Consider the following 122,902-nt stretch of genomic DNA (forward strand, 5'->3'; position numbering starts at 1 on the left):
AGTATGTGAGAGGGACTGATTGTAGTGAAAAACTCACAGTTCCCCTCACACGGTTTTCGTGTCGCTCATCATGTGTCGTGTCACTGAATTGTTTTAGTTTGACCTGCCGCACATTACTTTGTGGTTCACTCTGTGTTCTTCTCTGTTGTTTCAAGCATAAAAGAAAGCCCCAAAAACTGTCTGCTACCTGCAAGCACCGAATAACAGAAAACACAGCAAACTAGCAACTAGCTGGTAAAGGTAGTTGAGCATTAAACAGCTACAGCGCTGGTGGAGACCAACAATAGGCTAAGCGAGAGAGAATATTTGACCTACTTTTGTCTGTGGGACAAAAACACAACTCTAATGTTGCTCTGTATCTGCTGGATGTGTGTTATCAATTTAAAAAGGTTGGGATGCATCAATGTCTTTCTTCTTTCCAAAATGGTCCAAAAAAACAAACAATTGAGGTTTAAGTTGGAAAGTTCATGAACAAATAAGCAACTATCAAAATTAAATAAGATTTTTTTTATAGTTTATAAATGTACTATTACATCTGCCAGGGGGGTTATGTTTCTAGTTTATTTTTGTCAACAATATGTAACACAAAAACTTCTGTACTTGCCAGATTTTTCATGAAACTTGGTGGAAGGATGTAGTATGGGCCAAAGCAACACATATATTATTGTTTGGAAGAGATTTGAATCACGGGGTTGGGTAAAACCATGTCTTCTTTATGTTGAAATTGAAAGATTTGCAACTAATATCTTTGTTGTTGAAGTAAAAAAACTCAGTTAATCTGCTGCAATAAGTCTGTTGAAATCAGATCTTAAATTAAATACAGCAAAATCCAAATTGTTGAAGGAATATGCATAGTTGTATCTAAACTAGCCACATCCACTTCAACCAGTAGGAAGACGATACAAAATTAAGAAAAACTAACTGTAAGAGGACCCCATTATCTCTATCAAGGAAGCAGATTGATAACACAAGTTTTGGGGGTCTTTAAGCGTGACGCAGAGCATTGTGGCTCCATGTCAATCCAGCGCAGAGGAAGGAAGAGGAAACCCTAAAGGGAAACCAGGTGATGAAGCTCAAACAAAGCCAGCCAACAGAGAGAGGAAGGGGATGAAGATATGCTGAGACAAGATTAGCAGGAAATAAGAAGTGGATTAGTGAGGGCTTGACTCCTCTGAACACTGAGACCTTTCACTTTTCCCCACGGTGTCGTGCTGCCTGACACTAAGCTCGGCTCTTTATCTTAATCCTCTTTCAGCAAACTGCTGGGGGTCCCACGAGCAGGAAGTGGAGGGAGAGAGGTTGCTTTCCTTACCTTAAAGACGGGCTCGGATGAGTTGTCTCGGACACTTTGACAGGAAGTTTCTCCAGGAAGTTTGATGAAGGAACATGCAAAAGGGAAGAAGATGAAATGGCAGTACTTGTTGAGGTGATGATGAGACTTTTAATTTGAGAGAGGGTCTCACCTCATCAGCAGGTCATGCACAGGAGTGATGGATGACGGATGAACACACACACACCAGACAAATGTGTCGATTTCCCCAAATGCAGGGAAGGCTACATCGTTTTATTTGAGTGTTTATTTATAGGTCAACAGTCAGCCGAGCATCCAAGCATACACCAAGTTACTCTTTAGCTTTGTTCCACGTTCTGAACGTAAAAGGAATTACAATAGGAAAATAACTTGAACAAAACAAAACAAAAAAAAGATATTTACAAACTGCATTATAAATATGTCAAATGTACATCATTATACACAAGTACCAAAGATGGTCGGTTAATGAAACCAAACAGAAGTACCTTAAAAATATGTCTAAAGAGAAACAAAAAAAAACCAACGTATCAAAAAATGGTTCAAAGGAGACCTAAAACCAGTTTAGTTTGTTTCTCTAGGAGGAGCTCGTCTTCAGATAAAAGCTTTAGCTAATATTTACACTTCCAATTGATGTTTAAGGGAAAACAGGCAGGTTTCTTCTAGTGTCTTTTCATCATCTCCTCTACAGTATGTCAATAAGGGTTCAGGTCATCTTTACACAATAAACTCCTCTCATAATCCCCTTGGACACTGAAATGTACTTTTTGAAATCAGTCGGTCAAGTAAATCAGAAATAAGGCAAGTACCACTGTTCAGTACAAGTACATTTGAAGGTTTTAGTTGAATTTGTGGTCATTTTAAGGATGTTGGGAAAAGTTCTTATTCGCTTTCTTGATGAAAAGATCGATATTACTCTCATTCCTGTGCGTTAAGTACAGAGGTGAAGCCAGCAGGCTGTTTTAAACACTGGGTAACATTGTAAAATGAAACAAAACTAAATAAAAACGCATCAAAACTATCATGTTTTTAAAAAAGTATGCATGTTACGGAAGTAGGTTCAAAGTCTTTACTTACACCAGTGTCTTGCACTAAAGTCTGGTGTCTTCTGTATTTAATTAGAACAAAAAAAAAGAAAGTACAATTTTAAAATGTGTTTTTTAAGACGTCGCCACATGGTGTAACTTTATGCTAAACCAGGCTAACTGTTAGCTAGGCCATGCTAATCCCCTCCAGACTCCAGGTCTGTACTAAATGCACACACACACGAGTGTAATGGATGTTCTGATCAAGAAAGCAAATAAGCTGTCCCAAAAATATCACAGTTTTCTTTACAATATCGCCATTTCATCGATTTACAAACACCCTCGTTTGACCACATAATTCAGTCCCTGTGGGCTCTTAGAACAGAAATATTGTAAAGCAACAACAGAAACCTGAACAAAAAGGTACACAAAGTTAATAACTGCCTCTGTAAACATATATCCTGCTCTTGTAAACTCATAAAATCAAGACGGTTTAAAAACCTTAAAATTGGCAGTTGAATCAAAGGGTAAATACACATTGTGCCAACTCCACCTGAATTAATTTCTTACCTATAAATTAATCAGCTTATGTCAGTGGAATACTGTACATTTGTATTACTTAATGCAAAGAGAGTCAAGCTACTTTAACCCCCAGCTCACTTTAATCCTAAATGTCGTTTGAATGCTTTTTGTTAACTCTCTGCGTTTAAGCCGACACAGTTTGAAGGGAAAGGAAAGAGGTTGTTTTCTGGACTCTAAAAGTCTAAGTATGTTCTTATAAGGAATAAGGTGAAGGAACAAGAACTACTTTTTACAGACGTCTGTACATTCAAACACAGTTATGTTCCAAAATCTTCACTGCGGGTGTCTTCTCTCTGGTGTAAATGTTTTATGAACAGAAATGCCCGGTGGCTCTCTGCTATCACAGATGAAAGACGTAAGCACACACACACACACACACACGTGTTGTACAGTTATGCACGGACGCACACACACAGTATCATATATGTATTTCACAGCAACAAAAGAGGAAATCATCTCGTGAGTACCGCTTCTACAGGCTGTGGCCGCGGGGAGGTGGAAGGATATTCCAGTATCTATCTATGTCAAATAATTACCAACACAATCGAGTCAATCGGAGAATTACTCCAACAAAGACATCATTATCAGTGTGATCTCACTGTTTCAATCAAACCTTTGAATTTGAATGAATTCTGATTGAAGAGGCACGCTTACAAAGCCGTGTGGCTCGATGGTCATAAAACACGATGCCCCTTAATTCCTTTGTAGTCACGGACACTTTTACTGGAGGATCACGATAAGGGTGGCGAAGGAAATGACTTACTTTCACCCCGACAGGAATTCTGCAATCAACTCCTTTATGATGATCCGAACCCATTTTCCTGTGAATTAAGTATCTAAATCATTTGGACTCTTCATCTATAATTGCTTTGCCTTTGTATATGAATAGTATGTCAAGAGTTTGATAGCTGTGTTAAAGACATGCATCATTACTAAAGCTGTAACAGCCACTGGGATCATGGAAGATTTAGTTTCCCTTAGTGTTTTTGTCACTTGTTAAACTATTACTCACAGATTTATGTTATAATGCTCAGGCTTGGAAATGTGAAGGAAGTTTCTCTCATTTCAAGCTCATTATGAAATCAGTTCACGTCGCAGAAGGGGAAGACATAAAAAGGAAATGTTCAAGCATTAAGGAAATGCTTTTCGTAGGGTAGGTATGAATGCCAAAGTAAGTCATTTGTTTGGTTGGCGCTTAAAAAACACAAAGCTTAAAGCTGATCGTGATTGTTTCAGACCAAGATAGAACAAATTCAACAAATAAAAAAACAATTATATAAAACAAACAATGTACAATGTCCGACCCCCGAACTACCACTTCTTTGAGCATAGTGGAATATTAACAATGAGTCCATCACTCTCTCTGCGTTGGTAAGGATTCTGGGTTACACAGTGTGAAGCAGAGGGGGGGGGGGGGTGGGCGCTGGGGTCTATCTGCGTCTCGTCTCTACATGATGCTGATGCTACGGTTGAGCTCGCACTGGGCGTTGTTGTTGTTGATGTTGGGGTTGGGGTTGCGGCGGCTCATGTTGGGCGTTGCCACGGACGACAGGCTGCTGGTGTCGTTGGGGCAGCCGTGCTGGAGCAGGATGTCGGCGCACTCCTGGCTGCCGGCCCGCCGCGCGTAGGACAGAGGGGTCTGACCCCGAGCCTCCCGACTCGACACGTCCACTCCGTACTGCCGGAGAGAATTACATAGAAAAGTCAGATATAAGATTTTACATATTTTAGGGATGTTCCAAGGGATTTCCAGATCATTTGAGTTTCCTGATTTGTTCCTCCATGTTTCTCGTCACTTTCTACAACTAGCAGTAATTTTAAGAGCTGTTTTGTTTATAATAATCTATGATTCTACCATATTCAAACAGGCACCATGACTGATCTCCTTCCAAAACACTGAAATATCTGTTAAACCTGAAACCTTTAGCAATAAGCATGTTGCACACTAAACTCCTTGAACCCTTGATCCTTGCAGGAGCATTGAAGTTGTTAAATATTGTATGACAATATCTGATATACAATATATTCTATATCTGCTCAACCCAAAAGTTAACACACTAAAGCTGTAGCTGTAAAAGTTGTATGTCTATTCCTCAAGATGATATGGAAACATTTGAGATATCTTGTCCATATCACACACATTTACAAAAACCTTTTGCGGTTTCTAACAATACTTTAGTAAAAGAGTTTAGTTATTTGTGTTATTGCTTTGTTTCAGGGGAACTCTCTTCAAGGGGCTACATTTAACTAGCCAACATTATAATTGAACAGCTAACTATGAAAACTAATATTCACTTGGTGTTTAGGAGAGGGACTTGAAATAAGAAACATCTGGAGGAAGTTCTTCTCTTCACACTTTAACTCCTAAATCACTTGCCTCGAACTCAATCCCTACAATAACAGAGTTCCCCCCCCCCCTCTAATCCGAGGACTCACCCAGATGAGCAGCTGCGTGATGACCACGTTGGCCATGGCGCAGGAGAGGTGCAGCGCGGTGCGTCCGTCCCCGTCCCCGTACGTCTCGTTGACCTCCTCCTTGGTGCCGTGGGCCAGCAGCAGCACCACCAGCCGCAGGTCGTCCTCCACCACGGCCCGCAGCAGCTGCTGGCCCAGGGGCACGTCGGACTGCGGCAAGCCCACCAGGAACAGCTTCTGCTCGTACTTGGCTCGAATCCAGCACTCCTTCTCCTCCCTGGAGAGAAAGGAAACAACAGGTCAGACGGGGGGGGAACACTATGAGCAATTAGGACTTAAGTTACAAAAAAACGTTCAACACGTGTCATTTTGACCCATATTTAACCACGTAAGACTTGTTGGGATCAATAATCATATCAGCATAAGAAATGACAGACAACAACAACCACAAGATAACATTGAAGGAAAAATAATAATGTTTCAAATTGCACGCACACACAGTAGCAACGGATTTCAACTTTGTACTTATAAGAGCTTTATAAATCAGGCAGAGACCAATTATGTGAGTTTCAAGTCTCTTTGAAAGTTAAACGGAGCCAAGAAAATAAAAGCCTTTTTCCCTAGATCCATACACCGAGAACAGACAATAAGACCATATCTTGTGATCTCAGATGATAATATGATGATAATCAGATTTCTGTTCAAGAGCAGATATACACTGGGTTAAACCAGAATGGTTATAATTCAGATACAGTGAGAAATGTAGACACAAGGGAAGTGTCACGGCAATTGGCCTTAGATCCTCACTAAAGAGAAGCTCCTAAATTATTAGAGCACAGGACCCCACCAGCCTCCCCTATCACAGTGGGAAATAAACCATTGAGATTGTCGGCGGAGATGAGAGAATGCCAAAGGCTGTGAGGCTTTGGGCAATACTCCACTTCCTAGTGATTAGGGTGGACAGCAAGGCGGTGAGAGTCTGGCCAGCTTTCTAAAGGTTACACATCTCCAACAGCAAGTCTGCGGCTGACAATACAGGAAGGAGGGGGACGTCTTTTTTTTATCAGCGCTGTCGGCTGTCAGTCTGAACTGGTGGATCCCCTCCACAAAAGAGGCAGTGTGTCTCCGGGCCCCGGTCTCCCTCGGGGGGGCCGGGCCCAGAGTCAGATCGATGGGGCTGAATGGCAGCCAGAGAGGGCCGGTGGGCTCCTTCACTCTGCGGCGGAGAATAGAGGCTAAAAGGGAAGGCTCCGTCCTCTATCGCCAGGCCGAGTTATATCTATTGCTCTCCATCTTGAACCCCCCTCCGTTTCATTCTCTGCCCACATACAAACTGTCCAAATAAGAAAGAAAAAAATCAATATCAATATGTGAATGAGTGAGCATGCCCAGTGTGGCAGTAACCCGGTGACCCCGTCAGGCGGAGTGATAAGAGGAGCAGAAAGAGGCTGTTGTCTGGGAGTGAGGGTGAGTGACAGAGAGGAGAGGGTTTGGACGGATAAGTTAAGCGCCAACGCCGGCTGGAGTGACAAGACCCTCGTGGGACTCCCTATCAGCGGCCGAGGCCTCGCAGCAAGTACAAACTGACACTCTCATTCACTTCCATACCATTTCATCATAATCACAGTGACAACAAGAGCAGCAGAACAACTTAATTACCGAAATCAAGCTAACCAAAACAACATCAGATCCACACAATAAAAAATATATATTTATCTTATTTTTTTAAGCACTCCTTCCTTCAGATTTCGGTCTCTACCTTGATGCAATGGATACTCTTATGCATTTTGTCAGAAAAATATATATTTAAAGGATAAAGCTGATGCCATTTTATACTCTTTTTGTTCAATTATTTATGTTAAATTAACAACATTTTAGTAGTTTTTTTTTACATTTTCTGTTCCCTCTACCCCCGGTCTGCAGCTCTTTTTTTTAATCAGTCAATCAATTGACTGATTACATAAACATTTACAAACTAGTGTACAAATATTTTTGTATATTGTATATTTTATTGTATTTAATTATCTCAAATTGCTGGGTCCTGTAGTTTTTAGGAAATATTACCCAAACACCAGTATATAGAGCATTTGTAAGTGACTATTTATATTTATATATTTGGTGGTCTAGTAAATGTACAGCAGCAGGATGGTGTTACTCTAGATAACTAAATAACTAAAAACACCTCGACAAGGGACTGTGGTTGAAAATGTGCCAGCTGGTTAACACTGGTACACCTAAGAAAGGTTGATTAACGTGTGCTGTATGTTCAAAATGTGAAAATTCATCAATAAAGTAACCCACAGACGTTGCATGATGTTCTTTCTAATGAAGATTCATCCCTTTTGAAAGTGGAAAAAGATAACCACCAGAGGTAAAAGGGCAAATAAGTTGTCCTGACATTTGTGTGACCTGACCCCGAGTATATCCCAATATAGCTCATGTTTAATTACAGCAGCAGATTTAACAATAGTATCCAGTTCAACATTAGTCACTCTCCCTTTTATTACGACCGTAGCAGCTATGTGTCAGAGCTGCCAACTTAGCACAGACAGAGAGCGTTTCCAGAGTCATATGTCAGCTGCCAGGCTCACTCCGCAGCGCAGTCTGTCTCTCACCGAGCAGGCTGGCACCGGCCCTAACTGCAGGAGTTAAGATGTGATGGAGGAGCCAGGGTCTTTATCAGCACCCCGGCGCACATTGATTAACTGCACAACGCCACCGGAAGCTCATAAAGCAACTTAACCCCACATCTTAAAATACCCTTAAAGCATTTATAAGCATATGGGTGCATTTTCTGTTATGACCTCAAGGAAAATGTGGAGGAGAAAGTCCTTTACGCCGCGGCACCATAGGACAATCTTTTCTTAAGGGTGAGGGTATTATGTGAACAACAATACAGCTCTAATGGCAGGCAATTGCAGCGACTCAGAGTTTTATGGTGTAAGACCTCCATCAATCCCCACTCAGTCATTATGTGTGGACAAGCCTGTTAGCAAATCAATTGGCCTTAAACCAGCGGACTGCTCAGAACAGGAAGGGGCCGTCCTGCCCTAACCTCTTATTTCCGGTGGACTCTTTGAAAAAAAAGTGTTTTGTTTTTTAACTGCCAAACAGGATAAAGTATTTATAAAAAACTTGTTGAAATCCTCAAGGCAAAATGTTTAACATATACCAAAAAATCTAAGCTGAAAACTATCACTTAGAGCTGTTGTCCAAAGTTTGCTTCAAAGAGCTAGACCATGAATGAGATGCTGAATCTGTAGAGCCCAGTGAATTGATATGAGCTAAATGAGGCAGAAAGTTAGCACCAAGATGTGAAACAAAAAGGCTGAGGAGAGCCATTAAGAAGACGTCAACATCTCAGAAAGGAGCCCTGAGGACACTTTGTTAGCCCCCGCTACCAAATCAGCCCCGGAGGCCTGCAGGGGGAAAAAAAGCCTCACTCACTGCTTATGCCGGGATCTACATTCAACCACAGCTCTTTATACACTTCTACAATAAAACAATAACAAAAAGCAGCCGGGCAGTGGTTTTTTAAAATAAAACCTAAACTGCTGCCACTTGAAAGGAAGTGAAATGGTAATCCTGCCTCTGTCTTTTGTTTGAAATAGAAAAACAATCCAAACAGAGGTAGGGTTTAGACAGTCAGGGGGAAAATTGAGACCCTTGAAAAGGACACTTCCTCACCACAGGAGGAAGAAAAATAAAATCAGCAGATTTAGCATGTCAAAGCGCCAGGACAGAGGAGGAGGGGAGGGAAAGGAGAGTGAATTTTCACAGCATAGGGGGATATTTAGGAAATTGAACTGATGGTAACTCTTACACACACACACACACACCGATTTCCCCACCCTTCTTTGAGCACATACTTGTTCTAAATTTCTCTGTTGCTCCGGGGACAGAGGGGAGCTTAAAGTTCCCAATAAAAATGCCTGTGTGTCTCTTGTAACTAAAAACAAGCGGTGTTTGCGTCGCCCCCTAAACTTCCTCCATCATTCAGAGGTATCTCAAAGCTGATGATCATTGTTTCACTTTCAATCATTGGATTTAACGTGAAAGAAATCCTGGGCAAACATCAAAATGAGTCTAAAGTGGAAATGGGCTCCTGTCCAGAGCTGGTGTTTCCTTTCATTTGACCACGCAGAGCCCACCTAGATAAAGGCAGCCCTAACAGTAGAGAAAAGGCCTCTTTTTATAATTCTATTAGAGCTCTGTCCTTTCAGCTCTCCGTTGAGCAATGGATCCTGACCCTGACTTAATTAAGTGGCAAATGGCGGAATGATTCTCCTAAACCCAGCCCACGGAGTCAAGAACACATGACTGAATTCAAATAAAGAGGGACAAACAAGGATAATTAGTCAAGCCTGAAAGACAAAGGCGAACGGGAATTTATAAGAAGGGACGGGAAACTGAGACGGCGGGGGTGGAGCCAGCGGTGGAGCAGCCTACAGAATGACCAATCTGACGGCCTGCAATAAAGGTGCATTGGTCCATAGGAAGAGAAGGATGTCCGTCCCACCACTCGCACATCTTTCAAACACACCCTGGGTCCTCCTAAACAATCAAAGCTTTTCCAGAGCTCCTCCTACTGTTCCCCGAGGATCCAAATCCACTGCGGACACATCAAATAGACGCAGTGAAGGGGAGAAATGGTGGTGCTGTTGGGAGGGGAATAGAGGGGGGGGGGGGATTCGACCAGCATGAACAGACTTCACAGTGGGGGTAGGCAACTTGTATGGGACCGATTCCCATGCAGACAGCGGCTTCACTTCCACAAACCGAGGGGAGGGAAGAGACAGAGAGTGAGGAAGAGGGACAGCAGCAGAAAGACAGAGCGGGGGCTCGGAGGGGAAACGACAGAGATGAAGAAGAAAAAAAATAGCGCACACAACAGGGACAGAAAGCTGGGCCCCAAAGCATCAAAGGTTGCTAAGGGCCAGAAATGAAGGAGCAACACAGTAAACGCCGCAGCAAAAAAAGTGATAAATAAGGCCCCCTATGGTCCAGCCGGTACAGTGCACACATGCTACAGCTGCATATAACCAGGACAAATATTTTCACTAGTGGACTAGTCGCCACTTTTCCAGAGTGCGGCGTGAACAGATGACCAGAATTCAAAAGGTTGTTGTGTTGGGCTCTATAAAGGGGCCAACAGGAGAGCATCTGGGTGCCGTAGGCAGGCAGAGGGATGAGTTGAATATATTGTGACATTAATGAGGTTGTCAGACTCCTCATGATGGAGTGGCTGTGTTTTTGTGCCAGCAAGACTAACACCCTTAAATGCTCATGCTGTTAACCCCTGCTGAACCCTCGCCTCACAGACAAAGCAGAGGGGACGATAACACATGCCCTGCTTATGTATGCAGGCTGCTGCACGTACGTACACATTTAAAATTCCCGGTCACATAAAGGGACTGCCTCTTTCACAGACAGGAACTTTTTTGTTATGATTTCATACTGCTAACTAAATTAAAAGGGTTAAGTAGATTTGGCCAAAATGATTATCTCTATATGTCTACCTGGCTGAGGAACCCGGTGGCATGTGGGCAATTAGTGACTTCTCCCACACAGGGCTAATTACTGACCTGTGGGTTTCGTTTAGAGAGGAAGGACATGGGAAGACCCAGTCATTCATTTGTCTTAATTAATTACTCTTCCTCCACCGGGGCTCCTGGCAAGGCCGGCTATTCTAAAAGCTCTTTGGAGGGTTCCAGCACTCCTAACCTGTGAGCAGCCCCCAAGCCTGGCTCTGTGTTTGGGGGAATAACTTGGAGGATAGGGGCCATGGGGACAAATCATACAGCAGGACTGTAATGGACACAGCACTGATGTTGTAATCGAGCAAAAAAAGGTGCCAGAGCAGAAGGGGTTAAAAGAGGCAGCGGGGGCCAGGTTTGGAGAGGTTAGCGGTGTGATTCATTTTTATTACCACGCAGACCCTGCAGGCGGCAGGAGTGGCAAATTATTTCTGAAACAAAGTGGAGGGCTCTCATCAGAGCTATTACCTGCCTGTTGCCGGGGGCGGCGCGGAGCTACAGAGGGTGACAGTGAGAGGCCCGGCCAGTGAGGGATAGCCGTCCACATCCGTCCACGCTCCAGGACATCTCCCCCAAATGAGAACTGGTGTGTGTGTGTGTGTGTGTGTGTGTGTGTGTGTGTGTGTGTGTGTGTGTGTGTGTGTGTGTGTGTGTGTGTGTGTGTGTGTGTGTGTGTGTGTGTGTGTGTGTGTGTGTGTGTGTGTGTGTGTGTATAACTGTGAGTGTGAGTGCCAGTAGACGATAAGGTTAAAGTTAGCTGTTGGAGCTTCCCCGTCAAAATAGTCTGTGGTGTTTTCTATCACAAACATGCCAAGCAATTAGAGGTGACGTGCAAAACAAGACCACTCCCAGGCGCTAATTAAAAGAACAACTACCTTCCAATATGCTGACTGCAGGGAAATGTGTTATCACAGATTTAACTGTAGCATAGCTTTTTAAATTAGGCATCCTTTATACAGTAAATGAGTTAGTTATTGTTGTCAATGGCTTTATTAACGTCATTCATTTGTAACAGATAAGTTGTTTGACAACAACTTTTGGGTGTCAGCTTGTCAAATATCTATTTAGTTTTTTAAAAGATCAGCTCCTTACTATAAAAATAAAAATAATACATTTAAAAGACTATATTGGTCTTTCTTTTCTTTTAAGTCACTCTTGAAAACTCACTTTTTTAGAATTGCTGTTCTGTGATTTGATTTAGTTTATTATTTTATTATTATTTTCTATTTGTTTAACTCTGTGTTTGATGTGTTTGTATGATGCTGTTTAGTTCAGTTTTTCGTCTTTTGATTTTTCTTTGTGTAGTTTTAATGGCGTTCTGTTTTATATGAAAGGTGCTTAATAAAGTGTATTATTAATACTGTTATTATTTATTATTATACTGATGACTTAACGAACTACAAGCTTAAAAAGGCTTATTAGAAAGACATGAGAATGTATTCAGATTAACGCAATGTATAACTACATTATGACAAGATAGAAATACTTAGCATTGGCCCAAGGTTTTCAATCTTTTTACAACCTAGAAATCCAAAATGTGCTCATATTAATGGCTTATAGTTTCTCTAAGAAACCATTAGTTACATCTTTATGAAGGGTGCATTATTAAAGAGTGGTAGCATACAATGTTCTACAAACATAAATAAGTGCACATATACATGGATATAGCCATGTTTCCTATTATGATGCCTGTAATCAGTCCGATGTTGCTGTGGGGATCTGCGTACGACAAATCTATATATTGTGTTCTCTGGATCCAGAATATCATAAACTAAACCAATCCTGTGGATGAATGCTTTTAAGTTAAATCTCAAAAATGCAAGGGGGTAAAACTAGTGTTGCAGGAGACATTCAATCAGACCCTGAGTTGATATTCAGGTAGTTACTGAATCGTTTAGATTAGGTGTCACTAATGTTTAGTGGGACTCGGAGCCATACACTGCCTGTGTGCCATCACAAAGCTGCTACATGTCACCGATCTGACACAATTAAAATCCTCTCATATGTTAAGAGGAGCCTACGCAGAAACAGAGTCAGGTCAGGATTGATGGCGTTAAAAGAAAGAAATAAGAAAAAGTACATCCCCTTAAGTCGCTAATAATTCATCATTGGTGATAAAGCAGAAAATAATTTGATACGAGAGTTACACCCACGAGGGTACATTGTTCTATCAGCAGCAAAATCATGAGCATCTCGATAACCAGTGGCCATATATGATATTTACAACTGCTGTGTTTTATCTGAAGATTAGTTATGCTGCAAATGAGATTTATTGTTTGACAGTGAAAACTAATGGAGATGCTGCTGCAGGATAAGATCGGATTTTTTTAGACAATGAAGAAGCTTCCTGCTCCAGGCGACGTGGGACTGACAGTGGTAGGGAGAGTAATCAACATCAATAATCTTTCATCAAGTCCACAGTGGAGCACTTTAGCACAGATACCATTCAATAAATAACTGTAGGCCATCATTCAGTGCTGAACTGGCTGGAGAGCGCACCGTGGGTTCAAGAGGAAAAGGTTGGAGACTGCAGGTACAAATAACGAACAAGAAGACCCTGGTCATTAGCAAACTGAACCTTTATTAGGTCCTAGTATGTGCACAAACTATTATTCGTGTATGATCAGCAATGTCTTTGATAAAGTGTCGGCTGAGACTGCTCCATTTACATCAAGAACTAAGTGGATTTTTAAGGTACTCCTTTACAACTTATTTTTACAGTAAAAAAGCCTAATGTTTTCTAGAAAGCCTGTTTTCTTAACCCTGAACCATGAAATAGTGAGTCAGAGACGTCATAGATTTGGAAAAAGGTTAAAACTCCTCACTTGTGTTTCTGGTTTTTAGTGATGTGAGAAAAAAGTCAAACACATGACGGGATAGGAATTATTGTCACTAATAGCTTCAGTTTTAAAATGAAGAATTCAGAACAGTTGTCAACTGCTGATATGAAAGCTAATGACTTTTGACTGTACATGAGATATAAACCTGCTATTTAATTACTGTATTGAATAAGTTAACCATGTCTTTAAATGTGAATCGTTTGCTTTCTTTTCAAGATAAGTTGTTAAGTTATATCAAATAAATAAATATAGTAAGTGGTGGAGGCCTTACCTAAAGAGCCCAAACCGTTGCATGTTTTTTCAGTTAACAAACAAAAGAGGACACAACACAAATAGAGCTGCTGCTAATGCTGCTTGTACTATTGTCTGTCTGCTGGAATACAAATATAATATACAAATAATATATAGAAACTGCTTGAATGTTGATTACCTTAATGTCTGCATTATCAATAATATCCCCTAACTAGCTGGGAATACAAAATGGTTCTAAATAAAGCTTTAAAATAAAAATGATATTATATTCTTGTTATTTCTGATCCATACCAGCTGCAGCATTAAGAGCAGCATCAGTAGAGAAATGAAGCAGATATGTTTCTCTCTAAGCTGTGATGTTAAAGCAGTGAACTGGCGGCAGGGAGAGCCTACAGACAGTCTCTTCCTGACAGACAGAGTGATGACCCGGCCCCGTGTGATGGATATGTGACATGGCAGTCGGGGGCCTGAGGGCCCGGCTCTTGGGGAGGGGTTAAGCCGTAATGGTGTGCTTAATTACCTGCACAGCCACATAGCAGGTCATTAGTCAGACTGGGACGCTAGGCCTCACCTGTCACTGGGAGATAAACAATCCTCCAACAGATCTGGGAACTCTCAGGAGAGGGGGCTTATTGTCCGGGGTTAACTTGGAACAGGACAGTAGGGAGCAGGTGGACAAGTATCATTTAAGAGATACCTTCAAAAGAGGGAAAGCTACTAGTTGGGTTGTCAAATAAAAAAAAAGACTGGTTAAGTAAATTGTACGTGTGTCCCCGGCTAACAATCTTCATACCTGATTGGTCAAGTTGCATCTCTTTTTTTTTTGGGGCTCATTGACTCTGCTCTGTTTGAGCATGTGCAGGTGCTGCCTTGTCTAAAGTACTGGAGCAGATTTGAAGAGATTCTTAAGTAAAATTAGACTTTATGCACCTCCATATAGCCAGAATAGAATGCTCCTTGTTTTATAACCACATTTCCCCAAAACTGACACTATTAAACTGTGATTTGAATCAGGCTCCTCTGATCTAATCATTGAATAGTCGACTTGCACCTAGAATAGTGCATAGTTTTATACAACACATTCCTACCCATTATACTCTCACTGATTTCAGGCATCAAACGGCTTGGGCTGGTTTCATATGTATTTATTATTAAAATATATTTTCCTGATGAGCGCTTACGTTGTCAAACGACAAACTTGATGGATTTGGGCATTTATTTGGTAAGTGCAACACTCCCTTCAATAAAAGGCAAGCTAGTGGAGAGACGGACAAACGAGACGCCAGATACTCTGTTGGAAATAATAGATATTAAATCCTAAGAAGAAGAGACAGCGGGAAAGAGATGGCAACAAAGTACCAACTGGAGAAAGACACAGAGGCATTGTGATCAATGTGTACAGGACGGACTGATGCTCAAACATAAAATACTGTTTTCTCTCAAGAGACACTTCTGGACCCCCGGTGCTCCTTATGGAGCGTTTTGTGGCGTGAACTGCCTGAGCTGAAATGTGGGTGGCTAATAAACGGCAGGTAATGGAGAGAAGACGGCGCTGCCTTCTCACACTATAATCTCCGTATGCCTCATTAAGCGGCACCTGTATGTGTAGAAGAAGGCTCACCTGGTGGTGTCGTTGCCTGGCTTGCTGTAGCCCTCCAGAGCCCCCTCCCACACGCTGTTGGCCATGGCGTTCCCGATGGCCGTCATCACCATGCTGAGCTCCACCGGCCAGTCGTCCAAGTCCAGGGAGCGCACGCGGGACAGGTGGGTGCCCAGGTTCCTGTGGATCCCCGAGCACTCGATGCACACCAGGGAGCCCAGGTTCAGACTGCCCCAGTCGGGGTCTGAGGAGGGCACGAAATCATTTTAGTGATAGAGTTAGAGAAGTAAAGAGGAAAGCTTCATTATCTTATATTTAAAAAGGAGATTTTTACATCTGTATAAACTTGATTCAAGAAGAGATTTCGTAAGGATTACTTTGCATCTTACATTATACTAATTTTAGCTTTAAACTGAATTATTTTTGTAGCATTATCATCTGCACTGATAACATGAGTTTTCAATGTCTTATATTATTATTCACGATTATGTTATTAGATGTTTATTTATAGCAGGAAGAGAATAAACTGTATTCCTCTTGGCTGAGTCTTGAAGAAAACAGGAAATGCATTAAGGAGCTGATCCTGTAAAGGTCGCTAGATTCAGCTCTGACACATTTAGCTTAGGGTAAAATTCTGACGAAATGTAAATAAATAACAGTTAAGTAATATAAATTCTATAAGCTACAGGCGGTTGCATTAAAACATTATCAACTATTTAAAAGAGGTAGGAACAGGCTCTTGAATAACACAAATGGAAATGTAACCTACTATAGCAGAATTTGACTTTTAGAATAATTGTTGACATCATAAGAAATAGAGAATTGAGTTAGGGTCACAATGTCACTTCTTTAGGGAGCTATGTTGGTGGAGATTATTAAAACATTATTGGAAAAATAGCAGGGAATAAAATAGGGTTATGTTTGATGGAAATGTTTCTCATTATTGAAACATGTTTGTTCCTCTCAGCTTAGTTCTGGTTAATTGCCCACATTTAGATTTTCTGTCTGTAGTAGCAAGTAACAAATGGCAGTAAGTGAAAATAGCTTACATCTAAATTGAAACCTAATCAATTTTTTTGATGTTGCAACTAATGTCTTTGTGTATTTGTAAGTCAAAGAGTGAGTAGAATACAACAATTGAGTCAAATGTTTTACCACCAATAACTTGCAATAACTTTATAAAACCACCCAAAACAATTGATGTTTTACTATCTTTCCATCTTTGGTCAAATATGGAGGTATAGAAACCATTTATTTCCCACTCTACAAGGCCTTATCGAGGAGAAATGGGCTGTTGTAGTGGATAAATATACTCACTGGGTGCATCACAGTCCACACAGAAGCTGTTCCCCCTCACGTTCCGTATGGACTGAATGGCCATTGCATCACTTTGGCTGCCTAACCGAGACTGCAGGGAATGAGGGAGAGAATAAGTCAGCAGGAACTAATCATTGATAGAGTAAAAGAACGCAAACAATTATAGCTGGATTCAAATAATAGACAACCAGTGAGGAGGAGGGAGGGAGGGATGAGGTTTTCCAAAAGAAAAAACTGAGGCAGAGAAAATATGAATATGTAAAACAAGGCCGTGTCTGCTCAGTCTGCTGACACAAGCCGTGTTCTCTCTCTGATGTCTGTCAGTTCTAATAAGAGATCCCCCACACTGCGGTGCACCTGTCTGACAACCTCCCACATGTGACAGCTTGAAGTGGGTGAGGAGGGGCGGGGGGGGTGAGGGTGAGGGCGCAATAAAGGTTGGAAAGAAGGGGGGAAAAAAGAGGAATGTAAATGAAGCAGCAGAATTGTAGGATGATGACGACGACGCTGTGATTAGATGATTTGCCTCCCATCCTCCTCATAGTTATTATCCTCCGTGCTGTACCTTGTTCTTTATGCTCTCGCAGGACTGCAGGCTGGCGAAGATCTGGCTCTCGATGGCTAGGACCCACAGCTCCCTCTCCTCGTACGTAGAGGCTTCGAAGTTCCACGTCTGACCCGTCAACGACACGATGATGAACTCAAAGGAATCCTCTTGTTCTGCCAAAACACAAATAAACAATACATTAGGACTTAAGAAACAAGCATATCAGTGGTTGCAATCTGACCCTGCGAGTTAGCGACACAGCTCAGTGACCCAGGCCCATTCGCGCATCAACGCACGCTGACATAGGTTTCTGTTAAACTCAGAAACACTCGCAGCACCTAGTGCACTGCTGTTTTCAACAATGCCTCGAAATCTCAGTCTCATAAATGCTAGATGCATTTTTAATCTGTCATAACATTACTCATTAGCAGCAACACACAATATAGTCTTTTATTAGAAATCAGATTTTTGTGATTTTTCTATGATTTACACTTTTATTTAGCAGTTATCCCAAAGTTGTACAATTCTAAATACCCCAAATATGTACAGACTTGACAGAGGGAAAAAAGGAAAAGCATATTGAGAAAAAAGACAGAATTAAGTCAATCATTTCAACTTCTTTTGGGAGAAATGATTACATTTTGGCATGTTCAAACCACAAGACACTCCATTGCTGTTGCCATGTAGAAGAAGGCTATCAGGGTTGTAGAACATTCACAAATCTTCATCACTAAATGTGTGCACAATAGTTGCAATAACTCAGTATCTGCAAGTCAATGAATTGAAGATACAGATGGTATATTGTTCTTTATCAATATGCTTTAGATTTTGCCCGCTGTTATTGAGGCATGTGACAGAATGTGTCATTGTGATTGGATGTTGTAGAAATACACCTTGGGAGTGAATTTAAACTTCTACTTCAAAGTTTGTATATGTTCACAGGCTGCTTCTTTTTACTTTTTGATTAAAGAACCAGGTTGAGATTCCCTGCATTTCCATGGTTTAGTCAATGGCAGATTCTAAGAGACTATTGTGTTTATGAAAACAAATATCGTCATTTTTTAAACCAGTTATACATCCCAGTTACCAATATTGACAGTGACCTTGACTTCTATAATGTAAGCTCTTTTCAGGGCATGATATATTAAATATGGGTAGCATTGGTTTATATTGCTAAGCAGTTATAATAGTGTCTGAAAAGGGAATACATTAAGGCCAGTTATGTTTAGTCAAGTACTAACTATAGTATTTTTTCTTATTTTAATATATTATGAAAACTCATTTGGCCCTTAAATTGGTTTTGATTCAGCTGGTTTTCTCCGCTGCTCTTTTGTGTTTAACTAAGATTTATAATAATGTCACCTGTCGTTTTCAAACGAGAGGTCTGACACAACATATGTTCCAACACATGCTGTAATGGCTCTGCTGTTCAGAAGCAATTCATTAACTCGGTACTGTACAAAGTGACTCGTGTAACATCTCTGGTCTGTGCACATGCTTGAGCTCATAGCCAAATGATTTGTAATTACCTAATTATGTCTATGCAAATAGTCATCTCATTTGCATAAACCATGTTTGGAGGACTGGAGGCGAGTAGACACAAGGGGAAGGTTTTTTTCTTCAGTAGTTTTATCATTAATAGAAGTTACATTAAAAGGACATTTATTTAATGTACAAAATATGTATACTTCTAATGTATTGTGTATTAATGTATCCGTTTTTGTATATTCAATTAACTGCATGTGTGTAGTTATCAAATTATGGCAATCATTTGTCAGACAAATCATCTAATCAGAGAAATTAGTGCACATTTATAATCAATTGAGCCTCCTTGGTGCGAGTCGCAGCCCTGTGAATCCGTAAATGACAGATTTCTGACGGACGGTGTGATGTAGCGATCCCTGAGCCTCGGTGGAGGGCCATCTCTTCAGGGGGAAAGCAATAATCCAATTAGCTCGACACCGACTTCAATTATCTGATTCAGTTTGTGGAATCGACTACAGGTCAGGAGGAATCAATAAAGCCTTGGAAGCCTCTTTATTTAGACTAACAGCGAGAAACTATGTGGGTGTTACACTTTAAAGCACTGGTGGGGATTCAAATGGAAGAAAATGTGGTTTCACAGAATCAAAACGGTTTACTTAAGAAAGTGACAAGGAATACAAAATGGAGAGAAAATGTAATTTGGAAAAAAAAAAAGCATGATTAATTGAAAAAACATACAGTCAAAATCAATGCTTCCCTTGTCCGATATAACTTGAGGTACAATAACTAATGCATTTGAAATCAGTGGCTCCCAGACTCAAATGTTGTTCTACTTGCGTTTTCGTCTTTTTAAGAAACCCCGAACAAAGCTAATTATTCTGTTGGCTGCCCAGGCAATAAATTGGAGGCATTAAAACACTTTCATTATGGAGATTAAAAAAGCAACGGATGGCTGGTTTCTTAAACTGATGAGTATACAAGGGAAAACAAATCTAATTCTCCATGCATAGTAATGCACAGGCGAGACATAGTGTAGCCACTAAAGAGACAGAGGAACATGTGCAGCAGGAGGCTTTATGTGGGACTCCCGTGTTGTCATTACATGCAGATCCAGCACACGGATATTACTTTTTAATGCCGTCCACAGTGTGGCAATTCAGCTCTACGAGGCAAAGTAATTCTGCTCCATGTAAGCACGGTGCTGAGGTCAAAGTGGTCTTCACAGAGACGCTAAATCTGAGCAGGAACAATGTGTCAAAGGCATCGGCGCTATCTTACAGGCACCTGACGTGATGAGCTTTTAAAAGGGCCATTAGCGCTTCTGTTATTACTCAATGGGTGCAGTTAGCACATGGCTAGCAGAGGAACGATCACCTTGTCACATTACCGCGAGCATTAACCTCCTGACCAAATCTATCCGCGAGCATATGATCAACAAGTTCTTACCAATTAGAAATAAATTAACACAGCTCTGCCAGTGGGCGGACAAGGAGGAACACAATTTAAAGCCAACGGAGGAGCCAACTGTGAAGAATGAGCGAAATATGATTTTCTTTAATTAACATGGCGTAATAAAAAGGAAATTAGAGCTTAATGGCCACAGAGCTGCGACGAGGAAGGAACAGACACACTTCCTCGTCAACGCTTTACATGGATCATAAAACTGTTCGGGATCCTCCCAGTTACAGATGTTATCCATCAGATTACTTAATGGATTTCAGCAGCAACACAACAGCACTTCAATAAGCAGAATGTTTCGTCAATAATAAACGATTGCTTCGAGATACTAAAATAGGAGGTTAATGCATTGCTTATATTTACTGGTGGCAGTGGTGGAAAGTAACTGAGCATGTTTCCTCAAGAACTGTAGATAAATACTTTATTACTTTTTATATTTATCTGACAGCTTTAACTACTAGTTACTTTTTAGATTACTTTTATTTTAAACATCTAATGAGCCTTTAATTTTCACAAGTGAACCCTGACTAAAAGATGATGATTGGAGTTCATCGCGTACAGATGTTATTTACAATTTTAAGTTATTTACAGTTTAACCAGAGTGATTTAACATTTAATTTCAATTTAAAGTCAAATCTAAATTAACAGACACATTGTTCTGTACTCTGTTTAATGTGCCATGTCTGCAAAAAAACTAATAAAAAGATTTTGAAAAAACTAAAGAGGTCAAATACCGCACAAGTTATCAAATTATTTTTTTCATCTTTCCAAAGTGCAATAGGATTTTGGAAAGATGAAAAGAGTATTTTAACAATATTGTTTAGTTAATCTGGTAAAGGATGTGCAAACGTTTTACACCACTAACTGGCTGTTATTAAACGCAAGTTGTCCATCAAACTTTAATACCTCTAAAAAGGCGTCCGTTTGACCTAAAAATCTAAGTGGAACCTGAAAGAAGAGTGGGTGTCCGGCGGACGGTGATTCCTCTCGTGCTGCAGCAGATTAGCACCTCGGGGGGTTTTGGTGGCCAGCCCAGCTGTGCCGACTATACTCCATGCGCCAACGTAGCATCTATTCTGTCTAAGCCTCTCAGAGACCTCTGGAGACCCGCGTTATGAACCCTTAGAGAGGACTTAGCAAACACTCCTTAGCCTTGAGGACTATCGGTTTGTGTGAACACTTGGCTGAAACGATGACAAGGTGCAGAGGTACGCGGGCTGAGCTATTGTTTGGGTGTGCAGGATGTGTTGTGCCGTGTGCATGCATCAGGCAGTCACTTAAAGAAGTGCTTGCCGTTCCCGTGAATTAACGAGCAGTTGGGAAGAACAGGCCAAGGCGGTGCCATCTGTAAATGTCACAGGCACTGCTTGCTCATTTTACACATCATTAAAGCCAATATTCCTAACCTGTATCAGAGCAATCAGGAGCAGGCCATTACTGCGACAGGGGCCCCAGGGGAACCACGACCAAACTCAGAAAGAAGAGAGCAGGGAGGGAGGGAGAGAGATAGAGCACACTCTTTATCTATCTGACACACACACACTCGTGTACACACACACACACACACACACACACACACACACACACACACACACACACACATAGTCTCAAACAAACAAGGAGCACACCTTCCAACAATAAACAAACCCATGAAATCAGCACCAATACCACTACGCTAATAGCTAGTGCATTTAACAACAGAGCCGAATGGAAACCGGGCCAATTATACATGTGTCTGTGGGCAGTGTGTACGGAGCCCAAATGAGAATCTTGTTATTCCTTTCCCTCCATACTGTGGCGCTCAGAAAGCTAAGCCATTACAAGAGTGGAGGCTCCAGGGACAGCTTTCGGAAATGAGAGCGAGTCGGGGAGTGACAAAACAAAGTATTGAGATAAACACCCACCATTAGCACAGGCAGTTAAACCTCCATTTCCTAATCCTCAGCTGGACTCCAGAGGATATTAACCCTTACTTTGCAAAAGGTACAGGACAATAGGATACTGGATTGGGTTGGACTGACAATATATGACTTAAAACCGCTTCTGATTGACTGTCAATGCAGGTTCACTTATAGTTTGGGCACAGGAAGTTGATGAATGCTTGTTCCAGTCAATCTGTATATGAGTCAAGAGCAATGAGACCTTTATTCTAATCTAAACCTAAGCCAATAGTCATGAGAGAAACCCAAGAGTAACAACAGATGAATACAAAGTTAATAATGAAAAACTAAAGATTAGGTTGCACTAGCATCAAAGGATCTCTCGTACTTTAGGTATTCTGTGTTGATAGAGAAGATTTTGAATGCTATGGATCTCAAAACTCAACATCACTACAAAATGGTTTAGATTTGTTTGAGAAATGTTCTAATTACTTTTAAGAATATAACCGGGTCAGTTGTGATTGTTGCAGCTAATTCATTCTGATTCTCCATTATCCAGTTACTGCTAACTGTGCCATTTATCTCAGTAGAGCCACTTTATTTTGAGTACGATTCTCTGCAGGCTTTCCAATCGTACATTATATTTTCCAACAGTGTCCATTTCTGTTACCTGGACAAAAACTGAGCTGGAACAAGCTGGTTTTCTATTAAAGCATAAAGCTCTACTTTGCTACATGATCAGAAGGAATGCAGTAATTTATTTGGTCTATTTGAGCTTAAGAACACTTATTTAAAAATAAAAGTTGAAGCCGCTTATATGTACGTGTTAAAGTATGCAAATATAACAAGGATATGTATTTTAACTAAATATCATTGAAGTTATGTGGTCACATTCCAACAGTGACACTTTCAACACATGCATTAATGACAACAGTTTGTTCCTATTGACATAACATTTCCAATTTTTCTTTTCAGTTATGTTATAAAAAGGGAGATTGCACATTCCCCAGGTAATATGTGACACAAAGCTAACATTAGCACGCGCCTTTTAGGAATCCACTTTCTCAACAAATAAAAATGAATTCCCTATCCCGCTCCAATTGCCAACTCAATCCAGTAGAAGAGTCCTTCCAATCACTTGAAATTCAATCAATTTAAATGACAAAATAAAAGTATTTGATTAAAATCCATTGTTGAGTCTTCTATTGAATAAGAGGTTTTATTAACCAAATTAAGATCTGGTTTAAAAAATTCTCCGCAGCACATTTTAGTTTGTTAAAGCACATGAGAGTCTGACGTGCATATCAAGATAAGCTTCCTTTAGTTGGACTGTAGGATCAAAATGTGCAAAAACAAAAAGGAAAATGTGTCTGTGTTGAAAGTTGCCTTAAATCAAATCTTATGTTGTTAATATAAATACGACTTTAACACCTTCTTTATATCTCAGGCAAACACTTATCCCTGATTTCTGTGACCTTAACACGAGTAAATATCTTCATCCTTACAACTGAAAGAATCCAGAAGGAGCCTCTTGTCACAATTCTCCTCAATTCATGCACCTCCTTTTCTGCTCACACTGTACAAGCTCAAACCTCCAAAACAATGAGCATTTGATACACTTTCTTTAAAAGAGAAATACATTAATGATGCTCCCTGACAGTCTGCATTAATCAGAGGGGGCTCCCCCTGAACACAACTCTTTATCGGCCATCGATTTTCCAGTGGGTTTATGGCGAGCGACACACGGAGAAAGCTCGTCGCTGGGCGGCTGCTGGGAAACACATTACGGGGCTGTCAGTTGTCTCGCCATGCATCCTGCATCATTCTTTAAGCACATGAGAAGTTCATTACACCACACAGCTCTGACAGTGCATAGGATATTAGGGACTGTGTGCATTGTGCATATCTTTGGTGGAAGTGTAGCTCTGCAGACATAACAGGGAACGTATACATTATCCAAATAAGGCTTTAAAATGATTAGAATTACAAATAGATTGACAATAAGGTATATTCAAATGTTTGCAGAATCGATATTTCATACAGTCAGATATGTCATTTGTCCTTTCATAATCATAGTAATATACTGGTTATAAACATGATTCTCTCCCACTTCAGCAGCCATGTAGAAGAGTCTCGCTAAGTACTGTAGTGCCACATTTAAGAAATGATGTTGCAGCAACGGTTTCTGCAGGCTTCCTCCTACATCCTACACATCCCTTGTTGACTAAAATGATTTCTCACCTAAAGACGCGCACGCTGTTTTGATTTATGATGCTTCACAACTACTAAAATTCAATTTCAGCCTGTATTGCACGCTTCTGATTGCCCCGTAAATGAGATAAACTGATAGCAATTTATTCAAGGATCCCACCTCTCCTCTCCTTTCCTTTTTCTTCTTCTTCTCTCTCTTCTGCTCTTTCAACAGGAGACACAACTCACATCCCCAGACTTGGGTGAATCCAATATTTAAGCGATACGTCTGTATTCCAGAGCATTCAGCAGAACAGACAAGGTGATGCTAATAGAAAACCAGGCAGAGAACCATGAGAGGGACAGAAAACAATGTGCGTGTTTGATGACGTGAGAAACATTCAGAATATGCCTCCTCCAGTCTGATTACTCTTAGATGTTCCACTCAGGAAGTTATCTGACTTAATTATTCCTCTGTAGGGCACTTATCGATGGGACGTGATGATGTTTAATATAATGCAAACCATCACTCATTCAAAGCTTTAACACAACGGTGTAACTGTCAGGAGAGCAACATTATAGCTCAGTTATAAAACAGAACAGAAGTAATGGACTCTAGAGTTGTTAACTATGCTAGTAGCTGCTTACTGCTACTGAACGTTAATAGAAAAAGTGACCATGCCAATTGTACAAAAACAATCAGATCTGGGATTAAATTCACTAGTATTATGATGTGACCACTTCTCTAACAACAGAAAAAGCACCACTTATCTCGCACCACTTATCTCCGAGATGCTGATGATGTTCACTCCAAACAACAATGTGGTCAACAGACTCATTCAGACTTTAAAGAGAAGCTGTCAGAGACCATGATAAAAAAGTGTAATGATTATAAATGCTAAGCCCCATTTAGGAGGCGTCAATGCCATTGTTGTTGTTATCCAGCGTATCAATCTTGTTGATTGATCATCCCGCTCCGGTGACATCAGTTTTATGGCCTCTGAAATGCATCCCAGTGTTTTCACAATGCCATCCAATTAGGGTACTCCATTTATCATTGGGCTGGAGAATCATTATTAATTGGGTGGAGAGCCGACTGCCACTCCCCCGCTGAGAGGGGCCACGGCTTCTGGAGATCGGGGCCTTTCAGGCGACGGTAAAAGAAATGAGGGCTGTGAGGGTGAAATGTGAAGGAGGGCCACAAAGAGATACAAAACGACACACCTTCATGGACTTCATAGGAGAATTCAGTGAGAATATGGAAGATTACATTACATGTTTTCTCAAAATGCAAGATGAGAAATGTGATTGGTGTGAGAAGTTGAATTCAAAGTGGATATTTGAGTTAATAACCAATGAGTTACTGCACAGAAAATAAAAGATACATTGCATTTGTACTGCAATGTTTGACATTACCTTCATTTCCTCATAAAGAGCTTCACTATGGGGGCACAACGTTCAGCTTTCCCCCAAATCCCTCCCACCTTGTGCACCTTTGAAGATGTGACCACTCACTGGCTTCCAAACGTCAAAATAAAGCCCATTGTGTTTGTTGACAAGCACAACCAATTTTGCACAGAGAAAAAATAAAAGGTTGTGTTGCGTTTGCAAAATAAGTCAAAATCAGCAACACTAGAGGATTACAATGCATTTTTCCATTATGCAACCCATGAGTTTGTTCTTTCAGATAAAAAGTATTTGTCACGTATATATCCATCGCCATTAAACTATGCAGAGGTCGCAACGAATGATTTGAAGAGCAGTGGTCAAACCTTAAAATAGGCGAAAACAATGTAGAAAATGTGATAGAAATATAGCATTGTTATATTTGTTGTCTCTTCAGTAGCTATTTATGTGCATTGAAACATTTGAATGGAAATACCACTATTGGTAGGTAAACGTTTTGGGGGTTAGGTTCCTTTGATTCCTATAGATGATTTTCAATCTCTAATCATAGTCATTTAAAAATGTTTATTTTCGTACCTTCGTTGCCTGCAGATAAGCCGTCGGGCTTTGTGATGCCCGTGCTCTTTTTCCGTCTGTGCTTCTTGCGGTTGGCGTGTGGAGAAGGAGGCGGCTCAAGCTTTGGACTGGTGGCGCTGCCCACACTGGAGCTCGCAGGATCACTCACTCCATTGGCTGTAAAAACACAGACAGGGGGAACAACTATTACCATTTGTGTTGAATAAACAGGGAATTTGTTTACATTTTAAGCCTGATTTAGCAGGGTAAAATGCAAAAGATCACGCTCAAAAACTTTGATCTGATTTAAAGCACCGTCACAACAACCACACATTGGAATCGTCGTTTAAACTTCACGAGTTTCTGAAACAAGCCGATCAAGAATATGTATGCTACTTGACAAAAACAGCTGACAGAAGGTTATGTCTAACTTCAAAACTAAGGGAAACACGTAAATTAAGAAAATAATATCAATATGTATTGCTATGAGGAACCATAATATATAGATAATGAACTGCAGAAGATGGATGAAGAGCATCCATTAGTGTCCAATTTAATCATAAAGTCGTTGATGAAATATCAACTAGAAATGGCTCTGGCAGCGTGCTTCATGTTGGCTGGGGTGAAGATTTTTTGTGCCTAATGAGGAGTGGTGATTAGTCCACTATTAATTGCTAGTGGATTGCATTCATTGCTCTTGCTGAAGTTGCAAGTCTTATATGTCGAAAGCAATATATACATGTGAAATCCAACAAAATGACTCTTTGTGTGACATGGGCAGAGTAAAAACAATTTAACACCATTATTTAAAAAATAAACTAGGTTGGCTGTTCAATTTAAACGGTTAAACTCAAAAAATGTATCATCTTGTGTGAATGCATGATTCATTGTGAAATGACAGCAATGAATACTGAATGACATGACGAGCTGCATGCAAACTAGAGCCTTCACATCCTAAAAATGTGTCCTCAGCAGTGTGAGTTGGAAACGGCTCCTAAAGTAACGGCATGGCTCGGGCATTAGATAGAGCGAAGGACAGGTGAGGGGCCATCAGTGAACAAATGGTTACCTAAGTCAGCCGGCGGCAAAGCTCTCTATATGACTGTCTGAGAGTGACAGGGGGCAAAGAGCCGGCTTTGTTTCTTGTAAGTGATTTTATAAATGTGATATTAACCTGTGCTACCGTTGGGCAAAGGGAGAGGAGGGATGGGACGGTAGGAGGGGGTTGTCAGCTTGCCATCTTTCTGATTTCCTGACATTTGACATCACTTTCCCTTCTTTCCCCCTCCGGATGCCATTATGAATCTAGGAGTGGGGGGGCCAGGGGCCTGGGGGAAGCAGGGAGGGAGGGCCGGTAGATGGGCCCCATATTGCTCTCCCCTTACCACCCTGTGTGGTGCTGGCAGCCTCCTCCATTGTCTCCCATCAAAAGCTCATTGTAGTGTAGCAAACTCCATTCATTTCCCGGTGCACCGTCCCAGCCCCAGGGGTGGAGTGCAGGAGGACAAGGGGCTCAGGGATTATTGCTGTTGTCGTTTGCCAGTTGCACATGCTATAATGTGCAGCACGGTGCCATTAGCCAGTGTACAACATTAGGCCTAATTCGGTCATTACCTTTAGGGAGATGGGGCTGTCTTAGAGGAGAGTAGAGAGTAAGATGGGCTCAGCGGGGGATTGAAGATGCAAACGTTGGGGGAGAGGGGAGCTCTCGGCCCAGGGACGCATTGTTTGAGCGTGGGCAAAAATAGGAGGCAACACCTGAGACACACATTGTTGGGTCGGTAAATAACCAAGAGATTCATCTTAAACTGTACGTATACAAACAAGAATTAGTACTGGAAATCATAATTTAGTTATAACAACAGTTTAAGAAGAGAAGTGGCCATATTTAAAAGTAGTATTCATTTGGTTATAAAAACGTAGGTGCTAGTGGGGAAATAGCCTTATTGATTCGACACCATCACATTAATAAACATAACATTGGTGCTTGTGCTGGACGACATGCATTAGGCTCTCTGGTGTTTTGAATGGCAGCACGCAGCCACACATGTAGCAGCTTCTAGTCGAGGCGTCTGTTTCAATTTCCCTGCTCTCTTACAACAGCCCCCCTGAGACGAGTCATTAGCTGGCTCAGACAGCTGGGGGCACAGGGGTCCTCCATGTGCACCCCCCCCCCCCCCCACCCTCTGCTTCCTCCTCCCTCTCCATTGCAGCGTCTGTCCCGCCAGCACAGCTCCGTATGGCGGGTGGAAGACTTGAGCTGCAACCTGCCTCCGACGTGACAGCCAGCATTTGTTTAATGTCGCTTGAGGTTAAAGGGGAGGGCTGCCCCTCAGGGGCCCCAACTGTGTCATAAACACCTCTAATTATCAATTTCTGCCCCTAATGTTGTGGAAAATGACCCTGGCCCCGCTCATCCTGCACCTGAAACATATACGGGGTGATACACTTCCCTTTGTCTGCACCAATCAGGCGTTAGGAGGTCTGTACCATGAAGGTATAGGAGCAGGGAATGGAGTTCACATCACCGAGCAACAATATCAAAGCACCCGAGACCTTTTATATAATCTAAAGTCACCTGTCTTTTAATGGCTTTCAGCTCTAAACTGTGCACGACTGATTATATCTTTTAAATGGAGAGTTATGAAGTTACAAGTGGACTGATTCTACAAGCATAAAATTCACTTTGGCGTTATTAGCCGGCTGTTAGTGTGTATGAGGGCCATCAGGACGGAGCTGGGTAATGAAGCACTCCGGGGATCAGGAGTCTCTTTCCCACTCAGCCAGGATCACCTGGGCAGCAGGAAAGGTATGAGGCTAACCTGTGATTACAGTGCACTCCACTCCCACCACCGGGGTTATACATGCTACACCATGACGGCTGAGGGTGAGACAAAGAGGGCCGCTAACAGCTCCTGCTTTTACCATTGCACTGAGAATGAAAAAAAAGGGTGAGAGAGAGGCAGGGAGAGGGGGTGAAGAGGAAGGGAGGGGGGAAGAGTTGTTTCATTGTTATTCAAGAGGCTCCGGGTGAGGAGCAGTATGATTCCACCAGGCCCCTTGACATGGCAGCCCTGCCTGTCCTCAATCAAAGCCAACGGCTGCAATTAATGGCAAAAATTAGAAACAATCACCGCCTCCCCCTTATTATCCTCAATTAGAGCGTACTAATCAAGGCCTGATCGCGCTCTGCTGCTCTCTCCAAACTAAATGTCAAACTTCATTACGGCCTAGCGTAGAAATCAAACGCCCCGCATGCTATCACCCTCGCATCGGGAGGCCAAGGTGTAAAACACAGTGCCACAGGAGAAGGCTATCTGTGCATTAACTACCTGTGTCCTCATATGCAAACTTACATAGAAATGAACACAAAGCAGAGTGGAAGCGTTAAGGTCTCGGAGGACAGAAGTAAAGGCTTTTCATAGAGGAGGGTGGGCAATACGGATACAAAGAATATTGTAATAACCGTTGCAGAATTATCAACATTTATTATTTAGTATGTAACTAAACGCATGGGTTAAAAAGTATTGATATTGCTTCTCTCATTAATGCCACAACAAATAAATACTTTCATTGTGTAATCTCCGGAATATTTTCCAATAAAATGTGGGAAAATATAAAAAAAAATGTCCATTAAAGTTCTCCAGAGCTAAAAAGGACATGTTCCAAATATGTTATTTTCTATTAATTATGACTATCAATCATCCAAATTGTCGCATATTCCTTTTATGTTGATGAACGTAACTATTAATTGACTAATCAGGTCAACCCACTAAGAACAACATTTTATAATTTAAGAAATGACTAAATTCTTCAGTGTGGACAGATTTCAGCCTTTCATTTGTTTTATATTTTTTGACCTTAAGAACTGTGCACCAATATATTCTACGATACATTAATATTGAATTAATTATTGAACCATCACTCATTGGTAGCTCTGATCCACAGTAATCTTTGCCTTTGGGAACGTCACATCACTCACACTTTGACCATGACTTAAGTCATTGTCATCAGCGAGCCCATCACCACTCTTTGAGCCTCTTGCATTTAATTCAGGCTCTGAGATTGAGGTGTATGAAGGAGAGCAGGATCTAAACAAGCATCCACTGCATTAAGAATGGGTGTCTTTATGAATGCAAGCAATAGAAAAATTGGGCCGGGATTTAATCAAAAATCTGCGCTCAATATTCAAGAGACGTTACTACCTCGGCTTCTGCCTTTGCTCAATAGGTTTACAAATGAGGACATTCTTTAAATAATATGGAAATGGTTACCTGGCTAAGACGCATTCATCCTCCAGTGAATCATCAATCTGCTGTTTTTGCATCTCAGAATCACATTTTATGTTAACCTGCAACCTTCACCAAGGATAATGGAGTGATTGGGCTAGGTTCAAGTCAATTCAGATGGCAAAACATGAGCACCCTTCACCGTGGAACACCCTCTATTGATTATTGAAGGCACATTAGGATGAAAGATAAGAGGGTTGTGTTTCAATCAACTTTATGTTTTCTGATAGTCCAGTCACACTACAGACTTAATCTGCTGCTGGTATTCAGACTGTTAAACTGTAAGAAGACATAAAAACAAGAAATTCAGGGAAAGTTTTTGAGCTACTAAGATGTTGCTTTTAGTGTACATCTTAGTAGTAGAGTAGCATGACAAATAATTGGAGAAAAGAGAAAAAAGGAGCAAAGTGTGGATCTGATTTAGCTGAAGACTGGATGCTGGTTAATGAGCTATGTTAATATTGAGGGTTTTTTCAGTTTACCAAACATAAATGGGAAATCCTAGGCCTCTTTCTTTTCACAACACAATGTTTAGGAACTCCTATTCATCCTCCGCAGACCTGCCACAAACAAGAATGAAGCTTTTTCTCCTATATACAAATTGTAATACAGACGCAAACACGCACTGTGGAAAAGAAATCCCATACCAACAGCTACACACACATAAAAAATCAGCGAGAACACACACATACACAACACACACTTGCGCTCATTTATTTGAGGACCCCACGAATCTAAGTAATTCTGCTTTGGGCATGCTGCTGATGGGAGACGGGGGTAGGGGGTGATGGAAGTGCCTGCGTCCGGGCAGAATTGATCGTTTGGCAGCTCCAAATGAGAGACAGGCTTGTCTGCCGAACCACGAGGGCCGTGCAGTTGGACTCCAGCAGCGCTCGTAAAGTGCGCTCTTTAAACTGCCGGGGCCCCTGGGAGCCCATGGGGAGGGGGGGAGCCGCCGCCGTGCTAATGAGAACTACCAGAGTGCAAACATGCATGGAAATGACTGTTATTCTGTTGATGTGCATTTAAGTGCTTTTTTACTGCCAACCACAAAGAGAGGGAAATAACTGGTGATGAATGGTCCCCCCAAAAAACATTCATTTTCCTCTTCAGAAGAAAAGAGAGGAAAACAGAGGAAGGAGGAGGGGGTACGAGTAAGATGGAAGGTAAAGACAGGAAAGGGGGAGTGAGTGTAGACATGCATGGTGAATATATTATCTTACTTCACTCAAGTACAGTGACGAAGTGCAATGTGACACAGAGGCAGAGAGAGGAGATGCACCGATGGCGGGAAGTTAACCTTCACTGTTCCTCTCCTATGAACACGCCGCTTCTATCAAAGAGCGGCAGCCAGAAAGGTCACAGCGATCACAGCCCTGATCACCTCATTATGAAAATGAGGCTCGATACACCTGTGTATGAAGCCTGGGAAACGGCGTCTCCGTCTAGACCAGCTTTTACTTCACTCATCTATGTGAATGTGTAAATTACAACAATTACTGGGGAGACTTGAGAAGAAATGTAGGGGAAAGGAGGACTTACGGGCTCCGCTGCTTGTACTGGTGTTGATGGCTTCATTCCACTGGTCGGCGCTGGACACAGAGAAGGAGCGTTGGTGCATGCCGTCTTTACTGCTGCCAAACAACGAGGCGCCCGTCTGCAGGGACGAACTACTGTTGGAGTGAGGAGCACCTGGAATAAGTGACAAAAAAGAACATTTTTATTTATACATCCCTTTGAATTCTAAAGTCAGTCTGGCAGGATTCTTCAAAAACAAAAAGTCTGTAAAGGAGTTTTTTCGAAGTTTCTACAGTACTGTAATGCTGCTGCCACCATATTGGTGCAACTCCCTCCGTCGAACCCCCCCCCTCACACAGACACGAAACCCCTCTCCCTCCGCCTCTGCCTCTAATTAGCCCTTAATTAACAAGATACACTCTGAACGCTAATTATCTCGCCTCATCCCTCTGACTGCCACATCGATCTCCACTGGCGTCAGCAGGCGTTCTCTCCCCAACTTCCAATCAGGCGAGCCATGGACGCCTGGATCTCTTTACTAATTCATAGGCTAGGCTGCGCCATGTGGGGTCCTTCCCTCCTGTTCACGAGCAGTCGCTACAACACTTCCTAACTACTCTGAAAAACTCATCGATACACTTCCAGTCATGTGCGGGGAGTCAGATTAACTGCTTTAGATTAACAGAGCATCAAATTGAATAGAACTGTCATGTCGTTTTTCCAAAATTGTGTGATTTTATTTTCTAAATTACATTTAAACACAACGGAATTATGGTAATGTGACACTGGTAAGAACATATACTGTATAACCTAATAGAAAAGTTTGTTATTATTAAATGCTGTCCTATAAAAAGTTAATATTCACTCTACTTTAACCTTTAAAGTTGACATAATTACTACATTATAAACCAATGTAATTTAATGAGGTAAAAAGACTTTCAGAGTCTTTGTTTGGAAAACAAGTCATATCTCAGATTTTCTGAACAATGCTCTCTCATGTTACAGGTATCACACATCAAGGCCTTTTATTCAATAATTACAAGAGAATAGCAGTTTCTGATTGAGGTGACAATAACAGAAAATAGAGAGTGTGGGTCGCGTGTAAAGTAAACTAAGCGGCACGGGTGCTTGTTAGGATAATATGTCCTACTCATTATCTAGAGTAATAAGTGTATCAAATTCACATAATCATGTCTAATTAGTATCAGTAATTATCTTGTTGGGCCCAGGAATATTAATCTTCGGGTCCCAGAGGGGAGGGAGCAGAATCGCAGCGAGGATGGGAGAGAGAGCGAGGGAATCACGCTGAGGAGCACCGACTAAATTAGCATGCTGAAATCAGAGCAGAGGAGGAGGAGGAGGAGGGAGGAAGAGGGGGAGAGGAGGAGGAAGGGAGGGGAGACAAAGCCGAGGAGTAAGGGTACTGAAAAGAAAATGGGAAACTTTGTTGTTTTTTTAAGTGACTAATGAATGATATATAAATGAGCTTGTGACTTCTAGAAAAAGGTTTTTGGTTGCTTTTATCACTGTTTTAAATAAATGAATATCTAATATTAAGCAGCCACATTTTTGACCCCATATTGCAAAGATAAATGTTTAATCACCTCATCGTTTAGAGATTATTTTTTATTTGTCCACTATAAAAAAGACCCACATGTCTTTCTCTCCAAAGAGTGAAGTTTGACTCTTTGCCGCCTTTTAAGAGAACAAAAAAACGAGTTAGATAACTACAAGGCGAGTTACATTGATATTTAAAAATTCAACAATCACGTCTAATTGTCAAATTGGATGCTAATGATTAATGAATTAAACATGGCTGTATCCATTAGTCCCCAGAGACCACTGCTGCATAAAGGGGAGGATAATGTAATTACAGTGGAGAAATAATCAGCTTGTGGCATTAAAAGAGCAGTGTAGTGCTCCAGCCAGGCCTCCACTACAGCTCTGTGTGGACTGACAGGGACGAACTGACAACGGACAGTTTCATTTTAGATTGAACGCTACATTTTCCCAACTTCAGTGATCATGTTCGGGATCCACCGTCAAAAAGGAATACATTACTAAGTATTCAATGTTTTTTTTAGAATAAAGTGAACAAGTTAGACTGTTGACATGAGAGTGATGCTTCATAATGGCCGCCGCCTACAAATCAGAAATATTGATGATCATTTTCTGATATTTGCCGAATAATGCCATAGGTTAATTGTGTCTAGTGTCTATTGATGAATGCATCGTCATTATTTTTGCAGTCAGAATTCAACAGCAATCAATACATTAAAGTGAAACTGCATGAGGGTGGCAGAAATGAATAACATTTACAGAATTGCTGTGCTAAACTATATTATATTTATAGTTAGGTTGTTTCCATTAACAGCTCTCAATACTTAACTACACTTTGAGACTTTCTGCCTATACATTTATTTGACAGCTTTAATTATAAGAGACTTAGGGAATATCATTTTTGTATGTAAAATGTTTATTTTATAAATATAATGTCTTTAGAGATCAAACAACTCAACAGAATAAAGCAATGAAAAGTATCTCCACCTCGTTTCTTACAGTTGCATCAGTAATAATAATTTAAAAAAAAATCTTTAATACTATAACACTGATGATATTAAGCCATGCTGTTGCATATAAAGTCCTTTTGATTTGTATAGCTTGTTAACATTAATGACAATATTACATTTTCTTTACATTGAGGTATTTCCTCTTCTTCTTCTAGTTTTATTTTAATAAAATATCTGAACTCTTTGTCCAACACTGGATCGATCGTAATTCAAAACCTCACAAGCAAAGAGCATAGTCTCTTTTACAACTGAATTTATATTGCCATTTCCATTACTAAGGATGTTGCTTTACAGAAACATTTCATAGAAAGCACAACATTCTTATGAATAAATGAAAACTTAAAATAAAGGAAGCCCCATTATGAAAGTGTCTTACTGACTGTTTTGTAATGTGTATAAAGATATAACAGAAGCCATACAGTGTGTTCTGAGGCTCTGCAGGGCGGGGTGTTAAGTGGAGGCGATGGATTAGCGGGTAGCAGCGCTGCCTGGCTTCTCATTTCTCTTCAGGCCTGCCGTCAGTGGGCTGATGAGCCGTGACGAGGCCTGACCCCTCCGTGGAGTTGTTGCCATTATGTACAAGTAGTGGGATAATGAAGCATTCATGCTAATGTGGGCCGGGCAGCACATCATCTGCTGGCTGTGTGTAATCTACCACCATCATCCTGACCACCGCCCAGACCCCCCCCCCCCCCCCCCCCCCCCCCCCAACCCCAGATACCGCTGCTGCTGCTGTCTGTCCCCACGCAAAACACTCAGACATTATACTCTGTGTATGTTGTATTGCTCTGTATACTAGGGCTGTCAGAATATCAGATTTTCACTATACAAGGCCAAAATGGTAACGACATTATTGCCATATATATATAATCCGTGTGAGAATTTCCACTGACATTCATCTTTAACTATGTTTATTGAGTGGTTGGTCTCTTTTCTGGCTCATTTGTGTGTGCAGAACGTGGGTGGGAGACAAAGTGAGAAAGGAAATAATAGGAAACTATTTAAGAGGTGTTGAAATATTTACACAATATTATTATAAACAATGTATGTAATATTGAAACAGAATAAGTATTTTCACAGTTATTTTCAATCCATTAAACCTTTGAAAACCTATTGTCTTTACTTGTTTCATATCCAGAGGGCAACTGCTGTTTTGCTTTCCTGCAACTATGGATTAAGGTTATTGAGAGGTGGGGTCCTTTCCTCAGAGATTAAACAATCAGAAAAACATCTAAAATAAGGAGAAGATTGCAGACAAAACTGATCTTGGTACAAAGTTATAATCTATTCCAAGGTTACCAACCAAGGTTAAATGTACACAAAGTGTCCTTTAAGAGTGAGGAGAAACCCCCTAATTTGAAAAATATATAAATTATGAAATTGGTCAACTAAATGTGCTGGAAACATCCATCTTCTGTGCTTTGCTGTGCAAATTCAAACATGACTTAGCTTACACATCTCAACTTTTATATAATTAGTATGGTCAAAAACAGTTTAAATCAGCTTAAAATTGACACATTTGGAACATGATGGCTGGAGAAACACGTGAGCTGATTATACTGGTGTTGGAAAAATAAGTATTGTGTCGGCATTGCTGGTCAGTGAATATGTGGTTACCTGTCCTACTGGGCTATTAGAGCTGGAGATAAATTGTGGAAAAGGTGAAGCGGGAATGATCTAAAACACTTCCCAGAAACCTCCACCTCTTCCACACGCATCTCTCTCTCCCACAGCACTGATTCAAAGTGACTGGGTCCATTAATACTTTGGTACAATGTATCTGTCGCCGGTGACACGGCAGGATGCGTGTTAACAGGGAGGATCATATTTAAAATGGTTCCGCTCAGCACCCAGCAAAGGAATTAAACCTGGCCGCTTGGCAAACTGGCGGGCGCATGCGTCCTCTCATTTACTCTCTGTCTTCTCAGCCTCTCCTCTTCATATTCCTATCTCCCCCATCCACTCCGCCCCTCCTTCTCTCCGTCGCTATCCCTCTTCTCCCAGTGATTATAAAGGTCTTTAGATCTAAGGAATGAATGAATTACCAAAGGCACAGACAAGGCTTGTGATTTGGACGCCGTGAATGAAAAATTACCCCTTTGTTCCCTTCATCAATTGCACGTCTAATGAAATCAAAATCCCGATCGCATAATCAGAAGAGGGTCCTCCACCCAGAGAGAGACCTGATGTGATTTGTAACCTTTCTTTTCCTAAATGGAGATTAAGGCAAATCTCACACACATTGTTCCCTGATGCACAAATAGATGGCAAGTGAAGATCCAGGGAATGTGTCATTGATGAGTCTTTTACAGGAAACAAACAACAAAGAGAACAGACCAAATGGTTTCCCGAAAACCCGGTAAAGCCTGTTTTTTAAGGCCCTTTTGTCTGCCACAATGACTCCCCTCAAGGTGAACAGATCCAACGTCCTCTGCTCTGTAAACTCCTACATCTTCTTGCTTTTGACTGATTAACATGTACAGCAGTGGCAGCTCTTTGACCAGGTTCAACAGTAACCTGCCTGGACAGTGCTAATGGTCCCCGCTGACCTGCTTTGGCACCGGACCCACTCACAGCCTATTAGCTTTTGCCCGAGTGAAGGAAACACTGCGCCCCGTTTCACAGCCGATGAAGGACCCCGCCTCCCTCGAGGGATCTCTTTGCTAATTAGTATTAATTACTCTTAATCCTAACCCCTAAATCCAATCACTGGCTTCCCCTCTATAAGTGTGCCAGACTCTGTGCAGCCTCCGGTGGCATCGTTCGCTGGGATCTATTTTTAAACTTAAAAAGTGGAGACACTGGCACAACATTCTCAGGTCCAAACGGTTTTAATTGCTTTGACCCCAACTACCAAAGAGAATGAAAAGTAACTAGGTCAGTGTCATGGTGGCATGACAGTCCAAAATAAACAAAGCTTACAACATGAGGACATTATATCTAGACACAATCTTCAATTCCCTGTTAAGTAATTTAGAGAATTAATAGATTCCTCATAGATGCTCATTAAGTAAATCATTGTGTATATTACGAGGCAGCTAATTTGCAGTGAAACGTACATAAAGTAGATAATTAACCTGTGGGGACTAATTTTTATGATGAATCACAAACAAAAGGACGTTCGAAATTACTAGAGAAATTAAAGACTCATTGAGTAACCATTGCATAATCTACCTATGATTTGCTTTGTCTTTTGCGTGGTATACATACATTTGAAAGATTCCTCTTATGTCTTTCCATACTATAACTACAAGTGAATTATCTGGGTTTTAACATTTGGTGAAAAAAGTTGTGTTTATAATTGTGAAAGCACACGGCCATAAAAAAAGATATACATCCATGATATTTTAATTCAGGCTGACACATTTTGTTAAATGTTTCTGATTAAATGTATAACACATATTAATTAGCCTGTTGGACACATATGTGTGATCTAATCTCTTGATAGTATACTTTTAAAAAGTAAACCTTTGTTCCATTGTATGTTTTCATGAGCCTGATAAAGCACCTACTCTAGGAAAACGTGGTCCTCCTATCAGAGTGAGAAGATCTTTGATCATTTACTTCATACATGACAACATTTTTTTTTGCTAACACTGCCTTTCTCTTTATAGAACTGCTACTTTTTGCCCTGAAGTGCAAGTCAAAACAACATTTCACAAAACGCTACAGCATTTCACAAAACGCTACAACATTTCACAAAACGCTACAGCATTTCACAAAACGCTACAGCATTTCAACTTTTACGGAAAGGGTATTCCTTTAGGGAGAACACTTCTTGTTTGTGATTGGACAGAGCCAGCCAGAGAAGCACTGCTGTGATTGGTTGTTTTTGCTGTCAGTCAAGAAATGACGCTTCCTGATTGGTCAGCACCCGACAGCGCCACGTATTTCCTGTTTGGTATGATTCAGCTGTTTCTGCACACATTTTAAACTGAGTTGGAAAGAATGGAAGAAGAGATGGAAATCTTAAGGGAATATTTTAACAACGGATATAGATATGATGTTATCCTCGACATGCTGTCAACCCATCACCACATCAACATGTCCCAAAACATCAGCTGTTAGCTGTTAGCACACAGAGCTCACAGCTCCTCATATCTGTTCAGAAACTGGACAAAAGTTAAACATGTAAAAACCACAGACTGTCTATGTCATGGCGAATACAGTCGCTGCTTTACTTATGTCTGTAGGACGTTGTTGTGAGTTTGGACGGAGCAGCTACAGGTTAGTTTAGCCTGATCGATCTGATCTCCATTCAGTAAACACGCATTTTAAAAGGTTGTTCGCCTGCCGTCTTGTCTGCACACTTGTCAAAGCATTAATTAATGGTTTTTACTAACCGGTATCAGTATGTTGTTACTTCGGCATCATTTTGAAACGTGTATTACAATTAAACCACGGTAAGATATGTTCATTTTGTTGTAGTTGGTATCTACCATAGTATTTACATGGAGATAAGCCCCGAATATTCGCATCGCTCTAATCGCTCGAGTTTCACCGTTTCACCGCGGCTGTCAGCTGTGTTTACTCCTGTCATTCAAACAGGAAACGCTGGAGAGGGGGCGGGGCTTATATCCATGTAAATACTGTGGTAGAAGCCAACTACAACAAAATGAACATATTTCACCGTGATTTAATCAAAATGATGCCGGAGTAACTACATACTGATACCGGTTAGTAAAAACCATGAATTAATGCTTTGTCTGCAGACAAGACGGCAGGCGAAAAACCTTTTAAAATGCGTGTTTTCTGAATGGAGATCGGATCGATCAGGCTAAACTAACCTGTAGCTGCTCCGTCCAAACTCATAACAACGTCATACAGACATAAATAAAGCAGCGACTGTATTCACCATGACATAGACAGTCTGTGGTTTTTACATGTTTACATTTTGTCCAGTTTCTGAACAGATATGAGGAGCTGTGAGCTCTGTGTGCTAACAGCTAACAGTTGATGTTTTGGGACATGTTGATGTGGTGATGGGTTGACAGCATGTCGAGGATAACATCATATCTATATCCGTTGTTATAAATTCAGTTTAAAATTCGTGCAGAAGCAGCTGAATCGTACCAAACAGGAAATATGTGGCGCTGTCGGGTGCTGACCAATCAGGAAGCGTCATTTATTGACTGGCAGCAAAAACAACCAATCACAGCAGTGCTTCTCTGGCTGGCTCTGTCCAATCACAAACAAGAAGTGTTCTCCCTAAAGGAATACCCTTTCCGTAAAAGTTGAAATGTTGAAGTGTTTTGTGAAATGCTGTAGAGTTTTGTGAAATGCTGTAGTGTTTTGTGAAATGTTGAAGTGTTTTGTGAAATGTTGAAGTGTTTTCTGAAATGCTGTTGCGTTTTGTGAAATGCTGTAGTGTTTTGTGAAATGCTGTAGTGTTTTGTGAATGTTGAAGTGTTTTGTGAAATGCTGTAGTGTTTTGTGAAATGTTGTTTTGACTTGCACTTCAGGGCCACCCTAGTTTTGGGTTGCTTGGTTTGATTGACGTTGTTTGTTTCCCACTTAAGAGCAGTATGTGCCCAACATTATGTTTCGGCTCACTACATAACGGACAGCTAGCAAACCAAAAGGAGGTATTCGCTGAATTTGACAAAAAGTGTGTTTGATAAGTCTTTGAGTGGATGCGCCTTCAAAGTGTTGTTTATGATACTAAACTTCATATGATTACGTTTCAACGTTTAATACAGAAGATTAAAAAGGTAGCACATAATCACCTTCAAGACATATTTAACTAATCTCAATTTCACATATGTATTCTGGCCATATCAAACAAACATGTATTGGTTTGAATCGCAGAGTCCTGCTTTAAAACAGTATAGAAAAGAGGGATCATATTGCAGATGAATCACTCAATCAATGTACTTGAATCTATATCTTAAATATGAAAAATGCAAACGAAGCACAGTAACTTGTATCACTCTGGCCATATAATGAGGACAGGACGTGGTACCTGTGTTTCCGATGCCCAGCTGCAGGGTGCTGCGGTCCTTGGTCAGCCCGTTGGTTTTGGGACTAGCTGTCGGGGCGACGGTTGCCACGGCTCTGGGCGGTCGCTTCCCAGGAACCTTTACCGTTGTCCTCAGCAAGTCGATCTCTTTCCCATGCACATTCTGCATGTAGTCCTATAGAAAGTGCAAACAAGAACATGACAGTTATTGTGGATGGACTGTGATCTAGTCAAGTAGGAGTCCAAATATTTCATACAATTCCCTCAATACAGGTAACTGATTATACACAGCAAACCAACTAGAATCTGGAATTATGGAAGAAAAACAGATTAAAAGACTATTCAATTTCCATCCCCATTAGTCACAACCCATCTTAGACCTTCCACTAAACGTGTGAGAGTGGAAAAATGATTGTAAAGCCATTATACATCACCTGTGCCCACGCCATCTCTCCAGATAGCGAGATGATAGGCTTAATGAATGCAAACAGTCTCATTCACTTTCAATTTGGGCATCTGATTTGGTTTAAAGCGACTACTACCCAAATGTGGGAAGCCAAGGTGAAAATCATTGGGCTCAGCAGAAAAAGACCCAAATAGAGGCGAGCTCGGCCTTTGCCGTCCCCCCACCGGCTCCTCTGCTTTATTACCGTGTCATAAAGCACTCATTTCTTTCCCAAGCCTCCTCGCTAATTACCCAGTGAGCGCTCTCATTTCATTTTATTGCTGGAATTAACAGCCAGATCGAAGCGTGCAAAGCTATTAAGATGTGTGATTAAGCCACATTCAATTAGTTTCAACAAACAATTTAATTGATGTAGCAGATAGAATTAACAGAAGGTGATTGTGTGGATGGCTTGGCTGACTGCGAAATTAAAGGTTCCCCTCTTCCACTCTCAGTCTGCCTCCCTCCCTCTTTCCTTCTCCCTCTCTCCTTTCCTCAATCTCTCTTCCCCTTTCTTACTCCGTCTCTGCTCCACTGCTCAAAATGAGCTCGAGCTGTTACGGCGCTAATGTAACTGTCTTCCTTATCTCACCTCCCTCTGTAAGTCAACAGATTCATAGATTCAAAGATTGCCCTGATGACCTGTAATAGCGGTAATGATCAAGAGATAGCCTGCTCAGTCAATTACATACATCACTGTAGCACTGCTCCACTCTACTAATAACTGCTTGTAAATTAAACCGCTAACACACTGTCAGTGCAACAAGGCCACACACAAGGTTCGCGTCTAACTGTTGGGCTTGTGTTCAAAGTTTGAGCAGTCTCATTAGACACAAGAGGTTGCAGACATCTCTCATCTTACCTCGCCAAATGATCTCCTAACATCTTAAACACAAGGCTGGAAGAATCAGGGAGGGATGGCAGGAAATGAAGGTGTTTTGGGAGAATAAAAAGACGAGAGTTTTTGGAGTGTGGCACCCGGGATCTGATCTGTCTGCTGCCAGCCAGCCGAGTGTTTAAGAGGTATTAGCGGCCCAGCAGGATTCTGACATAGATGGATGTGGGAGGCTGGTCAGGCTCTGCTGCCATGTGGTGAGAACCATTATAAATACAAGGCAGCGTGGAGTCTGGGCGCGGCGGGCACACACACCATGTCTCCATTAGACGGCACCGGGGAAGGGCATCCCAGTGGGGGACAGAGATGACCACTAGGACACACCGTTTCTTAATACTACGCTTAGAGTCACTGGGTTAGCTGTTACACAAGTCTCATGAGCCTATATGCTTGTAATCCCGCTCACTACGGAAAGGGTTGTAAATGTAATCCCATCAAGAGAATCATGCTCAGCAGCGGTTGAAAAACAGTCCCACATTAAAACCTCCAGCGGCACCCTCGAGTACAAACAGTAGTGTAACAAACACATAAAGCCGATTGGAAAAAGAAATGGGAAGTGAAGAAGAGAGGAGGGGGGTTCAGACTCACGTGTAAACTGGGGTGGTAAGTAAGGACGCCATTATCACACAGTGTGACATATTTCTTTTTCCATTCCTTGTTGAGGGATTTGCCACTTCGCTTCAGAAGGATTCCCTGTAAGAGACAAGGCATCACGGTGAGCATATGCTCTTCACAAAGCAGCATGGTGGATAATATGAGCCATTATGGATGTTAAATACTATAAAACAGCATTATTATTGTCATTTCAGATTCGTTATGGCAGTTCTCTTTGTGGCACGTCATAACGCAAACAAACATTTTAAGTGACAATTATGTAACAGTGTGGAAGTGGTGATTATACATTTAAAACAACATGAAAACATAATAGTTCGATGTAATTAAATCCCTTAAACTGTCATTCTTCATTATAATTTGCTGGGTGACAGGTTTAATGATATGTTAGTTTTTCCATTGTGATTATTCAACCTGCAAAGTTGGCCAGGTTCCTCTGGCACTGAGGTCTTTCAGAGGGAGAGACAATCCAATTTGCCAGACCTCCTCCCTGCATTCATACACATAACATGCTGAACTCTGGAAGACCTCTCAATCCGGGGATTAGGGAGTGTGATCTCCCCTCTTCAAAACCCACTCAGCTATTATTCTTTTCTACTTTATCTTCTGGCGCCTTTTAGGGCATCAGATGGTTTCCTTATCTGCTGAGTAAATCCACTGGTAAACAATGCAGTTCCTCTGCTGGAGGTGGCCAAACGCTGCTGAGTGCAGGGGCCAGGAGGCTCTCTGGGGTTAAATAGTGAGGAGGGGCACGCTTAATTAGGGGATTAAGCCGGGGCAATGTTTGTGCTTTTACAGCCAGGGCCAGTGTGTGTGTGTATGTGAGCTGAAGAGGAGGGGGGGTTAGAGGGGGTTGTATTTTGCTAGCCAGGCCCATCCTGCAGGCTTTAATCCTTATTAACACATCAGGGAGAGCTGACCCTCGGTGACCTGGGCACCAGGCTGTGTGCCGACAATCATCCTAATCCCAAACCTGATTCATTTGAGGGGGGGGGGGGAGAGTTTATTCTTCTTAATATCTTATGAATGCACTTGCCTGTTTAAAGATTCTCACTGGAGATACAAACAATTCTGTAAATCTACTCCACCAAATTCGCTCTTCTCAATTAAAGTCATTAGGTAACGGAGAATATTGTAATCTTTTCTGATGTTTTCTACTCCTAAAATCTTATTTTACCATGGGGAAAAGTTATTAAAGTTATAAAACTAAGACCACATAGAAAAAACAAACCAGCATTGCACAACAGTTGCCTGTGTGTTGCTGACACTTTATAAATTCAACTGAATACGTCTTGTTTTGCATTGGAATAAAACAAAAAGTCAGACAACAATTTTGTCCTTATTGTCCTTATTTGATCTAAAAATATATATTAATATGTTGTAACTATTCTGTTTAAAAAGCATATTGTATATATCCTTGGTTCTGATGTTTTTTCAGAATGAAATATTGTGTCCCTGAATCGATAACTTGCTGACTGCCCACAATTCTAAACTTAATCAATAAAATAACTGTAAACACTTTTTAAACGACGCTCTAATCATACAAAGTAAATGATGCAGTCCCAGGGCCTCTGGCGACTCTATAATACATGTTTTACAAGCAAATATGTTGCTCATCTTGTGGCCTTACTGAAGCATTCATAAATCTATACATGCAATCAGTGCGGCGCTACATATATTTATCAGAGCTGTGTAGCAGATCAATAAAGATGCTTAGAAAATAATGTGAAAATCTTTACATGTGCAGACTAATTTCTCTGCTGTTTTATGTGAACAGCTGCTGTGACACATCTTTCATAAAGCACGCCACTGTCAGTTGCCGGAAGACAAATGATTTGATATAATTTGTCATAATTGTTTAATTGTCTGCCGCATTTGGATTGAGCAGTGTGGTGGTTTGGCATCAAATTGCAACATGTTTGGAGCCCTGTGCATTCGTACAACACTGACACACACACACACACACACACACACACACAAAGAGATGAGTGTGTTCAGGCTGTGCGACATAAGGAAACAGGCCGATCGTCAGACGTGTCTCTGTGGCTACACAATTGTCATATCTACACAGAGGAGATAGTGTCTTTCCCTTCTTTTGTCAGACGACCAGGAGAAAAGCTGCATCCTGCCACTGTGGCTGACTGATAGGACAGCCCTTTGTGACAGGGAAAAGTGTGTGTGTGTGTGTGTGTGTGTGTGTGTGTGTGTGTGTGTGTGTGTGTGTGTGTGTGTGTGTGTGTGTGTGTGTGTGTGTGTGTGTGTGTGTGTTGGGGGGGGGGGTCGGAGATGGGGCAAGAATGCACTCACTGCTGTTGGCGGCTCCTCAGCAGTGAGTGCATTGTTATCCTCACTCACTATTTTTATAGATAGGAGGAGCAGAGGGAAGAGATGGGGGGCTGTGTGTAATTTGGCTCGATGGGGTGAGGGGGGGGCAGTGGTAATTAAGCCCACATTGACACTTTGATCTCCTTGATTGTGCATTTGACTGGCCTGGAGATCAGCGAGTCACACGGCGAACCCCCTCTCTCCACATCTGTATAGCCAAAAAAATCCTTTGTAGATAAAAGAGGGGGATGGCTCTTGTCAAAAGTTGCCATGAAACTCAGAGAAACTGGCCCCAGACTTTAGAGAGGACCCCCCCCCTGTAATGTACTGGAGAAGAATGGGAGAGTTTACAGTAAAGATCGCTCAGAGGGGATTCTTTCTAATGTGTGAAAACCAAACTCTGCTCACCAGCACTCATCAGATTCACCCAGCTTCTGCAGGGAATTACACTAATCTACAATAAAACCAAGAGCTTTTCCCAGATAACATGTCAATTAAATGTCTGCAGAATAGCCACTATTAGGTTTTACATTTAAAATTGTGTTTTTTTAGGGGGTGATTTTAGTACTGCCTGTTCTCAGTCGCTTAACCAAATGAATCAACTAACAGTAAAATTGACTTAAACATGTGATTGTTAGTCGACTAAGAAATTCTCAAATGCATTTCTTACCGATTTTAGCCATTGTTCAGGTTGTTGGGCACAAATAAAACCCCAATTTTAACATCTGCTGTGTTAATAAATATGACTGTGATGTAATCCTACATTTTTTAAACATGTTATAACATTGTGAAGCTTTTGTATCTATTACAAGAACATCTAGTATCTGTGGCAGACAGACGGACCGATAGATATTGTATGTTAAACTGGTTTCTCCACAGCATTATTTTCTGATTGAGTGAGGGGGCTTGGAAGTGTCACTCTGCCATTATTGTTACCGCTGGACCAAAGCCTTGGCAATTTTCATCCAAAGGGAATGAGAAGGTCTGGCTCAACATGTTCAAAAAAAGGACATTATCTTGTATCATTTGCAGGTAAAGAGGATAATATAATGATGCTGACCCATTTTCAAAAGCCCTCATATAATCATAAGTGATTACTAATCAATGTGTCAATTACTTCTCCTTCGGTTGTAGACGGACCTTTAGAAAATGATCCTCACTCAGATATGTAATTTGCTGCTCAGTACTAAACAGCGGGTCCTTTTAAACAACGCATGATTACATAAAAAATCATAAAGAAAAATATGATAAAAAACACTTGTAATAATCTTTTACGATGGGAAAAAACTTGTCAAAATAGAAACGGCAGTATGTGATCTGTAGTTGTTAAGCACAACGTTTCTGCTTATGAAAGTACCTCAAAAAACAAATAGTCAGAAACGAACACTAAAGAAAATGGTGTCTACTGGGATATCTAATCAGATTTCCAGCTAATCCTAGCTGTCAAAGTCTATTATATGGATATGCATGAATGAACCTTTATGCAAAAATACTACCCACGCACAATTATGAGCAATAAAAACAATTACATTTCCACTGGGAGCAAATGTTTTTCTATGAAACGGTGCATCCACGATTTGAATCTAAGATTATTATCCAAATTGATCACAGGATTGGAATAATCTCTCCCCAACTGAGTGACTGAGATTCATACATTTTATACGCATCAGTACATCATATTTTTTGAAAAGTTTTCTGAGGCTTTGTTATGCTTTAAAAAAAAATATATGTAGACATTGAATACAAAAAAAACCTTTATTTTAAGTTAAACTCATTTGAGAAACACACACAATTCAATTTAATAATTTTCCCGCAATTTACTGGGTCAGAAATGCATTTATTGTGCCTTTAGAATTTCAAAAGCTACTTCTTTTTTTTAATTGTGATATGAAGACCACAAATACCAATAACCTTTCTGATGTTATGTCTTAACCTCCAGCCTTCTTTTCTCTTTGATTCAGCGACACTTGTACTTGTTGAGTTATTTATGTTATGTTATATTACATCGCCATCTTGTGGTAAAAGCAAGACATGACAAGTACACACTGGTATACTAAATCCACTGTGATTTAAATCTTTAACACAGAACATCCACATTTAACAGACAACAACGTCTTATGGCACAACAAGGATCATACTTACCTAGGTAACTATAAGAAATGTATGGTAGAAATGAGGAAAGTGTCTTACCTGTTTGATAGGTATGGCCCTTCCACTGCCTATGCTGTCTGTTTTACTGTCAACGCTCTTTGATTGTTCACTGGCTTTCCGTGACTGCAAGAAAACAAGAAAATCAGTCAGCAAACTGAAGCAACAGTAAACAGCAAAGCCTTGTGGGAGTTGTGGGGTGTGAGGGGAGTTTTGGGGGCAAAGTTGTGTGTGTTGGGGTGTGTGTGTGTGTGGGGGAAAGAGAGAATGGGGGTCAGAAAGAGAAGTGAGGGTTTGTGTTTGGAGCATTGTGAAGAAACTCGACGTTGCAAAATAAAAGTCTCAAAAAGAAGCTCGAAATTAACAGACAAGCAGACCAGCGGAACAAACAGCAGTAACACCAACGTGCAAGTTTAAAATAAAATAATAAAGAGACCAAACCAAGACCACAATAGACACATGTCAACACAGAGGAGACCAAGGACGACCACACATTGAGTCATGACTCAGCCCTGAAACCCTTTGGGGATCCTTCCCTCTGTGAGAGACCCCGAGCGGGCCCTTAGCGGACCTGCAGACCCACTGCTGCTATACCAGTGTAGAGCCAGCAGGGACTTTAGCATAGTCGCTAATAAGGGCTTTTGTAGCATGATACATACGTTACATTTCACAACAGGTTAAAGGGAGAGAAGGGGAAAAAGGTTATCAAACAGGAGATGAAAATTAGAGTAGCTTCTGTCGACCTTTGACCTACAAAACCTGGTAGGACAAAATCATTTTGCAAATATTAAACAACATTACTGTCAGAAAAGTTAGAACATTTCAAGTTTCTGGTCATGCCTGTGAGAGGAAAAAGTGGTTAGACAGGAAATATAACTTTACATGAAAATCAATTTGAAAAAAAATTCCCACCCCAAAACAAGTAGAGATGTGACACAGGTAGAGACAGACATGAGTGTGTATGGTCTCACTCAGAACATGAGAAATGTCCAGTCACCAATGGAGAAGAGGTAGAGTCTGAGTTCAAGTAAACCAACTCTGGTGTTTATATTTTTTCCAACATTTTATTTTTTTAATGATGACTTGTTTAGCTTCTATACAGACACCATACAAAGCAAGTCACAAATTCACTTCAAAATATCCAACAGATTGAGCCAAACATTGCAGTTCCCACAAAATATAGGATGAACAATAAAGGCATTATTTCATATACTCCTTATATGTATGTACTTTTTATAGAGTACCATTGTAAATAAAATACAATACAAGATATACAGCAGTCTATATTTTCGTCAATCCGTTCATGATAGAAAAGCGATTATGCAAGAGTTCATAATCTCTGTACCAAACCTAAACTGAGGAAAATAAATAAATGAATAAAAGACAATCGAATGTGCAAAAAATAACTTAAAATAAATAAAAGTAAAAACAAATGTTAAGTTTAACTACATTCATACAAGTCGGTGCAACCCAGTGTCATTTGTTGGCAACGTTCAGTATAATATCTCTCTGTAATACCTCAACACCCTCACACTCTACGCTGATTTTTATGAAGGCCTTCATAAAATAACCCCAAACTACTCTAAAATACCTCTATGATAATACATTTATACCACATGTTTCAATTTCATTCAATACTCCCTGGAAAATAAGAAGGAATCAAATAAAACCAAACCAAATGAATGTAGGAAATTCGAAAAGGAAGAACAAAAAAACAACTTGGCATGTCTAGTCCTTGAGTCCTCATTTATGGCGAAAGGCAGTGTGATGTGGTGTAAGGAAAGGTTGTGTCCATTGGGTGGCTGGATAACAGTTCCAAGAGTGACTTGACTGTCCAGCGTGTGTTTGTATGGCATGTCTGAATGGGAGTGGGGGGGGGTAGGGGCGGGCAGGGCATTTCCAGAAGAGTCCCTAGAGTCTGTCTCGCTTTGTGATATTTGACAGTCTACTTTGAGCGCGCTCGAATGAACTCGACTTAAAACGCAAAGTCCTATGGTTTCCGTTTAGTGCAAGTTCTCAATAAATAATCTTCTCTCTATCGTGATTGGCAAAGCAGGGGGACTCTCTTTTTAAACGATCATGCTCTTCTAATTCGGAAGGAGTTGGAAAGCCCTTTATGTTGAAGAAAGGTTGGAAACAGAAGCACGAATCTGCAAATATTGAAAAACAGGGTCAAATGTTTTTTTTCTTTCTTTTCTTTGTTTAGTTTTGGTTATGGTTTTAAACGTGGAGATCCAGTAACATGTCAAGTGATTAAAAACATGGAATGGAAAACACCTAATGGCAGACATTAATACATGGATTAAATGAATAGGAATGGATGAGTGGTATGGGATTAAGTATAAAAAATGCCGTAGTATTCATCTAAATTCCTAAACAGTGTGCTTTTCAACACAAAAAGGGACAGACAGCCTGAGACGTCAGGAACAACAGATTACAAAACGGATCGTTTGGAGTTATATTGACCATGGAAGCACTAGGAAAAAATATGTGTACTGTGCTGACACCTAGTGGCCGACGACAGTAATGGCAAAACTGGCTTGAAATGATTGCGGTTGGTGAAATTGATTTGTGACGGTGGTGAAAAGAAGAAGTGATAAAATCTTCTGTCGTAAAGCTTTGAGTTGTTTACTTACTTACGGCAAAAACAACATAATAAAAAAAAAAGGTTTATAGTTTGTTAAGGGGCTTTTCTAATGAATAAGTAAGTCTTAGATCAGATGTGTTGTAGTCAGATTAATGCTGGGCAAAAGACTGATCCCAAAAGCGATTATCTTAACTCGAACAGTTAACTCTATAAACTGCACATTGAAAGGGGACATTTTAAAAAGTCCCATTGCACAGCGGGATATTTTTTTATCTGATTATAAGTGAACAAAATGAATTAACTGCAGCAATTTCTTCTCTAATCTGAGAACAAAATACCTTGTATGTAATGGCTTGGGTAAAGTGAGTTTGATAAAGTGAGTCTGATATTGATCCGTCAAAGCTTGTCTACTGATGACTTTAAGGCATATTTTCTTTCTGAATACTTCTCTTTAAACTCCCTAAAAATTAACATAAAATGAACTACTTACAAGAAAACATGACAGCTTTCTGAATGGCAGCCTGCTGTCTATCAGCGAGAGCAGAACTTTTATAGAACTTTGTAACACAGATGTCAATATATATATTTTTAAAACAGACAAAGCTAGGAAAGGGACATCCTCGATATTGTTGATGAAATATTTTTCTCTTTCTGTTGTTTTGTAAAATGGCAAAAAAGGTTGGCACGGCAAGTCTTCGTCTCCTTAGCCCATCGCACTCTTCAAGTGTCACTGAAGAAATGTCGCCCTGTTAACTTCCCGTTCCCTCCTCCTCTGCTTCCTCCTCCTCCTCCTCCTCCTCCTCATCATCATCATCATCTCCCTCCCCCTCCCTCCTCCCACCCCCGGCTCGCTGCTCCTCAGAAGGTCATGAGCTGAAACTCCCGCTCGGCTTGCCACTCCGGCACCCACACTGGGTAGGTGGCGTGCTTCGGTATCTCCATGACGCGGATGGGGAGAGGCTCATTTCTCTGGTGGACATGGTTAGTCACTACCTAGCAGGGGGGGAAGGGAGACAACAAGGGGGAGCTAGCAAACAGCCTGTACTGCTCGGAGGCCACAAAGCCTGCGGCTCCCAAAGCAGCCGGGGTAACAGGGAGAAGGCAGTAGGAGATATAGAAGAGGGGGGGGGGGGGGGAAGATAGGGATAGGATAGAAAGAGGCAGAAGGACAGAAGGAGGGAGGAGACAGGGGTCAGAGGGCAAAGGGGTGAGGAGGAAGAAGACAGGTGGAGGAGAAGAGACATTTTAGAGGTGGGGAAGGGTATAGGGGAGGAGTTCAGAAAGAAATAATCTCATATAGCCGGATCTCCGTCTTATAAATCAAACTAAATTGTGGGGGAAAATATTGAAATTGTGGGATAAAAACAGGGATACGTTACACTTTGGAAAAGCTGACTCGGGCATTCTGAAAACCCACATTGGCTTTTTTTGGGAGGTAAAAACAGCCTCTGCAGGACTATTTAATAACAATAAAAAAGTCATTTTTAAAAAGGAAAAGAGTTCCTGAAGACCTCCCTGAACTCTCGGAGGCAGAGGGCTGGCCATGTGAGATTAGGAGAGGCTTAGCAGCGTAGAAGAGGCTGGAGTAGAAGAGCAGAGAGAGGAGGAGAGGGGGGGGCAGGCTGGGTAGAAGAAGGGGGCAGAGGCTACAAGTAAAAGACAAGCTTACGACAGCTAAGGAAATTAGAGTGGTTAGTGCACACATATGCTATTGGTTAGAGCGAAGGGCAAATACGACAGGACACGGGGTAGAGAGCAGGCAGACAGGGGGGGGGGGGGGTGGGGGGGAGGGGGGGGGGGGGGAGGGGTACTGGGCTGGTTGTGAATCTGGGAGGGCGAAATCGGATTTGGGCCAGGTTCGAAGTAAGTTGGGTAGAGATTGGGGAGTTTTTTTGTTTTGTTTTTTTTAGAATCAGGGAGATGGCTGGGTGAGCATTTCTGTCTGGAGTTGGGGCGCTGATGAGAGGTGGGTGGGTGGGGGGGGGGGGGGTGCGTTATTAGCAGCGTGTTAACAGGGCATTGGCTGGCTCGGACTTTTAGTTTAGCTTGGAGAAGTGGCGGTTTGTTGCTGCTGTCTCCTCCCAAAAGGGAAATCACTGCAAAGAAAGGATCTAGTAAAAAATAAGAGGGGGAGGGGGAGGGAGGTCAAACATTTAGAAAAGTGCAGAGGGCCTAGTTTGTTATGGGTGAGATGAAAGACTTAATCCATGGGCACTTACTACATCCAATTGGAAAAGAAAAAAAGGACATGTAAAGAGTTGTTTTCCACAGTGCTTATCTTTAGTATTTGCTTTGAAAAGAAGGGTTTATACTTCTAGAGCATATTTGGGGATCTAATTTAATTTCTATTTCTCCTTTGCTCTTTGTGCTGTGTGAACAAGACGCTTTCTTTGCCTGCATGGGAGGCAGGAGAGGTGGCTTTGATGCATTTGGAGCTACCCGTCTCCCTCTGGTGGACAAAGTGTGCTTGGCAACATGCCTTCTAGTAGTGTGAGTGGGTGTTGCTTTGCATCAGCTGTCGCATACTTACTGTGAAAATGTTGGAGCGGCGCTTCGACTGCTTGCGGATGGGCGTGGGCGTGTTGGAGGAAGCGATGGTCTCAATGCGCATCTCCCGCTGACTTATGCTGGGGGTGGAGGGAACAGAGGAGGAGTAGTCGCTGAACGCACCCCCACCATTGGCCGCCTGGGGAACAAGAGAGATTAAGAGGAAACGACAGAAACAGAAGAAGGGAGGTAGGACGAGAGGGAAAGATGGAGAGATATTTATACTGAGGGACATTCTTTTTATTTTCCCACACAGATAAAATAAGTTATCATTATGAGAAGTGTTACACATACAGAAAAGAACAGTGTGCCGTCTGTGATGATTGGAGTTTTACCTGGTTGATGTGAACAGAGGGGATGGCTGCAGCGGGGACTGAAGAGTGGCTAGGAGAGTTGGGGAGAGATTTGCACGGACCAATAGAGAGCTGCTGCTTTTTCCTCATGGCCACAACCTTCTGGGCAACTGGAGAAGAGAGACACAGGAACACATTGTTCATTAATCCTGTCAAATGACTCCTGATAAACATCTTTTTTATTCAAAGGAATTCGGAGAAATTTGGGAGACTTAACAAGAACAAAGAAACAAGATTCAAACATGTTCCTCAGTAGATAGTTACTACATTTCTACTTTCTGAGATTAACCCTACCACACTACTGAGAGATCAAATGACATTTTTAAATAAGAGACATCTGCTGAAAACACTTACCAATCATTAACTACTTAACCAACAGAAACTATCTTCCTTTTGAAATGACTGTGGAAATAAAATAAAAAGCACTCAAACTAAATGTGTTTGTCAAGGCTTTAAGCCTCAGTTAATCTCTCTCTCTTAATTGTTGTGACCAGCCTTTGTTTATTTCTGTTTTTTATCTTCTTATTTTCTAGTCCCTTGTTTTCCTTTTTGTCCCCCCCCCCCCCCATGGCCCCACGTCCTATTGTAAAGCGTCATGGGGTTTCTTGAAAGGCGCCATATAAATCAAAGTTATTATTATTACTATTATTACTTGGATCATGACTTTTGTTTTCATGACAAATTCATTTGGAATATATAGGGGTGTTGTGATTAACCCCTACTGACGATAATCAGTAGATGTAGAGAAGGCACTAACTACAACACAAATGTACAAATATGTACTCTCAGTCAATTCGAACGTGATGTTTAGCCAGCGTTTACAAATTAAATTGGCAAAGTGTCATTCTCACTATGAAGAAAGTTAATTAATCAAATGTTCTAAAAGACTGTAAACATAACAGTTGCTAACTTAATTAGGGGAGAAAACTAAGGGCAGGTATGACGTTATAACGTTTTGCACATATGTATGGTGTTGTCAGAACATTTCAATATAGTCTTCTTTGAGTGCTAAAAGAATAGTATTGTTCTCTTGTTTCTTTATAGACAGAACACCAACAGAATATTAAGCGAATGAAGCTCAACAAAGTAAGCAAAGCTAATTCCAGCCAGACGAGGAAGCATATGAGCACATTATCACAAACACCTCGGGCCATTTGTTTTCCAGTCAGGTAATAAGCAACATACTGCAAGGTGGCTCACACACATCTCCTGGGGAGTACTTCTATTTCCAAGAAAAGTAATCATATACAATTATGCCTGCAATTTCTTTTGGTGTCATTCACTGATCTCTACAGAGAGCTGTTAGCCAAATGAGACTATAGTCACCATCTGAACAACCAGATTTGCCATGCAACTGGTGCAACATGCATTTAATTCACGGCACACACCAGTGAGGGACTGGGTGGAGCGAGGGGGGGGGGGGGGGGGGAGGGGGGATGTTCGTGACGTGAATTAGCGCCAGGGGGAAAAGAGAGATGATTTGATGTTACGCCGACAGCAGGGACCATAACGCCCGGCTGCTTCCTTCAGCATGGCAAACACAGAGAAGGCAAGAGATACAGAGCGACATCGCCAAGCAGCCGAAGCTCCTTCATCTCTTTTAATTATTTCAAAATTGGGCTTCAGGAAGCAATTACGGCAAGGAGAGAAGACAACGTGCCTGTGCATCAAGTCAATGACATGCAAAGTGAACGCTGTGTTACATATTCAGATGTTTTGTGTAGGGATGACAGGCTTTGAAAGGAGCTGCAGCCTTAGGGGATAATGTGCCAGAGTTAAAGCAGCCAAGTTTCCAAATGACAGTTTCATGACTTCAATTATGGATTCCGGGAAAAACTCTGAGTTTCCAAATACTTTTAAGAGACATTAAGAAAGCACTCCACCATTCATAAACAAATGAATATTAACTGGTAGCTTAGAGGCCCACATTGAAATCATGATTTTAGCCTCCGTGATTAATAATTGTAGTGTTTGACGATTGTGTTTCATTGAAAAGGTCTGGTGTATTATTATTTTAAGTGAGCCTGTTAATGTTACTGTTCACAAAGTATACTGCCAATCATTGTTGCTGAGCAAACCGCATATGAGTCAAGCATGCACAGGCATTATTGCATGATGCTAACAATAACTCATGAACAGCAGGAAGTACTTCACAATTAGCGAGGAGTGAAGAACCAATTTAACAACTCATGTTTGAAAGAAGTGACAACATCGTCATCATGTTAAAGCTACCTCTGGTACTTCCTGTTTATTCAATGTTTGTAACTTTTTTGGCACCCCTCTTACCGTCCTGAAAGACGCGCTCCACATTCAGGCCATAGGTGGAGCAGGTCTCGTAATATGTGCAGCGCTTCAGGTCGTTTGACAGCTTTCTGGCTCGCGAGTCATCGATCACTCTGGGGTTGGCAGCACTGATGGCATCTAGGAGGGGAGGAAAACATATTACACAAAGATTTCACTTAAATGATGAGGCTGGTGATACTCAGTTTTTTTTGTTTTAGGCAATGAATTTAACAAAGAGAGACGGTACTTTTAAAGGTCACCTATTATGCAAAATCCACTTTTTCATGTCTTTTATAAATAAACATGTGTCCCCTCTGTGTAAAGAGAGTCTGAACGTTTCAGGAAGAAAGATTCTCTCTCTTTTTGTCCTGATCCATTTATATAAAAACCTGTCTGAAATGAGCTGATCAGATTTTGGCCACTTTATGATGTCATAACGATTTTTTGACTTGTGCAACCATTAGCCAATAACCAACCAAGGTAACCCCCGCCCACCTTATCACCTGAATCTCCTCCTAGAGCACCATTGTGTTCTTTTTAACCAAATATCTCTCAGAGGGGCGTGGGGAGGGGCTCCTTATTGTCATCTAAAGTAACAGACAGAGAATCAGCACTTTTGAAACAGGGCTGAAACAGAGGGGTATATGGGATGCTACAATGCACGATCTGTTTGGTATTTCGAGCCAAACACTTCAGAGACATGTTTGTATATATCTGAGAACTATAATATATTGATGAAAAACAGTATAATAGGGGACCTTTAATTTAAATTAGTAATTCCTTTTCGCATATGAGCGCTGTCGTTTAAAAGTAACATTACTAGAAGAGGAGTAAGTAGTTGTTAGGGAACATTTTCAGCTGCGGATTAACACACATTGGATGTGCTAGTGAGTTACTCCGGCAGCAGGAGGGTGTATGTAGGATTAACTAAAAATAAACTACAGAGCCCATGTTCACTGTAACGAGAAAACATGTCACCCACTGCGACAGCGGGGCTCACTGATGTCTTCTCAGAGTTTTTAAACAACAAAGGAGCACGCAGAAATAAGCTACAGTATGTAAAACTTGTTAATACGACAAATCAGTGTCAGCTTTGGTCTTGTTGAGGGATTTGTGGACAGTGATCAAATCGTCTGTGTAAAGACAATGTTAGAGAATGTAGAGCTGCATCATGGAGATAGCAATATCTTGAATAAACATACATCAGATGTAGGGCAATCACCTTGTGTTCCAACGAGCACCATGGGGACCTCAGCTGTGTTCCTGTAGCTGGATAGGCGCAAGAAGTAATTGTAGACTGTCTGGAAGCTGATCTCATCCTCCAGGCTGAAGACGAACACCACCGCATCCACCCAGGCAGCAAACTGAGGACGGAGCAGAGAGATGTTGAAGGAAGCTCTGTGAAATATAAGCTGCCTCATGATTGCACAAGAGCATTCACACAACAGATATTTATCGTCTGGGAAACATAGCTTTTTGTTACTTTATTTGGATGTTTAGCTTCACTGTGCAGAATGACGAGACTCTTCATCATCCATCTGCTGGAAAGGTTATGTTTGTCTATGCTCACTTTCATTAGGAGTTTAAGAAGTGTGCGCACCAACAACATCCCACATCAAAACTAGTGTGGAAGCCAATCATGATGTAATATGCAGAAACTTTAGCAGCAGTATTAACTGGGACTTTTCAAAGTTAAGTTTCTCTGTGCCAGTAAGTGCATTTTCTGTGCAGTTTATCATATATAACATTAGCACATTCATAGATCCTAGAAGGAGAGACGTTAATGTAATGGTTTTTAATAATGCAATTTAACTTTTTGGTGGAAAAAACGATTGAGACAGAAATTATTGAACAAAAATGATGTCTTAAAAGCACATTTTTAATGAATGTAATTTGTTCTTTAATGGCTCCCTGAAATAAGTGTGAAATTAGATGCGGAGAGCTTAACTATTATGTGTTGCCGGAATTCACTCCAGTGAAGTTCCTACATACAGACAGAAGGGGGCAGTGTAGCAACAGCCATGGTGAGTTCTTGATCATAGGCAAATAAATGCTTTTAGGCGATATAAAAGTGACTGATTAAACACAACCACTGCATTTCATCTATTTTCTGTATTCCCACTGCTATCATAATCTAGGAATGTTTGTATTTGCTCATCTCATATATTCACAATCCAGGCATAGTTTATGATCAAACAGGGGAGAGATGTCTCCCTTTAGTGCAGGAAATCAATCCTAATCAGCACGCATTGTGGGAAAGACGCTACAGAACCCAGAGTAGTGCTTGCAGTGACAATCAAGGGATAACTATTCCCCCACAATGCCTTCATGTCCATCGAGCTTTCAACCCACCCAGACCCCCCCATAAGGTATGAATGGCAAATCAAGCCTCCAAGCCACAACTCTGCTCAGCCTCCTGTGAGAGTGAACATAATGGAGACCTTTAATTACGCCAATAATTACACAGGCAGCTTAAAACTGAACCAAACACATTTCTATTCCCCTAATCTCACTGAGCATAAGGCAAGTGGACATTTGGAGATTTGCCAGGGTTGGTATCAGTAGCTGCTAATGGAAATGCATGGTCAAATCCCACTGAGATTACATGTGACAGTGCTAGTAGTGGAAAGTAACAGCATACATTTACTTACATACTGTACTTAAACATGCATTCACTATTTTTGGGCCACTTAAAACAAGAACACACCAATCTTTGGAGTTGATATGGTGAATGTGTTGGCAGATAGTTGCTCATTTACACATTGGGCAGACACAATGCACACAATGTTTACAATAATTCTGTGTTTCATTACTGCACATATCTTATTCCAATTCAATTTCTACGATTTCAATCATATTCAATGTAAATACTGCTATATTTTACTATATTTTTTGAATGTTATTATAGTTTTCTATCTGTGTTTTTAATTTTTGTTTTATTTTTAAGTATGCACCACAACACCAAGTCAAATTCTTCGTATGTGTTAACCTACCTGGTAAGAAACCTGTTTCTGATTCTGATTCATACATTTATTTAAATACTGTACTTAAACATGGGTTCACTATTTTTAAGCCACTTAAAACAAGAACACACCAAACTTTTGAGTTGATATTGTGACTTAGTTGCTTTTTTTACGCATTGGGAAGACACAAACAACATTCAAAGTTGTAATTTGACCTTCAGACAAACTAAAGTGCTATTTACTCTTTATTATTCTATAGCTATTTTGGTCTGAACTAACTCCTGAAGGAAATATCTGGCTCATAAAACACAAGTGCCTCAGTGTGTTCCCCAGGTAGACGCCACCATTATCTGTCTGCAGTGTGACGCTGTTGAGAAGGTATTGTGCAGTGTCAGAATGACTGCATAAATTGCATCAGATTTAGTGAAGACCGCTTTTTTTTTTTTTAAAGGTAGCTCCATTCATCTTAATATTTCAAATACGCACAGGGGGATCAGGTGCAGAGTTTGACCACAAAAAAATGTTTTGGCTGGGCCTACCCATTGATCTGTTGCTGCCCCTTAAGTGCTTTTGGAAGAACAGGCAGAGTGCTGTCCCGCTGCTCCAAACTGTCCTGCAGAGAACCAATGGTCTGTCTCTAACAGTTCCTGCCTGCATGACAGTTTCTGTCTGACACATCTTGCAGCTTTGGCCTTAAGAGACGTTTTTACAGGATTAACACTCTTGGTGTTAACACAACATTATATTGATTCTTTGGGCAACTTTAGAAACCTCACAAAATCTGCCAGGATATGATTTTGATTCGAGGGCTGCGATCAATAAAAACCATATCATACGCCCATTTAACTAATTCAGTTACCTTTATATCGACTCGCAAGAAGTAAAATATGATGTGACTATTTTAAGACTGGGCTCACTTTATTTTAATGAAAAATACTCCATACTTTTAATTTAAAAAAATGTTTTAAGTGCCACACTTTCATGCGCTTGGACTGAAATGGTGAGACGCGCAATGGGAATTTTTGGTGTTGATGTTTTCACTTTGATTATATTGTATTGTAGATATTGAATTGTGCATCATGGTTAAACCCCTTACCTGCAATTCTGGAGGCCCTCCCTCATCTCTGATCAGAAGTAGGTAGCTCTGTCCATCCACCACTATTTCCTTCTTGAACCGTCCACCTGAGGAAGAGACATTTGTTAATTATTTTGACTGAAAAGGTTTGTTTCAAGGTCATTCTTATAGACATGTTAAGTCTGGCCATAGCTGCTGCAGGATGATATTGTTAATTTTTTAAGATAACTGACCACCAGGGGGTTCCCAAGCAGAAAAAGACTGCAGAGCCATTTCACACTCATTAATCATAAAAACAATGAGGACATCCTGGATACCAAATTAAATTTCAAAACACAGTTTGACATGGCTCTTAAAGTTTGTAGAGACATGTATGAGACTAAGTGCAACCCTCCATTTAGTCCCCTGAATGTTTTGCCATTAGGATCATATGCCAACAGGAAACCAGGTCTCTCTGGAGCCAATTACGTGGGCGAGAAATGGCCATTTAGCGTGTCTAATGCACAGCTGCTGAGGGAACAGGTTCAGAGCCACAGCCACAAGTCCTGGAGAGGCCAGACTTTCTCTACAAAAACATTATCACGTTCAGAGCATCACTTCTCTGCGTGATCTTCAGAGGATTAGAACATTGGTTTTCACAGCATTAACATAACTCATTACACCTTGCAATAAAATGATAAGTCAGGGAGAGTAATTTCAGAAAAGAGACTAAAGGAGAGAAGAGGTGATGGGAGATACAATCAGAGGCGAAACACGTCTTTGCTGACGCGCCTCAGGACACAGCATGTCCACTAGAGAGAAGTGGGGAGCGAACACTGCTCAGCCTTGAGTTTCTCCCTTTTTAATTTCTTCTCTGATAGAAATGCATATTCCTTGCCTCTAGCAAAAGCTGGCTGCAGATAAAGAAGAGATCAGTGGGAGAACTATGCAGTAAATTAGATTTCGCATATCATTTGAATAGTTTGAGATTCCTGCAGTGATTAAAAACATTCAAATGAGAAAGTTGTGAGAATATAGATGTCCCTAGGAGTGAAATGGTGTCTTATGAATACGAAAATATGCTTAAAGCCATTTGACAAAACTGAATAATGCACACATTTGACAAGGCCTGGGAAGGATTTGTTTAAATGTATCAAACAAATGCTGCAGTGGATGTGAGCGCAGAATAAAAGTACACCTGTTACAGATTTTCGAGGAGTTTCATAAGAGGACACGTTGGCTAAGATATTCATATGGTTAGATAATAGTCGGAGAACGGGGATCACAGAGATCAGCCTTGTAATTCTTGATTCTCTCTGCAAACCTGCATTTCAAGAACTCCAGATCTTACATCACAGAGGAGCTGTAAGGGCCATACAGTAGCCGAGCCCTGTCATTTTTAATAGGCGGACAGTATTCCTGTCTCAGCAAGCAATACATATCCACTTGAGCCACACTTCCACCCCGTTAAGTCCACTTTAGCCCGCTTGGCAAATAAGGGATTCTCCCAGCCTCTGAAGTCCTGCTGCATGCTGGTTGTGTAACAGAGAGATTCACGTACCACCAGCCAGCTTTTTTTTTTCACAGAGCTTTTTGGGGGATTCAGACAAAGGACTGAGAAAGGACTGAGAAACGATGTGTCTGCATGTCTCTGAATCCCGTTTAAAAAGGGAAAAAAGATGTGGAGGATCTCGTTACACAGTGAGAAAAACTGGATCAGAATGATACAGAAACCAAAGATTTATCAGAATACGGAGCTTGGCAGCACGTTCACACGCCACGACAGATTATGGAAAGTCTGTCTGAAATCAGTATCTGTACTGGAAGCATGCGGCTCCGGTGAAAACATGGGTGGAATTTGAAGTAAACCTTTCAGTTGTGTAATCATCCAGGATGCAGTTTTCTTTATATAGAGCTGAGCCAATACAATGCATCCAAAGATCTTGTGCTGTGAATAATAAAAAGAGTGAGGCAGGCTACAATACCTCTTTTAACACTTTTCTACATCACGACGAAAAAAAGAAATTATGAATCATTTCAATGTGTTGCTCAGCCTTACATAAAAAAGAGGCGACTAACAACCTTGCAGACAGCCTACAGAGAGACGGCGAGTTGGTAGGCACGGTTAACACGCAGTAAGCATACTCTGCTTACACGGAGGCTTAGACCTTGACACAGAGCCACAATCCAACGGAGCTCCATCCGGTGTTGCTATGGAAACACACCCCAGTATCTTTTTTTTTTTGTTTTTTTCAGATATCATAGCAAAAGCCCAGGAACAAATGACTAAAGAAACAGCCATCACTGAACCTTCCTCTGCTGGGAAACGCTTCTGCGATGTAACAAAATCAATCTGGAGTGAAGCCATTAACGTGAATATAAAACAAAGAGAGCCCGTATGTTGTATCACAGCAACGCGCTGCAATGGACATATCTGAGCCGACATGTTTCCTTGATTACAGCGAAAAATGCTTGTTCTGTTCTTTTAGCATTTCCAACATTGATTTCTCAAGGACTAATTAAGCTATGAGGATTCTTTCTCCCTTGGTGCAGCATAATGCCAGAAACTAATTATGCGCTTCATGTCTCATCCTCCCTATAATTACAGTAAAAGGAAACACTGCAAACCCTTCAGAAATGATCAGTTAACTCTGGGTTGGCTAACATGCTTCTGGATTGGATGAGAGGAGGAGTAACATGTCAGGCCAGAAGGGGGGGGGGGGGGGGGGGGCATTCTCATTATGATTTTGATTATGATACATTTAAGAAAATCTGATTTTTAAATCTCAAGAGTCAGTTAAAATGGCGAGGGGTCCCTTTCCAAGCATGGTCAACTGGCACGCTCTCCACCAGGACATCCAGGATGCAAACAGCCCCTGATGGTTATAAAAAGACACATTTACAGTCCTTGAGAAATGATGGGGTTTAGTTTACCTTCTAGTTAGTACGGAGAAATCTTCACAGGCCTTACTCACTGGAAATGTTATGCTTTGTCATGAAAAACACAGAAATCTATAAGAATGCATCCAGGCAATTATCAATGTTGGCATCAGGAAGCTTGATTCTAATTATTTATTTATCTTTAATATAAATGTATTAGACGAATATACTCTCATAAGGCATCATGCGTCATGTAAACATCTTTATATGCTCAGCCTAATATTGGTATCTGTCTTTACAATGTAGCAATCATTGCCAAAATGCTTGAACAAAATAAAAAGGTATTCACCAGCCTGCAGGCTTCTGTATAATTGCACTAATCAAATGCTTTTGAAACACACCAGATTGTGAGTAATCTAACATCAAGGCTTCTCTTGATTTGCGAGAGGCTGACACTGTGGAAAGAAAAGGTTTCAATCTGTCAGCAGGCATGTATTTCATATGACACGTTGTCAGGTGAATGAGGCCATAAGAGCCACACTGAAGGTGTTGCATTAATCTAAAGCTTCTACAGATTGATTGAGTGTCTCACATGTCTATAATCCCCTCTGAATCCACACTTCCGACAGCAGACTCTTACCTTCAGGAGACTCTTCCTGCACATATGTGCCCGTCAAGTACCGGTGGACCAAAGCAGACTTTCCACTGGACAGATTTCCCACAATGCCCTGAAAGGCGAAGAGCAAAATACAGTGATTATTTCTGACAGGAATAGGTACAAACCAGAAGCATATGTAGACTTGAAGGACAATAATGATGACGGGAGTAAAAGTCTCAGCACAAGGTCGTCTCAGTTAGTGTTTCCGGAGATTTAAACTTCCACTCTATCCACTGAGTAAGGTCACGAAATTCCCGTTTAAAGCTTCGGAAACACAAGGTTAGCGTAGCTTGTGTTAGGATGTGTTGTTGACAAGCTGCTGCTTCCAGGGTCAAGATGGAACCTTCAATCTTAACCATGGCAGTGGCACAAAAAAGTGAAATGTGCAATTTTTGCAAGAGTTTTCTTAACTTCATCACCTGGGAAAGGTTTTCAAAACAGTTTCTACTTACAACAGCCTAACCATTAGAGCCAAACCGATCACTTAAAAGCTTGTAAAATACAATATTGTTGTTTTGACATTTGTGTAACAAATGTCTAAGTAACTGTCTGAGTGTCCAAGCAATTGATATAATAACTGCCTTGAAAATATCGTATTGGTTGGCTTGTAAATACCATGCAAATACAAAATAGAAAGGTGACTCATTTTGATTGAGATCTCTTCAAGTACATTTCACTTCAATACTAGCATTTATTGAAACAAACTGCTGCCTTGAAGGTACAACATCAAAAAAGAAATGTATCGAATGCTTAGAAAATGTTGGGGAGTAATGGAAAGTACATTTGGTTTATAGTTAAGGAACAAAACCCTGAAAACCACGATCTGGTTATTTACGCGGGCCGGTTAGAACATTATGAGGAAAGTCCTCCAACATCGGTTTGGTTGCAGTCTTTCCCCCGCTTCCTCTCCCTGGTGTCTAGACCAGACCTGGCTATGGTGCCTTCAGGGGGATGCGTGGCGGAGGGTGGGCTGAGGATGCCAGCACGTCTGGGAAGAACAAAGGCTGCAACATGCCTCATCTCCTCCCTCTCCTCTACCCACCATCACCCTCCTCTTCTTTAGATCATTAGTTGGTGTTAAAGTCAGGTATGGTTCTAATTATAGGGAGGTTTGAGGCACAGAAAATATCTGTTTAAGGCCTTTCCCAGCCTACCCCCTCTCTATAATTGAAGTATATATATATATATACCATATGGTACCCCAGCAGAATAAACTATGAATAAGCTTTAAGTTAGCAAAAGTTGTAGGCTGTGTGTAGTGAAAGCAATGAGTCAACAAAAATCGACTTTGAACGTACCGCTGGAGCAGTGTTCCTGCTGTTTGACTTTGTGACCTGCTGGTATATAGCCCTCATGAAAATCAAACGCTGTATCAGCACTAACCAGTACAACACTTTGAGTCCTCTTTGTAGATGTTCGGATTTGATCTTGGAATTTTGCAAAGTGCGGACTTGATAATCAAAAGATAGAAATGAAATAAGGTTTGACCACAGTTAGGTAGTCATTGTGAAACTACAGTACCACGGTACAGCTCACTGTTGTAGCAAATGTTTAAAAGGCTCTCTTACCCTTTGATCATTTAAACTAATCATCAGGAAGTGTTTTGACCCCACTTCCTGTCATTATAACTGTGGTATGAACAAGAAGAAAAAGATTTTGATGTCAAAATGAAAGCTTTGTAAGATCTTCTTTTCAGTATGACCTTGTCGCTTCACAGGATTCTTTGAATGTTTTGAAAAAAGAATGATTGCTATTTGGAGACATTTTATTCATTCTTCCCAGGTCCATTTAACAAACCCCTGTGTGGAAGCTGCCAATGAACACCTCAGAAGCTTAAAAGGAAAACAGACGCATTTCAAGTGTTTGAAGCCAAAAAGGTAAGTTGTTCTTTGAGCTACTTGTGAATTTCCCCCTTTGTATTTCACTGAAGTTTTCTCTTATGCAAGGTGCAACAACAATTAATTCATCTAACACAGAAATATTATTCAAACTGTCAGATTGGTAGAGAGCACTTTCTAAAGCCTGCTAGTCGTTATGAGTGGAAGGAATTAAATCATGTGACGATGTTAGTTGTGCATTTGGCAGCGGCTGTGTGTGTGCTTCACTGGCGGGTGGGATCCGACCCGGGATGTGTCACTAGTCTAGCCCAAAACTGTCACTCATTTCCCGTCCTTCTGCAAGCCACCCTCCATCTCCATGCCAACGCATCTCATTAAAAATCACCCAGTACATGCCAGGGAGAAGTCCAGCCAATCTCTCTACTGCTCCCTCATTTTAATATGCAAAACCAGTATTACAAGGACAGAACATGTTTCCCATTGACATTTAAATCGCCCAGTAAGATGAAACCTCGGAGGGACTGTTAGTAATATAAAAAAAGTTACTCACCACTTTCAGCTCTGGCACTGACCGACTCAATGTCCATTCCTGGCTGTTGACGAAAGAGTCTAAAAGGAAAAAGGCAAAAAACTAAATTAAGTCGAGCAGAATTTAAATGCATTTCCAGCTATTTTAACCAATTTGACAGCAGCTACAGATTATATGGCATTAACAGAGTTTTCCATTGGATGATGGTAAAGGAGAAATCATCTGTGCCCCTGCAATATCTGACCATATGCATTTTGAATGACTACTGTTTACGATGTTTTATTTGATTGTTCCCTCTGTGTTAAGTGTCCTGTCTGTCTGTAACTTTGTGTTGTATTGTTACCACTGATCGGGTCTCTCTTGAGAATGAGACCCTGTGTCTCAATGAGATGTTACCTGTATAAATAAAGGCTAAATAAAAAAATTAATTTAAAAAAAGCTATCTACATTGTGTGCAATACATTTTGTGGTGGATTCAGTAGACATTCGTTAAAGCCTATCTACAGTCTGGTCAGGTTTGTAGTACACTTTGACGTACTGGCAGATAGAAGATTGTGATGAACTTTTATGAGAATGTCATTTCATCTACTTTTTTCAAATCATCTTTTATCTGCTGCACAGTAAAACGTCACAGCTAACTTCTGTGCAGTTTACTGTGGACTTGGGAGCCGTGCAGTACAAAGCGTACTGAAGTAAAAAGGGTCAAATGGTTAGAAAGATATAGCCTTCCAAACTGGCAAACTTTCAACCTTTATTTACACCATACCCTCCAGGCGAAGCAATCTTTCTTTTTATATTTGCCATTGCACTTCCATCCCAGTGCGGATTCAGACAATATTATCAGAGAAAAGATCAACAACATAACACACTGCAACAACAACTGATACGTCAAAAGTTATTTTGAGGGAGCAAAAGGACAAAATAAAATAAAAAAAGTGAACTGTTTCTTGAAATACGGGTATTGGCTAGTTTTTTTTATTTTCAACTGATAGTAAATAGAACTATTTTGTGTTATGGACATAAGCAATTTCAACGATCAGCTCAATGATCAATATAAAAGTGAACAGCAAATAGATCCAGAATAAAACACATTCAAAATATTCCCTTTTTCTCCCTTATTTGCTCATATCCGTATTTTTACATAACATATTTAAAACGTATAAACACACAACTTCCAAGAAGGGATTGTGAAACACCTATGGTATGTAAAATATACGCAGCCCATTTGAATATAAGGTTTCAACACAGTACAATCGCTGAACAGGACTGAGTTAATCCATTTCAACAGACAGTCATTACCAGGCTTGATTCAACTCGTTTGGATTTTCCAGTGACATTTAAAGACTTAGTCTGGATAATCACACTTAAAAAAAAGACCACAATGAAGAACAATACAAACCCTCACAACTAAAAAACACAAATGACAACTCTACAAGCAGTGCCAGTTTCCCACAGGGATGGAGTACACAACTATGTGTCATAACAACTATTAGAACAAAGACCACCTTCCTGTTTTGGATCATGTTTTCTCACCATCTGAACCCCCCAAGAGGAAGATATAATCTCCAACATGAGAGAGTAGACTCTATGTCTCCAGGCAACAAGGTGTGTAATACCAGGTGAACCCCCCATACTCCCTCCCCTCCCCATGTCTAAACCATAACAATTAAAGTGCTCACAGTCAACAGGCAGTCATCGTTACAGTAAGCCTGTTTGTTGCAGCAATGATGGTTTGCTTTTGAGCTTGAGGAGATGCTAATGTGAAAATAATGACAGCATAAGGTTACCACTGTCACCATACAATAAAACATGTTTGTAATGTATCTTCTCATGTATGCTAAAAGCCTGCATGACTCATAGCTAGGTAGACCTGAGCCACAAATTCCTTATCCCACTACAATTAAAGTAAAAACACCCCCTGCTAAAATGTTTGCTTATTTCTGACCTCTATGCACAAAGAGCCTTGTGCTCCTCTAAGTGTCTCACTTGTTGTGGGTGAGGAGAAAAGTTCATCCCTCACAGAAGGGCCTTTCAGCAAGCATTGTGTGGAGCAGGGTAGTCTTTAAACAGCACGCCCCATGTTAAGCCCTCTCAGTGTGGGTTTGACATGTCTGAACAAGAGCGAAGACACCCATCTGATTCAGTATCAGTTCACTCCTCTGAGACAATATCAGATTAGACTGCTGCCTAATTTACTTGGATTTCCTGTCATTATGGTTGGATTTATATTTTCCAGATGCAATCTATACATTGACATCATGATTTTTATTTATATTATGTTATTTTCTAGTAATTGGAGGGTTGAAAAAAGTGAACATTGACAACTAGCAATAAGGCAAACACACTGAAAGGTTCCAGTCTTTAGCACGTATTACTGCAACATTAACAAGTAACCTATACAAAGATAAATAAACCTAAACAACAAAAAGTTAAGAGTTTAAATAAAGTAATAATAACAACAACAAAAACTGCTAGATACCCAGATGTTTTTCTCCCATTTTCCACATAATCAATGTTTCAAAAAAAGCTAATTAAAAAAGGTAAATCCATAGATAATGGAGGAGAACTAAGTATCATTCAAAAGAAACACATAAATGGAGGCTGCCCACTTCGGCTGCTGCAGACCCATTATTATTGATCATAACAACACCATTTATGTTTCAAGACCGATAAGAAGAAAGGAAAATGAAATGATGGGCTTTTACACGAAATTGGACAGTGCCTAACATGTGCATTAGAAGTCTTTTAACCAAATCATACATTTCCTCTCAGACACACACCCATTGCAAACTGTAACAGAGAGAATGCCTATTTTTAAATCCTTGGAGTAGATACAATACAACCAGTTTTCTCCCATGCAGACAAAAAGAAAAACCTAATTGAAACCATGTGCTCTGTATTACGTCACTCTTTAAAAATGAGCATCCCTACATTACCGTGTCCCAGAATGCCTATGGAAACAGAGAGCCCCCGCGTTTGTGATGCTTAGAAAGGACACCGGTGTCTTTGTCTCTGTGAGGGGGGAAACTGCGTTGCCAGCTTGTTTGTTAGAGTTTTCACTTCACTGCTCAGATAAAAATGACCATTCAGTTTGAGGGTAGCGAAGCACAATCACCCAACACCCCCCCACACCACTTATTCCATTTCATGAGAAAAGAAAATGCAAAGCGAGCACAAACTATGAGCGTACAGTGGTTTTCTGAGTGTGTGTGCATGTGCATACATGCAGGCATTTTTACGTGCAGTGATTTTGAAGTGGTTTTTGGAATTAGAGAGGACAACCTTGAGGTCAAAACTTCCGCTCTCCACCAAATGTCCAAACATGCTTTCCCACTGTCAGAAATTATAGAGTGAGACTTCAGCTAGCAATTAGTCGTTCCCTTATATGCCAACCTCAGGACCAACCAACATTCTGTGTGACTACTTTTACCATGCCTGTCTTGACAAAACGATCCCGTATCATCTTCCAATTGTGCGCCGCTCTCCAAAACCTTTTTCTACAGACCACAACCCCAGTCCGAGCTCTTATATCTGTTCCTTTAAGCTCCCAAACACCAACAGCTTAATCTGATCAGAGGAAAGTAAGAGACAAATACAATCCGCAGAGAACTAGGTAAAAACCTTTATGCCATGTCACTCTAATGAGTTCTGTTTGGCCTGCCCTACTTAACGCTATATGCCTTGTGTTGTTTACCAACAGCCAGGCATTGATCCTTTCCCGGGAAATAAATAAGGAGATTTGCAAATCGTGTTTAAAGGGATTTTGCAGAACAATGCAGGGTGACTCACTCAATTTAGAGTTAAGAGAAGAATGAGTTTGAGTTATCTTTTCTGATACTCAAAACAGTGCATGTGAACAAACTGATGGAAATACTGCATACAAAGTAGAGGGTGATTTACAAATTACATACCTATTCAACTTAAAAAAACAAAAGTTTGAGTGTTTATATGGAAGGCTCCTCACATACTCGACAGCAATAACAATGAACAAAATGTACCCTAGCTGAGATTTGCAGAGGTAGATCAAATATGAGTTATTATCAGATGTTCCTCTACTCTTGCTCACAGTGTATCACACAATTACTTTTCAATATCTTGCTGTCCCCATTTGTCTCCAACAAGTGAGAGGTCAGTATCACAGTGTTACTGTTTGAAAGAATCTATTTGTCTTGAAGATAATTACCTGTTGGGAGTCTGGCTCCCCTACCCCTGCTGGTTTGAAGGAAATAGGCAAATGCATTTTTTTTAAACAAATGTATCTGCAGATTTTGAAGCAAGTATTATAATTCCAACTGCAAGGTAAAGTTAATACAATAAATATTGCTGCCAAGAATTGAGAAGAAGTGAAAAACACAAAGCAAGGGAAGAAAGCAAAGGGAATTCCATCCTTATAAATAAATATCATGTCAGATTCGAGATTAAAGGAGAATGGATGACACACATGGGGGATTTCTTTGAAATTACCAATAGGTAACCGCAAGCCAAGGGCAAGTCAGAATAAATACGCATCAGTAAGCACTTTTCTGTCTACTGGATCCTGCTGTCACCATATCAAAAATACTTATTATAAAGTTATATCTACAATCCCATTCCTGGTGTTTCAACATTCACTAGATAAGTGTATTGCTGACCACCTACACCGCATGGAAAGCCACCCCTCCTCCAACCCAAAGACCCCTAGAGAGCCCCATCTCAGTACATGGCTCACTGATCACTCATGCCTCTACGGGCTCGACAGAGTGGCTTTGTTCATCCACAGGTGGGGGTGGGGACGCGGTCTGCACACCTCAAACCCATCATCCTGTATCTCCCTTCCCCCAAACCTCACCAGATTTAGGAGTTATCATCAGGAAACACTTGAACCGAGTGTGTGTATGCGCATGTGTGTGATTATGTTTTGTGAGGGCTGGGCTTCAGCTTTCTGGATTTAATGTTGGAGCAAACACTTAGGCAGGTAGCAACAGGCGGCGAGACCCGCCCAGGGCATTGAACACCTAACTTTACTCAGACTGATCGGCACACCTACATTCCTAATGCCTGACTGACTGACTCTGCTGGGGAATATATGGACAAATACAACTCGTAACTTAACCACAAGAACAGGTATCCTTGGTAACATGTCATGTGAGAATACAAATAAACCGGGAGACGAACAAAGTTGACCCAGGACCCATTTAGAGTGTAATGCTAGCATGAGAATGAAATATCCGCTTTGCTGGTTCAAAGGTTGGCGTAATGAGAGTAAATACAGGATGTGTGCGACATGACATTAGTTGAAGTCATTAAGTTGTCACGGACAACTAATTAGGTCTTCATGTGAAGAGGTGAAAATGGGTGCAAAAAACGTAGTTAAAAAACAGCTATTAATTCAGATAGTTACAAATATTTGCCTATCTCTGCCTGGTCTTCTAGGCAACTGGACAAACACACTCCACTTTCAGAGTTAACCTTTAACCACAGTGCTTAAGTCATCTTCCTTTCTCCCCATCATTATAGCATGTAAGCCCTCTTAATTTAGCCCTGCTAGGCTGCCAAACAAATCCCCATTACAGCCACTAACTGCTTTAATGCTACTGCTTTAAGCTGTGTCTCTGAGAGGCCAGTAAACAGCATTATCAGTACTCCCATGTCCTGTGTGTGGGTAAATCAGAGACAGTACTAGGGCTATTTTACACCACAGTAAAACCACTGTAAAACAAGCCATTATAATGTGTTCTTATCAGTCACTGCTGATTTGACTTAACTGTACCTACTTGTTTACTGAAATTCTAAAATGATATGCAAGACAAATTATTTGCTGTGTAAGTGCTTGCACACATGAAAAGCACTGGAGAAATGAAGTGCCCAAAATAGAAATTCCACAAGGACCTCTGGAACCAGACGTTTTTGAATGCCATCCAAACTCACAATTCCCCATGTGTTTTTCATTTGCCTGTCCTTCTAAAAAAAGACAGTGCACTTCCGTCTTTCTTTCAAGCTGTAACTTTCTGTTCAGTGAAGAAACTTTAAATGGAAAACTGAGCTGAGAAAGAAATTCAGTAATCTTACAGGTCTTACCTTGACCTTTGTGGGAGTCAATGCCTGCCAGAGTCTCTATGGCGACTGGCAGTGACTTATTATTCTCTGCCAGGGGATCTTGGCCGGTGTTGTTGCTCTCGGACTGCTGGTTTTCACATTTGCCACTGAATGTCTGCTCTTTCCGCCTGAAACGGTTGGCTATAAGCTGCCATATGCTTGGTTCTTCCTGAACTGGTTTGGAAGACAGTTTTGTTGGACATAGGGGTACCTCCATTACTTTGACCTCCCCCCTGCTGTGGTACTGAAAGTATTGCATTCCCCCATCCTCAATCTGCTCACTGGAAGTTGGAAGTGTTCTTCCTGTGAGATACGAAAAGGGCCGTGGACTCATTGTTGTCTCCTCGGCCGTACATGTATTCCGAGAGCACTCCTTTAATTCCCTTTCAGACCCTAGAGTAACTTTGTCCCTGGGCCGAGTCCTCCTGATTCGCAGGCTGAGGCTCCGTCTTAACGAGCTCAGTGTACTTTTTGGAGCATCAGATGTAGAAGATTTGGGAGAAGATTTTGCATCTTTGTCACTTTCCTTCTCTTTGCTTTTATCAGGAGGTGCTTTGCCAAAAAGCCTCCAATGAAATCCCCCTTTGAGAAAGCCTACTCCATCGCTCCTCTGGCTGTCTATCTCATCATCAGAGCCCCTCTTTCTTAGCTCCAGCACTGTCATACTGACAGGCCTGGCCTTCCAGTTCCTCTGGCTGACCCTGGGGGTCACCTCTGCGAGAAACAAAGGCCGCTGAGCAGGATTGAGGCCATCCACAGCCCTCAGCTCAGCCTTCCTGCTCCTGTTCTGCAGGTTGCTGTCCAAAACGCCTGCCCTGTTGACGGGGTGCTGGGTCTGAGGCTCAGACAGGACTGGACCTGGGCCTGCCAGCATGCACACACTCCTGGGCCTCCGCAGCCGCCTTTCTTGATCAGGTTGAGAATCTTTTTGCTGTTTGACTGAGTCGCCATACATGCTTACCGTTCTCCTACCCAGCGGGGCTTCATCCTGGCGCGTCCTTCGCAACACAGCCCGGGGCAGAGAGCTATGTCCTGCAACAGTGCCATGTTCCCCAAAGACAAGCCCTTTAGCATGGACGGTGACAGGTCGTAATGTTGAGCTCTGAATGTGTTGCGCCTGGGTGTCTGTCAGAGTGACTGACTCTGCAGCGTCTCTGCCTTGCTGTGAGGAGTTACCTGAGTTTTTGCTGGGCTGTTTCAAAAACCTGTCTGTCTTCATTTTTCCCTCCACCTCCTCCAGCTCCTCCTCATTTTCTTCCTCAACTACTTCCTCTCTTTGCCTCCCAGCTCTACCTGTGCGGCTCAGGGAGGGCCACCTGTCGAGCTCTTGCCGTGCCCTGCCCAGCCTGGGGCTGTTCTCCATTGGCACTACACTCATCATCTCTCCTCCTCGATGGCAATCCTCAACCAAGGTGTGGGTGACCCGGCCCATTCCCAGTCCTGACACCAGTGCATCTCCCTGTGTTTCGTTCAGGGTTACAGAGATGTGGTAAACAGTTTTGCCCTGCTGCTGTTGGCCAATAGCTGTACTCCTTGGGGTCACATCCACGGTCCCACTGCTAAGGAATAGCATGGCACCCAAAACTGATTTACAAATACATCCTCATCCACAAGCCCGTAGCACAAACCAATGTTCACATTCTGCTTGGGAGTTGTTGAGACTCATAAAATCCTTCAATTGAAGACTACATTCCTATGCCAGGCATAATCCTTCACCTTTGACATGGGAAAAAACTCAGGCTCCTTAATTCACACAGACTCACACAGGCATTTAGATGGTAGCTGCCTTTTCCCCACACTCAGTTATGCATGTATTGCATGGGCAGATGAACAAAAGAAAAGAAAAAAATCCACTGCTCGTTTGGCAAAAAAGTCTTATCTCTAATAGTTGCAAAAGTTGCACATTTAGAGAAAACTTGAATCAACCTTCCTCTTTGGCAAGTTACGCAGAGTGAGCCGTCCTTGTTGTTGGCGGTGCAGACAAACCCCTTAATCTCTGAGCTCTTGCCATGCAGAGCATGAGGGAGTGTGTGTCTGTTTGAACTTTCAGCTGCCTTCCAACCCCCGGGACACATGGAAAACAAGGACTGGATCCCACAGGCATTACACACGCCCTCCTGATTTCTCTGGAGTAGCCCCCAGAGACATAAACAGACACCAGTGAACATGAGATTTAGAGAAGACTGAGCTGATTACATACTGTGGTAATCTACAAAGACTACCAGCAATGAATGGACACTTTGTCTTCGGACCATTGGCATAACACAAAGAACAGATACTCTGCCATTTTTAATAGAAGAAGAGAGAATGATGTACACCAAGTTGTTTGCTAATGTATCCACATTTTAGTGACCACCAAGTTGTATTAAATTGAAGGGTCTAGCATAACTACAATCCTTAAGTTGTACACAGTCATAATCACTTTGTAAAGGAGAAACTTGCATAATAAAAAAAAATGCCTGCCTCTCACTACAGGACCAAAAAAACACGCAAGCGATCTTAACCTGTGTTAGTAACATGTAGCACTATCCACACAACCACACACCACGCTTCCAGTGGCTCCCACTACACAGCCCACACAGAGTGGGTGAGTTTAAGCTTAATGGGGCGAACAGGCTTTGCATTTTCCTGTTCCATTTTCTCTTTTTCACAGGTGTCGTGCTCTATTATTCTTCAGGGAATTGAAATGGGGCCATCAAATATATGGTCATGTACAATATAAAAAACAATCATCTGAATCAAGCCAGATTTTACCTGCTCAACCCTGCAGCACCCTATTTACAGTGGGGTTTGGGCTGGAGCACTGCCCCTATGTGGTCAGAAACGGAATAATGCTGGGAGGAAACTGAAAAATGGGGAATTTTTCTCTGAGGTAGCTTTGACATGACTTAAGTTAAAATTGCCACTGATATTATAAATAAATATTTCTTTTGACACAAGACAAGATCAACCTTTTAGTATTTGTATATTATATTGAAACCTCTCCTTACAGCATTTTCTATATAACATACAGAATCGGACCCAGGTGCATTATGATCTAGCATTACTGCTAATGAGGGATTTTGGCAGGGAAAACCTGAAACAAAATGGCAACACTGACTGCCTACTCTGAGTGCGTCACTATGGGAAATCCAGTAAAACCCTGAAGCTGGAATTTGCAGCTTTGTGCAAAGAGCTGATTCTGATCATCAGTACTCAGTATTCATCATGAACTACATTTTTCATTAAAAAATAAACCCTAAAGACTTCAACTATGTGAAACGCTGATAATTTATTTAGTTTGAAAAGGAAAAATGCTCCAAATTACATTACTTTAAACTCGTTTAAATCAGGGCCATTGCATCTTATAAGATTTACAGTATGTGTGAGAATTGATATTCAAGGTTTTTCTTGGTGCCTTTTATCCTTTTGTGTTCTTATCAGCAGAGGTGTTACTTTGAATGAATAGAAAATATTACAAATATTATGTTCCAGTAAACCCAGGGATCTACTTTTTACCGTGTACTTCAGTCACACATACACAATCAGGGAAATCTTCCTTCTATGTTTTGGTTTTCAAATAAATAATTGAGTGAAGTTAATTAAAATGTAAAGGTGCTTTGACAGTTAAGTTCAGTTATTTAAGCTGTCCAAACTCACTGTGTTTGCCTTTACCTGTGTCTAGGAAGCAAGGGTTCGTAATGATATGAAGTTCATCGTCAAGCAAGCAGTCCTTTTCGCTCCATTGCATCTGGTGGTGTCGAGTTCGCCTACGACCCCCGAAGCACAGCAACATAGTCAACCTCAAAGTGACTTCTCCATGACTCACAATTTAACCAAAAACGGTGAAACATCCAGGTGCCTGAAATATCACGTGTCAGTTTGAATAGTCCATCTTTACACTTTCCTCTTCTCACCTCTTTTGCTACATTCAGGCATTGCTGTGAGAATCTCCTTCATGCAGACCTGATAATGTAGTTACCAGCAGAAGCCCGAGCAGTTACAGGAGAGTCTGAGGAAGTGGCGCGGAGAGGCCGAGTGTCACGGTGCACTTGGAGTCGTTTCCTCTAGGTAATTCGTAATACAGGTGTTGGCTAACAGGGTGCTACATAAGAAACACTGATAGGATTACAGTTAATCCACTATACTGTTGTCTCCGTTGTTGCGGCTGGTCCAGAGGAAACCGGCGCTGTGGTAAATCCTGTGATTTCGAAGTGCTGACTTGGTAACAGAGCTGCTCTTGTATGCTTGTCTCTCCTCCTCTGTCCCACAGCTAAATGTTTCTCCCTCTTGTAACCGTATCTTGATGGCGGCTGGGAGGGTTTTTCAGAAAAACTGGATTAGCATGTTTTGAGGTTCCTGAATTACCCTCCTCCTCCGTATCTGTGTGTAGACATCAGTGTGATTGTGAGCAGATGTCATACTGTGTGTCTGTGTTATCTCTTCATTGAGTGTGTGTGTCACTGTTACAAACATGAGTGTACTGTAGTTGTTTTGACAACATGGCTCTGATATATGACTGTCCTTTAATTCCCTAACCTTGGTGTTTTCAAAAGTTTTCTTGCTACTTTTATCTCTCTTAACATATTTGTTATCATTGTCACCCTACATATATTTTGAAATACATTTAGCTGACTATCCCAAGCCCTGAAATGCAAAATTACATTGAAAACACCCCACACTTGTATAAAGTAAATTAGAATACTAGAGGGAATATTTGTGTTATTGTTACCTAACGGCAAATAACACTCAAATGTAATTCTGAAAAGTTATATAGTTTTATTGCAAAGCACATGTCAGTCCCTAATCATATTGTCTGAATGTTTGCTCCTCTTAATTGAATTCAATAAGAGCTTATGTTAATCAATAACACAAACTAAATTAAGCACAAACCACATTTGAGGCATCTGCAAAAGCTCTTGAAATATATTTATTGTCAAAGTTTGAGCAAACTTTTGATGTCTCCATGCTGCAGTCACCTATACTGGAGATAGTGAGAGGCTGAATTGGTAAGGGTATCATCCATTACCTTCAGGGCTTAAGCAATTTAAGCGGTTCTGATACCTTCTGAACGCCTATAAGCAGGAGGCACAGGACAAATAGGTTTAAACAGCAGACATGACAGAAGGGCAGCACTAGTGTGTTTATATAAGGACACTGACACCACGTGTGACAAAGGCTGGTGTTGTCTAGCAAATCGCATGAATCATCAAAGCCACGAGTAAAGCTTACTAACCCCTCGTCAGTATCTGAACATGAGTCAGCGTGAGGAAGACAGCCATGCACATATGTACACTCTTTCTAGAATACGGGTAGCTTGAACAGTCAATGAGGCTGGCGACCTGCCTTAGGCTGATAAGCACAAGTTTGGTAGGTGGTTGTATTCAAACGCTGCCTAATTTTTCTTCTCAATATGGTGTTGTTGACTTCATTCACAAAACAGCAGCATGGTTCACACCTGACAGGCATCCATCCTGCTTCAGTGTCGCACAGAGAGACAAAATATCATGTGTTCTACTATCTGAAAATAGTAACATATATGTGTCATCCGCATTATTCAGAGGCGAGCGCTTTGCATGACGAATCAGTGCCAAAGATGGCAGTGATTCAACAGCTCTAATAAGAATAACAATGTTCATGACACTTGTTTTCCCAGGTATTGATGTCAGGCTTTTAGATAAAGCCAAGTGTGAACCTGTGAGTGTAAATGAACATATAACAGAGGGAGGAAATTATTCAAAGTTCTCAGAAATAGTCCTTGATTGAAGAGACTTCTGACCTCAATGGACTTGAGTCAGAAAGCGATTGGCGTCACCACAGCCCAGACACATGAGCTCTGGATAGCTAATCAACCCTCTATTACAGTCAATTCTGCCCGAGGCTTCAATCACACCGAATGACTCCTGATACCATCTTTTGGATTTTCAATTTCAGCTGGTTGCAAGCACACAATGCATATATCTATGCTTCTTTTGGAAAAAGACTCAATAATGTTCAGACTCTCCAGAATCACTCACATTTACTATATAAAAAGGCAGTATGTTAACAGTGCAATGTGTTACAATAATGAAATACCTTTACAAATGAATCTTCTATGGTCGGAAAACCTTAGTTAGTTGTTAGGATATTTAGCATTTTTCGTAAAAAAAGTTCCAACTTCTTAATTATAATATATACAATATAAAAAAATGTTTTCTTTCAGGACTATTAGTCAAAGAAAAAAAGCAATGATGACTCTGATTTGGGCCATAGGGATCCTTGATGGGTATTTCTTACTGTTTTCTGACTAAAAACCAAATGAATAATCTGGACAAAAACTGACCGACATGTAAAGAGCTAGTTTACTATGAGGGGATTATTAAAGCTGAACAATACATCACTAATGCAGGTGTTATTGTTAGGGTTTGAAAGCTGGTTATGATGGATTCAAAAGTGTCAATCTGAGCTATACCCCTTTAAAAGTTACTGCAACCCTTTACTAGGCCACATTTATTCATTTTACCACATCATGATGACATTTCATAACACCCTTGTATTCTCTGGCTGATCAGCTAACCAAGCTAGGGGAAAAATATGTTACTACATACAACAAGGGGAATACATTATCACAGTTAATTATAAGTGTGGGCAGTCACAAGGGAGTTCCTCTGGAGCACACTGATATTTTCCTGGGTGTGACTATTCAGCTCTGTGGCACAATTAACACTTGATGCAACCCTCCTAAAATATTACAAACAGGTCTGTCACACAGTCAATTCCCTTGAGAGATTATAATTTGATAAAGAAACACAATGGAGATGGTTGTTGAAGCTGAAAACTAAAATGAGGTGTTTGTCCCCAAATGAACGCGAAACAGTATTTATTCCCAAAGGCCACATTCCGAATCACTTACCGATATAATGTAAACAAACTGCAGTTTGGTCGCGACGCAAGCCAATTGTGCACGCAGGAACACATGTACCCGTACGAGAAAAACACACACTAGGAAAATAAGTCAATATGTGCTTTTGATTCTCCTTCGCCGACTACACCCTGGCCTACCGACACCAATTTAACAGACCACGTTCCCCTCTCTGCATAGACACTGAATTAATATCTGGAAATGAATAAATCAGGAGGATCATACACAGAGACAGAAGCGGTACAGACAGCGGGGAAAGTTTATGATAATTATGCTTGCAGTAGTGGTATTGAGCGTGGGTGTAGAGCTTTTTAAAATTCAGCTGCACTAGCGACGAGCATACGTCACCATTGCTCCACTGCAGAGAAAATGATAGGTTCGAGGACGTCTGTGGGAGGTTGTGAAAAGATTCCAGACGCTTCTCTCTCTAAAATTCAGGTTTGAGAGATATATATTGTGTGTGTGAGAGAAAGACGGAGAATGTATGAGATTGAATAGGAGAGACAGTGAGAGTGTGTATTCTTTGCATAACCTAAGCTGCACAAAGCCCTCTTATTACAATGTTTGACATCCAAGATGCTCTGTGCTAATTCTCCTGTTTCCTTGGACTGAAAACGATATTAAACAATAAGTGCCACAGATCGATGTTTGGCTGCACCTGAAAATGTATGGGTGGATGAATGGGTGGAACATTTGACTTCATGACTATTGCTTCGTGCAGTCATCACTACCACCCTGCAGCCAGTATGTTACTATTCCTTTGATGTGTCAGATGGAGAGATCCAAGGTGCAGAAAACTGTGGGTGAGGTTTGCAGACTTGGCTGGAGAGAATGGAACAACTGAGCGCAGAAAAAGGTCAGTTTGAATTTCAATAACTGGGAATGGGCAGGGGAAACACGGAGGCATGTACTGGTTCGTAGAAGATGACAAAATAACCGGAGAGAGAACGTAGGAGGAGGCTGCGGAGAGAAGCACAGTTTTTCTGTGGCAGGTTTGTGTGGGCTGGTGGCTCCCAGTCCTCCTCCTCCTCTACACATTAGTTTGCAAACCCCCGCTTACTTCTGGTGTCATCTTTTTGAAAACCTGCCTTCAAACTCACATTTATGTAATAGCTTTGATGTGGTATTGCATTGTGCAATCTTTATTCTAATGTAGGAGTTGTAATATCAGTATTATTTTTGGTATTATTACACAGTAGCACAGAGAGGATACCTGAAAGTTCATCATAAGGGAGCAGAGATGAGATATGCTTCATTTTAATGAAAAATTCACTGAAAACTGCATGTGGCCAATGACAGCTTTAATGTGCAACAAGTTGTTAACATCTCTGTAAAGCACCAGCTTGGTAAGGGAAGTCAGAGATAGGAATGGGCAATATATCAACATTAAAGGGGACCTATCATGCAAAATGCACTTTTGTACGTCTTTTATACATGAATATGTGTCCCCGGTGTTCCAGGGAACTCACCAAGTGTCAGAAAACACAACCCTCTCTATTTTCCTCCATACCCAAATCTCTAAAAAAGGGGCTGCAACGGATCTGATAAAAACTGATCCAGATTTGAACACTGTCCTGACGTCAGGACGGTGGCGCTACGGCTATTGGGCCAACTCCACCAATCAGGAGGAGACAGCCACGGCCATTGCCGTTCGAAAGCGCTGGAGACGCTGTAGTACATATGCCAGGCCTGTAGATGGTGCTGTTCTCACAGAATCTGCCCTTGCAAAAACAGAACTAACATTTTTCAAATTGAGCAAAATGAGGCATGGCTAAAATGCATGATCTGTTTGGTATTTTGAAAAAAAAGGTAGGTCCACTTTAAACGATATTATGATACAAAACTACAAATTCAATTCCACCAATAAATTATTTTCTGATAGTTCTCGCTGTTCTGTTATTTGCCTTTTCCCACTTCGTGATCATTTAGATAAATAATCAGCAATATGACTGAGTAAATATTTTTGTGAAAGCACCCAAAAATGTCTACCCACCTACAAATATCTATAATGATGTATTTGTTAAAATATTTGTGTAAAACAGATTTTCTGAAGAGAGCACAGATCTAGTCAGAGGTAGGGAAGAGGTTAAAAGAAGAGCTTTGAGTATTGAAATAACTTATTGTAGATTCAAGCGATCAGGCTACATGGATCATCTTCTTCCTCCAGTTTCCTTCCTGTAACAGCAACATCTAATCCGTCATACACCATCTGGCCTTGATCTCCATCCTGTTGTAACAATACCGCAGTTGTTAAAATAAATGGACCTGCCAATCACAACATTAGTCAGCCACAAACTGACATCATCTGGCTATGACACTGTAAAGTCACTAAGAGCCAACTGGACTTTAGTTCAGATTTTTGATTCGTACTCAGGAGATGCTCATCTTTACATGAGACATTTTAATGGGTTCTTTTTGTGGTTCACATGCCAAAAAAATTGCAAAAATACGATTTATTTCCGCTGGATTTCAAAAGAAGGCATACAGTATATTATTCTGTTCAGTCTTCTTCTTTTCACTCCTTTTAAGGTTTTTATTCAATGTGCTGTTCAAAAAACATGGCCAAGAATAGAGACACATTTGGGCACAGGCTCCTATGTAATTTCCCACGCCTTTTGTCTCCGTTCCTGTGCCGCCCATACATGCTGAGACAATAAGCTGGGAGCTTCGCTAGGAAGCTGACAACACCATTTTACAAAGAAGTCAGGAGGAAGACCATCATTCCTACTGATACTCCCCCACTAGTGCTAATAGCATGCAAACCTAAGGAACAGCTGCTGATGATACCACAGGACTATTAGTTTCTTTCTAGATAAAACGATTCATGAACCTCAAGTTTACAAAATAAAGACCCATTGTTCCTCCCTTGATGCAACGCCATTTGCGTACCGTTTACAGCTGTGTGATCAGTTTTCAACAGATAGCGCCTCCATGATAGTGACGCATCATTGATTCGGTTTTCAACGTGGGATTAATTGTTGTGATATTCATTAAGCTAGCATATTTGTGACTGATGAAATTTTAAAGCCTGTGAAATGGATGTGGGAGATTTAGTTCCACAGGTGACTGACAATTAAGCCACACTCCACTAGTTCAATTCAAATGGCACACAGTGTGACGGGCACCTCGGCAACTAATCACTAGCATGGAGCATGGAAAGTGATGGGGACAAAATGGAAGACAGAGAGGTAAATATTTTACACCGGTTACGAAAAATCTATTTCCGTAAAATATCAAAAACACTACATTGATAGATATAAATTCCCTCCCTATGGCTTGCACAGGCTTGAAACCTCCTTAAGTCGTTCAGAAGTGGGGTTTAGGCATGAAATTGAATAACTTAAATCATTTCTACGAGACGTTGTGAACCTCCATCAGAAACGACACGCCATAAGTATTCTGCATGAGAACATGTCCTCCATCAGACAGCCAGGCATGGAGGCTTAGTTCCAGATCAGCCGCCGTCTACAGTATGTGAATGACACAGACGTTGAGGCTGGAGAGGCCACTGCAAACATCTGTACCCAAATTGGTGAAGTTTAGGACAGGTATATTTGTCAAAGTCAGTATGGCGCACTTACATTACACACTCTTCATGACATTTTTAGGTTTCCTTAACATAATGACATATCATCCTGTCCCTTGCAGGCACATCGGAGGAGGAAACAATTCATTATGCGTATGGTTTCAGTCCAGCATGATGTAGGCATGAGCAGCAGGTCGAGGTGAACCAGAAAACCTGAATGTGATTCAACTGGACGTGGAGACACTGAGTGATGGTGCCCGACAATTTTTCCTGCAATTTGGCTTCCGAGAAATGACGACTGCCTGAGGGCTTTTGTTATTATGTCAACCAAGCCGGAAAATGGCAGCACTGTAATGGACTAGCTGGGATAGTAAAAAAAACAACAGCTTAACATACTTACAAACACAACAGTAATATAGAAGCATTATCTTATTATCGGTATTGTTTATTTTTGTCCTTTTTTGGTTAAATGTGAGGATATCAAAACTGCTGATACGATTCTCCGCAGGGCCTCACAGTGTGCTGAACACACAGTTTCTCTGACTCCATCTCATGTTTACGGAAACATTTTTGTCAGGTTTTGACACTGACAACTGATAGATGTATCAACATAACACAAAACTATTGGCTAAAAGCCCAATTGTGTTAGTTTGAAGAAACAAGAGGGGCAAAAAGCCTCTGTGAGATATTATATCAGGAGATACGTGCTGTGTATTCAACTTGGAAAGGGGAAAGGGAAAGAATAAAATGTACTTGGAATTCCTATTGACTGATATCCATCTAAACACCACAAGAGATCAACTCTACTTGTTCGGACGCACATCCAGCCTGGAGATCGAGTTCTTCCGAATGCTGACAAACCATTTTTATTAGAATGGGGTGAGGTTTTCCCTTTGGGAAGTGTCAGAATCTACTCAATTTAATGGAGGCACATATCCGCTCTACTGAAAGAGATTCCTTTAATAACTTCTGCAGCTCTGTGGTAAATGTCCAAGCAGGCAGCTGCCACGGCAGTACAGTTAAGACCTTCAAACAAACATCCATAGGAAAGATGCAGTCATCACTTTGGCACTTTACGTGATGAAATCTCATATTTTGTGGCATCATGGAGGCAGAAAATTGCTGAAGTAAGGCTTAAGCTGCACTCATTTCAGTTACGGACTAACATGCACATTTCCACCTGAAAACACATCATTGGCAGCAAAGAAAATTACATTTAAATTGCAATAAAACTGCTATTTAATGAGCATGAGTGAAATAGGCTGCACTTGAGATGCTGATGTGCCCCGGGTTTATATATTTAATTTAACAGAGGCCTCTTGAATGCACTTAGTAGCACTGTTTATGCAGAGCATGTGCAGGGTACATTAGGATTCAGCATTGCTACCTCATTGAGATGTGAAGTGTCATAACCTCCAACACTCTCAATCCATGTTCACTTTTCAGCAATTGATTTTTCCCGCTGCCACTAAGATTGATTGCGATTACATATGATACACAAAAGCACACAAACATACTCTATATGCCCCATATCATCCCCTGTGTGATCCACAGTCAAAAAGGCAGCCTAATGAGTCGAGAATTTCGGTTTTGGCTACTGGAAAACAATCCTTAGCAGCAGAAATGACACAAAACTGTGATCTCCCCCAGGTTCTCCTCCTCCTCCTCCTCCTCCTCCGTCTCTTCATCTTTAACTCAATCTATCCGCCCACAACTTTCCATCCTCCCTTTGCATCTGAACACTGCATCATCAGCATCCCCCAGGAGAAGGGAGACCTGTTCTTTAACTCGACCCTGACAGATAACTGCCACTTGAAGAAAAAAAAAACGGCCACATCTGCTCCCACACCTTCTGGAAGATGCCGTTCCTTAATGCGATTCTCTGTTACATAACCCGGCATGATAAATAACTGCAGACACTCCCAGATTAATCATATTCAGGGGAAGCCCCCCCACACGGCCTGATTTACAGCACTCGGAGAAGATGCTATTTTTACTCGGGCATCTCCATGGGTAGTATACTTTCTGAGGTCACTTGGCTGCCCGCCCCTCGGAGAAGCATGCTGCTGCAGTGCACTATTTCTGGGCTCCAGGAAGAGACAGGTGTGAGCGCATGTGGGGGGAGAAACCTGCTGAAAGGTGTTACAGCACACTGCTTCAACGCTGGCGCTGGAAAGATACCGCATGGTGCAAAAAATAACTGGGATCCCAACCCTCCCCCTGTTTCACCTCTAGTGTGATGGAGGTGGTTTAAACAGTCAAGGTCAGTGTTTGGGGATCAAAAGGTAAAACGCTTGTGTAGCTTGCTGTTGTTTTTTTTTATTTGAACTGATTGCAGAGCCGCTGCTGCCGCATGCCGATGAGATCAGCTCGGCAGCGGTGTCAGTTTTGCGCCTCATCCCAATGACAGCTGCAGGATGGCCGGCATTATGTCCACATCAGTCTGCTTTCTCATAACCCAAGCCTCGTCAATCTAGGTAAACAGAAGGACTGATGCATTCAGAGAGCTTTTTATGAATGACGATACAAAGGGCTGCATAGTAGTGTCTCGGTAGACTTGATAATAGATATCAAAAATTACATCTTTTAGTGTATGTTGCTGAACAAGAAAGATATCCGATATCTCAGCTGTTCGTTGACTGAATGATAACTAAGTCCTGCACACAAGAGGTGTATGCGGTTTGCTATCCTGGCTCCAAAATGGGGGAATGAGCTCCCCATTGACATCAGGACAGCAGAAAGCTTACACATCTTCCGGCACAGACTGAAAACTCATCTCTTTCGACTCCACTTCGAGCAATACAAAATTAAAATAAATAAAAAGCATTTATATACTAACTAAGCACTTACATACTAACAAAGGACTGGCTTATCTAAAGCCAGTTGAGTTGCACTTAAAATGGTTTGGCTCTATGAAACCTAATGTACTTATATGATTCTGTCTTCTTCAAGTTTGTATCTTCTTGGTCGAATGCACTTATAAGTCGCTTTGGATAAAAGTGTCAGCTAATTGTAATGTAATGTAATGTGTATAGTTTGTCAAGCAAAAAAAAGAATTTGACGCAAAGTACACTGATGGCGTGTTGTGTTTAAGGACGGTTGTTGTGAACATTGTTGGCTAATGACCAAAAGGGCAGAAGGAAGCATTGTGTAATTCTAAACCGTTTAACCAGAAATCAAAATGATCAATTTATATATATGTTGTCCTACCCCACCTCACATGTATTTATGGTTGTGAGCCCGAAACCAAGGCCAGTGGAATTTTATAGCATCAAGCTGAAAACAACTTAAATGCGTGAGTTAACAATGTAAAAAAGGTAATCAAATAAAAAGTGTTAATAGCAATGATGTACATACATTTCATAAATACCAGGTTGTTGGGGAATAATTTGCTTAGGTATTCAACCTTTGACACAGTTCATCATTTTCTCCTCTCACTGTCTCCTTTCCCATGGCATAGGTCTGCGGCCTTGGGTATTGCTGCTATCTCTCTTAAGGAGGAGCAGCTTGGGCGCATTGTTGTTGCCAGTCTATGACGGAGCACAAGCCGCCATGAGGTAGTTTACTGTTCAGGGACGTAGGTTCCCTGGCGCACATTCTTTTCTATGGACGAGAGCTCTAGTTAAATTCAGGGTTCATAATTGTTTAGTCTCACTGATAAAGAATGTTGATTATTACACTCCGAACTAGTTAAAACCTGGAAGTACAGAAGAGTTCTTCAGAATTGATTGTGGCATCTCAACTGTGTGGTCAACTCGTGGCCCGTGACATGTCTTGTGAATTCTCCAAATAAACCGTCAGTGTTTGCCATCAAAGCTCCAGCTCTCCTCGTGTCTCTCTGAGTCCTGACTCCAATTGCTTCAGAAGTTTCCCCCACACAGGTCACGGCACATTCCAAAAAATAGGCATGTAGTTTGCTTTTTTAAGAAAAGATGGAGTATGAAACTAAAGGTTCTAATAACTTATTAGCAGAGGGAAAACATGTATTCCCAAAACATGTCAATTTCCTTTGAGATGATTCCTTAGTGTTGGTTTGCATCACAATATACTATGATTATACACTGGGTACCATTACACAGGATCAGACTGATGATAAACATGACAGAAAGCTAATAAAAACTGCTTGAGTTTAAATTAAAAAAACAAGCCGAAACAGGTCATGTTCTAAACAGTTACTAGAAGGAGAAGCATGATACTATCTTTCCATTACATGATTTAATTATCAGCTAAGCACCACCTGAACATCTACGTTTGTATTCAGGTGACATCACTACTCTGCTTTAATCTTCTTCTGACGTCGAGTGATAAGCTGGAAGACAAAGCCTGCCAAAGTTACTGTCAAAGTGAGTGACTATTTCAAGGATCCACAACATGTTAACCTGAGATAAGTGATCACATACTTCTGAATTGATTTATTCTAATGCATAAATCAAAGGAGTTATGATGTTGAAAGCTCAAAGCTCTGTGACAAGCGGGTATGAATTCACTCCTTATTAAAAAGAGGCTGGAGACGGTGAGTCTGTCAGTAATGGAAATGCTCTTTCACAGTCCACCACAGTTGCAAATGTATTACATTCAAGGGTTATATGAGCATCAAACTTAGAGGTATACACAAATATATTATGTTGATTTACTATAAATGAATACCTAGCAAGATAAGCGTGCAAAAGGAGCAACAACATAGGAAAATGTGTGGATAAACAAGTGATTGAGGGTATATGGTGTCAATCTTGATGTTAATTTCCTGCTACTCAAACGGCAAATTAACTCCCCGTGTAAACTGTGTAAGGAGGTAAATGCATGTTTGCTTGCGAAATACTTGACAGATAAGCAGCTGCTGCCAGGGATTCAGTCTCATTTGCGCTGGCTTTCACTTTCGCAGACTTTGCTTAGAAAGCACACACTGGAAAAGTCATGACACATGCACATTCGGTATGAAACAAACACCACAGAGAATGCATATCTAACAGAAGCTATACTCAGGCCGTGAATTACCTCTCCTAACTATTCTAACGCTTTCTATTAATACATACATGTGGGAGAGAGATTGCTAATTATTCTCTTCACATGTAAATAGCTGCTTGTTCTGCTGTAATCTTGTTCCTTGTCTCCATATCTACTAATGGTCCACAAATGACTCACGCTGCAAGAGATGTATCTATCAAGGTATTCAAAGCTTACTCACTCACACAAGTAATGTCAACAAGAACCTTGAATTATAAAAACAGAAATGCCTGTTTATTTTATGGCTAAAGAACAGAGGCAACCATTACATTTTCCAAGCTGGTGTGGCTAATGTTTAGGCCATCAGGGGTTCAACTTGAATGCTTCGATTCTGTTCCATCAAGTGGTGTTTTAATTGATTTGTGTCATCTGTTATTGTGCTTTCCCACTTCCTAATGAGCATCTGTGTCATCAACATAGAGTGACTTGAGGCTAAGTCACACTTCAGCCCTTTAAAGCATTGACTTCTCTAGTGATTACCAACTTATCTTTCCAGAAAATGTGACAAAAAAAAAACCTCAATGTGAGACAAAGGACATCTTCTATTAAATATACAGGTCACGTGGGAAATGTGCTTCAACTGTCCCAATCCACCCAACCAAAGCCACAAAATAAATGAGAAATATAGTCAGTCAAGTGATGAGGACCGAGTATAATAATGGCACACTTGCCTTTTTCAGATACTCCGAATAGACTTCCAGATCCAGAAATAATAAGGAAAACATAATGGCATCTGTGCGCAGCCCCTGGAGAAGGGACAGCTGCACAGAGTAAACAAATAGCTAATCTGACTTTAGCCAAGAACTGAGCACTGCCTCGACACAATAAACGGAGGAGATTCATCTAAATCCCAACATAAGCTCTGCCCACGTACTGCGCAGAGACGGGCACAACACAACAGACACCCTCTTATTTCTGGTGCTCATGGGTAATTCCATTTGTTGAGGTGACTCTTTTGTAGTCTCCCGTCAATTTGATGTGGCATTCCTACTTTGTTCCTCTGTCGGCTGAAATGTTTAAACAGAGATTCTCATCAGAGGTCAAAAAGAGAGCTCTGCCGGTGTGTGCAGTGGCAGGGCGCCGCCACAGGGGGTCACTGTTGCTGTATGAAAATGCTTAATATATTTAGGGAGCAAGTCATAAACATTCTTGGAGCTATAGGTCTCCTTTAGGATGCAATTACAGGAAATGCAGAACATCTCAGAGAGGAATAGACATATTTTGACATTAATACATATTTGAATATCTTGCATATTTCCATGGTAAGCATTGCTCAAACTTTATAGAAATCCCATTAAACACAAATAGATAAAATCTTGGATATCATATTTGTCTGAAGTTCAATATGCAGATATTTCATCTTCCAAAAAACTATGGATTTTGAAAGCAAGCCATAGCAAAACAAGAGTGAAATCTGCCAGCTTGTGCTCACTGTGGACAATCCACCAGCAGCGTGCACTGAGAGGTTGGAAGACGGATATTACATAAGAAGCTCATCAGTGGGGTAGTGGCCCACGCACTCCGCATCCACAGTGGAATCTCTCACTGTTGATCGGCCTCTCAAAGTAAGAACAAAATGGCTGAGGTGACTGGGGAAAAATGCAGCAGAGAGGCTGCACATTTTGTGAATAATTAGACATCAAAGATATGTTCCTCAATGCAAATGAACAAGGTGTCTATATGATTCAGGAGGAAAGGCAGCCAACGTCCTCACACTCAGTATAATAATACAAAAGATCAAATGCTTCAGGGACGAAATGCTAATTAAGCTTTTACTGCATAACAAACATTATTCATACATTGCATTAATAAATGTACCATGAAATAGGCAATTGCTGTTGTTAATCCATTACCTTTTATAGGCATTTATTGTTAAGGTTGTCATTTTGCTACAGGAAGTGTAAATAGACGGTGGAGTGTGGTCAGTAGGGTTTACACTGTGGTTAGAGTTGGTACTAATGCGAAAACTACACAATCCATGACCTTTAACACAAGGCGGCGTTTTGTCTATACACTAGTATTTGTGGGATTTAGAGCTTATTGGCTCTAAAGATGTGAGATAAGGAGTGAACTGGACTGCTGTGGGGATCTCTTTTTGCTTGTACATTTCTTTATATAGTGGCAGTTAACATTATCTTAAACGTTTTTTTAAGTTATCAAGCAAATATGAGAAGGATTCAATCTTTACAGTAGGGCTAAATATGTTTGTTATTAATCCTAATTGTGCATTTTTGACACCATTTACTGTCATTTTACAGACAAACAAATTAAACGAGAACATTTTTGGCTGATAAATACATCTTGGAAATGATACATAGTTGTACCTCTACAATTAATACAATGTTTCGGTGGACTGTTGGCAAAAAGTGAGTTAAAGAAGTTACTTTGGGTTTTGTAAAACTGTCGTTTTACAAATAAAATAATGACAAAAAAAAACTCACACTAGACAAAGAAAAGCAGGCAATCTTTACTTTTCATTTGCTGGAACCATAACTTTCTTTAAAAAAATGTCTTATATGATGACTTAAAGGTCCCCTATTATACTGTTTTTCAGCAATAGGTCTCAGATATATACAAAACATGTCTTTGAAGTGTTTGGCTCTAAATACCAAACAGATCGTGCATTGTAGCATCCCATAAACCCCTCTGTTTTAGCCCTGTTAGCCCTGTTTGCTGATTCTCTGTCCTCTAATAAATAATTTGTCAAAATTGTTGCTGGTCCACTAATCAATGTATAAATGTATCATCTCAGCACTAACTGTAAGACAGTAACAACTTTCAGCTCTTGACAAATGAGGCTCATGAGGCACATGACCTTCTACACATTACTTCCACACACGCAGTAATCTAAAAATAAACAGCGGCCAAACAAAGGAAAGCCTCTTCCACCAGGTGGTCCCTGATTGTGATGTTTTCACAAACTGCTGTCGGCCTCCAGCTGGGGCCGTGTGCACTCCCAACACGTCACGTTGTTGTTACCCTCCTCATTTCCCAACAGATGGACGAGGGTCAACACCACCACTGTCAGATCAGCTCCATGGAGCCCCCGTGCCAATCGGCAGCCTCCGCTCTCACCGGCCCACAAACCAATGTTGACTCCATGCCCACTTGCCCATCCATTGCACAGGCAACCAGTTGCCTAGGCAACTTCAAAGCCCTAGCGCCTGTTTAAGTGTCAACACCAATTTTACATTTCACTTGCACAACAGTTCATTTTTCATTCATTCATGAATGTATTTCCACATCTGCCCGTCTCCTTCTGTGAGCGAACCTCATGCTCACGCTCACGCTCAACTCTACAGTTTCCAAAAACACAGTAATCTGACATGACACCCAGACGCTGTTTTCTATCAATGTCTTACAGAGCTAATAAAACTTCCACAGTCTTCTATCTTCATAAAGTAGGCCATGAGCAGTAAAAAATGGATAGACATCATCTTCAAATAGCTCAGAAAGATGAGGATAATTTGAAGTCCAATTACTGTGTGCTGCAATTAATAAGTGCAGAAATGGAGCTGAAATGAAAAACAGCCAAAATCAGGATGTAAAATCAATTATAAAACAAAAACCACCAAGTACGCAAATGACATCTGCCTCAGTTACACAACAGGAGCAGGATTTAAGGAGTCTCTCCTGTTGTGCACCTTACTTAGTAGGTAATATGTATAAAAACAAAGAGTGCTAAATTGTAACGCTTTGGCATAAACTACCAATACATTTGATAGAGACTAGCATTTTCCAAAGTAACAGCGCTGCTAGTATTTCAATAGAATTAACCCACATACACATCAATCCTGAAATGAGCTGCTGCTGCATTATCTTAATTTGATTTCTAGAAGAATTTCATAAAACCATCCACATATTAATCCAGCCCACGGTGATTTTTGCAGAGTCACTTATCACCCAGCACGACATGGCAGCCTCGACTCCATGCCCAGTTTGACCGTGCTGCAAACTTTCAGAATACCAACACCACTTCCTCTCTCTATCACAAAATAACATGGGTAAGGAAATTGGAAAATGTCTCTCTGCTGTTTTGGGTCAGAGAGAAACATAAATAATAAAAAAACATAAAGAAAGAGACAGAATAACAAGTAACATTCAGTTCAACCCAGTTGCTGTTGTATTCATCAATGTCAACGCTCTGTCAAGGGGGGCGTGACACACACAGGCAAACTCACTATGTAGCACATGCACATACACACACACACACACACACACGCACATGCACACACACACACACGGCTGGAGGCTGATGCTGTGCTCATCAGTGTCACTGTTGCCGAGCCCCTCACTGCACAAATCACAGCAGGGGTGCAGTCGTGGAAGAAAGACGATGCTTATATAAAACACGAACACAGAGACAAATGCTTTGTGGGACGCAAACATCCCCTGGCATGAACCAAAAAATACACCATCATAGAGAAGAAATCCTAAAGAATATGTATTTTCAAATGACTTTCAAAGAGGAGACGAGTATACCCAATCAACATCAATTGAAGACTTTCACTTCCAATTTAAAAAAGGCTCGCAATCAACCTCTTGTAGAAGTGGGAGGCTTGTACACAAACACTACAAAATGGTGGTGCAGCAGAAGTAAAAGCTCAACAATTGCACATCTACAGCCTTAAAAAAACAAACAAGCACCATTATAAAGACGAGCTCAGTGTTTCCATGGGTGTTGTATTTTTTTAATTCCTTATTTCGAGTCTACATTCAACAGAGCACTGCTGTCATGCTCTGTACAGCCGCCCACGTTCACCCTTGCAGAGTGTGAGAGAAAGGAAAGAGAGAGGGAGAGAAAGAGAGAGTGGGAGGGAGGTAGATGAAAAAAAATAAAACCTTGCTTTCACAGTGAGAGACCAACGATACATTATGAGAGGACAAACCATATTGCTCCATGCTGTTTTTCTTACAAACCACTACATGACCAAACAATGGCCGCACATATTGTACAAATCCAAGGCGGCATGCCAGGCCTTGATTACTATAGCCCTGGTTGCACGGACGAATAAATCCAAGAGGAAGTACAGTTTAAATCCATACAATAATAAGTAGCGTTTATGTTCTATATATAATAGGAACGTGTTTACCCTTTCTTAAAGTGGACCTATCATGCTATATTTGAAAAATATATTGTAGGGCCATACCTATACAAAACATGTCTGTGAAGTCTTTTTTTCAAAATACCAAACAGATCACCCATTGTAGCCATGCCTCATACTGCTCAAACCCCTCTTTTGAAGCCCTGTTAGAGAAACGCGGATCTTGGGTCCTTAGCTTGAAAAAAAAGAAAAGAAGAGGAGGCGGAGCTAATGCCTGATCAGAATTCTACCGGAGATAAAGTTAAATTCGGTTGTGATATTTCGCCATCCTGTTTAAACTACGTCAAGGATTATTTCTGAAACAGTATGGAGCTCAAATGCTTTTTCTCTTGCAGGTTTATCACAAGGTGAGTTCTTTTTTTATTTCCTGCTTTTTAAACACATGTGCTCTTCAGTACAGGTTAGCTCTGAGTGTTAGCGAGGCTTGCTAATGTAAACAAAGACGAGATTACGTCCAAAACACGTCAGGCATTGTTTCTGATGGCAACTTTCTGTGGGTCCGCCGCCGATTTGACGTCAGTTCGGATGGAATCTGTATCCGCTCGTTGTACACCCATTTTTAAAAGATTTGGGTTTATTTTCTGACGCTGCGTGAGTTCCCCGACGTACCGGGGACACATATTTATGTATAAAAGACATCACAAAGTGCATTTTGCATTATAGGTCCCCTTTAACTTCAGCAATTTCCTGGTGGATTAATTTTGATGAAAAAAAAGTCGCTCTACTTGAGAGGCCAATTCCGAAGATTCAGGTAATGTTTATCCCTCAGGTCAAAATAAACATTGATTTTATGTGGGAAAAGAATAACACTTGCTTTTTATGTTTTTCTAACACGTATGAATCCTTCCTTGAAAAAAATACCTTTTGCTTTTCTGTCTAGACGAGATTCAAATTCAAACACTGACTACTGCGGCATAATTATAAAAAACTGTTTCTGAAAACAGCTTTCATAATTAGGGAGGAGTAAAAAAACTGCTAGATGCAAGCACTGGACAGCACTGTAGCTACTGTTGTGAATACTAAGGTCATGTCATCTGTATTTCATTGTTTTACTTGGGGCCGTAAGCAACTTCGGAAAAGTCTCTGCAATAACAAACTCACACAAAGAGAGTATTTTATAATCAGATTTCTATTTTTATTAAGACAAAATAATAAATAGCTGAGCCAAGTAAGTGCAGAAAAGGCTTAAAGTCATCATTTTTATATATTGGGAAATTCAGTTTACAGAAAGAGAAGTCAATGATGAAACAGAACATTGAAAGACAATCTAAATTAACTAAAGAAATAAGCTAAAAAATAAAAATAAATAATTAGGAACAAACGAGGGACCTTTATGGTGTTTTTTACCCAATGAGAATCATGTTGGCCTTGACTGTTGTGTGTTACCGTCTGAAGATCCCTCATGGCCGTGACCCATATTACTGCGGGGGGAGGGGGGGGGGGGGGGGGGGGAATCTATCAGAGGCAGTTCATCAGTCAGGATGAGCTCCTCTCCTGGGATGAGACTCATGGCTCATATTCAAGGCCGCTAAATTGTGAGCACACACAAACACTGGCACCCCCCCACGTCCCCAAACGGCAGACTATTATGACTTCCTGTCCTCGTCTCCTCCCCCTGTAGACCACTGATAGGATTTGCAAGTAGTGGCCACCAGTTTATTACAACTAGTTTGACTGATAGTTATGATGGAAAACTGCGGCAGGGAAAGGAGATAATCAGATGTTTTGGCACCAGCAGTCCACAGAGTGAAATCATTTCTCCATGCGGCCTGTATTCCATTAACTTACCATCGCAGTGCAAGAGACCAAATGTTCCTTACTGTAACTCCATATAAGCATTAAAAACATGGGTAGTCATGGAGAGGAGATTACTTTACTCTCCATCTCTGCTCACATCACCAATTAGCCAACCTTTTCTGAATCATATGACAAGAGGATCAAAACTGACACTATCTGATGCACTCTCCATTATCCACAGAGAGAGAGTAGCATTATTAATAAAGAGTGCAGCACATGGCAGCCAATATTGAAGTACAGAACACAGTATGAACACAGTGCGTCGTTGGGCTCGTTATTTTCGCAGCCAGGTATTAGGAAGCTAGCACTCTCATTACTTGGAGAAATATAGCTCTTTGCAGTTCAGTGCTCTCTGGGGGAATAGAGCAGAGAAAGAGTCTAGGCACCTCTGCCTCGATTTTGACCCTAACTGCTTTATTTACGTGGTTACCACAAAAGAAGGATGGAAAAGAAAAGTCTCTTTAAACTACTAACAAACCTGCACAGCAAAGAATATAAAACACAAAGACTACACGATAACGGCATTGATCCCGGATGAAGCTTATTTGCAATATGTCCCCAAATTGATGCTTGTCTGCGGCCTTTAACTAATCCACTATCAGAGGATTTGTTCTTATGGCCATGTTTTGAATGCCAGATGAGCTGGATGCTGTCTTATTGGGAGGCCGGGCAGCCTACGTCAGCACTGAGGGCTGCTGTCCAATACCACAGAGCAAGGACGCAGGGCAGACAAGAGGGAACTGCAAAAAGGCCATTTCCCTACAGGATTTTCCTCTCCAGCCTGGCAGAGCTCCGAGCCCGTGAGTCTAATTCTACAACCAGGCCAGTCCCTGGCATCCTCTCCAGATGGTGGTGAACAGGGGCATGAACAGAGAGATTAGGAAGAGAGTGATGACTGGTTCCTGAATACACATCCGGTGACTGAGTCCCGTTCTCCTCCTCCTGTCATATGCCAGGCATGGCCACGGATGCCGAATGCCCCCCCCCCGTCTTTGTGCTTCAGCAAGGTGTTTATTTGTAAAATGACATGCATTAAATTCAATGCGACTGAGACACTGACAGAGGCCATATAAAGCTATTAAATTATATTAAATTGAAAAAGTGTATTACAGAAAAAATTGTTGTTTACTTCTACTCTCAAGTGCCATTATTGTGTTTTATTCAATAGATATTAAGGCGTAAAATCTGACAGAAAGTGTGTAAAAGTGTGATTAAAATCCAATTCCACTGCAAAAACAGATTAACAGCGCGGACTAATAACATGCATATCAGAACGTAAACAACATTAAAAGCTGAAAACAAAATTTGACTCAAGCTTCCGTGTAGATAATTATTGTCAAAACAGAAGTTTGAAATGATTTAGGGCGTAAATCTTTGTATGAGAACAAGAGAAAAGACCAGAATAAGTAAAGTATGAGAGAGTAGCAGAATGAATGTGAGACGGCAGACAGAGAGAGAAATAAGAGAGAGGGAGCATGTCACAGCAGATTTCACACTCCCAAGACTGGCAAAGCTAATCGTCTGGCCCAAAACTCAACTAGCATGGAAAGAGTTGCGTTAGCTTTTATATTCTCTAACTTTTGGAAGACATTCAAGAGATGCTAGGGCCAAAATCCTGCTATGTGATGCTGAAAGAATGCAAAGAAAATTGCAGGAAACAAAGAATCCTAGACTTCCCCCTTTGTTTGGAAAAACAGATGAGAAAAGGAAAAGTGGCAACTTTTGCAAAAAAGGTTTGGTGCGTACCAATGAGGCCCTAAATGAGCACTGCCGTGTAGAAATCCATTTAGAAGAAAAATGGTGACATGACAAGGGCAAAGAAATGCATTTCTTTTGTCATTTTCAGTCAAATTGCTATTATTACATATACTCTGCGAGCCAAAACTTAAGAACGGTTACGAATCATCGAAAATGCAACCATCATCTTCCGGTGGAAGCCATCTTCCCCATAACATAAATGGAAGAAGTGAGAGAGGAAAATGAGGACAGAGAGGAAGAAGAGATGAAGAGAACCCAGAACAACTCACAAAAGAGGCTGCGCTTTTGTTACTGTGCAGGTTGATTTATGACTCCTGTTTTAACTATGAGGCTTCAGATCTTATGTAACTATTAAACTGGAGAAGCCATGAGCCACTCGAGAGGGTCTCCGCTACAGATTCATGCACCAGCATGTACCTTTGTCACACTCACATCCCACAATTTTAGAGTTCATTACCAAAACAGGAACTGGAAAAGCAAACAATGACAGGAGCCGCATGGATAACAAAAGCCTTCCATCACCAGATGCTTTTGTCGACCCTCTGGTCTTCAAGACCATTACATCCCATACAGCTCTCTCTGATGTTACAAAAAGACATCACTGATAAAAGCATACTGAAAGTAATTTTCTCCTTTGATCTGTCAAAGCATTGTATTATAATGTGTACTTAAATAAATGAGGCCATTTTCAAAAATACTGCTTGAAGACCTCAAACTTTTATTATAAATGGCATGTGATTATAAGCAGAGGGGTGTGGAGGTGTGACCATCAACACATTTCTTCAGAAGCCAGAAATGAAATAGCAAATACATGCTTCGGCTTGTTACATGGAAAATATTTGTGACTTGTTTATCATTTCTTTGGTCACCAGTTTCGACATATTAACAGTGTAAAACTTGTGTAGGCCTGTAAGTGTGTTTGCCGAGCCACTATTATAGCCATGTTCAAATAAATAATGCAGTTTATTCAGCAGCATGTTAGCCTCATTACAAACAAATCGATTGCTGGTGCTTGCTTATGTGCCAATTGGAGAAAAGAGGATTTCTAATTGAGACAAAATAAAAAGATAAATAGAAGTCACTCAGCTTCTTCTTTGGCAAGGGGCAAGTCATTTTGAAGCCTTAGAGATAACGCATTATGCATAACTTTATATAACAAAGAAATTCAGGATTATCGATGGGACTGATTGATGAATTGATCATTCAAATGTAGCAGCTGTTAAGGCGTGTAAATGCATGGTACAGGCTAACAATACCCTTCTAATACTATTAATATTTGTCAGATGTTCAACGTCTTTAGGCCAGACTGAAATCATGGATTTGATTGACATTTTGTAGTCACATGGCTGACCCTCTTATCCCAGCTCAATCGCCCATAGCGGTTTTATTTTTGTATTTAGTGCCAAATAATTAGCAACTGTTAGCATGATAGTCTAAAATGATGAGCACAGTAAATGTAACACCTGCTTCCCATTAGCTTGTTAGCATTATGACGTTAGCATGTAGCTCAATCAAGAATAGACTCAAAGAGTAACTATAGCATAATTGGCGTCAATTGTTTCTGAACATTTACAAAAAACAATTAGATGTGAAGTGGTTTTGTTGACACGCAAACCATTCTAACGTAGGTTAATATTTAACCTGCTGTACATTAAAGCACATTTACTGATATTGCATGCTCAGTGTAATTTACTTAGTTTTAACAACCTCGGTAACAGCCATCAACTGGAAACAAAGCTAACGTTAGCTAACAACGTAGCGTTACCCATCAAGATAAAAACAATCTAACGTTACTTTTCTAAGCTTTCAATAAGACCAAAATCAGAGCTTAAAATACATTACATTCATCCAGTTGCCAGAAACAGGATCCAAAATAAATGCTAATGAGGTTTGCCGTTTTGCTAGGTATACACGCTTCCATTAAGCCTTAAAGGTCCCATGTCATGGCCATTTCTACTAATCATATTTCCATTGTTGAGGTCTACTAGAATCAATTTATATTGTGCAATTTTCCAAACTTACATTGGTTTCTCATACAGCATCTCTGTATAGTATGTGTATTCACTCTCTGTCCTAAACGGCTTGTTGGAGCTCCTGCCCCCCCCCCTCCCTGTGAGCCCAGTGTGCTCTGATTGTTCGGGACGTTGCGAGGCTCGTTGCTGCGAGGAGCGGACAGGTTTCCGGGTCGGCGATACAGCGAGAACAAGCGAAACTCATCCTGAGCACACACAAACACTCACAGCCGAAGTAAAAACAATAAGTGTGGCTTGATATTGAGTAAGAAAAAGGTTTATAACGCTGTGAGAATGGGTCTGCGGAGAGCATTTCTCCGCGATCCCAACTCGTCTATTACCAGCGTTCAGGGAGCTCTATGCAAGTCAATGGGGACTCCCTGTTAGTTAGCCAAGGGATCCTGGTGTGTGAGGTGCTCCGCGGATTGGTCCATTTGGGCCAATCCATTTGTTGTTGATTTGGGTGTTCACACGTCACAGAACCCAGGAAGAAAACAATGGAAAATGAGAAATCTCCAATGAGGCGTTCTGGAGCAGCATAGACAGGTCTTTTCTGTGTTAGAGTTTTACTCGCTACAGGGTGTACTTTGAGGGTTTGTGACTCTGCAGACCGTTTACATGCATTAAAAACCTTCATAACACACAAGGGGACGGGTAATAACCGGAAAAGCATGACATGGGCCCTTTAACTTGGTGGTTGTCTACCTGTCATCTTATGTGGCTTTTCGATCACTGCACTCAAAACCCCTGGTGGCCAAATTGAGGAATTCAAGAATAATAATTTGTTGTTTAATAAACACCGAATTGATAATACATTAGGAAATATATGTAAGCTACTGCACTTACTAATCATGGCTTCCAGTTGATAGATTGGAGGCTTTTTGCATACTTTCCAAAACAAATGCTGAATAGGAACATCCTGAAAAGAACACTGATTGAATGAACTGATGAATTCCCAAAACTAAATTATTAAATCAGATGTTGGGTATAATTGTGTTAGTAAAATGTCCCCTTTTGTCGTGATTGTTTTGTATAAAGGCATGGATCATCTGATTTAGACAGACATGATTCAATAGAAGCAGGATCACATGTTTATAGGGTTGTTTCATAACGATATTGGTCATTCTTCACAAAACTGTTTCCATGACATTGGATGTGTCTAACACGTGCACAATTTGCCATTCATCATATCGTAGATTTGTATCACTAATGCCTTTTAAGATGATGTTTGTGAGGCCTCCTATTGCCAAGTACAAACTGTCCATGTCGACATGATGACAGGGAGTAATTAAAAAATGTAAACAGCTTCCAAACCATTCTGAAGTTGCTACGGAGAGCTTCTAACGGCTCCAAACCACAGTCTCTCGGACCTGACTGCAGCACGACTGTAGATCTCTATCAGCCCTTACAAATCAAAGCCAAAGGGGTGTGGGTGTTGTTTTTGAGTGACACACCGCATGAGTCAGTGCACATGTCAAATGATAAACACTTAGTGCAAATAATGAATGATACATAGCAAAGTTCAGACCTGCAATATAACTGCACATTACAACCATGTTTGCATAAATCAATACAATAGGAATTATTTACCAAGTTTATTGCTTCTTGAGTTCCAGTTTGAGTTCATATGATTATTGATATTACCCTGATCAAATAAAGATATGAATGGACTTTGTGGTGATACCAATGTAAGCATTACTCGCAAGTAAGGGTAAAATCACGAGCTTACTGTCAGTTCCTGATATATCATTTCAAATAAGGAATGAATACTGTTGACTCCTGCATTATCTTTTACTGGGTACAGGACGCTAAGCCACTTGTGATCATATGCATTTGGTCTACTTCTTCACAGAATGAAAAACTCCCTTTATTAACGTGATCCTTTTTATGACAGTCAATCTTGTCAAATCATTTGGCTTAACATGTTGTCATGTAGGACACAAGAGAGAAATCTTCATTTATGGTTACATTTTGTTGTCCCTGTGTAAAGTAGACTCTCTGATTTTTAGTTGCTTTACCACTACTATGATCATGTTTTACTCTTATCTAACAGATGACTGAATAAACATTAGGAACACAATTTACAGTGCCATTTCCATCACTCGAGCCAGGCTCTGACCACACATGCTCACTGTATGGAAATTCTGCTTTAGAAGAGTATCTTCCACTGCAGCAAGGCCAGAATGTACACAATAATTACATGGCTGGTTTAGCAAGAGAAGATGTGCAGGCGGATTGGACAAATTGCTACGTGTGAGGAGTAGCAAAGAAGTAGGCCAGCTGAAAGGATGACATCCCCATCTGGGATCCTCTTTGGGAGGTTATCATAATGAGCAATCCCCACGCTCTAGAAGAAGATCCAGAAAAGACCTCTTAATTCATCAGCAGTTCTGCCCTGCTTATAACCTGCCCTGGGCCATATGTGCCTCTCCTTTCACACAGCATATGACAGAAATAAGATCACTGGATATTTATATTCAGTACAGAAACCAAAAAGTGTTTGATTTTTCAACAGATTAGAAAAAGCCAAATCAAAAAAGTTAACATATTAGCAGGGTTATGGCTGCCTGCGAAAAAGGCATTATATTATATTAGAAAATTAAACCCTTTTGGCATTTTAGCTTATTAAAAGCAAATATTTTTGTACTTTTATTCATTTGTTTTTTACTGTGTTTGGCTGTCAAACACAATGTCCAGATGGCAATTGCAACAAAGCACAACCTTACTGATACACAAGTACTGTATAACAGCTGGCTTTTAAAACTACTAAGGGTGAGAGGGTAAAAAGGTAAGACTTGGTCTGCTTGTGGATCCCAAGAGCAGATGGTGAAACTCATAAATCAACCCAGTATGGCAGGCTAGCTTCAAACAAACATTATAACTGTACATCCTGATATGAAACAATACATATTTGACTCCGAGTTGATTTTGGTCTGTATTTTTTAGGCTTACCTGCAGAGTTGATGATGTTGGGTGTCCATCAAGGTGGGGCAAAGGCAGCGAGAGCATGAAGGAGAAGAAACAAAGAAGATCAATGAGAAGTTTGATAGATGTTAAGCTGAATATAAATCAGATCAGACATCAGTGGGTTACTCAAAAAGACAGAAAGGTCTTCAATGATGAGTCGATTACATTGCTATGCCTATATGTATACCCTTATATAGTAGTATATGACCCCTGAGCATACTCAATGACATATCTATCAAATTCAAGAACATGTGAGTAACTCATTAGGGCTTGACAGTAGCATGTGCCAGGTTGTCATTGGCAACCATTGTACGAAATTGCTAATTTGTCAGAGGCAAACCCCTTTTGAAATATAAAAAAATATAGACACCAAACATTCACCCCAAAATAAAAACATTTTAATATTTGTTGAGTCAGAAATATATATAATAAATATTGCTTTTATAGTCGGACTTAAAACCAGATGACTTAACTTGGGTTTTCACGGGCATCTGTTCACTGTCAGACAGAGAAAACTCAAATTTGAAAGGCAGAGAACGGATTAATAAGCTGCCAGTTATTTGCTTGCTAGATTCATTTTCCAGAGATGTGTGAAGAACATTGACAGCAGCTGAACTACTTGCATTTTGTAAACCAGGAATTGAGGGTGGATATGTTAACTAGAAACTAATAATTACAATTCTGTAAAGCAACAGATAAAACACAAATTATTTTGTTTGCTTATTTGAATCAAGCTTTGATTCTTTTATGTCACATTATCATAATTCAACTAACGTATTAACTGCATTGTATCTTAATTACTCAAAATATAAAAAGGGGACAAAAATGGCATCCACACTTTCAGTTTTGGCAAACTAAAGCTGATGCAATTTTAAAAGTGATGTTTACATAAAATCATTCTTCTCAATTGAAGGAATAACTTTAAGGGAATACTGTCAACAAATATCTGTGTTCTTGTCATTGTTTATACTGTTTTGTTCTTTTTATTTGAGGCAATGTGATCAAAAGTTTAACAACTTTCAAAATAAATTCTCAACAAGTTTTGTCTCATTAGTATAATAATAATGAGTGTGTCAGTTGAAAGTTTGGTGTGTTGACAGTTTGTTGACACTTGCCTGTGACATCCAAGCTGTCTAAGGTACCTCAATAAAGGAGTTGAATAATCTATCTCAAATATGAAGTGAATAATTCATAAAATCATCACATAGAAACACAACTTGTCAAGGTATGATGGTTGACATTTCTGTAAGGCAACTAAGGTAAAACCGAATATGTCAGACGTCAAAATGTAGTGATACATTCAACCTTTTCCTTTCAGACTGGGAATCCTTTATATTGTTATGCGTCAAAATTGAACAGAAACATTGAATGAAATCCAACACTTTTTTGAATAAAACTGTAGATAAGATGACATTCCTGTTCAGTGACATCACATCAAAGTATATCAGAGATGTTCCTTATTGAATTTAGGTAATCTTTAGTAGTGCGGTTCGATCCCTCCAGTGGGCAAAATCTGCTGACGACCAGATGCTTAATTGAGTAAGTGGATTATCCATCTATCCTTTCTATCCCAGCCCCTACTCCCTTTGCTGTTATCATACCTGATAGAAACAGACCTGACGTATAAAGAAATCTCAGATGAATGCCACCGAACAGACACGTCACACTTGTTTTTGTCACTGTCTTGCATTAACAGCAAGTTTCTGCCCATCTAGGTCAGACTAACCCAGGACAAGTACAATTACATTTTTATTCTAACAATCACACCATAAAAGAATAAACTTTGCTTCTCTACTGCATGAACATGATTGATGTATTGGGTAACAAAAAAAAGTTTTTTCATAACATTCTGAGCAGAGAACATTTGAAGTCCCTGCCATAGAGGTTTTCATAAAAGGGATCCAACAAAAATGTTAGTGAGAGTGGGTGTTATTTTCTCCAGATGGAAACAAGAGGATAAATTATCCAAGATATTCAAACAAGGCTCTGTAGAAATAACAAAACAAGCCTAACTGCTTCCATGTTTTGGAATAAATAATGTGTATAGTGCTTCTTCTTAGTTGGACTCCATCTCCAATAACTCATGGTCATCAAAAACCGCACCATGTTTGGCCTCTCAGCAGTTATCCCCGTCCTTGAGTCAGTGCAGGCTAAGGTGTTGCATTGCTCAGCATTGGTCATGTGCAACCATAAGAATTCTTAATGACTCATCAGCATACCAGTTAATTCACACATAGCATCATCTAATAGCCTGCTCAGTTCCTCCTGCAGTCAAGATGGGTTTTGAGTCATTGTGACCAACAAGACACGTGTACAAGAAAATCAAAGAATCAAGTCGTGAAAACCAAACTAATACCATGGTGGAAGAAGGTGCAACAAACTATTGCAACATGGAACAATTACTCTGCCATCAACTTTCTCAATCTTTTCTCAATTAATCTTTGTCCATAAATTCAGAAGTGTGAGATATTTCAATCTTCAAATTAATCAGTCAAAAAAACTAAATATGAAATCTACTATCATATACGACAAAGAAAACATACACTGGAGAAACTTGAACTTGAACTGTTGCCTGAAAAAGTGGTTACAGATTTTAAATGAGTTGTTGTGTTAACCAATTAATCAACTAATTGTTTTAGAATAAAACGTATTGTTACCAAGTCCGAGAAATGACCTCTGTTCAGTGTGAGTGTGTTTGTCAGCAGTATGTTGTTGTTTAATGACAGACACGTTACTTCTCAATGCATTCTTTCACCCTGTGCATGCTGGGACGTGTTTCACTAACTCAATAGATATGGGAAGTTATTGAGTTAACGTATAAGGGTAACTGAAAGGTTAAAAGCCCCTCATCTGCGAAACAGTAGATGAGGTGTAGATGTTTTGGAGCGATGATATACTGCTGAATTATGCCATCAATCCAAATATACCACATCAGTAGCTCAGGATCAGATAACGTCAGAACGACCTACCCCCTGAGGACTCTATTTGATGATATCCGATCCTTTCTTTGTCAGAAATAAGGATGTCTAGTCCTGGACCAGCTGCAAACAAAGGCGTCTGGGCCAGCAGTCATTGTGATCCAGGGGCAATTACCTGCACAGAGGCTATATATATTGAGAGGCTGGAGTATAAACAAAAGGTAATAATCCCATAAAATAGTATAGTTTGATTCTGCCAGACAAGCAGTGTTAAGAGGTTTTTTAGACCGCAAACTCAACCCCAATTCCTGACCCTCAGTCATAACATGACACTGCTCTAATACCTTGTCCCTACCACCCCCACAAACCGAAACTCCCATTATATCCATATCCTCGGGGTATTGCACTCAGCAGACACCCATCCAGGTCAGGTCAAAGGCCTGTGTGTGGGGATATTCACACATCAAGAGAGTACCACATGCACACCACACACACACACAAACACGCTCACGCAGAGCTACTCCAGCCACCTACATGTGTTACATAACATGCCACTGCCTACCCATCCACCACCAGATCTACAATACACTCAACCACAGAAGAAGATGCATCACAAGAGCTCCTACAATGCAGATGTACACGATTCACTGAATTCCCCACTTCTCTGTCTTAAAGACTCATATCAGACACAAGGACAGCTCCACTTACTGCTGATGCTAAATGACCCGTGTTTGCCCTGATGGATTAAACCAAGGTTTTTAGTCAGATGGACTTTTCCACAAACGTGACATCTGACAATCCATGAGGGTGAGTGAGTGTGGCCACAGGATTTGTTTTGGAAGTGGACCATTAATCGTGGAAAAGCTCTCAATTGCCAGCCAGCTAAACGAAGGGGTCCCATTTACTAAAAGCCCTATTGGCACGAGGAGACCACGGGAAGATTTGTTTTATTGTGTTAACAGACAAAATGCAGCTTTGAATTAGCTTGGACCTACATTAGCCGCCAATTATTTTCAAGGCCAGAGACAGATTCCAAGCCAGATTCTGACACAACAAAAGATACCTTTTTTATAGTGGAGGGTCTCTTGAAGCCAAATGTGTGAAAAGCCACCATTTAGTAGTGTGAATATTTTCAGAGAGCCCCTACACAAACATTCGCAAAGTGAGTTATCCCTCGCTTTAAACATAATTTGTGTGCAACTACTCGCATTTGGACAAATAACACAGAGCGCTGCAAGACATCAGCACGGTGCCACTGAGAAACCAATTTGCTGATGAAGTAAATGTCCTGTAAATCTTGCAAAATGGTTACAAACGGCTAACTATGCTTTAACACAGCAGCAGGGTGCATCTCTAGACACCAGTTGGTCCAATTTCACAACAGAATGTGCCCAAGAGCACAACAGGGCCTGAGATGTAGTGTGTGGCAACACAAGTGTCATAATTTCTCCCTTTTAGCTGTGGAGTATTTTATTCAAGGCCGGTCTGCAAAGACACATCGAGGCAGAGCTCATCTCCCGAGAACAGTGTCAGGCTGCTGAACAGTGCACTTTTCACGCCAGACTCCTGGATGAGGAAAATCTCCTCTTCCAAACCGGAGCCATTGAGAAGCTTCTCTGACACAGACTCTGAAAGGCTTGTACCAAACGGACACTGCAGACTGTCCCTTCACAAGATAATGATGGGGAAGATCAGTTTACAGCACTGTCACTTATTCGAAACACTGCATTTCAAAAAAAGGACCAAATGGTGCTTGGCGAACACTGTAGCATTCTGGTAACCTTTTTCTTCCAAATCTCCATAGTAACATAGCTCCTAACTGGCAGGCTATACAAAATATGACTGTTATGAATTACTTATCAGATTTTATTTGCCTTCTTATGTTTGCTCTTGGCCTCTTGTGTCCTGGCATGTTGTGGCCTGCTATAATTTTGGCTGAACCGTGAGATAAATGTGCTGTCTCGTTGCCAGAGGGCATCCTTGCTTGCACTCTTATTCATGATTTATTCATATGTATACAAATACTGCAGCACTTACGTCATTAAACTCCTTACACACAAAGAGATATTAACCGTTTTGCCTCTGGAAAAGTAGGAAAATTAAGGCTTAATATGCAATGATAAACTTAGACCAAAAATTCCACAGGGGAATAATGCATTATCGATGTTTGCTTACCACGAGTCATTATTTGCTAGCAGAATGGAAACAAAATGACTCAGAATTTAAAATGTTCCACATTTGAAAATATTATCACATTAATCATGGACTATGGGTACATTACGAGAAGCATCTGGTCTATTCACCACTGACCAAAGGGTCCATTCAAACTGAAATTTAAGAGCACTCTGAATCCCACAAAGGGAACACATACAAAGTAAGACATGAAAAGAGTGGACAACATTTGGCCAAAGAGTGTCACAGGAAGTGAGTTCTTTTAAAGCTTGGAGCCCATATCCTGTCCTCAGATGTTGAGTCCAGAACGGGCCTGCGATGGTGTTCCTAGAGGGCCTGTTGTACATGCAGTTCACATACCCCACCACATGACACGAAACCTGGGTCACGGCCAGGGGGGATTCAGCAGTGGAACAACTTTAGGGTTATTCAAGTCTGGGGAAAGCAGGAAACGGGCGTATAAACAATAAATGGGGGTCACATTACATTTCCTCTACAAGCGATTCCCACAGAATAACACTTCACAACAAACCCTACTTAAGAGTTTGGCTATGATTCCCAAAACAAGTGATCAAAAATATCTCAGATGTAAGCTGTGTAACAGATGCAGACACTTTATTTAAACCAACTGTCCACTGCAGCATTTATTTTAACAGTTACAACTACATTTACTTTTTTCACATACACCAACCAAACAAACTGGGATAACAAGTGCCTGGCATGTTGCCCGAGTGAGTCCTTTGAAGGCAGCAAGCACAAGGCCAGAGGACATGCCACAACACCATCAAAAACAATGACATCTACAAAAGGAATGTAGGACCTGGGTGATAACGCTCAGCTGGCACATGTTAAACAAGCTGTACTGACAAGAAGTGCAACCTCAGAAAAGCAGTGCTGACAACGCTTACACTATTCTTAGTTAAATAAAAATAAACTGTGAAGAAGAAGTGATAAGTTATATAGAGTAAGGATATTCTATTAACAGCAAAGTGAGAGTAAATGTCAAACTACTGCATGCACACGTTTAGCCTTAACTACTATAGATCAATCCACAGGAGGCTACCCTTAGGGGGGCTTAGGCAAAAGATGAAAATAACAGATTTTATCCTCACAAAATCTGGTTTATATCTAGTTTTTAAAAGATCTGCGGGTTAATACTCAGTTAGGTAAAAGCTGTAGTAAAAGTACTACATAGGGACACAGCAATTCAACCTTTTGCCCATCACACATCGGACTAAAAAAGTAACTTTTAAGTATCACTCCACCAACCTCGTGCAGAAACAAACTCTTAGCAGATTGCCTGACGCAGAACACTGTGACATGTCCCTGAGCTCTTTAGGGAATTACATTGAATTTCCACAGCCCTGAATCCTTTAAATAGCGCGCGTGTACTCAATTATATTTCTCTCTGGGAGCAGGCATAGCTGTCTTCTATCAATAAGGCTATAGCTAGATGTGTGCTGGCTTAGTCATACTCACCATTATGGCCTCACATACTGTAGGCAACACTTCCTTTATCCGGCATTTTCCTCTTCGGTGAAGAAAATTAGCTCCCCGAGGACCAGAAAAGTCCCTGTAGGGGTTTTCCTCTTTTCCTAAATAACTGGATAACCAATATAAGATCAGTGCTTGCTTATTTAAACAGTGTTTTATAAATTACAATATGCTTCTTGCGCCAGGTTGATTTTTTGCAACAATTCTTCTTTCATCCCCAAATAAAAGCGATCTGAATCATGCCACAGTTGAATTTCCAGAGACAAAACCGGTCTTAGATTACCATTTCCATTCTGAGGACACTTCATTCCTCACCATGATCCTCTAACCATCCCCAACCTGGATGAGGCCAGAATCTTCCCACAGTTAGTCACGGGACTGCTGGCAGGCTGAGGGGACTTGGAGGCATATGCGCCTTTCCATCTGTTGCTCACTCACGGCTTTCCAAACCCCTTCCTCTGTCAGCAGCCATCTGCTTCCAGCCCTACCCCACTGGCAGGAAACATGAGCACTTCCACCATAGGATACGGATGATGCACACATTGAAAAAAAAAAACAAGAACCTATAGCATATTTTTATTGTCTCAGCCATAAAAAGAAAATAATAAAATGACGAGAGGGAATTATAAATATCGTAAAACCAGTGAGTTATGATTAGATTATATTATCCGTATATCTGCAACTTTCTGGTTTGATCAATTCATTGATTGTAGAGCTGTATTCATTTGAAACTATTTTATTGATTTTTAAAGTAAACACGTGCTTGCTTGTTGAGATTTGATGAGTTTTTCTTTTGTATTAGGATAGCACACAATGGATACAGTAGATAGAGCACCTGACATACAAAACAAGCCACTTGAATACAAATCCTTGGGCTTTCTGTTTTCTGAGATTTTATAGACAAATTGTTTAACTTGGAAAACATTTGAAGATGTATTGATCATTAAAATCATTAGAGTCAGCATTGATCTAGAAAATTGTTAAAAATGCACCACAAAAACACTTATCATTCAAGAGAAAGTAAAGCAGCACATTCTCACAGTTGAGCTGCTGAGATTCTCATATCCTTGGTGATGTCGATATTACAGTAAATGTTGTTATTTAATTGAAGTCACATCTTCTCAATTGGCCATATTAGTTCCAATCTATCATTGTCAATATAACATCATGATATATTCTCAGAGACTCTTCAGTTCCCTCATTTTTCCTTTTAATATAATAAGGCCGCTTGATGCTGAACAACCACAGATCCATGTATGGCTGGGAAGAACATATTTTATTCAGTATTGAAAACCCAGTGATTCAAAACGAACTGAGCACAGAATATCAATGGCTCTTCCCTTCAATAAAACATTAGATCAGTACTACTCCACACGAGCCATTAACAATCAGAATACAACAGATATAAAACAACCATCTACTCTCTGCCCATAAGAGATTAGGGTACTCGTTATAATAAATGAAAAAACCCTGACCAACTCGACCCCACCCTTCCACATTCAGAACACAAGAAAAAAAATTAGCTGTCCATCAATGGGAGAGAGAGAGCCTTTGTTCAATGGCACAATGGAGGACATTCTGTTGTGGAGGATAGCGTCACATTCAATAAGCCATGCCATAGTGCTGCAGCAGGGAGAGGACAGCAGGGCTGATGCAAAAATGGCACTCTGACCCCACAGACCTCCCAACGCTCTGTTTACAGCTCACCAATTCAGCTCATCTCCACTGTCAAGAGTTGGGTGCCGTGTTCAAATGTATTTCAATTGGGATGGAAGGAATGCTCGGAAGCTGCAGATGACAGAAACTTTATAGGCTCAATCACATAACAGGGAGTCTTTTGAGAGTGTGACATGTACAGGCCCCGTTATCTGACGTGCATCTGTTCGGGGAAAAGTCTGTTACTACTACGCTCCCAAGAATAAACCTGTGACGTAGACGTGATGTGAAGTGTTTTTTCAACACATGGCTGAAACCTGAGACCCTCCATGCTTCACACAGAGGTGCTTCAGTTGTTCCAGATGCTACAGAGCGAGGATCTGACATTAGCGGCGTTCACACCGGAGTACTTTTCACCGTATTTTTCGCGTTTAGTTCCGTTAGTACCCCTTATGTCGCGTTCACACCAAAAAGAGCACTTAATCTCGGGAACTTTTACCCCCATTTTTAGTGCCTGCTGAGAGATGGTACTTTCCTGGGGGAAAAAAGTGCCCCAGTTCTGATTGGCTGGGCGAATTGCAAACCACGCCCCGTACAACTCTGAAATGTTTTGTAGAGCCGCCATTTTATTATCCTGGCATTAGCATTATTAGCATTAGCATTCGCCCAGTGCACAAACGCAGAGAGACTAACTTATGGCAACACAAAATAAAACATGGGAGCGGTGGAGATGAGGAGGTGTCGGCGTTCCGGCGATTTACTCGGAAGGCTTCAGTAGAAGCTGCTGGGAGTCCCAGCAGCTTCTACTGAAGCCAGTCCCCAACTCCGGGGACTTCCGGCCGGGGACTTCAGGTGGCAGTATACGCCGTGAAGTTGTTTGCGGCCTGCCAGTAAACCCAAAGCAGAAGAAGATGAAGTGACGTCAGCGGCTCATTTGCGTAATCTTCCCTCAGGGAAAAGTACTCCGGTGTGAACGCGATCTGTACTAAATGCCCTGGAGTAATAAGTGCCGGGGCACTGAGTGCCGGCACTAAATACGGCAAAGTACTTGGTGTGAACGCGCCTAGTATCTTAAAGTGAACGGGAAATCAGAAAAATAAGCTTATACTTTTATCAAGGCCCGCTTGGGTGAGTTGACATTGGCACTGGTTGCACATTTCAGGTGTTTGGAGTAATCGGTGTTTCATCACATCAAAGAGGCCCAATAAGAGTTGGAAGACCTTTGAGAAATGAGTCAATAGTAAGCTTTAAAGTCGTTTTTGAACTTTGAAAAGAGCCAGGCTAGCAGTTTCATCCTGCTTCCAGTCTTTGCTTCCAAGCCAAACTAATCTTCTCTCTATAAAAGGAAATAAGTGAGAGTAGTATCAATCTTCTCATCTTAATCTCACCAATGCCCTGTTTCTATGGCATGATACAGATCGGCTCCATTCAACTTGACTCTCTTTAGGTACCAGTTTCTTTATCCACATGTAACTGCTATGACAAGGGGGCACATACTGAATCCTTCTATTGGCAACCGTACAGCAAAATGACTGTACTTTTAAAGCAAGTCTAATTTACTTGATGACAAACACGATATGGTGGTTCGAAGATATTTGCAATATGTCTGTCTAATGGAGGTGGCAAAAAAGGGTTGGTATTTGAACTTAATATGCTAGAAATTGTATGTGTTAAAGGCCTCAGAATAAGGGAAAAATAATAAGTGTCTAAACATTTCTGAAGATACAGATGCAGTGTTTAACCTAAACTTTCAATGTGGCTCAGTACCCAGAAAAACGAAAGAACAGGCCATAGTTGGGCCTATTCCATGCTTCACAGATGTATTTAGATGAGGATTTATTTAGGCACAAGATCTACAACTAGTAAATACTTACAGAGCTACTCTGTAAACACCAGCATTCCACATTAACAGCAATTTACATCGGCATACCCTGTGAGCAACACAGCTGTTGGTATTGACTTACATTTCTAACTCTATAACAGTTTCTAATCCATTTTCACAGATATGGTTTAGAAAAGTAATGAGCACATTGTTGGGACTTTACTTGCCAGAAGTAGCAGCGGCATCTTCCCTGACACAGATGGCCCACAGTGACAACTGTAAGCCAAGTTCCTCAAATCATATTCAAACCAAACAACCATGCACGTACATCTCAACCTTTAAACAGTCACAACTCATTGAAAAACCTCTGTAAACCTACATATATAAAGCAGCATGTATTACATATGTAATGAATGTTTATTTATCAGGACTTTGTTTCCCATCATGATTCTTGAATTCAAATACCAAAGCTGTATTACTTAACTTCTGCTGCATCATGACAGCTCAATGAAAACAGTGTTGATTAAGATAATTCAGTGTTTTATTTCTCACTGGCCATGAGGAAATCAATCTGGCTTTAGCAGCATTGGGAAGATGCATTATCATCATTCCGTGCTTTCTATTAGATGAGCACTCTACTTCACTCTCCTTGGCAATCGACTACAAGAGAGATGCAGTGTGTACCAGGAGCTGCTGAGGTACCACACAATGCCGACAGAGCGCTGTGAGGCTTCAGTCTGTGTGCTTTTTGTATCGCTCTGTGTCGTCCCTATTGCTATCTGATCACACAATGTCCCATTGTGCAGCCGTATTAGTCCTTTCTTGAAATCCCAAGCACCCCTCTTGAGTAGCAGTGGATTTAGGTGACTGCAGGAGCTTTTTAAGTTTTCCAAAACACAGTTATTGGTCAAAATGCAATATATCTTTACATCATTGTACAGAATGAACACTTGGCAAATGGAAATCATAACCTTCTGGTGAGAAAGTGTGATGCCACTTTGAGGCTAAAAAGTGTAAAGAATTTACTGTATGTGCTTATTTACTTCATATGCGTGGCGTGCATGCATAGTACATCAACATATCTATTCAATTAGCTGCAGAACATCTTTATGCATGTTTGATAAGAATACCTAATACCTAAAGAAAAGTATTCCCAGGACATCTTGTTAATGGAACACTCCTCCACATTGAGACAAATAGCTAAAAATATAACTGGAATCACAGTACAGACAGATAGCGTTTCTGCAGCTGTCTTCTTATCTCAGTGATCTGAATTTTATTTACAACCCTTCATGTATTTTAACTCCCTTATCAAGTCTCTGATCCAGGCTCTGGCAACAGTCAGATGACTGGTGTATTAACAGTACTGTTAAAGGGAAGCTTTAAGGGTTACAAAAGGAAAACAAGTTGTGGCAAGTCTTACACAATACATGTTGTGCAACAGTACATTAACAACTTTTCTTATTGCTATTTACGTAATTCTTTGGCCTTCAACAAACTTTTGCCGCAGCATCAATGTCACTTCCCAGTGAGGCTTGATGATGGCCGCTGGCAAGAACACTGGCCAGGGTAATTGCTGTGATGATTAACAGAGCAATATCAAGAAAAGTGACAGATTTGGCTTTTAATTATAGAAGCTCTTTATGTTCCATTAAAGGACACAGTTGCAAAGAGTTCCTATAAACCGGTTGCTCATGGATGAAGCAGTCCTAGACTCAATCCCCGCCTAAATATGTAGTTTAACTGGCACAACCTTTGAAAACATTTGATGAATTAGACCAAATCGCTGTCCAGGAAATTGCATTTCTTAGTTTAGCCTGATTGATAAAGGATTGCCACTCTAGCAACCCCAGCATCTATTCCTGGGGATTTCATAGCATATGTCAATAAAGGTCCGCAGTCCTTCGGGTCACAAATCACATTGTGAATGGTATTGTGATTTCAAACCAAGCAAAAACCCCAAAAGCCCAAGCGGCACATTTTCAGGTGAATTTTGGCTATTTTAAAACCTGCACATTTGTTTGGGATGTTTTCAACTAAATTAACCCAGACTGAAAAACACTCAGCCAAGTGGTATTCCTGGATAGGAGGACTGATTGGCTTCCGGGGCTCTGTGCAAATAATGTACGCAAGCTGCCATCTATGGTGTGTGTATGTTTGCGTGTGCACTGTACCTTTTGGAAAATTGGAGAAAATAGGCCCAAAAGTAAGTTTTTGCCCCGGAGCCCGAAACAGATTACCCAGCAATGCTTACCCAAGCCTCTTGGATTAGTACTGAAACATCTTCACGACTTTAAGTGAATCCACTTGCCAACCACTTAGCTCTACTCTATATTCTGGGCAATGCCATTTTGCTTGCACATTTCCTGTCCTGGTCACTCTTGCAGCTTATCATCAATTACACACTTGTATAATTTAGATTAGCTTTATCTTCAGTCCAGTATTCACAAATATTAGTCTAATAATATGAAGGGAATAGAACAAATAATATTTGGAAATGAGCATATGAATTAGTACAGAAACCAAGCAGTACTGCAAAATAACAATATACAAAAAAACAAATTTCTTGTCATCATTATGTTATTAAGGGGTTATTAATCCACAAAACAAGAGGGGAAACCTTAGTAATAATAGGAATACATTTTGTAAGGACTGTAATTTATATTCATTCTTTCTTCAACATTTCCAGCTAAATTCATGAGCCACTGGTTCCTTAGCAACAGACTCTGCAAGGATGCAAGATTGAAGAGGAACAGCTCTGCAGTTCCTCTGAGCAGGTGAAGACAAGACGGCCAATGTCTCCTGTTGCAGCTCTTCAAAGCCTCTTGAAGTTACCGTAATTAAGGCAACTGCATCTAATTTAACAGCATGAAAACGTACCAGAATGTACATCAAAGCTAAAGCAATGGGTTATTTTTCCCCAAGAGGACATCCAAATCTGTTATGCTTTCTGACATTACAGTGTATGCTTAGAAATATCAATTCACTGCCTTTCTTCATACACATAACGTCAAAGTTTACACCATGCAGGCTAACAATGTCTTGCACTGAACCATGAATAAACGATTACAGGGCGAATACTTTGCATTTCTGCTGTTTTGTTGTTTAGCAGTGGATTTTTGCTTTGGGTTAAACATTTCCCAGTTGTAATATTTTGTATAAGCCTGCAGGTGTGGACACAGTGCCACAACTATCCCAGTATTGTATCTATTCCCCAGGATACCTTTACAAATACAGATGATGTGATATCCTACTGAGAGGTTTCGTATTTCAAACATCAACAATAAGAATCAGGTTTAGCATGCAGCACTTTAGAAAGCAGGGGCTTGCTAGTTTTTTTCGGGCTAATGTCCAGTCAGGGAGAAACTTAAAGTAAGATTTTATTTTCTAACCATCAGAAGCCACATTAATGCAGTATATGTTGTGTTTTGAGAACAATACAAAGATACAGTGGCCTTAATAGTAAAGTGTAACACCACAAAATTCCTCCTAAAACTACTTTTATTTGTCTATGACATCAACATTGGTTGCTGAGGGAGGAGTCCTCCTTGAGTTCAAGTGTTTGCTCATATTTTACAGATTTTTTAAAAGGCAAACAACGACCTTTCTGTTTTTAAAAGGTACATTTAAGAGTTAACTCACAAAAGGCTCCAGTGTGGTCTTATCAAGATACAGAATAAAGACATGCCTTTATTGAGCAAATTATGCAACAATCCCAAAGGCATCATAAAAGAGGGGAATCATCCGTTCCTCAAAAGGTCCAGCTGAGACACCACAGGGCCCACCAGTTGTTGCTTGTTTTCACACAAGGGTGACTTTCATCTTTTATTTGGATCCATTTTAAACTTATGAAGACTGCCCAACCCTCTACTTCAGGTTTTATGGTGTGGTCATTATTATGATGAGTCAACGTGTTCAAGGAATTTTCAAAACTCAGAAATATTATCGAGGAATTAACAACGGCTAATCAAGGATAACAAATATATATATATCCCTGTCTGCTGTGCCATTTGCAAGAAACATGGAACATCCTAAAGCATTTTCAGTGTTGACTACGCATCAGATTTCTTATAATAATGATGAGATCTTCTGTCTCTTGATAGTTATTTTGACCCTAACCCTAACCCTAACATGTCCATATCTTTCATAAAGTTGCGTTGAGCATGTATTTTTTGAAAGCATCTAACCACACGTCTGATTGATCTTGGCCATTGGCATGCTCTAACTGCATCACCCTGAATTAATGAAATTCTTAAATTGTACTCGTCACAACTAAAATACTTAACCGTTGAAGCGATTCCATTACAATATCCCTCTCACTGAAAACTCATAATCTGTGTCAAAAAGCTAATGTTACTGAAACTTAATTTTTGAAGCATAATTGACAACTAAACATGTTGCTGAATTATAACGGTTACTGCTTTTAAGATAAACTGCCATTATTGTCCTTTTTTTTACCATATGTGTGTGTTTGGATCAAGATAATGCTACCAAAGACAGTATTAGAGCAAGTGGTGAAACATGTACATTCAGACCGTTGCTGTAATACTCCCCAAGACCCCTGACAGCTCCCTTTGATGGACAGTCCACTGACTGCTGTGTCACACAGCCATCGATTGGATACATGGGCGGGTAAGTAGCAGGGAGAAACACATGAGAAACCATCACCATAATTTAAGCTGTACACATCTTGACAGTGCATCATCATTGTATTTGACAAGCTGCAGTAGCTGGTTTACACTCACTGTCATCCTTTCCGGGTCAGATAATAACATTTGGACTTGATCTCCAGTGTGTGAAAAATATACCCGGTGATGGCTTTCCAACACACTCAAAGATGTCCATCATCTCTACTGGCACATAATTTCTTCTCTCCTGCACCCTGTGTAACAATACTGTGTGTGCCTCTGCATTGTTCAGAGTAATAATTAGTTTGATGCAACATGTGACTTAGCATTTTCTGCCTCTTCTCCACTGACATGGGTTCAAATTAAAATAGGGTCAGACTGTAGTGCATTTGAAGCGTTTCCTTTGGCACATGCCATTGAACAGCAGTAACAGTCACACAATCGCACAGACTGCCTCTTGTGAATGCAATTGAACATCCTATTGTTAACACTGCAGTGTATGGAGGCAATTCCCTTATTGAGCAGGGCTATGAAATCGGCTACGCCCCCAACCGCCACAGCCTCAAAGTGTGATTGTTGACACTGTGCTTTGCGCCCATGACAATGTGTACATAAAAGGAAGGGAAACGAGACCCCCCCTCAAAACAGACACTAAAACACAAACCCCCCCCGCAGCACTCACTGAATGAGAAACACCAAACGACAGCGAAAAACCTAGTATGACCCCCCCCCCCCCCCCCCCCCTCCTACTCACCTTCAATGGAGATTACATGCTCTCGGATCTGGTTCTGCAGGGCCAGGTCATCGATGCGCTCGATCAGGTCGTAGATCGCGTAAATGTTCGGGTGGACAGACTCGAACCGATGGATCTCTGCCCTGATGGCCGCTGAGTTGGACAAAACAAACTGCGAGCCCGCTGAGCCGGCTTGGGAACCCTGGCCAGAAACAGTCCCCGACCCGAACTGTCCAGCCCCTGAGCTTGCAGACGATCCGGATCCGAACTGGGACGGGATGGACTGGGGCACCGGGACGGGGACTGGCGCCGGGACCGTGCCTGGAGTGGGCATGGCTGGCTGGGACTGCTGCGAGAGACCGGACCCTGGGACGCTCGACTGGAAATTCATCTTGTTTTTTAGGAGCGACTAACTCTTCTCTTTCTTACAACACAAATATGAAGACTAGAATTTGGGATTCGAGCGATGCGAACAAAAGAAGTCCGCGCGAAATGATGGTGTTGAAAACGATCGGCGCAGAAGCATCAATAGTTGTTCACCAATTGCAACAAAACGAGGCTCTTGCTCATATTATTAAAACTTGACTGTGATTCATTTTCCGTTTTTTGGCCAGATCTGTCCACGGCCCTTTTTGTTCTGTGGCTTACAAACCCGCAATGCCTACCACTTGGACACTCCTCTGTGGGCTGCACCGCTGTGTTGGTGAAAGCCGTTTTCCTTAGTTGCTCTGTTTGAAGGAGACAATGGGCTAGGCTTCAGCACGGCGCCCTGGTCCACTGCCTTCAATGCGTTGTTTCTGCGCTGAAATGAAATAGCGTTTAGTCTTCTTTGGTCCAAGTGGTCCCTGCCCAGCGCCCTCCTCCGCATGCTGAAACGTCACCCAACACGTAATTGTACTTGAGATGGGGGAGGGTGTGATTGGATTTGGTGGAGGGGGAGAAAATCGCAACGTGCACATCATTATAATAACCTACCTGACAGTTATGCAACCACACAAAAATGACTACTGCAAGATATACATGTATATGAAATCATTTTGGGAATATCATCCGTTGCTTGTAGCTGTTATTGTCTCGATTAAAACAAAAAGCTTGTATTTCATCTGTAGGCCCACACTTTCACTCGTACGTGCACGCGCACGTGGACGCGCAGACACTCACAATATGCTATTTGTTTAGGGATTTATTTGCAACAATATCAATTATGACACATGTGTATCCCCTTATAACTCTAAAATATGACATGTTTATGTTTTACTTAATATTTAAAAACTGATTCTGGGTGGATGTCAGATTCAACAGATGACACAACAATGGCAAAATACTGTTTATCTTTTTGACTCACATTATGTAGAATTGTATTCAATTAAGAAATCATGGTCAGGATAAGTAAAATTACATTGGGCAAACCATAAGAAGGCATGCATATAGGGGAGTCTTATTCTGTATTGCACACACCCTGGTGTCATGTTAGGCTAAACCTTTTCCACCACAGCATCCTGCATACAAAAATCCCTGCATGTTTAACATTTCTTGCAGTAATGACTCTTATTAAAGTGGTGTGATATGGTTCTTAATGAATCTTCCTTTACTTAAAGAAAAGAAAAGAAGATACAGAGCCACCTGCTGGTTTGAATGCACATCACTACAACAGCTGTTCAAGGCCAGATGACTGTGACAGTCAGTCAGAGCTGTCCTGTTGCAGCATGTGGTGTTGCAGATAATGTCTGATCAAACAAAGGGACAAAAGACATTCATGTATTCTATGTGTCTGTAATATGGCATACTCTCAGGTAAAATGTCTCGCATTCTTTGTTGCAGGAAAGAAAACTGCGCAAAGATGAAAAAGTTATATATAAAAAAAGTAATTTAAATATAATCATTGGGGGAAAAAAGAGTATTATGGCTCCTGAACTCACAGGCAGCCTGAGCAGTGAGGCTATTTTCTCCCACGCCTATAACACAAAGGGCAATAATACTTTTTTAATTATTTTTCCTCCCAGTATTACAGTTCGAAAAACAGCTTCAATCTAGAGGTTAAAACTGGTTTTCATCAGTGTGTTGTCCATGGGACGTACTCAAAGATGATCCAGACGACACTCATTTTAGCATTTTCTTTTGAGTTTTTAAAAGGTGTTATATTAAGCAATAATAGGCAATAGTTTCCTATACTTTCAAATGGCTGCTATGTATAAACTGAATTTAATGCTTGTGAAAGTCTGTTTTTCTTTTGTATATTTATGTAATGATCTGCTCTGTTATGTTACCAAACCCGATGTGACAGCATGGATGATGATGCACATCTCCGAACAGCTGCAATATGACACATCACTTTTTATTCTTCAATACAGCAGGGTCACTTCAGAGAAATTATACATTCAGTAGCATGAAGCACCTGCTGTTTTGAGGATTATCATCGTTAACGTCATGAGGTAATGGCAGATGTTGTGCCTTTATTTCTGTGTCTTTATTTTGTGCTTCCCCAGGTGCAAGGGAGATTTACTCAAATCCTGCAGAGCCACTGTTACATAGCTGTTTGCCAGCTTTTGAATGTTCTCGGCGTGACTTTTTAAAACATTGTCTAAATCTGAAGAGACATATTTACCTATCTTTATGTAACAATAAGCCACTTCTGCAAAACACTTCATGTTGTGAGTGTTATCTTCAGCCTTCTGCCACCATCTGTTGACCACATTAGGAACTTCCCCTTCCAAACACATTACCATGCTCATCATGTTGCACTCCATTTTGGTGTAAACAACATTTATAAGCAGAGATGATTGTTTAATCTGGCTGTAGAGATTTTGTCACTCTCCAGTTCATTTCACAGCAATGTTTTGTTTATTAACAATTTGCATAACAATTACCTGCCTGTTGGTGAGCTCTTCTGATAAATATATAGCAGCAGGAAGCAGAAGAAGAAATTGTTGGATCTCAAACAACTTCACGTAACTGATTATGTGCAACTTGTAGGCCTTACTCAGAGTTTCCTGCTCTCTGCACTCATCATGAATTATGTAGTTAATTATCTGGCTCATTTAGGATGTATTGGCACATGATGATGTTGGCACAGCCATTATGTATTACATAATTAGCAAAGTGACACAAGAGTCGCCTGCAGGGCTCCACTTTTTTGGCAAGTGGCTGACCAACGTGTTGTTATATCAGTAAGTGTAAAACAAGCCATATAGACACTAAGGTAAACAAAATTGTTTTCACACCTAATACTGCAGACATGTCTGTATTTTATGAATGTATCTCTGCGGATGTATTTATTGATCTTACTTTTTTGTATGTGTGTTTTCTACTTGAACTTCTTTTCTAAAAATCTTCCAGTGGACAGTTCTATTCTATTCTATTAGAGTTTCACTATAATCACAAAACACTAGCACATCTGCTTCTTGTCAATAAATGTAAGGTACAATTATAATGCTACTGTGATGTCCATATAAAATACACTAAACTAAACTCAGTTTGATGTAATAAGTCATTTCTCACAGCAGTGTATGAATCAGACATGATTTGATGATGGCCAAAATGTTATTGAAGGCGAAAAAACGTCATTTTAATTTGTTTTTTCAGACATTATTTAAATACATAATGTCCAGAGTCATTTACAAGTGAAAGCACCAATCTACATCAAACACTTACAGAAAGAAAACGAGAGTAAACACTTTGTGATTAATTACGATTAACACTTCATCTTATCTTTCTTTTTTTGTTTGAATAAATGTCATTATATGAAATAAGTTAAATGTCAGTTTAAATCTGTTTCACAGCACTGCATAATGACCTAAGCTTTTCGAGCATAGTATCTCCCAATTGACTCATTTGGGGTCTTGATCCAAATGATCTGCGGAGCCTCTGAGAACTGCCCCCGGACACTGGGAGGCTCCATGAATATCAGAGCAGTTTCACTGAGGCACAGAGAGAAAATAATGAGAGAGAGAGCCAACATGTATTAAACCTGTCTGAATTATTGATTCTCAACTTGCAGAGCATTAAGTCTGAATCTTCTGGCTGATTTTTCTCTTTATCTTGATAAATCATTGCGGCATTAGGTTAGTCTTTAAAACATTATTATGTAGGTGTCTGTGCTCAGTTAGGACAAATAAGGCAGTGAAATCATATACAAAAGCACTATATAATTATTAAATGTATAATAATGATATCAATTGTGCCCCCTTACCCCTCATTTGAACTCTTGTACGTCATTGACACCCACAGTGGTCAGACATAATTCAAACAATGACACACTGTTTATTTTTTCTTATAATTTCTCATGAGTTGAGTTTCCTGTCCGGGTTTCAACTTAACATTTCTCATACCATTTGAAATTTAAAAATGTATTTAGTTTGTTTCTTTTTGTTTCTTCTTCTTTTTTTACATGTGTTCTTTCTTGCACAAAGGATTACCTTTCAAAAAAGAAATATTGACCTCCACAAGACTATCAGTTTAAATAAAGGATAAACAGGCCAAAAGGTAAAACCATGGCCATTAACTTTTACTCACAGGCAATTATTTGTATAGGGCAAGTCCTGTCACTCATTTAGCATCTCAATAACTACATACATGTGACTTCTGTTGTACACAACAAGGAGCAAAGTAATGTTAATGGTTGAATTGAAAAATAATCTAAAGCTGATGTTATTGACACCCCATTTACTTTTGAGTTGTATACTCATTATATATAGCTGAAGTTATTTTTTGAGCATAAGTTTAACAGAAGGCAATTCTCTTACATTCACATACAAACACATAGTGAAGTGATCTGTTTTCAAAGGACATTCAAGTCTGGGTGAACACTCCCTTAACATGTCTCGTAACGCATAACACATAAATACTAATATTTCATACATTACAAACATCATGCCAAACAGGAATGTATGAAAGTAAAAAGGGTTTCTTAATAAAGGTAAACAAAACATTGTTTCAATTATGTCTGAGGGCATACTGATTGAGTCACATTAGAGACAGCATCATGTTAAACTGCACTAACTGCAGTAGGAAGGAATGAGTCCCGATTGATTCTCTTTAGCGTTTGAGCACTCTAGCCCGCAATCCAGACACATTAGTTTAAACTACCATCAAAGGATGCAACCAGAGACAGTATATAAGATGTAACCAGAGCGGCACAGAGAGCCACTGGCCTTCATAAGCCCAGGCCTCGCAGAGATTTCAGATAGCTGCGTCTGGATCAGGCCAGTAACGCCACTGGCTGTTTCAGCTCCACTCTCTTTTCTATTGCTCAGTACAACTTCAATTTCTATTCTTGCAATATATATATATATATATATATATATATATATATATATATATATATATATATATATATATATGTTTTAACCTTTTCAATTACTTATCCTACTATTTTTCAAGTTACTTACATTTTCAAATGGTTAAGGCATTCTTTTTTCCCACTCAAATTCAAAAACTCTAAAGGACCTTGGGAAATGATACTCAACACAGATTGCATTGCACATTTGTCTACTGATAGTATCCCGTTTTAGTTCGTACAATTCTAGAAATGAACACTGAGTTGGGAGAAAATGTGGGGACATACAGGTGTATACAAGAAGGTAACCCCAATGCTGTTGTTTGGGGTTCCTGGAGACCCTGCACCTTTAACAACTAAAACTTTGTTTGTGAAAAATGCTTATATAGATATTTCATTTCATTTTAATATGCTTATTTCAGAAAATTATGCATTACTGTCGGATTTCTGTATTTGTGTTACAGTGTTAAAACATTTAAAATAGGTCCCAAAGAGAGTCAGACATCGCTGAGGTCTATAACTGACGGACATACGTCACTAAATAGGATAACATACAATACATTTCCATGTCCGGGAAAGACTTTTTGGCAATAAATAGACACACTAGCACTTGCACATATACCATGTAGTTTATCAATATATGTGCTTATATGGGGTAATTATTGGTTATTTTGGCATTTTTGTTTCCCACATTCATTAAACAAGCTCTGTTTGGGATTTTAAACCCTGACCCCCCGGTTAAAGAACTGCTTCCTATTTACACTAGTGCAGTGCAGCTCAAGGTTACAACACAGGAGTGGAGCCTTTCTAAGGGTTACAGTGACCTCTTGTACAATGACTTCATGTACTTTACAAGAGTTTACTGTAGGTAAAACATGAGAGTTTTTAACTGAAGTGATATATGGTGGTGTGAGGGGTAATAAGAAGATAAAGAAAAGGGTAACACCCATTTGTTTCCATTTGATGTGTTGGGTGACATAATTGATTGCACAACAGTGACTTCTACTGGACGTTTGTATAATAAAACATTACAAAGATTTAAGGGTCAGTTTATCTAAATGGCAAATAATAAAAAAACAAATAATAATAATAATAATGGGTTTCATTTATAACGCACTTCATATTTGAGTTAAAATCCCGAAGTGCTACAAGCAGTGAGCATGGAACAATATAAAACAGTACACAACACGGTAGAATTGAATAAAAAGCAGTAAAAACAAACAATAAAATAAATAAATAAAAGGGTAGTAATAAATAAAATAAAAGGAAGGAAAAAATGAATAAATACAAATCATACATGAAAGGTTATTAGCCCTATACCTTTGCTGTTGTACTGGAGGTAAAGGCATCATTTTTATCATTCAACTTATGTCACGACACATTTGGGGACTGGGGCTTTTCGTTTTTTATCCACTTGGTAGCAATTGTATTTGTACTTTCTAAAAAGGTTGCTGTCAAAGGTTGCGATGCAAAATGGGATAAATTACAGCAGTCCACTAATTGTGGTCTGCAATAATCATATCAAATCAAATCAAAGGTTAATCAACTCAGGGGCTCGATGAAAGACATACCAATAGCCTATATAGTATATAGTATAAAAAAGGACCATAAAAAAAACAGTATTGATGTTTGTTCGGGGGGATGTAAGAAAAGTTTAGTTGCATTATACCTTCCTTAGTGGTTTCACTCAGATATTGAAAATCAGTTGCTGTAACTTGGGGTGATTTTATATGTATTTTTGTTACTGTTTGTCTTTGAATCCCTAAAAACATGTGTTATATGACAATGAAAAACGTATAATTAAAAAAAAACACCTTTAATGCAAAACAACCCCTAAACTACCTCCTCTGCAGCATAATAGGATCGTCCACACACTGCAGCCTGGCCTTAACCACACCCCTTCTCATGTTGCAGCAAAACACTCGACAGCGTTTTTTTCCTTTAATTTCCCAGAATACACCTTGAAGTCCAGTGACGAAAGCACATTCAGATGAGAAACTCGACACAGTTTGAAGAGCCGGATCTTTTGAACTTATTCTCTAGTGTGCACATCTTTTATTAACTTAATGGATCATAGTAGGTTTACAGTATATGTCTTGTATGCAACACAAACACTTTGACTAAGAATACGTCTGTATGTAAAACACTTAATATAAATTGTATTATGGTAAATAAAATGTAAAATAATAGATTTTATCTGATTCTGTCTCTGAATTTCTATGATTTAA

The 122,902-nt window shown here is 40.6% G+C and overlaps 1 protein-coding gene across 3 annotated transcripts; it reads right to left on the bottom strand.

Annotated features, from left to right (window-relative positions):
• Window positions 1-1,529: 1,529 nt before the first annotated feature.
• Window positions 1,530-116,366, bottom strand: agap3 (ArfGAP with GTPase domain, ankyrin repeat and PH domain 3). Of its 3 annotated transcripts, none has more exons than XM_034137521.1 (18): window positions 115,421-116,366; window positions 64,874-64,932; window positions 62,468-62,555; window positions 58,990-59,075; window positions 56,153-56,294; window positions 54,934-55,068; window positions 52,630-52,757; window positions 52,278-52,433; window positions 47,203-47,286; window positions 42,664-42,768; window positions 40,739-40,910; window positions 32,231-32,380; window positions 26,421-26,576; window positions 17,443-17,597; window positions 16,878-16,968; window positions 15,582-15,804; window positions 5,353-5,608; window positions 1,530-4,594 (listed from the first exon to the last, which is right to left on the bottom strand). In XM_034137521.1, exons 1-18 carry the CDS (start codon window positions 115,788-115,790, stop codon window positions 4,364-4,366), a joined length of 2,787 nt encoding a protein of 928 aa, XP_033993412.1. In that variant the 5' UTR covers window positions 115,791-116,366; the 3' UTR covers window positions 1,530-4,363. The 3 variants fall into 3 exon arrangements, with proteins under 3 accessions (XP_033993412.1, XP_033993413.1, XP_033993410.1); XM_034137522.1 differs by lacking the exon at window positions 115,421-116,366 and adding an exon at window positions 74,582-75,207; XM_034137519.1 differs by lacking the exon at window positions 115,421-116,366 and adding an exon at window positions 70,910-72,933.
• Window positions 116,367-122,902: the final 6,536 nt, after the last annotated feature.

This window comes from Trematomus bernacchii, unplaced genomic scaffold, assembly GCF_902827165.1.
Source record: "Trematomus bernacchii unplaced genomic scaffold, fTreBer1.1, whole genome shotgun sequence".
NCBI classification, from domain to species: Eukaryota; Metazoa; Chordata; class Actinopteri; order Perciformes; family Nototheniidae; genus Trematomus; species Trematomus bernacchii.

Bases quoted from the DNA above. Each gene is read 5' to 3' on its own strand.
- agap3 (XM_034137519.1), bottom strand. From the start codon at position 72,500: ATGCTATTCCTTAGCAGTGGGACCGTGGATGTGACCCCAAGGAGTACA. The intron at 40,911-42,663 runs GTGAGTCTGAAC...CACTTTCTATAG, and splicing joins CTTACCACCCCAGTTTACAC to GACTACATGCAGAATGTGCA. The intron at 4,595-5,352 runs GTGAGTCCTCGG...TCTCTCCGGCAG, and splicing joins TCACGCAGCTGCTCATCTGG to TACGGAGTGGACGTGTCGAG.